At 32.9% G+C, this 144,179-nt stretch overlaps 4 protein-coding genes and 2 long non-coding RNA genes across 6 annotated transcripts; 1 reads left to right on the forward strand and 5 right to left on the reverse strand.

The window, feature by feature from the left end:
* Positions 1 to 36,174: 36,174 nt before the first annotated feature.
* LOC115887337 (allergen Cr-PI-like) lies at positions 36,175 to 44,520 on the reverse strand. Its single transcript, XM_030906749.1, has 11 exons — positions 44,400 to 44,520; positions 42,206 to 42,354; positions 41,896 to 42,088; positions 40,035 to 40,198; positions 39,680 to 39,872; positions 39,132 to 39,433; positions 38,600 to 38,839; positions 38,344 to 38,535; positions 37,028 to 37,176; positions 36,762 to 36,965; positions 36,175 to 36,570 (listed from the first exon to the last, which is right to left on the reverse strand). The coding sequence occupies exons 1-11, from the start codon at positions 44,479 to 44,481 to the stop codon at positions 36,279 to 36,281; spliced, it is 2,160 nt and encodes a 719-aa protein (XP_030762609.1). The 5' UTR covers positions 44,482 to 44,520; the 3' UTR covers positions 36,175 to 36,278.
* An 8,442-nt stretch (positions 44,521 to 52,962) lies between these two features.
* Positions 52,963 to 85,328, reverse strand: LOC115887530 (arylphorin-like). Its single transcript, XM_030906993.1, is given in 8 exon segments — positions 52,963 to 53,246; positions 54,578 to 54,784; positions 58,107 to 58,434; positions 58,509 to 58,513; positions 59,665 to 59,822; positions 60,185 to 60,304; positions 60,307 to 60,623; positions 84,947 to 85,328. Coding segments are annotated over 8 exon segments (1,800 nt in total). The 3' UTR covers position 52,963.
* A 38-nt stretch (positions 85,329 to 85,366) lies between these two features.
* LOC115887538 lies at positions 85,367 to 85,909 on the reverse strand. The gene has a single exon (XM_030907002.1). The coding sequence runs from the start codon at positions 85,907 to 85,909 to the stop codon at positions 85,367 to 85,369; it is 543 nt and encodes a 180-aa protein (XP_030762862.1).
* A 5,094-nt stretch (positions 85,910 to 91,003) lies between these two features.
* Positions 91,004 to 96,144, forward strand: LOC115887266. The gene is made up of 3 exons (XR_004051042.1): positions 91,004 to 91,066; positions 95,767 to 95,967; positions 96,051 to 96,144. It is a non-coding gene; the product is annotated as an uncharacterized LOC115887266 (long non-coding RNA).
* A 1,739-nt stretch (positions 96,145 to 97,883) lies between these two features.
* On the reverse strand, positions 97,884 to 100,330 carry LOC115887270. The gene is made up of 3 exons (XR_004051044.1): positions 100,256 to 100,330; positions 98,163 to 98,379; positions 97,884 to 98,099 (listed from the first exon to the last, which is right to left on the reverse strand). It is a non-coding gene; the product is annotated as an uncharacterized LOC115887270 (long non-coding RNA).
* Positions 100,331 to 117,233: 16,903 nt separating this feature from the next.
* On the reverse strand, positions 117,234 to 118,790 carry LOC115887559 (tigger transposable element-derived protein 6-like). Its single transcript, XM_030907020.1, has 2 exons — positions 118,130 to 118,790; positions 117,234 to 117,790 (listed from the first exon to the last, which is right to left on the reverse strand). The coding sequence occupies exons 1-2, from the start codon at positions 118,788 to 118,790 to the stop codon at positions 117,234 to 117,236; spliced, it is 1,218 nt and encodes a 405-aa protein (XP_030762880.1).
* Positions 118,791 to 144,179: the final 25,389 nt, after the last annotated feature.

A 144,179-nucleotide genomic window follows, 5' to 3' on the forward strand; every position in this document is an offset into this window, starting at 1 on the left:
CGAAATAAAAATAACTTCTACACCCTGTATCTCCGAAACTAAGCATTTTAGAACATTTATGCAAACTTTATTACTTATTTTTATCTGCAGAATACGCTGTGTTTATAATTAATACATTTGTATTTTCTAAAATATTTCGATTAAAAGAAAATATGTAAAAATCGGTAACTCTTATTTATACAATTAGCAAAAACTAATCACAACAGGTTTCCTCCACGATAACATGACAGAATAGAAGAGATTGAAAGATAAATCATTATAATTTGAACACAACTTAGTCTCTACGTTTTATCTGCAACGTTTTGTCGGCGCAATCAAATCGTACGTTAAATCGTTGCGTGTAAACCACGCTTAAAAGAGGTCACAGAATCCCAGTTCGAAATTTGTGGTCCTGTTTTGAGGTCGTCGCCACTTCATAGTCGTCAACTTCCTAGGGCTTCGGTTTGGCTGGCTTGGCCCCATTAATTTTGCGGAGTTCGTATCGGCTAGATGCCAGCATAATTTATAGAAATATGAGACGCATTTATTCATGAAAGTAGAATAACATCCGCCGCAAAAAATTCCATCAACCTAAAGTTTTTGTCAAATTATATATGTGTCATGACTTTTTATTTTTAATTTCATTATTTATGACTTTTTTTTACATTCGTTTAGTTGTAATCCTTTTAATTATACAGTGTGAGTTTTTGGTCTCCTTTCATGTATCTTCGTTGTTCCCAAGTGTTCCAATTCCACATACTTTAGGCTACTTGAAGGAATTACTGAACGCAAATGGTTTCGACAACAAAACTGTGATTGAATATATTGAGCTTACATCGTTATGTATGAAACAAAATTGTTTTCAATTTAATAAAAACTTTTTTGAACAACGGAAAGATACAGTAATAGGTAATTCATTGTCTCCATTTTTGGCTAATTTATTCATGAGCAGGTTTGAAGTGGAGGCTAAGAATCAGTTTGAGTATTTTCCAAGAGTATGGTTTAGGTATGTGGATGATATTTTTGCTGTTTTTGACACACATTCAGACACCATAGATAATTTTATTTATAAGTTAAATAATTGTTTTCCTTAAATTAAATTTACACATGAAATTGGGAACATTTCTAGATGTATTAGTTATTAGAAATACTAATAATTACCTGGAATTTGATATCTATAGGAAAAATACCACTACACACAGATCGATTCCTAACGAATCATATCATAGTGTTCAACATAAAATGGCTAGATTAAATTTCTTAGTTCATAGATTACTTAGTTTTCCACTTACCAACGAAAGATATGAAATAGAAAGAGATTACATGAGGAATGTAGCTGAGTGTAATGGATATTCTCCTTCACTAGTTGATAAAATAATTAGAAAATGTAGGTATAGGTTAATGATTTCTGAAAATTCGACTTTTCAAGTGGAGAAAGATACGTCAAAATATTTTTCAATACCGTTTGATAGACAGTTATCCCGTGGTCTAAAAGGAATTTTTAAAAATGTCAATTATAAACTTGTGTATGGTGCTAATAATAAATTACAATAATTATTAGGTAATCCAAAAGATAAAACACCTCCACTGGAAAGGTCGGGTATTTATGAAATTTCTTGTAAAGATTGTAATCAGAAATATGTTGGGCAAACTAGAAGATCAATATTAACAAGATTTAAAAAACATTTAGCTCAGATAAGATATGGTAAACCGGATAAATCTTGCGTTGCTGAACATATTTTTGATATAAAACATTGTATAGATCTTAATAATTTAAAATAAATTAAACAAGTCTCAAATTACAGGCAATTAGATGCATATGAAAGCATAAGAATTAATAAATATAAAGATAGTATGAACAGAGACAACGGTCCAATTCCTTCAAGTTCTTTGTTCCTACTACTCTAGTGGCGGAAATTTAACTGTTACGCTGGTTGGGCTCTGACTCGGTTGGCTAGATCTGGCCACACCCACTCGGTACCCACTGAGCGAGTATCGAAAAAAACCTAACCCTACCACTAAAAATATTTGCACTTATTTAAGATTCACCCTGTATAGTAATTAATATTTTCTGTAAGTTTCAAACTTTTCTTTTTTTGTTTTTATATACAGTATGCCGTCGGATTTTGTTTACAAGATATTTTTTTATTATTAAAAAATTTTTGCTTGTAAATGGTTAATCCCGTTTATACTTTCCCAAATTTCCATACTCTTTTAGAGAAAATTAAAAAAAACACTTGAAAATATTGTTGAATCTTTTCTACTTTCTCCTAAGTCCTAAAAACCAAAAGGCGTTTCTATAGTAATATCAAAGGTAATAGAATTTCAATTTTATTCTTTGATCGATGGTCGATGGTAATTATTAATTTTGATTACCGTCATATTTTTGCTGTTGTTAAAGTATCACATTTATGGATAACTATTATCAATAACAATCTATGAAAGAATGAAAATGAAGTTATATTACCATAGATACGCGTTTTGATGTTTAGGACTTGGAAAAAATTCTACTATACTGTGTTTTTTTTCTCAGGTAAGATTTCGACAGACGATGACAAAAGAAAAGCAGATGACGTCCCATACCAGTCTATTTATTTTACTAAAAAAAGTTTCTAATAATTTTTAAGTTAACTATGGATGGGTTTAAATATAAATTCGTCTTGCGTCGTCACTTGTTGTTTTTAACCAGTTTTATTGGTTTATTTCAAAAATGACAGATCGTATTTCAATTTTATTGGTTTGACGGAACGATGAACGACAAACGGACGCCGATGCGTATGAACTCGCCTTTAGATTTTTGACGTTTGTCAAAGTCTTGCCAAATTATAGGTTATAATTTTGTGACAACTTTTGTCAAATACCCTGCGTTTGGAAGATGATGCATTTTGATTCGTGTTATTACGTGTATTTTGTGTCTTTTGAAGTCAAGTGGAGGAAAATCGAGTGAAAATTAACTGTAGAACCCAGAGCACAGTTTATGGTTAATACTGCTGCCCAGGCAGAAAGTCTTATACAGATACACCAATAAAGTTACTATCAATAAAGTTCGTATACCATCTCGTCGTTGTTAATGCATCTCGAATATAGTAGAAGGACCATACTAAACACATACTAAAAACTGAGTAGCTGTAAAATATATCGACATCACACACGATAGGTAAATAATGGATTTTAGTACTGCAGAAAAATAATGTCAAAAGGTACTGGTTTAAAAAAAATAAGATTAAACTTAATTAATCAACCTGAGAGGTATAAAATTTGTTAATTGTTTTTCTTAATAAAGTAGTTTGTTTTATTTATGTTGTTTTATTTATTCCTGCGGAATATTACAAATTTGTATTTGTACATAAGTTATATTGATAAATATAATCATAAATGCGGGAAGTTTCATAAAGCTTGAAAGTAAGAAATAGTTCTTTTTTATATTTTTTGGTATGTGGTGTCTTGTTTTTGTTTGCTTTGTATTAACACATACCGTTTTTTATTAAATAAAATAACTCGAGTACATTTTTTCAGTTTTATACAGTTATTTTCACAATATTTTGAAGTTACTTGTCAGTCAAATTTTAAATACATATATATTAATTTCCCGCTATGCGTTCCAGTTGTACCAACTTATTTCTTTGTAAAATAAAATAAACTACTTTGAAATTAAAATGACAGACACATCTATCACTGTCAAGGATCTTCTCGTTGGACAGACTATATATTTTCATGTTTTTTTTTTAATTTTGTCTAAAACAAAGCGAAACAGAACAAAGAGAACAAGCAAAAAATTTTATGAATTTTTTTTTTCTCAAAATGTCACTAATAAAAAAGTTTTTCCTGTTGTAAAGACAATCCGGGGACACACTGTATATGTTACAGTAAAAATTGGATTTTTTTACATTTTTTTGTTTCTGATGTGATCAATATTTACATTTTAACCAGCTTATTGTATTTAAACGCACAGGAATTTAATTTAGTCAGATAATCCATGCATTTTAATCTTTATATAGAGGATTTCGTACATCGGGCGCTCCAGTGGCTTTAAGCCTGTGTCACGCTAATACTAAACTACGTCAAATTTTCCGAAACAAATCTGCGAGCAAGTTAGACGTTTGCCCCAGTAAAACTTCTAATCTGTTCAAACTTTAGCTTAGTAATTACAATAGATAATTACTATAATTTAGTATAGCATACGAGAAATATTGTTAATTCTCTACAGGGTATTTCAAAAGTATAAAAAAATATCCGTTGTTGACATATGATAGATCATTCAATTTAAAATGTAATTTTCTATCATATATATATATAATATATATAAACGGGATTTGGTATAAGTATTTGATACTTTTTTCCAACTACAGCCTATTGCTGCCTTCCTGTTACCCTACGCCACACGTCTCGATTTAGTTCGTCATCAGCTTCTAGGTTACGAGCTTCCATTGCTTCCTTAACCGTTCCGTTCCAGGATTTTCTAGATCTGCCTCTCTTTCTTCTATCCTGGGGAGTCCATTGAAAACTTTTCTTGGCCACCTGTTCTCTGGGCATACGTAGAACATGTCCAAAACCACTTTAAGCTGGATTTTTTCAATTCGATCTAGCACTGTCTCTTCCGATGCATTCATTATACGCCTGACCTCGATGTTTGTCTTTTTTTCTATCCTAGATATACCTGCGCTCCTTCTAAGATAGTCCATTTCAACAACTTGGATTTTGCGCTTCGTCTCTGCACTCAAAGTCCATAGCTCTGAACCATAGCAAAGAACTGACTCCACCAATGTTCGTCCAAGTCTCTTTTTAGTTGCTGCAGACAACTTTCGGTCCCACCAGAGGCTATTAAGACAACCAATAACTTGTTTGTTTTTTTCTGAATTCGGGTTTCATTTCTTCTTTGCCCAAACCCTCGTTGTTGATAGTAGCATCCAGGTATTTAAATTTGTCTACTTGTTGAATCTGGACGTTATCATCTATGAAGACTTCAAAACAAGCGTTGGAATTGACAGCTAAGTATTCTGTCTTTTTTAGACTAACCTGAAATCCCCATTTGTTATATTCTTGGTAAAGCCTCTTAGTCATGAACTTCAGATCGAAAGAGTCCTGCGCAATCACGACCTGATCGTCTGCAAAGCTCAGAGTAAACAGTGCATCTTCCCCAATGGTTATTCCCATGCCTTGGCATCTCCTATTCCATTCCCTAAGGGCTACTTCAACGTAAGCATTGAAGATTAGAGGTGATAAGCTGCATCCTTGTCGCAACCCTTTTGTGGTATTTATTGGATTGGATAGCCTGTGTCCTATCTTAACGTACGCTTTATTTTCTTTATAGAGCTCTTTTATTATCTTAGGTAGGGGTCTATCTACTTCTAAAATATTCAAGGCTTCCCATATCTTGTTGCGAGGAATAGAGTCGTACGCTTTCTCCAAATCAATAAACGCTAGATGGACTTCTTGATCTACTGCTATCTTTTTTTCCATCACCTGCTGTAGGACAAAGAGGTTATCTGTGCAAGATTTCCCCGTAAATTTTCTATCAAATAAAGTAAAAAAATACCGACGGCATTTTTTATAATTTACGTTTTAGACGGGATCTGTATATTTTATAGCATTATTTTTGTACCTACCCCAAAAAGATATATTACTTAAATTGTAAAATTTCTTTATTTTTTCACTTCAAACCGTTTTGATGGATTTCTCCTTTCTGCAGATTTTCTTTACATTTTCAAAATTAAAATCTCATCTTACTTTTGTACTCTGGTTTTACATGATATTAAATTTCCTAAAGGAACGAATATCTGAAAAGATTTTTCATTTAGAAAAATGCGAAACTTCGATATTCTCCGTTAGGCGTTCTGGGTCAAATAATGTAGGCCTAAACATTTCTTGATAATGAAAAGAAGCATGTTTTCAGATATATTTTATAATACAACTTTCATATACAGGGTGTCCCGGTAAAAAAGATCAAATTTATTAGTAGTGTAACAGTCTTTTTTCCTAGAGAGCTATTACTAACGCCTAACAGTCGGTCTTTTTGTTCTCGTGCGCCACCCCCAAAGTTTAAAGTGTTTGAGAGACCACCTTGGCCAATACGGGTAGCTTTTCTACAGTGGAGAATCCAGGGAAATAGGGTAAAAGCCAGTTAAAGTCGAATATATTCCATAACGAGGTTCATTTAAATAAATTAATTACGAATCCAATATCTTCAAATAAATCAAATATGAAGAAAATATTAAAACAGAAAATATCGCAAAATCTAATACAGAGAAATTAAATCAGTTAATTACAATAGCACATAATTAAGTTCATGTTATTTAAATTCAAACCTGTAAAGAAATATTATTATAGAAAATACTAGCAATACATATTCACCTGCATCTTTAAATAGATCAAATACGTAAGAAATATTATCATGGTAAAACAAAAGAGGAACCTTAATTAACTCCTCCTCAGTAAAGGAATTTTATACCATAAAAATAAAATAAAAACTCTACAGTGCTGAAACTAAAATTTGCGATTACTAGAACTCTGATGGGGTATCTGGCGGTTACAAAAAAAAGAAAGAATGCGATTACCTTTTTTTTCTGAAGGAAATCGGCGTCGGATCAAACGAAACGGTCTGGTTGTCTGAATCGCCTACAGCAGCCCGGAATCCGGTCACACTAATTATTCGCGGTCAGGTATAAAGAAAACTTAAGAAAATCGGCATCGGATCAAAACGAAACGGTCTGGTTGTCTATTCACGGTCAGGTATAAAAAAAAAACTTAAATGCTCGGTTTTTTAACTATCTATACTCATAAATCAGAAATACGGTTTACACTTATTTTAAATCAAATCTCTGGGACCACGATTTATACTTATTTAAAATCAAAAACGGAGATACTTAAAACTCAAGAATTAGATAGATTAAAACTCAAGAATTCGGTTTTTTACAGCATAAAAAAAAATGGAAAATTTTGTATTTGGAAAATTTTGTATTTCTATGAAAACATTTCCAAAGCATCTTTTTACGTAGAATTTAATTGTTTAAGTATAATTTTTTTAAAATTAATAATTTAAGAGTTATCAACAGAAAAATTAATTTTTTATATGGGATACCCTGTATATTTTTAATTTATTGAAAATAATTTAAAATTATCTTTCCAAAAATAGAACACACTTTATATTTTGCTCGATTCCTCTTCGAGATATAGAGTATATAAAAATTCGCCCGCTTTAAATAAGTAGGCTTTGAACGGCACCGGCTGTAATGCAAAAAAATTCTAGCTGTGAAATAATATTTGCTATGAAAGATGCAGAATTTTATAACAATTTACAATATATTTAATCAACATCAACACATTTAAACCATATCTCATAACAATAAAAATAAATAGCAAACCAGGACATGAGATTTTGCTACAGGTGTTCGACATATCGACCGTCTTCTGTTATGGACAGACGGGGCAGTTTTTGAACATTTCTCGCGGAATTCATTACTCAGTGGGGGTGAAAGATACCCTCTCATAACTGTTAAGTATTTCTAATTCTTGTCTAGATTATACAGAAGAATAAGGAACCTTTATTCTTCCGCAAATATATCCATAGGATTAGATCCATGGGCACTAAGTCAAGCGGCCTCGACGGCCAACGGCTGGGTTCTTGGTCAGCTATTCAATTATTCTTGAAATTGGCTGCAAAAATTTGCTGATAACTCCAGCGTTCAAAAGCGGTGCGTCGTCTTGCTGGAAAAATATGTTTTCGAGTTGCATTAAGGGCATATCATCAATAAGGGGTCCAAAGCCTACTAGTTAAAAGTGGCGAACTTTAAAAAATTATATATTTCGAAGGGGATTATAACAAAATATCAAGTGTGCTATATTTTTGGAAAGGTAATTTTAAATTCTTTTCACAGCGATTTGTTCAAAATGCACATTTTTGAAAAACACCCCGTAACTCCGAAACGGTAACAGATATTTATGTGCGGTTTTCACCATCATGTTTTTGATGAAAATTGAGCTCCAGACACCGATATTACTTTTCGTCTATCTCCTATAGAAAAGGGTGTTTCCATTTAAAAGCGTCGAATTTGACCCACCCTGTACATCCCTACCTGAAAATTATTAAGTCCTTAATAAAATTATTTTATATAATATTGCAGTGTGTGGTTAATTTTCATCAGCATTAATTAATATTTCGGTGAAATATAATAGAATCAAAATCCGTATACCCGCAAAACTAATTAACCCAATAAAATTTGTTGTCTCAGTTATTGCAGTAAATAAAATTTGAAGCTCTATAATACGCTTTTCAATTTGACTTATATTTAAACAAATTAAACACGGCTTTTGTATATTTATTTAATAATATACTTATATAAAAAAGAGTAATTTCAATAATAGCATATATATGTTCCCGTCATCCCTTCGTGGGACATAGGGCTTCTAAGAGATGTTTCCATCTGATCCTATTCTGAGCTGTCTGTTTGATCTCTCCCCATGTTTTCCCGACCTCTTGGGCTTCAGAGGTTACTGTTCTTCTCCAGGTATTCCTTGGTCTTCCCCTGGTACGTCTTCCCTGTGGATTCCATTAAAGTGCCTGTCTAGCGATATCTCTGTGGGGTCTGCGCAAAATGTGCCCAATCCAGCCCCACTTTCTTTTCTTAATTTCGATATCTATTCGATTTTGTGATATTCTTCTCCACAGTTCTTCGTTGTTAATTTGATTGGGCCAGAAAATTATCAATATTCTTCGAAGACACTTGTTAACAAACACCTGCAGGCGTCCATGAGACCACGCGTAACCTTCCATGTTTCGCATCCATAAAGCAAAATAGATTTGACATTGCTATTGAAGAGCTGGATTTTAGTTTTTTTGCTATATATACAGGAGTTCCACACAGGTGTAAGCATGCCAAAAGCTCTTTGTGCCTTCAAAATCCTTTCCTCTATATCTTTCTCTGTGCCCCCATCGCTGTGAACCATACTTCCCAGGTACTGAAATTCATCAACTCTTTCGATGGCTCAGTTGGAGATGTATAGACATTGGTTGTTGGGAGTATTTGACCTCATTTCTTTGGTTTTCGCCACGTTGATTTAAAGACCGACATTATTAGCTTCCTCTTGGAGTCTAAGAAGTTTTGGAGACATATCCGAATGTGAATGGGAAAAGATGCATAGATCGTCTGCATAGTCCAGGTCTTCAAGCCTGCTTAAGAGTCCCCATTGTATCCCTAGTGGTTCTTTAAATGCTCTATTTAGTGCACCATCCAGAACGATGTTAAAGAGTAGCGGCGAAAGTATACAGCCCTGTTTTACACCTACTACAATAGAAATTTTCTCCCCCACTTAACCTTTATGTAATACACAGCTTGTAGCATCATGATAAAGCATTTTAATCATGCGGATTATTTTTTCGGGTATTCCTTTTTCTCTCAAAGCTTTCCAGATAGCTATGTGTTTTATAGTATCGAATGCTCTTTGAAAATCCACGAACACCATGTATAATGGCGATCTGAACTCTTGAGATTGCTCTATTATTATGCTGAGAGTATTAATTTGGTCGATACATGATCTTTGAGGCCTAAAGCCTGCTTGTTCTTTTCTCAAAGTCGGTTCATGGCATCTGATATTCTTTTTTGGATGACTATAGCAATTATCTTGTTAATAGTGTTAAGTAAGGTAATGCCTCGCCAGTTTTTACACTGGGATAAGTCGCCCTTCTTGGGGAGTTTTGCAATAAGTCCTTCTTTCCACGTTGACGGGATATGTTCTGTTTCCCAACTGCTTTTTATTATTGTCTCTAGTAGCTGTACAATGTTTTCTGGGTGTATCTTAAATAGTTCAGCGGGTATATTATCAGGACCTGCCGCTTTGCCAGTTTTAAGCTGTGATAATGCTTGCTTAATTTCTTGAATCGATGGAGCACGTGTTGCGATTCTAGATTTGCAGTTCTCTGTTGGAGACGTTGGTACCTCATCAATATCATTTGTTACCTGTTGAGGCTCACTAAAAAATTCTGTCCATCTGTGCAGCTGATCCTCTTTTGAGGTCAGTATATTTCCTTGTTAATCATTCCCTATTAAGATTTTTATTGACAAGCGTTTTAGTAGTGCGATAAAGTGTCCTGGAATCATTTATTTCAGCTGCCATTTGAGCTTTTTCTTCAAGTTCTTCTGTCCACAAGCCTTTATCTCTTCTTGCTGATCTCTTACTAAGATCAATAATATCATAGGTATATTTAATTGCAAAACCATTAACGAGGAGTAGCTGACCCAAAACCTCACAATCTTTCCAAATGTTTATTTCAAAAAATAATTTTATTTAAAAATAGTGCAACATGTTTTGAGAATCAGAAACATATTTAGTGCCCCATTTTTAAACAACATTATTTTTTGAAATAAACATTTGAAAATATTGTGATGTTTTGAGTCCCTACCCTTCGTTAGAGGTTTTGCACTTGAGATGTACTCACACTGGGTTGGAGAACGTTTAGAATCGGTATATTATAAAATGTTGAATGTAGAATTTATGGGAATGTGTTACATATCTATTCTGTCCTCCTTTCTTGAGTTATAACTCACCATACAGTCCAATGTTGTATCCTATGTTATAGAGCATGTTTCACAATGTACCGTTTGTGTCCGGGAAGGGTTCATAGTTTCATAGTTGTCGATTTTCGAAAGAAATCAGTACATGTATATTATTTCGTATATTTTTCATTTTATTGATTTTATGGAAATCACTGTTCATTAAAATGTTGTATCCTATATTATAGGGCTTGTTTCTCTCTATAATTTCCTGTCTCACAATGTACCGTTTGTGTCGGGGAAGGGATCATAGTTTCATAGTTGTCGATTTTCGAAAGAAATCAGTACATGTATATTATTTCATATATTTTTCATTTTTTTTGATTTTATGGAAAACACTGTTCATTAAAATGTTGTATCCTATGTTATAGGGCTTGTTTCTCTCTATAATTTCCTGTCTCACAATGTACCGTTTGTGTCGGGGAAGGGATCATAGTTTCATAGTTGTCGATTTTCGAAAGAAATCAGTACATGTATATTATTTCGTATATTTTTCATTTAATTGATTTTATGGAAAGCACTGTTCATTAAAATGTTGTATCCTATATTATAGGGCTTGTTTCTCTCTACAATTTCTTGTCTCACAATGTACCGATTGTGTCGGGGAAGGGATCATAGTTTCATAGTTGTCGATTTTCGAAAGAAATCAGTACATGTATATTATTTCGTATATTTTTCATTTAATTGATTTTATGGAAAGCACTGTTCATTAAAATGTTGTATCCTATGTTATAGGGCTTGTTTCTCTCTACAATTTCTTGTCTCACAATGTACCGATTGTGTCGGGGAAGGGATCATAGTTTCATAGTTGTCGATTTTCGAAAGAAATCAGTACATATATTATATCGTATATTTTTCATTTTATTGATTTTATGAAAAACACTGTTCATTAAAATGTTGTATCCTATGTTATAGGGCTTGTTTCTCTCTACAATTTCCTGTCTCACAATGTACCGTTTGTGTCCAGGAAGCGTTCATAGTTTCATAGTTGTCGATTTTCGAAAGAAATCAGTACATGTATATTATTTCGTATATTTTTCATTTTATTGATTTTATGGAAAGCACTGTTCATTAAAATGTTGTATCCTATGTTATAGGGCTTGTTTCTCTCTACAATTGCCTGTCTCACAATGTACCGTTTGTGTGGGGGAAGGGTTCATAGTTTCATAGTTGTCGATTTTCGAAAGAAATCAGTACATGTATATTATTTCGTATATTTTTCATTTTATTGATTTTATGGAAATCACTGTTCATTAAAAATGTTGTATCCTATGTTATAGGGCTTTGTTTCTCTCTATAATTTCCTGTCTCACAATGTACCGTTTGTGTCGGGGAAGGGATCATAGTTTCATAGTTGTCGATTTTCGAAAGAAATCAGTACATGTATATTATTCATTTTATTTTTTTCATTTTTTGATTTTATGGAAAGCACTGTTCATTAAAATGTTGTATCCTATGTTATAGGGCTTGTTTCTCTCTACAATTTCCTGTCTCACAATGTAGCGTTTGTGTCGGGGAAGGGATCATAGTTTCATAGTTGTCGATTTCGAAATCAGAACATATAGTACATGTATATTATTCATTTTATTGATTTTATGGAAAGCACTGTTCATTAAAATGTTGTATCCTATGTTATAGGGCTTGTTTCTCTCTACAATTTCCTGTCTCACAATGTAGCGTTTGTGTCCAGGGAAGGGTCATAGTTTCATAGTTGTCGATTTTCGAAAGAAATCAGTACATGTTATATTATTTTGTATATTTTTCATTTTATTGATTTTATGGAAAGCACTGTTCATTAAAATGTTGTATCCTATGTTATAGGGCTTGTTTCTCTCTACAATTTCCTATCTCACAATGTACCGTTTGTGTCGGGGAAGGGATCATAATTTCATAGATGTCGATTTTCGAAAGAAATCAGTACATGTATATTATTTCGTATATTTTTCAATTTATTGATTTTATGGAAAGCACTGTTCATTAAAATGTTGTATCCTATGTCATAGGACTTGTTTCTCTCTACAATTCCCTGTCTCACAATGTACCGTTTGTGTCGGGGAAGAGATCATAGTTTCATAGTTGTCGATTTTCGAAAGAAATCAGTACATATATATATTATTTCATATACTTTTCATGTTATTGATTTCATGGAAAGCACTGTTCATTAAAATGTTGTATCATATGTTATAGGGCTTGTTTCTCTCTACAATTTCCTGTCTCACAATGTACCGTTTGTGTCGGGGAAGGAATCACAGTTTCATAGTTGTCGATTTTCGAAAGAAATCAGTACATGTATATTATTTCGTATATTTTTCAATTTATTGATTTTATGGAAATCACTGTTTATTAAAATGTTGTACCCTATATTATAGGGCTTGTTTCTCTCTACAATTTCCTGTCTCACAATGTACCGTTTGTGTCGGGGAAGGGATCATAGTTTCATAGTTGTCGATTTTCGAAAGAAATCAGTATATGTATATTATTCATTTTTTCTATTGATTTTATGGAAAGCACTGTTCATTAAAATGTTGTATCCTATATTATAGGGCTTGTTTCTCTCTACAATTTCCTGTCTCACAATGTAGCGTTTGTGTCGGGGAAGGGATCATAGTTTCATAGTTGTCGATTTTCGAAAGAAATCAGTACATGTATATTATTTCATATTTTTCATTTAATTGATTTTATGGAAAGCACTGTTCATTAAAATGTTGTATCCTATGTTATAGGGCTTGTTTCTCTCTACAATTTCTTGTCTCACAATGTACCGATTGTGTCGGGGAAGGGATCATAGTTTCATAGTTGTCGATTTTCGAAAGAAATCAGTACATATATTATATCGTATATTTTTCATTTTATTGATTTTATGGAAAGCACTGTTCATTAAAATGTTGTATCCTATGTTATAGGGCTTGTTTCTCTCTACAATTTCCTGTCTCACAATGTAGCGTTTGTGTCGGGGAAGGGATCATAGTTTCATAGTTGTCGATTTTCGAAAGAAATCAGTACATGTATATTATTCATTTTATTGATTTTATGGAAAGCACTGTTCATTAAAATGTTGTATCCTATGTTATAGGGCTTGTTTCTCTCTACAATTTCCTGTCTCACAATGTAGCGTTTGTGTCGGGGAAGGGATCATAGTTTCATAGTTGTCGATTTTCGAAAGAAATCAGTACATGTATATTATTTCGTATATTTTTCATTTTATTGATTTTATGGAAATCACTGTTCATTAAAATGTTGTATCCTATGTTATAGGGCTTGTTTCTCTCTACAATTTCCTGTCTCACAATGTAGCGTTTGTGTCGGGGAAGGGATCATAGTTTCATAGTTGTCGATTTTCGAAAGAAATCAGTACATGTATATTATTTCGTATATTTTTTCATTTTTTTTGATTTTATGGAAAGCACTGTTCATTAAAATGTTGTATCCTATGTTATAGGGCTTGTTTCTCTCTACAATTTCCTGTCTCACAATGTAGCGTTTGTGTGGGGAAGGGATCATAGTTTCATAGTTGTCGATTTTCGAAAGAAATCAGTACATGTATATTATCGTATTTTTTTCATTTTATTGATTTTGGAAAACACTGTTCATTAAAATGTTGTATCCTATGTTATAGGGCTTGTTTCTCTCTCTACAATTTCCTGTCTCACAATGTAGCGTTTGTGTCCAGGAAGCGTTCATAGTTTCATAGTTGTCGATTTTCGAAATCAGTAAATGTATATTATTTCGTATATTTTTCATTTTATTGATTTTATGGAAAGCACTGTTCATTAAAATGTTGTATCCTATGTTATAGGGCTTGTTTCTCTCTACAATTGCCTGTCTCACAATGTAGCCGTTTGTGTCGGGGAAGGGTTCATAGTTTCATAGTTGTCGATTTTCGAAAGAAATCAGTACATGTATATTATTCATATATTTTGATTTTATGGATTTTATGGAAAGCACTGTTCATTAAAATGTTGTATCCTATATTATAGGGCTTGTTTCTCTCTACAATTTCCTGTCTCACAATGTAGCGTTTGTGTCGGGGAAGGGATCATAGTTTCATAGTTGTCGATTTTCGAAAGAAATCAGTACATGTATATTATTTCATATTTTTCATTTTTTTTTGATTTTATGGAAAGCACTGTTCATTAAAATGTTGTATCCTATGTTATAGGGCTTGTTTCTCTCTACAATTTCCTGTCTCACAATGTAGCGTTTGTGTCGGGGAAGGGATCATAGTTTCATAGTTGTTGATTTTCGAAAGAAATCAGTACATGTACATTATTTCGTATATTATTCATTTAATTGATTTTATGGAAAGCACTGTTCATTAAAATGTTGTATCCTATGTTATAGGGCTTGTTTCTCTCTACAATTTCTTGTCTCACAATGTAGCGTTTGTGTCGGGGAAGGGATCATAGTTTCATAGTTGTCGATTTTCGAAAGAAATCAGTCATGTATATTATTTCGTATATTATTCATTTTATTGATTTTATGGAAAGCACTGTTCATTAAAATGTTGTATCCTATGTTATAGGGCTTGTTTCTCTCTACAATTTCCTGTCTCACAATGTAGCGTTTGTGTCGGGGAAGGGATCATAGTTTCATAGTTGTCGATTTTCGAAAGAAATCAGTACATGTATATTATTCATTTTATTGATTTTATGGAAAGCACTGTTCATTAAAATGTTGTATCCTATGTTATAGGGCTTGTTTCTCTCTACAATTTCCTGTCTCACAATGTACCGTTTGTGTCCAGGAAGGGATCATAGTTTCATAGTTGTCGATTTTCGAAAGAAATCAGTACATGTATATTATTTCGTATATTTTTCATTTTATTGATTTTATGGAAAGCACTGTTCATTAAAATGTTGTATCCTATGTTATAGGGCTTGTTTCTCTCTACAATTTCCTGTCTCACAATGTAGCGTTTGTGTCGGGGGGAAGGGTCATAGTTTCATAGTTGTCGATTTTCGAAAGAAATCAGTACATGTATATTATTTCGTTATTTTTCATTTAATTGATTTTATGGAAAGCACTGTTCATTAAAATGTTGTATCCTATGTTATAGGGCTTGTTTCTCTACAATTTCCTGTCTCACAATGTAGCGTTTGTGTCGGGGAAGGGATCATAGTTTCATAGTTGTCGATTTTCGAAAGAAATCAGTACATATATATTCGTATATTTTTCATTTTATTGATTTTATGGAAAGCACTGTTCATTAAAAATGTTGTATCCTATGTTATAGGGCTTGTTTCTCTCTACAATTTCCTGTGTCACAATGTACCGTTTGTGTCCAGGAAGGGATCATAGTTTCATAGTTGTCGATTTTCGAAAGAAATCAGTACATGTATATTATTCATATTTTTCATTTTATTGATTTTATGGAAAGCACTGTTCATTAAAATGTTGTATCCTATGTTATAGGGCTTGTTTCTCTCTACAATTGCCTGTCTCACAATGTACCGTTTGTGTGGGGGAAGGGTTCATAGTTTCATAGTTGTCGATTTTCGAAAGAAATCAGTACATGTATATTATTTCGTATATTTTTCATTTTATTGATTTTATGGAAAGCACTATTCATTAAAATGTTGTATCCTATGTTATAGGGCTTGTTTCTCTCTACAATTTCCTGTCTCACAATGTACCGTTTGTGTCGGGGAAGGGATCATAGTTTCATAGTTGTCGATTTTCGAAAGAAATCAGTACATGTATATTATTTCGAATATTTTTCATTTTATTGATTTTATGGAAAGCACTGTTCATTAAAATGTTGTATTCTATTTTATAGGGCTTGTTTCTCTCTATAATTTCCTGTCTCACAATGTACCGTTTGTGTCGGGGAAGGGATCATAGTTTCATAGTTGTCGATTTTCGAAAGAAATCAGTACATGTAAATGTATATTATTCATTTTATTGATTTTATGGAAAGCACTGTTCATTAAAATGTTGTATCCTATGTTATAGGGCTTGTTTCTCTCTACAATTTCCTGTCTCACAATGTAGCGTTTGTGTCGGGGAAGGGATCATAGTTTCATAGTTGTCGATTTTCGAAAGAAATCAGTACATGTATATTATTTCGTATATTTTTCATTTTATTGATTTTATGGACAGCACTGTTTATTAAAATGTTGTATCCTATGTTATAGGGCTTGTTTCTCTCTACAATTTCCTGTCTCACAATGTACCGTTTGTGTCGGGGAAAGGATAATAGTTTAAAAAAATCTCAAAATAACAATTATAAAAAAGTTAATCCTCTTGTAAAGATAATTCAGAAACAAACTGTATTTAATGTGACGATTTAAACAGATCTAAAAATGTTTTGATAGCTTACTACATAACAAAGACCTTTAAAAAAATGCGTCCTGTTAACGAAAGTCCGAATTGAAATCGATAAATTCGCGTAAAGTGACTACTAAATACCGGGATTACTCAACTAATGCCCTCTTCAGTCGGATTTTCGGAAAATTACATCCGCTGGCATTTTCTAGTCAAATAAACCCAAAGAGGAGTGAAAAAAGTTTAATCGAATAGTCGGATCGGACTTCAAGCCATTAGCATGATTAAGTTTAGTGAACAAAATAATGTTATCTGCATTTTGAAAAAAGAATAAATGTCTAAAAGCTTGTTTCTTAAAAAAAGTTTGTGTCTTTTGCCACTGGAAGAGAAGTCTACAAAATTAGGTATAAAGTTATTTTCCCGATAAATCACCGAAGTTAAGCGACGTTAGACGATCCGAGTGGATAGACGGGCGATTTTTAGGTCCTCACAACAGGAATTGACCTGAAGTCCAAGGAGGCGATAGAGAAAAATGGATATATCCTCTATTATAAATTCGGAACAACACAGATATCAGGTCTGTTCATGGAGACAGACCCTCCAGCCTCCAGCTCACAGGTACCTCAGCCGGAGACAAGCTCGAAGACTGTGAAGGGCACGGAGGGCCAAACCCCAACCGTGGTAGGGTGTATACCCTCGGAGTTATACCCTCCATTGTTGTGTATTGTTGGCTATGCGGGCCCAAGTTATCTCTTAAGTTATCTATTAACTTTTTATTTTTTTAAATCAATCATAATTTTTTTTCGAAAAAATGTGGATAAAACAGTTTCTGTTGTACTTTTGACACAAAAAATATCTAATTTTTAGATTTAATTTATAACTATTTGTCGACATGTTTAATTTATGTCAATGATGACAGGTATTGATAATTTCGATTCGAAATATCACGAAAACCATTACTCGTAGCGATTTTTACCAAGAGACCTTTTTTAAGTAAAAAATGTAAATTTTTTTAGTCAGTAGTATTATACAGGTACAAACAAAAAGTTATTAGTCTTAAAACCAGTTAAAAAATATGTAGATGGCGCCCTCTACAAGTAGGAGTCATATTTACATCAAATTCAAATTTCTCATATCAAGAAACTCCCAGACACCAATTAATTCATCCAAATATAGATGCTACTTCAGAATTTAATTGGAAAAACTTGAAATAAAAATGAAGTATCAGTATCTCCGAAACTAAGCAATTTAAGACATACATTTATACGAACTTTTTTACTTACTTTTATCTGCAAAATATGCTGTCGAAGTTTCCGGAATACAGTTCGGACCACCCTGTATATTTTGCTATATTATTGCTGTTCAATTTTAAATGGCAAATTTGTTCTATCTTTATTTTGCAATATGCCTGAACAAACCGAAGCAAAACGATATAAAATTTTTATAAATATTTGCCAAAGTTTGTTATGTTTTTTGATCCTCTAGTATAATAAATAAATTGGAAAAAAATAATAGGAAATTATTTTTCATATTTGGAAACATTCATCAATTTCACTCCTGCAGTATTTATCGGTGCTGAAAACTGGATTTGAATTTAATTTATTTTTTGTATCAATATTTATAAAAATAACAGGATTTTTTTTTATTATTTTACAATGACGTAACACACTTGCCTAAAAATCCAATATAATTGAAAAAAAATAGCGCCAGTGATGAACTTTGAATGAAGTTCACTGTATTTTATATATTATGTAAAATTATATGGAGGAATGGCATCGATCATCATCATTCCCATTTTCGGGCCAATTGTAGAGCCTAATCCTAAAATACTCTAACCATAGACTTAAAATAAAATATAGACTGAGCATCTCATTCATAAATAGCTGGAACATGCGGTCAGACAATGTCTTGTTATTGTTGTGTTATTGTTTTAGGTTATAACGAGTGCGACACGAGCGATAGATAGGTTGTCTCTATCGTAACGGCCGTTCCCTGACGACTCTGCCGAGAAACACAACACTGTCTTTCGTTTCTCAAGTACACCTGAACTCTCCGTCTCATAGCCGGGTAATTTTTTTATTTTAATGAAGCTATAATTAAATTAAAAATATATCGTATTTAAACTTTTTTATATTTTATTAAGGTTTAGGACAGGTTTTTTAAATAAAAGTTTAGAAAAAACGTCTTAGAGTCCAAAAAGGATAAAAATAATAAAATACACGTTATAGAAGAAATTTTATAATCGAAATTACGTAATTTTTGAAATTAATAATAAATTATTAATTTTAGTCAAACATTTACAACCTCTAATATTAATCAAAACAGGATCTATTCCACAGATATAATAGAATCGGCGACAGGGAGAGAAAAAAAATATGATTGTTGTAATTTTTTTTCTGGTTAAGTGATGTCTTATGTAAATTAGAGAAAACATAAATCTGTTCCATTAAAGCAAGGAAGATGATAGGAAGTGAATAAAATGAAAACTACATTTATTTAACTCGGTACTGTCTTTATTATACCGGGTGCGTCCTAAAAGTGGCTCATCCCCCATAATTTTTTTATATTTTCAAATAAAAAAACAAGATTTAGCATGTTAGTATATGACATAAATTAGGATTGATTGACGCATTCAATTGTTTTTGGTCACTTCCTGTTTCACCGGAAATGACTATAACTTTTAATTTTTAAACGGCACCCTCGGTATATTTCTACTTTATTCGATAGAAAATGACACTCTGAATAGAATGATATATAATATGTCAACTTTTGACATTTTCGCATATGGTTTAATTGTAATTGTAACACGCAGTTCATAACGACAATTTGACTCGAAATACCAAGTGTGTGGTATCAATATATTCATAAAAAAATGCTTTTTCCAAATATAATAATAATGAGTCACCCTTGTTTCATTTGAAAAAATTGACATATGTATGATTAAAAATACGATTTGTACATCTTTTAACCGGCCTAGACAAGACACGAAACCTATTAGACGATCAAAACTATTTTTCCAAGGCTCCTTGATTAAAACTTAGTGTTTTTAACAACACCATGGCACCCTGGATTGAAATTTAAAATACGATTTGTTTTTAAACGACAATGTCAAAAGTTGACATATGATATGTCATTCTATTCAGAGTGTCATTTTTTATCGAATAAAGTAGCAATATACCGAGGTTGCCTTTAAAAATAAAAAGATGTAATCATTTCGGTGAAACAGGAAGAGACCAAAAACAACTGAATACATCAATAAATCCTAATTTATGTCATATACCTATAACATACAAATCTGTTTTTTTTATCTGAAAAAATAAAAAAGTTATAGGGGGTGAGCCACTTTTGAGACGACCCGGTATATTAAAAAATATTGTTTCATAATGTAATATCAATTTAAAATTCTTGTATGTTATTTTATATGCTCAAGATAATTTTAGAATAAACCATATTTTTAATAAAATCATTATTAATTATTAACAGGGTTATAATTATGACTTTGTTACAATGTAAGTAAGTAAATAATGTAATGAGAAAAAATTCAGATTTTACATTTTACTAAAATATTATCTAAATAAGCGCCTTTCTACAACAACGCCACTGGCTCCCAATGGGCAAATTGAGAGTTGTCTACCGGTCGAAAGTCGTTTCAAGACTTAAATGGATTATTTAAGTCAAATTTCTTGCAAATTTGGCACTGGCGAACCATATTTTATAGTTCTTGAACAGAAAAAGTCAATAAAATAAACACTTAAGGACTACAAACTAAGAAAATGCGTTAATACAGCCGGGGACATAGCGGCATCAAAGCTTTACCGCACACTTGCCACGCGTACTACAAGGTAATAAATGAATGAATAGGCTCCCTCGCCTCTAATCGGTGTTATCATATTGTAAAGAACTTATCCTTTTTAAACAGTATCCGACTTATAATTTAGTAGTATAAGGACTATTTAATACATCTATGGAATATTAAAACCTACTTTATTAAACTGTAGTATTAATATCTCAATATATGTGTATAACAAGAAAAAAAATATTGATAATATTAAAGACGTGACAACATAGGCTGGATGAGGAAGGCTCGGTCGACTGTACCCAGAAGTAAACATGTGTACAAAAAAGGTTGTTTGTCCGCGTTGAGATGTAAATAGTGTAGTCTATATTTTATTTTAAGTCTATGACTATAACACAGTATTTCAAAGTATCTCAATCATGGTGATGCCTTCGTATATTAATAACTAGCAGACCCGTTTACGCGTTGCTGTGCCTTAGGTATACGTTAACTAACGAAGTACTGAACAACGAAATTAACTACTCAACTACCGAACTACGAACTATCGAAGTACCGAACCACTGAAATTTATAGCCATGTCTTTTATTCTGATGTATCTATCTTCTTCTTCTTCTTAAAGTGCCTTCTCCATTCAGTGAAGATCGGCAACAACCATGGCTTATTCCTCTCTATTTTTCGCTCTTCTCAGCAAAGTATGTGAGTCCAGGCCTGTCCAATCTCTGATGTTCTTCAGCCAGGAGCATTGCCGTCGTCCGGGTCCGCGCTTTCCCTCAATTTTACCCTCGATGATGAGCTGAAGGAATTCATACTTGCTATGTCTCATGATATGGCCCAAATAGGCTGCTTTCCTCTTTTTTATTATGTCGAGGAGTTCTCGGTCCTTGTTCATTTGGTTTAGAACTCGTTCATTCGAGACACGGTCAGTCCATGGTATTCTCAGCATTTTGCGATATACCCACATCTCAAATGCTTCCAACTTATTCATTGCGCTTACTTTGAGTGTCCACGACTCAACCCCGTAGAGAAGTGTGGAAAGTACGTAGCACTTGACGAAGTTGTCTTTTATATGGATGTTGAGACGTTTATCGCACAGTAGGTTCCGCATGTATCTATACCAATATACAGGCCCGGCAATGGATCTCTAGGCATAGGAATTAAATGCATTGGAATGAAACGCCTATAAAAAGTCTATGCTTAAACAGAGATGGACAACAACTTCCCCGTTTCCACTTCCACTACGACTGTCTACTTAGACAAACTCCAATAAGATAACAAATTTTGGAAATTCCGCCACCTCCCATCCACTCATGATACCCATCTCCCTGCCCTTTATTTATCGCCATTATTTTATTTCCCTTCCCGCGCCTCCGCACCTCGCTATTCTGACTCCCGTCAGTTCATCACAGAGTTGCCAGGTCTACCGGTTTCGTCTGTAAGCTACCGATCTACCGATTTAAAGAAAAATCTAACGATATATTCAACTGCGTCTTTAGTTTTTACAATAGAAGCACTTATAAAAAGCTGACTTATTTGACTAAAAATTAAGCGACTGCCGTGTTGGAATCTGTATAATTTGACTTTATTATTGTTTCATTAAATTTTATTTAGTAATAACACACATACAGGTCATCGTTCTGTCTAGTTGCAGAGTTACAGAGATATTCCTAAAAATCCTTATTACTCCTTATTACTCCTTATTAGGCGCGGTATTGGCGACATGCCCGAAGAAGTTGATATCTTTTGAAAAGATTTTATTTCATTCATCTACTAAAGTTGAACCCATATTTTCCCCAAAAAATGTAAACAAAAAACAAAATTTAAGTTAAGAAACAACCTAAATTCGGACAAATATTTTAGTGATTTTCCCGTCAAAAAAATATATTATATGAAAAAAGAGTTGAGAGTTGCTACAGCTTTCCCATTGAAATGAAATTAATTTTAGATATCACTGATCAAAATTTGTACAAAGGTAAAAAGTGACTGCTACACTAATTTGTGACTGCTATCCCTACTTGTTATAGTTTTATATGTTTTTATTAATATATTAATATTATTTAATTCAATATTTTTTTTAATATCAAATAATATACCTAGCTATTTCTAATTCTTGTTATATTTATTATATTTGTATTTTATTTGAGTGATCTATTATTACGACACATAGGAATGCTAATTTTGGACTTAAATATTATATTTTATTTCGTTTCTGTACTTTTAATTTTTGTTGAAGATCTACCGAGAATTTTGTTCTCGTATGGAATTATAATCTAACCAACCCGGCAACCCTGTTCGGCTACTCCTTATAAAGTTTTTTTCGGCCTAATTCCTTTGTCACAGCCGCGGCTTTGTCAAGCGCCGCCGCCGACCGACTGTGTCGGGGCGACTGCTAGGAAGATCGTACAGTATTGCCATTTCATAGAATTGCACTTGCTATTTTAGAAATGATTTCAAAGTTTTGCATGTTACTTTTCGTTTTAGAAAGAAGTTATGTGCCTAGAGAAAACATTCTTAAAATTGTTTCGTACTTTATTTAATATTTCATTAAGTAGGCAAGATAATGGGATTAGAAGATTTAGGATTTTGACAAGCCAACATAATTTCGATTTAATTGAATGGCAACACTGTCCGTCCTGTTTCTATTTTTTCGATTCTGTTCTATTAGTAGGCGGTAGCCCCCACACAAGCGTCTTAAAGACCCGCCCGGCGCCCCCTCTCGCAGGGGCTCTCTCGTCGTATAACTTCTATGATCACTTCCCCTATACGATGGTAGGGAAAAGACACTTTATCCGTCTCTGTTGCACTGCAGTGTATTTTGCAGCCTTGCCATCTTTTTTTATCGCATTGAAAATTGCTAATATTCCTTTGCCAGCAGTGTATAAAATCCTTAAGTGACTGACTCACTGATTAATCACGATCTTGCTCAAACCACTTAATGTAAGAAGCTCAATTTTGGCATACAGGTTGATTCTAGGGTGTAGAGGTTCGATAAGAAGGGATTTTTCGAAATTCCAGTTCCAAGAGGGTGAAACCACCCCTCAAATATTACAATATTTTTTATTTAAAAAACGGCCAAGTTTCCGAAAATACGCTTAAACACGTATATTTTATTTTGTTTTTTTACATATTTTAGGATTTTTTAAAAATGTATACAGGGTGTTTCGAAAAATCTGGTAATTGATTAATCACGATCCTGCTTAAAGTGCTTGACGTAAAAAGCTGATTTTTGGAAAACGGATTGACTTTAGGGTGTAGAGGTTCGATAAGAAGGGATTTTTCGAAATTCGAAGTCTAAGGGGGTGAAACCACCCCTCAAATATTAGAATATTTTTTACTTAAAAACCGGTGAATTTTTCAGAAAAACTCTTAAACACGTATATTTTATTTTGTTGTTTTACATATTTTAAGATTTTTTAAAAATGTATACAGGGTGTTTCATAAAATATGACCATTGAGTAATCACGATTCAGCTTAACTTAATTAAACTGCTTGACGTTAAAAGCTGATTTTTGGCAAACGGATTGACTGTGGGGTGTAGAGGTTCGATAAGAAGGGGTTTCTCGAATCTCAATTTCCAAGAGAGTGAAAACGCCCCTCAAATATTACAATATTTGTTATTTAAAAAACGGTTAGTATTTCGGGAAAACGCTTGGACACGCATAATTTATTTTGCTTTTTTACAAATTTTGAATTTTTTAAAAAAAGCATACAGGGTGTTCCATAAAGTTGGGTAATTGATTAACCACGATTCTGCTTAAACTGCTTGACGTAAAAAGCTTATTCTTGGCAAACGGATTTTTCGAAAGTCAAATTCCAACGAGATGAAACTACCCCTCAAATATTACCAAATTATATAATAATATCGCCATATTATTTTTTCTCATGCTAACATAAATGTGAAAAAATTTTATCTAGTGTGTATGTTAAACGAAATTCTTGCTTTGCTTTATCATCACAATTACAAATGATTAATTCGACGTGAACGAAGTCGCGGGTACATACTAGTTAATATCTTTATAATTGTCATGATACATAAATAACAATTTTATTTCTCTTCCAAATCCCTCTTATTTAGCTTCGATGACACAGCACAATCATTTTTATTCAAAACTGACACGCAAGAAACGCTTTCACGGAAAAATCTCTAAGTGTCCCTTCAGGCAGTTCAAAAATCTTACCTCGCTCGTTTCGAATAAAAAGAAACACCGTCCCCAGGGCGTCGAGTGTCATCGACATCTGCTCCCAACGGTTTCATTAGAATTAATTTGGTACAATACACTCTTATTTTTTGTTTTGTCCCATTTGCATTAGAAATTCCGTTCTCGTTGAGCTTTCTTTAGTATAATTTTGACGTTTAGAGAAGAATTGAATCTGCAATATTCTTCGGTGCTTTTCTTTTATACAGTGTGTCCCCGGATTGTCTTTACAAAAGGAAAAACTTTCTTATTATTGATATTTTGGGGAAAACGCATTCTTCATAAAAAATGTTGTTTGTTTTAAAATGGCCAATCCCGTTTATATTTTTCCAAATTTCCATACCGTTTTAGAGAAAATTATAAAAACGTGAAAAAATAGTTGAATTTTTTTTTAAGTTCTAAAAATCAAAACGCGTTTCTATAGTAATATAATTTCGTTTTCATTCTTTGTTGCAGTGTTACTCATAGAATTTTAATTAGCGTCATATTTTTTGCTGTTTTAAAATGTTAAAGAAGCACAAAATGTATTTAGTCCAATGCTACGGAAAGGGTGATAGGGTGATAATAGTTATCGGAAAATGTGATACTTTAAGCATAGATAAGGAAAAGAGTAGTTGCACTCTCGCAAATATTTTCTGCCAGTTTTTGCAAGCTGGCAGGTTGCAAAGCGTTTCAGTTGAATGTTGAATACGGTCCGTCGAGCTGTGAGGTTCTAGCGTTGCGTCCAGAGAAATAGAAGGGATAGAGAATGAGCGTCAACATGCGCAGAAGGTCTAATCAAGTTGGGCGCCATATTCCAGGTCTTCGTGTCATTTTGTATATAGGTGGTAATCTATAAGTAATCAAATATCAATTTGCTGTTTTCAACCATACGGGGGCAATTTTAAATTTAGTGAAATTTATCATTTATTAAAAAAAAAAGAACAAGTTTCATTAGAAATATATCAAAAATACACCAACCATAATAATTTAATGATCATGCAGCAAATATATCTTTAAACAGTATTTAAATGTTTTCATATTATGAACATTTTTGAGTACTGAACGCAGACTGTTAAATGACTTTTAACCCTCCACAAATAATGATTTTTGCATCATAATATTGTTTTTCAATGTTGAAATTCAATGTGTGTACTCTTGTGCTTAAATAACAAACTAGATTGCTGCTTAGCTTCATTATAATATAATACAAGGAAAATATAGTACGTAAACTGTTGTCCAGTTTGATAGATTATTCAATATTTAACTGAAATAGCCAATTTTTTCCTCACTTCTTACACACATAATTTATGTGCTATCGTTCGTTGATTGAAAGAATTGAGAAGATACGCAACCTAATGAACAAATTCGTGACAAGACTGATTTGATTTCCTCTTACGTCTCAAGTGCTGTACGGTGGAGCCTCTACTCGTTCTGCAGCCAACGCATAAAATTTCATTTTCTCTAATTCGGCTAGCAAAGGCATGTCGAAGACGGTGTAGAACTGAAAGCGACAGTGTTGCCATATTAAAACGTGTAATATCTGTAATACGTTTGACGAAAATATATTTTGATTAAAAATCCGCATTTAGGTATTGAAAATTTATTCGTGTTAAACATAGAATAAACAAAATAAACATTCTTTTATAGGTATACTGAATATTTTGTATGATCGAAAAAAGTCCGTTTAGTTGACTTTAAAATGACGACTATTGACATTTACCATAATATTTTACATATGAAATAACAGCGATCTTTGTTTCCGAGCCAACTCTGATCCCGTTCATTGTTTAATCATATAATATGAGATTAAATTGTTTATTTTAATTATAGAAAATCTGTATTATTAACGTAGTGTACCCAAAATCAATCGGTAAATCTACGGATTGATTCATAGTTCTGGCAACAGTGTCTCCGGCAACTACCTACTCTGTCGACTGAAAGCAGAACTACGGTTCAATAGTCTTTATCCGCTGCGCTATAAACGACTATCAACGCGCAGCGGCGTAGACCCAAACTAAATCCCGGACAGGTTGACTGGCGGCGACGGTATCGCCAGCTATATTTTGGACAGGTTTAATGTCACAAAATGACCGATAAAGTTACGCATCTTCTTATTTCTTTAATCAGCAATGCTATGCTTTTTTAAATTGAGTTGAGAGCCTAGAGAAACGCCTAAATATTTTATCTCGTTTACTTGTTCCAGTACAATTTGAGTATATTTTAAGTCTATTGAAATGTTTTGATTATCAAATAACAAAATCGTTTTTAATGGAATTTAACTCCCCACTAGAAAACAGTAAAGCCCTAAAGACCGCAAAAAAAGAACATTCATCTTTTGGGCTTAGAAAAAATATATTACCTCCCCGGAACTGTCACCAAAACTGTTTTAATTTTTAATAAAGTTACAATTTATCGTTCCAGAAGAGATTAACTTTTTAAGGACCGTCGATTAAATTCTTTTTAATTTCTCTCTCCGCTAAAATTGACAACGATGGCACTGAAAAATGCACTCCGCAGTAATTAGCATAATCCTATAAACAGAAAGCGATTAAAAAATTAAAAATTAGACTTAATGAAATGACATTTCTGTTGACGGGTCAGAGGTGAAATGAGAAATTATCTGGTGACAACGTCTAATTTGCATTTAATCGACTTTTAAGCTTCATTCAGAACCTCGCAATTAGTGGAGTAAATTAGTGGTTTCAATTACACTTTATACTTTTTGAGTTTACAAGCATTTACAATGTCTAAAAACATAATTAAAATTACTAGGATATCTTAGCAACCGCTTCCAGTAGTCAGTTGTATCTATAGAGAAAAAATCCATACATAGTGGTTTCAATTAGCGTAGAAGTTTGTTCCTTTAATTTCAATGTAAGCATTCAGAACGTCGAACTTCAAAATTTGCGAGAATTGTCATTTTGCCCTTTGATTATGTTCCGTCAAGAGAAATTGTGGTTAGAAATCAAAAGTTGATTGTTTTATAATTTTACTAGCGTGTACCAGCGACTTGGTTCGCGTCGTTCGCGTCGTTTTTTCGTAATTAATTAGTTGATACATCATAGGCGTAGTCAAAACGATTATCAAAAAATATAAATATTGCTTCAAACAGCTAGGTTAAGAAAAATATGTGCCACGGCACTGTTTGGTGACATCGGCACAGTTTGCTCTCGGGTGTTATTTGTCCTTGGATTTTAGTCATTGGTTGTTGTTAACCAAAGAGTAAGTAAATTCTGAACACGCTAACGCCAACTTATTTTTCATTAAAAAAAAATTACCAATTTTCGGAACTAGGTCGGCCATATTGAGGAACTTTTAAAAGAATTGTACTATAGTTTCTATATAATATCTGTCGAATTCTATAAAATTTAATAAATATATTATAAAAAAAATCTTTATAGACGCAATTTTAAAAGACGAACTTCTGTTTTATTTTCTCGTTTAATTTAGGTTTTTATATTTTATTTCAATAACTTTAAAACAGATCTAATGAATTACACCAGTTAAAAATTATGTCAAATATAGGTCCTCTACAATCTAACCAAACCAAACCAGCGACTTGGTTCGCGTCGAATTAATCATTTGTTATCTTTGAATAAGAAGACTAAGGAAGGAGCATATCAAAAATCTTAGGTCCACCGCGATGGGGCTCAAATATGGCCGACTTAAATTCCGGTTTATCAGTGCCGTTCTAATTTTATTTAAAAAATGTAAAACTATGATGTAGGGTAGACGTGGGGTAGACTGAATATTTTTTTTATATTTTACGTTGTGAATAAATGTCGGTAGTTATTAAAATTGTTATAAAATCATATTATTATAATAAAAATAGATAAGTTTTAATAATTATTTATTAACACAAACATCCGATATGCTACTGAAGCAGATAAGTCAAATTGACGTATCTAAATTCTTTGACAAGTAGTAAATAAAAGCAAAAATGGAAGAAAAAAGATATAAGTAGTTAATCTAAGTGAATTTCATAAATGATCGGTTTACTACACGTATGTATATTATATAGTCACTTACTAGCGAAAAGTTGTTCTATTATTACACTCGATTTTTGCCGAGATCTACCGCACGCTACACAACCAACTATTTCAGAGTCTTTTTCGATAAATCGCGATAGTGTCACTTTTAATTTAAGTTCTGCCACAATTTCCATCTAGATTTACTACCTTTATACAACTATCAGTAGTAGAATAAATAATAAATAACTGACAAATCCACAAAATTTCAAATCAAATTCAAATGTGTCAAATGAATCGTCAAGCAGAACTGTCAAGGATCCCCACCCTAGAGTCCTTTTTCCGCCCACCTTGCATGAATACATGGATAGTATTATGCTCCTTCCTTGGTCTTCTTATTCAAAGTTTGTAATGGAGATGATAAAGCAAAGCAAGAATTTCCATTAACATACAAACTGGATAAAATTCTCTCACATTTATGTCAGCATGAGAAAAAACAATATAGCGATATTATTATATAACTTGGTAATATTTGAGGGGTAGTTTCATCTCGTTGGAATTTGACTTTCGAAAAATCCGTTTGCCAAAAATAAGCTTTTTACGTCAAGCAGTATAAGCAGAATCGTGGTTAAGAAATTACCCAACTTTTTGGAACAAACTGTATGATTTTTTAAAAAATTTCAGAATATGTAAAAAAAACAAATAAATTATGCTTGTCCAAGCGTTATCCCGAAAGACTAACCGTTTTTTAAATAACAAATATTGTAATATTTGAGGAGCGTTTTCACCCTCTTGGAATTTGAGATTCGAGACACCCCTCCTTATCGAACCTCTACACCCCACAGTCAATCCGTTTGCCAAAAATCAGCTTTAAACGTCAAGTAGTTTAAGCAGAATCGTGATTACTCAATGGTCATATTTTATGAAACACCCTGTATAAATTTATAAAAAATATTAAAATATGTAAAACAAATAAAATATACGTGTTTAAGAGTTTTTCTGAAAAACTCACCGGTTTTTAAATAAAAAATATTTTAAAATTTGAGGGATAGTTCCACCCCCTTAGAATTCGAGTTTTGAAAAATCCCTTCTTAGCGAACCTCTACACCCTAAAGTCAATCTGTTTTCCAAAAATCAGCTTTTTACGTCCAGCGCTTTATGCAGGATCGTGATTAATCAATGACCAGATTTTTCGAAACACCCTGTATACATTTTTAAAAAAATCTTAAAATATTTAAAAAAAACAAAATAAAATATACGTGTTTAAGCGTTTTTTCGGAAACATTGCCGTTTTTTAAATAAAAAATATTGTAATATTTGAGGGGTGGTTTTACCCCCTTGGAACTGGAATTTCGAAAAATCCCTGCTTATCGAACCTCTACACCCTAGAATCAACCTGTATGCCAAAATTGAGCTTCTTACGTTGAGTGGTTTGAGCAGGATCTTGATTAATCAGTATGTCAGTCACTTAAGGATTTTATATATTAGTATAGATATAGATATAGATAAGCTAAATATTAGGCTTTCTCTATGGATACAACTGACTAACGCAAGCTGTTGCTAGAATATTCTATTAATTTTAATTGTGCTTTTTAAACATTGTGAATGATCGTAAACAAAAAAGTATAAAGTGTAATTGAAACCACTAATTTATTGCACTAATTGCGACGTTCTGAATAAAGCTTAATATTTAGTTTATAAAACAATAAACTTTTGATGTCTAACCAAATTTTGTTTTGATGGATAATAATCAAAGGCCAAAATGACATTCGTCGCAAATTTTGAAATATAATTAATGGAAAAGTTATGTTTGTTAACTTTTTCCACTAATTGAAAATTCCTGCCACTAATTTTGACGTTCGAATGCTTACACTGAAATTACAGAAACAAACTTCTAAGCTAATTGAAACCACTAATTTATTCCACTAATTAGGAGATTCTGAATGAAGCTTTTAAAAAAAGTATTTTATACAGGATGAGACAACTACAGAGTGAGACTCATCCAGATTTGCCTTAGCGATAAAAAGGAGACATTAACTCAAAATACTTTACTTTTTTTTATCTCTACGTTACATTCTCAACTCGTATCCTTTTCAAAAAGTATATTAACTTGGATACTAAATCTTTCATTTAGCTCTTTGTCTTATCATTGCCTACTACAAAAAAACGCAATTTGCCTGCCATAATATGACGTTAAGAGACGTTAATTCTTCTGATCATGGCTTTGTCCGTCAATCCCGTCAGCTTTAAACGCGTATTGACCTTGCAATGCCCTATTAATGACCGACTACAGTTCTGACAGTTTCCTTGTCTTTGCTGATCAGGACTACCGTAAATTTTAGCAAGTGTTCTTCTAAACTATTTCATCTACCTCAGTCTTGTAAATTTTTCCACCATTTTATAGATTTGCTAGACACCCGCTATTTTGTCCAGTTTTTTTATTCATCAACTAGAACTAGGTTATCTATCGTATTTTCGATTAATATTTTAAAAAAATCATTTGACATGACACGACATTGCATTTAAGAGCACCTTTTTTAATAAAACTACAATAATAACTATTTTATAAACTTCCCAAGTTTCTCGTTTTATAAACCCCCTAACTTTACGGGTTTCTGTAAAATAATTTTTATAATAAAACTATTCTAAGTATATATCTGATTATTGTCCAAGAACGTATGAAAAAGCTCATCATTTAAGCATTTAAAAAAAATAAAAGCATAAAGCTTCTAAACTTACTTTCACCAGAGGAACACTCTTAGTCAAACCTTCACACCAAAAAAGTATTTTTTGCCAATCTAATATTTTGGTAACTTGCTCATAAAGTATCTTAATTCACACGGTATTCATAATCTGAAGTTTAAAATCGTAAAACAATCGTGAGAAAGTTCTAAAATGTTTTTCCGGCTTTTCCGAAAGCGACCGGTAAACGCACGAGATTTTCGCAAAGTTTCCGCGCGCGACGCGTATATTTTCACCGGAAATCGCCCCGATACGGACGCACTGACCGAAGGGATGGTTCGCGTGGAATGAAGCCTCTCGGCGCGCAAAGACACCCCGTAGGCAACCAGCCGAACATCGATCTGAAGGGATGGTCGCAGATGGACTTCTGGTGCGCCGGCTTCTAAAAGATAGTTTCGATGGAAAAAGAGAAAATTTGGAAAAGCACTGACAAATTTATATTCAAGTAAAAGTTTAGATAGTGTGTATCTTTACCACACTAAAAACAAAATATTTCTTTATAACACTTAGCTAGACATTGCCAAATAAATTAGGCAAAGAAAATAAAGTTCTCCTACATTGGGTGCCGCCTCACAAAGGGATAGAAGGTAATGAAATATTAAACAATCTAGCTAGAAAAGGAGCATACACTCTACTAACTGGACCAGAACCGTTCTGCTTCCTTAGTGGAAACATACATACATACATACAGCCGTTACTCGCTGACGAGTATTCGACACACATAAAGAAATGGTCACGCAAGGCGTTTTCTTTCATGAGCTTTTCTGTGACTGAAAAGCCCGATACGTGATTTTATCTGCCTACCGCACTCCGGACATTCAAAAATCTCATTGCTTTGTTGCCTGTTTACTTTACGGTTGTCGCTGTTAACTGAGTTTACAACTCTTCTCCATTGAGTTCTATTGTGAGCTGCTTTTTCCCACTCATTCTGCATGTTAATCCCTTTTAAGTTTTTGTGGAAAATGTCCTTGTACCTTTTCAGTTGTCCACCCGGCCTCCTCTTACCGTCTACAAGCTCACCGTAGAGCAGAGATTTTGGTATGCGGTTTTCTTGCATTCTGCATACGTGACCAGCCCATTTTAAGCGGGATTTTGTAACCATGACTCCAATACTTTCGCAGTTAGCTTTTTCAAGGACCGATACGTTTGGGACATGATGGAACCACCGGATTCTTAAGAGTTGTCTAAAGGTGCGTATTCATTATTTGAACGAACGAACGAACGAACGAACGAATGTTCGCTAGTGGTATGGACGGAGACCGTACGATAGAACCGCACGAGAAGACCGGAGGCATTTGTTTGGTGAACGCCTTTGAAGGTGCGTATTCATTATCCGAACGAACGAACGAACTAATGAAAGTGCGGTATATTTAGACGGGGACCGAACGCATGCGGCCGTTCGTTCGTTCATTCGCTCGACCATCCGTTTCGAGTCGGTACATCAAAAGCGTTCGCGTCCAGTCTAAGACTGGACGCGAACGAACTCCGAACGAACGAACGAATGTTCGCTAGTGGTATGGACGGGGATCGTACAGGTATGTACGATAGAACCGCACGAGAAGACCGGGCCATAGACCGGACGCATTTCTTGGCGAACGCCTTTGATGTACCGACTCGAAACGGATGGTCGAGCGAACGAACGGCCGCATGCGTTCGGTCCCCGTCTAAATATACCGCACTTTCATTCGTTCGTTCGGATAATGAATACGCACCTTAAGGTGCCTCTGTTGCAACTTGTTTAATGCGTTCATGTGTCGGCGGTACGGCACCCAGGTTTCACTCCCATATAACATGATGGGAATTATAATTGCTCGGTACACTGCAAGTTTTGTTTTTGTACTCAAGTCATGATTGTAGAAAATCCTGTCTTTTAATTTCCAGAATGCTCTTGAGGCGCTACTAATCCTGTGCTGAATTTCAGAATCAATATTGGCCTTTTCCGAAATCAAACTGCCAAGGTAATTGAATTCCGCCACATATTCCAATAGTTCTTCTCCAATTTTTATAGCATTGTTGTGATCTTCCAGGGGAGTGCACATGATTTTAGTTTTGTCGATGTTTAGCTTAAGGCCCAAAGCCTCGTATGCCCAGGTATATGTGTGCAACATTTCGTGTAATTGTTGTACCGTGTTTGCAACTAGAGCGCAGTCGTCAGCGTATTGAAGTTCTGTGATGAATTTTGTACTTGTTTTTGCCCGTGTTTGAGTCTTTTTATGTTGAATAGACCGCCGTCGTATCTGTATCTAACGCCCAATCCTCCTGCAGTTTGCTGTCCACTATAATGGAGAACGCTGCCATGACTCCAATACTCTCGCAATACACTTAGTGGAAACAAACTTAAAGCAGAACTCAAAAACCTGGAAGACTCCATTCGTAATCTGGAATGGGAATCATTTAACGGTAGATACTCGATGAAATTTCTCTTACAACTGAGAAAAATCAAAGATTTTTCTTGGTTTAAGTAAGAACAATGTTTGGATTTTCACGGGGTTTTTAACAGGACACTGTCTTTTCAATAAGTACCTCAGTAGTTTGAAGCTAAGAAACAACGGCGAATGCAAATTCTGGGGAGATGATGAGGAAACACCAGAACACCAGGTGTTCTCGTCGCTGAGTGCACCGAGCACTCATTCGTGCCATAAATTTTAGTACGATTGTGCTATTGTAAATGGAGAACTAACCTCTGTAAAACCGTCTCAGATACTGGTGAGACTGTATTATAAGTTATAACTCAATAAAGGGGGACACAATATATTTCTCTGGTCGCGGTGATTAACTTTTCCCCTCCCATACAATCTACAATCTAGACATCAGCTCTTCATTTATCAGTTATAAACAAACTTATCTAAAATAGACATAACCAAAAAAACACTAGAAGTCTTGCTTCAATATGTTGACGACACCTTCACGTCAGACTTACGATTGAGAAAGAGCAAAACCTCTATCTGCCGTTTCTAGAGGTTCTTGTGAGCTTCTTCTAGATGTTCATTAGGACATGTATATCCAGGGTGAGTCTTAAATAAGTGCAATTTTTTTAATGGTGGTATGCTTAGATCCCAGAAACACGTCAAACATTAAGTTTTTCTTGCAAAAAGATTTTTTTGAACATTTGGAATTTTTTGAAAAAAAATTTGGGATTTTTTTAAAATGTTTAGTTAAAAAACGTAATATCTTCATAATGTGGCATCATAGGTAGTATATTAAATTTATAAGAAAAGAAAAACAGAAAAGATCCAGTAAAAGATCCAGTATCTCAAAATGTAAGTGAAAAATATTTTTTTTTATTTTCAAAATAAAATGTCTCGGTTATTTTGAACTTAATTTTAAAAACGATAAAGAGAAAATATGTTTCTTTTATCGAGATCTACCAGCCCTGAAAATATTTGCACTTATTTAAGGCTTACCCTGTATACTGGGTGCGTCTCAAAAGTGGCTCACCCCTATAACTTTTTTACTTCTTCTGATAACAAAAACGAGATTTTGCATGTTAGTATATGACATAAATTAAGATTGATTAACATATTCAATTGTTTTTGGTTACTTCCTGTTTCACCGGAAATGACTACAACTTTTGATTTTCAAATGGCACCCTCGATATTTTTTTTACTTTATTAGATAGAAAATGTCATTCTGAATAGAATAGCATATTATATGTTATTAGTGTTTTTAGTGTCTTGTCCTGGCCAGTTAGAAAATGCTCAAATCGTATTTTTAATCATATCTCAGTTTTTTCAAATGAAACGAGAGTGGCTCATTAGCACATTTGGAAAAAGCATTTTTTTATGAATAATTTGATACCACACACTTGGTATTTCGAGTCAGATTTTCGTTACGAACCGCAAGTTATAATTTCATTTACACCATATGTCATTCTATTCGGAGTGTTATTATCTTTCGAATAAAGTAAAAAAATACGGATGGTGCCATTTAAAAATCAAAAGTTGTAGTTATTTCCGGTGAAACAGGAAGTGACCAAAAACAATTGAATACGTCAATCAATCCTAATTTATGTCATATACAAACATACCAAATCTTTTTTATCTGGAAAAATAAAAAAGTTATAGGGATGAGCCACTTTTGAGGCGCACCCGGTATAGAAAACCTACACCAAAACATTCCAGTATTTAAAATTTCAGTTCAGAAGTAACCATTCTGAAGCAACCAAAATAGGTATAGTTAAAACATGATGTCATCGAGCAATTAGTATATTATTATGTTGTGACCAATCCCTTGATTTTGAACTAAGTAATATTAAAACGGATTTGCTTTAGAATAAATGCTCTGCGAAGTCCCTCTTAAAGATTAGAAGACTGACTTACAATAATTAGAAAACTGACTCATTGTTGCGGTGTCTGAGAAAGATGTTCTTGACGGTTTCATTTGAAACAAACGTCAAAAAAGATACGCCGAGAGTTAAACAGTATAAAATTAAAACTCTTTTTAAGTCTAGGACTACTGTAAGAAGTGTCCTAACGAAAACAAAATCGGAATCGGAAAACAAGGGAAAGGTTCGGTGAGTCGTATATTGTAGAGACAAAACGTCCTCTAAATGTACTTAACGACTTAACGAACATAAAAAACATACTAAAAGAGGTGAAACAATGAAGTCAGATATTGCAGACCATGTGTAGTCCCAAGTTTCTCACAGGTGAAACAAGTGAATAAGGTCAGTGCTTTTACAGTCCCATCAATAAAATACAATCTTCCAAAACTTACGTTTTATTCACCGGTATTTAAATTAAATTAACAAAACTATTAAATAATCTACGTTAAAAAAACAAAATTAAAATAACTAATCCACCCCAATCTAATAAGGTTGCTGCGTTTGGGGTACTTGAGCTTCTTCGATGGTCCTGTGGTACACCTTGGTATCGTAGAAGTACGAGTTTGGTACTTCGTGGACAAACATTTCCTCAAATTTAATTGGTCGGTCTAATGGGAAATAGGTTGAGGTGTCGTCGACGTATCCTCCACCGGTACCAGGATGAGGATAGAAGAAAGTGGTTTCTTCAGTTTGGCCTTGGTAGGGTTTGTAGGGAATGACAACGAAGTAGAATTGGTAGGGTACGCCACCAACTGTACCTTTGGGTAGCATGTATCTGTAAGAAGAAATATGTGTAAATAAATGTAAAAAATAAGATAATTAGAAAATGTGACACATTTCTGGGAACTGTTTTTACTGTTTAAAAGCTTTTTGTAATGCAATAAATGTACGTTATATTCTGTTCAACTTCATATTTTGATAAATAGCCCCACTAATTGTTTTGTGTTAATTTAATTATATACTAACCTATCAGGGAAATAGAAATAATTGTCTTTTCCTGTAACATGGAATTTTCCAGCACCTTTATAGGCCTCGGTAACCTTCTTGGTCAGAACTGGATATGACGTTTTATCAGCAGCAAAGAACATGGTCTCATGAGAGCTACGCTTGATCACATTTTGTCCTACTTGCAAATGCCATTTGAACGAATCAATTGGAACAAAGTTAACTCTAAAATTAATAAAAACAAATAAAAACAGAGTTACTAGATGTAAAATTCAAAAAAACTATACCTGTTTACGCTAATATTGATGGGTTTGCCATATTCGTCGTGTTTTGGTCCAAGGAAAACTTTAACAACAGCTTGGGTGTCTTGGTTGGAGTTCACGTGAATTTTATAGGTGAACGGTTTGTGATTGAGACGTTGTTGAATAATCCATACCTAGAAATTCAAGACACATTTTAAATACTAGTTGTATTTATTATTCAGGGTGAGTTTCCTACGATGTTCTCTATGGGTATCTCGAAAACTATTGGAGATAGAGAGTCGGTTAAATGGGGAAAGAATTGCAGTTTTGTGGGGTCATAAATATGCGTCTTTCAGATTTTTGAAAAAGTTCATGGCTTACTAGATATTTCGAAAAAAAAACAATTTTGGCTATTTTAAAAATTGTGTCCCTAATTCCATTATAATCCATTTTAAACAAAAAGTTTTCAGATAAAAGTTTTTTTCTAAAGCTTGTCATTTTTGACATATGACACAAACATATGTTTTTTTAAATGGAAACCATAGTTGGCAATTGTTTTTTTTTTAGAAATGACTGAGTTATAGCTAATTCTTATCATTTTTAAACAATTTCACTTAGTTAGCCATGGAAACAAGTTCAATCGCCGTTGCTCTCAGAAATGTGAAGCTGTCACATCCAAACTTTGTAAATTAAAATAAATAAAAATGGTAAATATGAATTTTTCAAATGAAGAAAAGCGTATAGGATTATTGGTTCAACTTTTCTTGACCATACTTTTCGAGGATACGTCGACAGGTGAATGTTACGTTTTTTAGAGAACGGTTTTCAAGACATAACAGTAAAATTTAGTTATAGCCAATTCTTATCTTTCTTGACTAATTTCACTTAGATTGCATGGTATTCTTATTCTGTTATGATTTATCACTTATAAAAAGTCAGAATATATTATTAAAGGGTTCTTTACAATTTACATTACACAAACTAAATCTTAAATGACAAGCTTTAGAAAAAAAAACGGAGAACACAATTTCATTAAGGATGTGATTATCTACAACTTTTATCTGAAAACTTTTTGTCTAAAATAGATTATAATGGAATTAGGGACAATTTTTAAAACAGCCAAATTTTTTTTTCGAAATATCTAGCAAGCCGTGAACTTTTTAAAAAATCTCAAAGGCGCATATTTATGACCCCACAACACTGTAATTCTTTCCCCATTTAACCGACTCTCTATCTCCAGTAGTTTCCGAAATACCCATAGAGAACATCGTAGGAAACTCACCCTGTATATAAAGACTGAAATGTATATTTCTGGAAAAAACTTTGTTTGATAAAATAAATTATAGATAGAGATAACTTACCTGGGCTGATGGGTTTTTCTTTACTTGAACCTCGGAGGTCCACACAGCGTTAGTGACATCACTGAAGAAGTTCTCAAAGTACGTGATCAATCTATCCATCTCAACTTTTTCAATGGTGACACCTGGGAATACTAATTCGTCCTTAGTGTATGGTTTCAAGTTATGTTGGAATTCGTGGTGGTACGACAGTAACTATAAACAACGAACATTGTTAATTAATTTATGATCATTTTACATCAAAAAGTTCGGTACGTACTTTTTTGTATACCATATAAATGGCTGGATCTCTTAAAGTTGTTTCGGGGTGGTCCAGGACAGAAGGAACAACATGCTCCCAGGTGTCCGAGGTGTGGGAGTATCCCAAAATGTGTTTGGCGTATGCTAGGTAGCTACAGTAGTATTTGTGGTGAGGGGAGTCAGCATTGGCGTGAATTAGATTGCCAAAAACGTTTTCAGGGTGTTTATCTTCATAGATATTAAATTTCTTTCCTGTATCCTGAAATTAAATGATAAAGGTCAATCCAAAGTAATTAAATACTTACACAAATGAAATATAATACACTCAAAAACATTTTACCATTGGTAAGAGTTGCATTTATGTTCGCACTAAAGGTAGGTTCACTCCTCCAACTTCCAGTGACATATAAAAAATGTACAAATTTGAGAAGCACCTCAATGTAGTATTGAGCAACAAAAAGATAACAATAAAAGCATTCTTCTGAGAGAAAAAAACTTTTTGTATTGTAACTCCAAAAGTATCGACCTAAAGGGTATCGTTAAATACTTACTGTGATTACATATCCGCTGTCAACAACTTCACTAATGCGATCTTCACACTGGTGGACTTTGGTGAAGCTGTGCTCGTACTTAGTACCAATATCTTCCAAGTGGTTTACTTTAGAATCGTGCAAGTCAACGTGGTTGGGTCTTTCAGGGAAAGGTTCTCCAGTGACGTACTGGAGGAAAGGATAGTAAGGTACGTCGACCGGAACGTGGAAATCAAGGATAGGAATGTGGCCTTTTCCGTTGGAGAGTCGTTCCATGTGGTATCTGGCAACGAGGGCTTGAATGATGTTCATTGTGAGTTCACCTATCAAAAATAAAATTAGTATTAGGTGCTTGTTATATAAAAGAAGAAAAAATTATAGTATATTTAACAAAACTTTGGTTGCACATCATAATACGACCACCAGCAAACTCCATAAGACGACGCATGGTGTCATTGATGACGTGCAACCAAAGTTTTGTTAAATATACTATAGGTCCGGTTGGAACGAACCTTATAGAACACAAAAATGATACCCTTTTTGGAGAGTAGTACAAAAAATATTTTTACCTCGTTTGTCGTGGTTAATTTTAAATTCTTCGCCATCCATCCAGTAGGGATAGTGGATGTGGCAATAGTAATGGAAAGCGTTGATACCAACATCCTCCAAATAATACGACATGGATTGTTCGTGATGCAAGTTCAAGTGATGACCTGAATAGTTAGCGTGAATAGCATTGTGGGCGTGAGTATCAGTTACCACCTAAAACAAATTTTATTCAATACAAAACAGTAAAGTTAGATCAATCAGTTTTTCAAATTGTGTCTTTTTTTATTGGCTACTCTATATTGATCCTTTTTATTGATTTGGTATATTATTTAATAAAATGATTTCAATTTAAATATTTTTTGAGGAACTACATACGTTACTGTTTTCTGTTCCATGAACCATAGCGTGTTTGTAGACTTCTTGAATAGCATCGGTGCTGTAGAAGTGCCATGGGTAGACTTCATAAATTGGTGGTAAGATTATTCCATAAGTATCGGGTCTGTGTACTACAGCGACAGAAACTGAATACAAGAACGTACCTAAAAATTGATTTAAAATAGTTAACATTAGTTTTAAGATGACCTTGATGATTTTAAGATCATCGGATTGTCTCTAATTTTTGTTTCGTCCACAATAAAATCCTTAAGTGACTGACTCACTGATTAATCACGATCCTCCTCAAACCACTCAACGTAAGAAGCTCAATTGTGGCATACAGGTTGATTCTAGGGTGTAGAGGTTCGATAAGAAGGGATTTTTCGAAATTCCAGTTCCAAGGAGGTGAAACCACCCCTCAAATATTACAATATTTTTTATTTAAAAAACGTTTTTCCGAAAAGTTTCCGAAAAAAACGCTTAAACATGTATATTTTATTTTGTTTTTTTACACATATTTTAAGATTTTTTAAAAATGTATACAGGGTGTTTCGAAAAATCTGGTCATTGATTAATCACGATCCTGCTCAAAGCGCTTGACGTAAAAAGCTGATTTGTTTAAAACGGATTGACTTTAGGGTGTAGAGGTTCGATAAGAAGGGATTTTTCGAAACTCGAATCCTAAAGGGGTGAAACCAACCCTCAAATATTAGAATATTTTTTATTTAAAAACCGGTGAGTTTTTCGGAAAAACTCTTAAACACGTATATTTTATTTTGTTGTTTTACATATTTTAAGATTTTTTAAAAATTTATACAGGGTGTTTCATAAAATATGACCATTGAGTAATCACGATTCTGCTTAAACTGCTTGACGTTTATAGCTGATTTTTGTCAAACGGATTGACTTTGGGGTGTAGAGGTTCGATAAGAAGGGGTTTCTCGAATCTCAAATTCCAAGAGGGTGAAAACGCTCCTCACATATTACAATATTTGTTATTTAAAAAACGGTTAGTGGGAAAACGCTTGGACACGCATAATTTATTTTGTTTTCTTACATATTTTAAAATTCTTTACAAAATCATACAGGGTGTTCCAAAAAGTTGGGTAATTGATTAATCACGATTCTGCTTAAACTGTTTGACGTAAAAAGCTTATTTTTGGCAAACGGATTTTTCGAAAGTCAAATTCCAATGAGATGAAACTACCCCTCAAATATTACCAAGTTATATAATAATATCGCTATATTGTTTTTTCTCATGCTGACATAAATGTGAGAAAATTTTATCCAGTTTGTATGTTAATGGAAATTCTTGCTTTGCTTTATCATCACCATTACAAATGATATATTCGACCCGAACGAAGTCGCGGGTACACGCTAGTATTAATTATGAGGGATCAGATGATTTGAGTGCCGATCAACTTTTAATGAAAGAGTCGTTCCCCAATCCGATAATTCATCCAGAGTAAAGGCTCAATGAATAGTGTAAACAGCCCTGCCTTTGTTTTTTAATTGACTTCTTAATTACCAGTACTAGTAGGTAGCTTTAAATTTTAGTTTGTTTCAATCTTATTATAAATATTAAACTATTCGTTATTATTCGTCATAACAATTTTAGAAATTCCTCTTGAACGAAACATCCTACCAGCTGGTACAACTACGATATTAACTTACTGACCTTCAATTTCTCTGCCCGTAAAGTTGTCTTTACACCTTTTCAAAGGCACAAAATGAAGAATAGTGGCAGTTCACATACTGTGCAACAGAGAACTGGATGAAAATATATAGACAAAAATAATTACACTGGATGATTTCACTCTGGATGTACATAAAAAAAGATACAGTGTATATATAGCTTTACCTTCATTGGTAAAGTGGTGTAAAATGACGGCTGTTTGGTAGAAAGTTTCAAAATCTTTCGCATAATACAGAACTTTGAAGACAGCGATTGCTTGCTCTAAGTGTTCTTCCTCTCCAATGGAGAAGATGTGTCCTTTTGGTAATAAGTAATCGTAATGGCTGAATTTGACCAGTGTGTCAACGACTTCAGGTTTCTGAAATATACAATACACCATAATCAGGATACTTGATTTTTGTTAATAACATAACAAAACTAGTTTAGATCAATTCAGTCAAGATTAGACTTAAAGGTTTTACTTTTATATACTTACAGTAAATAAGGGTTTGTGAGTTTGTAGCCATTGCACTAGATCAGTAACTCCTTTGCAAATTTCCACATGTTCTTCTACAAGACCAGGTTGTACTACATGTTTGAATAAGGTCAAAACCTTGTGCTGTTTTTCGAGAAAAACATTGTCCACTGAAACAAAATATTATAGATTACATATTTTATAACGCAGTGTACGACCAGGGACTTGTATGTAAAGGTGCGTTCATACCGGCTGCGCCGCGCCGCGCAAAGCGTTTTGTAGCATGTACTTTTGAAGTGTATTTTTAGCGCAATAAAAAAGTATATGTTAAAAATGATATGCACGGCGGGCGTGGAGCGGCACAGCCGGTGCGGAACGCACATTAACAAAAAACGTTAAATGCACCAAGTGTAGATATAAAGTAAAAGTAAATATTTCAGTTAACGTCTCTTTTGCTGCCAGGGCTATTCTGGACGGGGCCTACTTTGTTTACGCAGAATCCGAACCGCGGTCCTCGGCCATATCATGGTCAATGGCCTACCGACTTGGTAAGTGTCTCAATCGACTCTTGCTCACGAGATATCCGATCTCATCCGGCCTCAAACCGGCGTGAATGAGCAGTGTGTGTCAATAGATTTTACACTTTTGCCTTTTTTTGGACAACAGCACGATACAGAGTTTCGAACCGGTCACCCGTCCATCCACTAGTATCGCCTTACGTCGCTTAACTTCGGTGTTCTAATGGGAATCGGTGTTTCGACGTAGCTAGGTCGTTGCCCTTGTAGATATAAATTCTACACTTTTAATGATTCTGTACCTTAAAACAAATTGTAATTAACAGTGTGGGTGCCCTGTAATTACAATAAAATCTTTCCTTAAGAGAAATCCAGCGCTTTTAGAGTTACGTTACAAAATTTTAAACAAAATTCTAAACAATTATCTACCTATTATGAACCATGAGTTAATTTACTTTTTGTAAGTGATCACAAAGATGCTCCTGAATATCGTTTTTGGAAAACAAGTGCTTTCTTTTTAAGTGACAGTAAGTTTAATGAATTTTTCGGTTAAAACCAGCAGTGGTTCCTCAAAATATTGGAACTGTTCTTGCTAAGTCTCCAACTATATAGTCTGATACTGCCACAGGCCACATAAGATAGCTTAAGATTGGTTGAGCAATGGGTGTTCATATCAGGATGTTTAAAAAAGTACCATGAATTTATAAAAGCTGTTGTTGAAGTAAAATTTAATGAAACAGTGTTATGACTACAAAATACTTTCATATGTTATATGATTAAACAAGAATTGTAGCTACAGGCGAATTTCTTACAATTACTACACTTGTTACAATTGTAAATTTTGTGTGATGCGTTCTCGATAACACAATAGAGGAGAGGAGAGTTTACAATACACTGTAGTGTGCTGATCTACTTAAAAAAATCGAAAAAAATAATATTACTAGCATTTACCACCCTTTACTATCTAATGCAATCTATGATCTAAATTTACATTACTATCTATTCTATCTATGATGTTCTTTTAAATTTTTAGGGACAAAAATTAATCGATAGCTTATTTATTAAAAAAAAATAACCATACAGTAGCTATTTTCATAAAAGTTTTACTGCAAAATGTAATAGAAAAATAAAATTTATTAGAAGCTTTCAAAGAACTGTTTTAAAAAATGTTAAATTTGATAAATAATTTAATTTTTTTCATAAAAAAAATAAAAACACTGTTTATATGATTCATTGTATATTTTGGGTTGTTATAGCCCTAAAAATACGATTTATCAATGTAAAAGGTATTGAATAAGTGCAAATATCTTCAAGACTGGTAGAACTCGATAAAAGAAACATATTTTCCCTTTACCGTTTGTCAAATAAGTCCAAAATATCCGAGTTATTTTACTTTGAAAATGTAAAAGAATGATTATTTGCTCATATTTTGAGAACCACTGGATTTTTCTGGGTTTCCTTTTTTCTATATTTAATATACTTCCTTTTGTTGTCATGAAATCGAGATATATTATGTTTTTAATTAAAAATTTTAAAAAACCCAAATTTTTTTTCGAAAAATACCGAATTTGCAAAAAAGTTTCGAGAAAAAAACATCATAGACGTGATTCTGAGGTCGAAAAATACCACCCTGAAAATATTTACCCTTATTTAAGACTCTAACTGTATATAAAAAGCAAAAGAATAAATCACAGACTTACCGGTTTTATAATGGACAGTTTCGTGGACAGGAGTTCCAAAAACTGCCACACTCAGCAGCACCAACCCCAAGCAAACCCTCATCTTGACTTTTTAACCTAGAGTAAATGTTTGCAATACACCAATTTTTCTTTTATATAAAACCCAATCAGGTTGTATCACTTTACAGATAAGTAAGGTTAATTTTTGTCTTGTTTTGCTACCAGAGTATTATTTTTTAACAAACAAATAATACGCGCCTATCTGTAAGGCTTTGTTCTTATCGGTTAATTAATGAATGGAAAACGAATTAAATATTCATATGCAATCAGTATTTTTTTCGATAGGTGGTCATTGAATTCTTAAGTTTATTTAAGACGAAATATTGTGTAGTGCTGCACGTGATATGGCATGGGTTATAAGTCTTATAAATCAAATTTTTCAGATATTATATTTTAAACGAAAATAAGCCATTTCTAGTTTGTGAAAATACTTAGAACACAAGGTGTCCCAATAATCAGTGGATATTTTATTTTGTGTATTTTTCTTCAGTGGCAAAAAGCCTGGAAATCTTTTCAATGAAACTAGATTGTAGATTGCTTGGGTGGGGGGAAGTTAATCACCGCGATCTTATAGATCTATTGTGTCCCTCTTTCTCAAGTTATAACTCATCATACAGCCGCAGGGTTTTAACAAAAGCCAGTATCTGAGACGGTTTTACGGAGATTAGTTTCCATCTCCGATATCGGTCATACCAAAGTTTATGGCATGAATAGTTCGGGGCACTTATGATTTTATTGGGAACAAAATAATATAAAGCTGGGACTAGTCTTAGTCGATAGCTTTTATATTCCGATTGAACATACTAAAAGTCCCCATATCTCCCACTAAGGGAACACTGTCAAAATGACGCCGCCATCTTGGATTTTTGGCATTTTTTTCTTAATCTGGTCTTTACTCAAAAACTACTTATTTTTAGAAAAATTATGAAGAGGGTAATTCAAGAAATTCATTAAAATCTAACAAAGAGCACAATATTGTCAAGAGTTTGCGTAACAAAGATTGTTTCTATCTAAAAGCTGATAAGGGAAATAAGGTTGTTATATTAGATAAAAAAGACTATTACGATAAGGTTAACAACTTAATCGATAATGGCCCCTACATAAATTTGAAAAAGAATCCTTTCTCTAAGATGGTAGCAGACGTTAAAAAAACTCTAAAAGAATGTAACACCCTTATTGATCTTTCTTTAAAGAGGAAATTGCAAGTATCCAATCTGTCATTACCAAAATTGTATGCTTTGCCAAAAATTCATAAACCGGACAAGTCTAAGCGCCCAATTGTTTCGGCTGTAGGTTCTCCGACTTATAATTTGGCAAAATGGTTATCAAGTGAGTTTGAAAATTTACCTGATCATGAACCTTCTTTCTCAGTTAGAAATAATATTGAATTCATTAACAAAATTAAAGATATAACATTGCATGAAGGTGAAATTTTGGTCTCCTTTGATGTATCTTCGTTGTTCCCAAGTGCTCCAATTCCACATACTTTAGGCTATTTGAAGGAATTACTGAACGCAAATGGTCTCGACAACAAAACTGTGATTGAATATATTGAGCTTACATCGTTATGTATGAAACAAAACTGTTTTCAATTTAATAACAACTTTTTTGAACAGCGGGAAGGTACAGCAATGGGTAATCCATTGTCTCCATTTTTGGCTAATTTATTCATGAGCAGGTTTGAAGTGGAAGCTAAGAATCAGTTTAAGTATTTTCCAAGAGTATGGGTTAGGTATGTGGATGATATTTTTGTTGTTTTTGACACACATTGAGACACCATAGATAATTTTATTTCTAAGTTAAATAATCGTTTTCCTTCCATTAAATTTACGCATGAAATTGAGAACAACGACAGATTACCATTTCTAGATGTATTAGTTATTAGAAATACTAATAATTGCGTGGAATTTGATATCTATAGGAAAAATACCACACGCTGATATATTCCTAATGAATCACATCATAGTGTTGAACATAAAATGGCTAGTTTAAATTTCTTAGTTCATAGATTACTTAGTTTCCCACTTTCCAACGAAAGAAATGAAATAGAAAGAGATTACATTAGGAATGTAGCTGAGTGTAATGGATATTCTCCTTCACTAGTTGATAAATTAATTAGAAAACGTAGGTATAGCTTAATGATTTCCTGAAAATTCGACTTTTCAAGTGGAGGAAGATACGTCTAAATATTTTTCGATACCGTTTGATAGAGAGTTATCCTGTGGTCTAAAAGTAATTTTTAAGAATGTCAATTATAAACTTGTGTATAGTGCTAATAATAAATTACAACAATTATTAGGCAATACAAAGGATAAAACACCTCCACTGGAAAGGTCGGGTATTTATGAATTTCTTGTAAAGATTCTCTAATCAGGAAATATTTTTGGGCAAACTAGGAAGATCAATATTAACTAGATTTAAAGAACATTTAGCTCAGATAAGATATGGTAGATCCCCGATAAATCTTGCGTTGCCGGAACATATTGTTGATAATGAACATTGTATAGATCTTAATAATTTAAAATTAATTAAACAAGTCTCAAACTACAGGCAATTAGATGCTATATGAAAGCATCAGAATTAATAAATGTAAAGATAGTATGAATAGAGTCAACGGTCCAATTCCTTCAAGTTCTTTGTTCCTTACTCTACTCTTAGTGGTAGGAATCTAACCAGCTACATCAGTTGAAGCTACCTGGACTCGGTTGGTTGGCTAGATTTTGCCACGCCCACTTGGTGCCCACTGAGCGAGTATATAAACGCTCAACTTGTAGACAAAATTTTTAGTTTTAGCAAATCATCCGCTTTATGATGCTAACATGGTTAGCGAAACGCGCGTCCAGTGTGTAAAAGTAAAAGTGTTTTGGTGTATTGTGATGATTTAGTGTTTTTATTTTGCCTTATCAAGATATATGTCTTGAAGTACCACTGACATACCGATTTACTGATTAGTCAAAAATCTATGCGCCGTCCGATAGTACTTGCAGTACTATCTAGCACTGACCAAGTACTACCCAACAACTGGATAGTACACAATATCCTTATGATCTAATGTATATTATTACTCCGGAGAGTAAATAGTTATTCACAAATTATGATTGGTCAAAAATATCTAAACCGCCTAACAATATTTGCAGTGCTACTTAGTACTGCCAAAAATGTGGTGTATAACTACTGCCTACAGTTGTTGATCTCTCGATTTTGCATGAAAACTAATAACAAATTCGAAGCTAATTAGTTTTTGATCATACTAATTTTTGATCATACACTCGTATATAGGAACAGCGAATCTATCCCGATTTTGAAATAGTCGAGGAAAGAAAAGGTCAAAAGACTGGGTACTTCTGAAGAACACCATTTAACACCTTTTATTGGTTCGCTATACATACAAAAAATATAACTAAAAACTAAGGTATCTACATTTCTTCCTCAGGCTCGATATCATTCATCGGATTTAATTCGGGGATTTCTTTTGGTAAAATCCGAGAGAGTTTCCTTGGCAAAATTCGCATAAATTTGAGCAAAAAATGCTAGATTTTTTACAGCTGCTTTGCTTTGTGCATGAGGTTATGCAGTTACAAAAAATCATCTTTAAAATAAATTCGGGAGCTACTTCTTGCTCCATTAAAATGGGATAAAGTTCATTATTTGCATCCTTCCATCCCCACTCTAATGGATCAGGAGAGTAGCCTAACCATTCTTGTATTTGGTTATAAATTCTAAAGATATGGAATTTTGCGGCATCTGTGGTGGGAGGAAGAGCAGCCAAATTGAAGTTTGTGCTAAGATTTTGTCTAGCGGTTATAGCATTGTATTTTTTAAATCTTAATTCATCTAGTGAAAGTATTGAAGTTTCTCCGTAAAGAGATACTAAAAAGCGCTCGCCAGCTTTCAAGACATCCTCCTTAGCAGCATTTGCATGGTAAAATATAGAAACTGTATTTCTTAGCTCTGGATTCTTCTCTAGAAGTTGAAGAACTGTAATTTTTTCGATATTGTATAAACCACTAACTGTGTCGCAACCACCTGCAGCGTGAATAAAGAGAATGGATTTTTTAAGAGCCGGCGTCTTTTAGATGGTACCTATGTATAGTCCATTTCAGGAAGATTTTCCGAAAATGGAATATTTTGCATGCTTCATTAGAAACACGGTGGGCTAATAAATAAAAATTTGCACGACACAATATAACTAGTCAAAAGTACACCGCTCGACGACACTACTGTCTGACGCTGTACTGCTTTATACTACCCAAGCACTACATAGTACACAAATTCCGGCCCTAGTCTGCCTAAGTACCATCAAAGTCCTGCACAAGTATTGCCTAAGTAGAAACTTCCCAGCTATCCACTGTCTAATCGACTGCTCAGAAATAATATGTAAACCACTTGCAGTACTGCCCAAAGTGCTGGCCAAAAATTTTTACAGCTATTGTCCAAAATTTTTCATCCATCGATCTTGTCACTAGCATTTTTATAAACGGCAAAATATTTACTTATTTCAGGTTAAAAAAAAATGTTGGTGCTCACTACCTAGAAACCTCGAAGGTACCTCTAATTATAGAAATTTTATCGGTCTTTCATTTCTCTTCCAACATATTTTCTTTAAAAATTAAAAGTTTTTGAATAAATGGCAAATTTAGGAAAAAATTCCAAAAATCCAAGATGACGGCGCAATTTTGACAATGTTCCCCTTATGGGAGGCATGGGGACTTTTAGTATGTTCAACAGGACCCTTAAAACTACCAATTAAGACTAATCGCAGCTTTATGTTATTTTGTTCCCAATTCGCCCTATAGGAAATTTCTAAGTGCCCCGCATTAGAATGGTTGTCGTCTCGGCGCACTCAGTGATGAGGTGTACTGCTGTTTCCCCATCTTCCCCACAGAATCTGCATTCGCCGTTTCTTCTTAGTTTCAATCTACTGAGGTGTTCATTGAGGAGACAGTGTCCTGTTAAAAACCCCGTGACAATCCGAAGATTGTTCTTGCATAAATCTAGGAAAATTTCATAAGCGTATCATTGATTAACTCGGTTAAAATTTAATATTTTTTGTTGATTCGAAGTTCATTTAAAAGGTAGAGTCAACAGCTATCACATTTTGAAACTTGTTTGAATTTTGTCATATTTTCTGAAAATAAAAAAACGGGCAAACATTCCTAAGCACACAAAAATTCAGATTTTTACATATTAATATTTTTTTGTGCGGGTGCCAGATATCACAAGCATTGTCATACACAATTTTCAAGTCATGTTCCACAGCCCCTAGACCACCAAGAGGCGTAGGACATCCCTTGGATGCTGATATTTCAAACCAAATGGACAAGAACAATATACTCTGAAAAAGTTACAAGATATTGCAAGTAATTTTGAACTTTTATCATTGATTTCCAAATCCTCATTGATGTTGGTTATTTATAAAGTTATTATGCAATTTTCTTTTGTTTACGACACTTTCCGGAAATTACAAAATACGAAAAAATAAAAAAACAAAATTTAGACAATAGGTTAACGGAAACGTTATTGGCCTAAATCATACAGTAAATTGGCCAGTAAGGCCTCCTGATATTTCGCCAAACGATTTCTTTCTCTGGAGCCATTTAAAAAACAGGATATACAAGGATAAAAAATACCCAAATCTAGACGAGTTAAAAAATGCTATTTCTGCCGAATGCAATAGAATTTCATTTTACCAACTAGCGAATGTAAGAAGAGAATTTTATGATCGCCTGGGTTATTGTCTAGCAGTCGACGGAGGAATATTTGAACATCTTCTTAAATCCTAAAGTTCTAACAATTTAATAGTACCTAAATTAATAAGTTATTGAATATTGTAATAATACCATAATTAACCTTGTAATTGATTACTTTATTTTACTTTAATTCATATTAATTTGTATTTATAAATACATCTTTAAGATTTCCGATGTAGGAATGAGTTTTCAATAACAATAAAGCACTAAATAGGTAAATTTCTGAAACGACAACTTCATTTGACAGTTATCTTTTACCTTGACTGGTGCTCATAAGTAAATACAGGGCCATAAGAAAGGAGAAATATTTAAAAAGAAATCGGCGATAACTCGTAAACGCGCTAATCAAAAATATCTAAAGTTATTCTTTTGAATGTGGGTTTTAGTGCTCTTCAATAAACCTAAATAGAATTATTCTCTAAAATAATTAGGGAAGCCAATAATTGACCCCATTAAAATTTACATGGGATTTCCTATGTCCCGTCCGACGATGCAACACCCGGTATATCTCCGGAGCGTTGACTTGGAGAAAAATTCAGGATCTTCGAGACGGAATATCTTGAAAACTACTAATATTGCGAAAAAAATCATAAGGAGCATTTTTATAGGTAATTAACCTAAGCTTAATTTCTTCTTCCAAGAGATTTTTGTAAATTGTATATTTTGGCAGATATTTGCGAAAACTGATTTTTCGGCCATTTGGGGCCATTTTCGGCCAAAGTTCGCCGCCATAGTCCGGCCGTCACGGTGTTACAATTTTTCCCTTAAATCTACTCCCCAAAAGGTACAAAACCTTAATTTACTGGGCTATTGCGATAAATTTACTTCGTCATTTCCGGTGAAAAATTTTGCTCAGTTTGCCTACAAAATTTACACTGAACTCGCTTAATATCAAACACAAACAATCGAAATCTTAGATTTATTCAGGAATCTTTTTCCCTGTTCTATATTTAATTCCGGGTAACCTTATCCTAACCTTATTTATACTCGCGCACCCCTCCAAACTTTTCTTTTTGTTTTACTGCGATTCGCGCGATCCCAGGGCTTTTCTTCCCACTCGTCGCCGTTGACCTTTTTGCTTCAACAATACCCCGAAGGAATGTCGCCCTTCCTTAAGTCATCCCCCAGCAATATTTTTTAAATGTTTTTAAGTCTTTACGTACGCTGGAAGAAAAATAAAAAAAAATAAACACTTCATTAAACCATTAACTAAGATTTTTTTAAAAAAGTTTAGGATTACCATACGATCAGAAGGGTCAAATTTGGCTCGGAAATGAAGACTTACATAGAAAATGTCCAAACAAATTTGTCGCCGCTGGACCAGTTACTTATAGGGGAACATAATGGCAACACTGCCTATTGAGAACGCATGGACTTATAGGGTTTTCTGCCGACTCGTCCCGTCGCGTCGCGTCGGCACTGTCGGCAGTAGCATCGACGAGCTGGCCGAGGTTGCCACATTTCAACCATAAAGCTCTTGCCGCGAGTAATAAACAAATTAACAACCTGTATACACTATCATTTATAATCGAGTATAAAGTATCGACCTTGTCTTTTTTTATTGTGTCTATTTCGCCAATAACAATTGATTTGCTTAATTATTCAAAAACTTTGAAGCTAAAACAGTCATTGTGTATAATTATTATTTTTATTATTAATAGTTTACTATTTATAACTTCCTATTAATAAACAAATTGCTATAAATTAAAAACTCACTATTGATTATTGATATAATAATAAAGAATGTGACATTCTTTGTTAATCATTTCTTTAATTTTAAATTATATTGAAATATACCAATTTTTATTTTGATAAATTTGTTGCATGAGAAATTCATGTAAGAAATATATGAACTTTCACATATAACTGATAAGTAAATCAGTATTATTTTGGTGCTATCGTCTTTTCTTTTACTTATATATTTTTTTCTTTATTATTATTTATTTTAATAACCAAATAAATCAATATGAATTTATAAACTAGTCAATAAAAGTTATCAAATATTTTTCAAAAGTATATACAATATATTAAATAAAATAAACAATTATAATTACGATATATGTTGTTGCATTTTAACGATAACTGACCTAAGTTTAGGATTTTCTTTGTAAACCTTTCCTATGTACGTAAATATTTAATTTAAATCTAAATATTCGTTTAATATCTATTATTCGCATTATAATTCTGCATCTAAAAGAAAATGAATATGCAGGGTACATTTAAAAAAATAAAATAAAGTATTTTAAATATTGCAATGTTGCTCACGCCGTTACAGATACCCTGTGTAAGATAATGTGAGTTTTCCTTCACATATTTCTTCATTCATTCCTTGTTTTCTTATCCTTGGTGTTTAGGAACGTGTAGCTAAGTTTTAATAAATATAAATTTAGTCCAGGTTTTAATCATTTTTCGGATATACTGTTTTTAACAAAAGTTTTAATAAATAAGAAATGGCATGACAACACCGCATAGTGTTTAAAATAAATACTGTATATATGCAGGATTTTATGCTGAATTTATTCTGTACAGAAAATGGGGGTTGCAATTTAATAAAACTTTTGCAAATTCCGGGTTATGTATGTATGTTATATGGTAAATAAGAAACTTTATAAAATGCAAAATATTTGTATTTGAAAAACACTAAAAGATACAATCAGATTAAATAAATTAAAAAAAAAAAAAAAAAAAAAAAAAAAAAAAAAAAAAAAACTATTTATTATATATAATAATATAATATAAAACAACAGTCTCGAAAATATCGTATCTCTGAACATCTTAATGCTCAGGAGTGACGGAATTTACGTCCTTCTTGTGATAGATCCTCGTTTCGTAGAAGAAACTGTTAGGAATATCCTCGAAGAACGTCTTTCCATACTTTATCTCGCGATCGAATGGATAATAGAGTGGATAATCGTCGATGTATGGCCCTCCAACTCCTGGTCTTGGGTAGTGGTAAGTCCATTCCTCGGGCTTGTTACCGGTGTATGGTTTATATGGGTAGACGATGAAGTAGAACTGGAATGGATACCCGCCAGTGCTACCTTTAGGTAACATGTATCTGGAAAAAGAATTTATAATATTAATAGATATTGTAAAATTTTAAAATAATATTGAAAATTGGTTAAGTATATGGAAACAGTTTTGTTATATTTTGTCTTCTACTGAGTTTGATTTTGACGATTTTTTGTTAGTTTGTAGTTAAATTATGCCTTTTGTATCTCTTCCTAAATTAAATGAAAGTCATTCTTTCGGTTCTCATCGATAATGAGAGAAAATTAAATGTTGATATTTTGTTAAAAGTTCGAAACACCCTGTAGAATATATTAACAAAGCAAGGAATTTAAAATTATTTTTATCATCTAGGTGTATTTTTTTCTCGATAGCTTGTTTTTATCCATCCCAATAGTTTATTCTGGACGGGCCTACTTTGTTTACGCAGAATCCGAACCGCGGTCCACAGCCATATCATGGTCAAAGACTTAGGAAGTGTCTAAATTAAATCTTACTCACGAGATATCCGATTACATCCGGCCTCGAACCGGCGTAAATGAGCAGTGTGTGTCACTAGATTTTCCTACACTTTTGCCTTTTGGACAACAGCACGATACAGAGTTTCAAACTGGTTACCCGTCCATCCAATTAGGTAATGCCTTTACGTCGCTTAACTTCGTTGTTCCAATGGAACCGGTGTTTCCACGCAGCTGGTTGTCATTTCTTTGGATCTTGTAAAATATTCCTGTTAGATTCAACAGGATAATAATATGATTTTTTCAAGACGGATATTAGATATATCATAAAACACTATTTTTATTTTTTTTTTTTATTATAAATTTTGTGAATGCTTCTTTTTAAAAATACGAAAAATATTATTAGTGCCTTTCAAAAGCGAATATCTCTAAAAAATGAAATCTATTGAGGATACAAACCAAAACAAACTATCGAGAAAAGATACACCTAGATGATAAAAAAAAAAAAAAAAAAAATTTGTTTTTTTAATAATATACTCCACAGGATGTTTCAAACTTTCTGCTAATATCAATATTATTTTCTTTCCATCGCATAATTGTCAGATGGCAACTTGAGTTTAATTTAGAAAGATATTAAAGTCAAATAATTTAGCTACAAAGCTCTTTAAAAATCATCAAAATCGGTCCACCAAAACACAATATAAAAACTTTATCATTACGAAAAAATTTTAAGGTGAAGCGAAACCTCAAAATTTTGTGCCAGTGTGATTTATAATAATAGATTGTTTTGATATAAAATTATCCAAAAATATGCCTTTATATAGTGAGATATTTTTACCAATCTGGATAGTGTCGAATAAGAAAAAAATAACAAACCAAAATTGATTCTGAGTATTATTTTCTTAAAATTATTAAACCATACCTGTATGGGAAATTGAAGTAATTTTGTCTGTATCCCATTGCTAATCTAATTTGTCCCTTCAGAAGTGCTGATAACTTGTTTCAGGGTAGGTCGTAGAAATCCTGTCCTTCTGTAGCGAACAGTCTGCTTTCGTAAGAACTCCTCTTGATAACATTTTCACCGCTCTTCAGATCATACACGAATTTGTCCAATTCAAAGAAGTTCCATCTGAAAAAGACAAAAAACCCTTTAATTTTTTTTTTTTTTTTAAATTTTATTGATTATTTCTAAATTCTATATGCAGTTAATCATATTTGCACAGGATGATAAAGCTAAAAGAAAATTCCATTAACATAACAAAACAAAATAAATTATGTGTCCAAGCGTTTTCCGGAAATCAACTGTTTTTAAATAACAAATATTGTAATATTTTGAGGGGCGTTTTCATCCCCTTGGAATTTGAGATTTGAGAAACCCCTTATCGAACCTCTAAACACCACAGTCAATCCGTTTTCAAAAATCAGCTTTAAACGTCAACAGTTTAAAATAGAATCGTGATTACTCATTAGTCATATTTTATGAAATTATCTGTATAATTCTTTTAAAACCTTTAAAAATATACAAAACAACAAAATAAAATATACGTGTTTAAGAGTTTTTCCGAAACTCACTGGTTTCTAAATGAAAAATATTCATCATTATTTGAGGTGTTTCAATTTCCTTAGGAATTCGGAGTTTCGAGAAAAACTCTTTCCATCGAACCTCTACACCCTAAAGTCGAACTGTTTTCCAAAATCAGCTTTACGTCAAATGTTGCCGTAAGTAAGATCGTAGATTGACAATGACCAGATTTTCTAAAACACCCTGTGTATTTAAAAATCTCTAAAATATGTAAAAACAAAATAAAATATAATGTGTTTGCTGTTTTTTCAAACTTGACTGTTTTTAAATAAACAATATTGTATTGTTTGAAGGGTGGTTTCACCTCTGAACTGAATTTCAGGAGCATCCTTCTCATCGAACTTCTACACCCTAAACCCAACCTGTATGCCAAAATTGATTTCACGTTGAGTGGTTTGAATAGGATCGTGATTAATCAGTGAGTCAGGTCACTTAAGGATTTTATACAGGTTGTTAATTTGTTCATTACACTCGCGGTAGAGCTTTGGTAGTTGAAATATGTATAAACATCGGCTCCACTGTTAATAGACGACGCAGACGATCACCGAGTCCGCAAGGAAAATCACCAACGCACGGCAAGTGTCATTATTAGGCAGGTTGCTACTATGTTCTATAATTGTCGAGTTGAATAACCCGTGATGGTTAGTATAGCAGATTGTTATTGTTAGGTTTTAACTGACTCTCTTTATTTAAGCGCTTCTGATAATAAACATAATTCGTTTATGTGTTCGTTAGTTAATGAATTCATTTTTTAAGCATTCTTTAAGTTTATGGTTCTCAGTATCGAATATAAACGGGCCAATATTTCAAGAATTATTCAAAGTGAAATATAATAAAGCGCATTAAATAATAAAGTTACAAAACGTATATGAAGTTATGTAAATATTTTGTCATGAGAAATTATTCTTCGAGAGGGTATCGTTTATGTAAGAATCATAAATCAATGGAAGGCAGAAGAGAGTAAGAAAAAGGGCGGATAACCATATATAACTCAAAGGCTTCCCTGTCTGACCTAGATACAAAGCTATTTTAATTTATTTGAATTTGATAAATAAAACTCCCTTGATCTTGTTCTTGCTACTGGTTGTTTCGTAATATTAAACAAAGATTTTCATTATTTATTGGGTTTTCTTTTTGCGTTATGTTAATAACCGGTTTTGACATGTTTTTTAATAAAAATTTAGTTATTATTAGGTTTTTATCGTTTTTTAAGTGCTTCTTCTTGATCGGCTATCACCTACTGATAGAACTTACGACCGAGAAAGTAAAAAATATTCTTGGTAAGAACAACGTTCGGATTGTCACGGGAATTCTAACAGGACACTGTCACACTGTCTCCTCAACGAACAATTCCTGTGTAGATTAAAGTTTCAAGAAACCACAACTACTACAGATTCTGTAGGGGAAAATGGGGAAACACCAGAACACCTCTTATCACTGAGTGCGCAAAGACAACAACCATTCGTACAATAAACTTTAGTACCACTGATAATGGAGTTGGAGAACTAATCCCTCAGGTAAAACAGTTCAGCTACTCTGAGTTTTGTCAAAGCTCCTGAGACCAAGGACAGAGTTATAAAAAGGGGGGACACAATAGATCTGTACAGTCTACATTCTGCATCACCTAGTGACTAGTTGGAAAGACTTTACACACATTTCCATGCAAATGATCGTTAAGTCGACAGGCTGGTTGTAAATAGGCTGTGATTCACAAAAACTTTCCATAATTTATAGTAAGCTTAATTTTTACAATAGATTCAAAAATAGACAATTTTTTTTTTTTTATATTACTTTAAGCTTAATATACTTTTGTGATGCACCCGGTATATAATAGAAATAATATCTTATAAAACTGGAAATATTTTCAAAAAAAAAAAAAAAAAAAAAAATTAAAAAGGAAATAATTTAATCATTAAAATCTAAATTAGTTAGGTACCTAATTATTTTAATTAATTAAATTTTAATTAGTTAGTTTAGAGAAGTCTTGAGAAAACTAAAACCATTTTATTGGAAAACTAAAAGCAGTTTTTTATTGCCTTTCATTAATGATGAGAATATAATCATTAAAAAACGAATTACTTTATTAATTATTAAAGAGGATTAAAAATCAATCATTTTGAAAAGAAAGAAAAATTTGAGATAAGCATTAGAAAAAAATGTTTTTTTTTTTATTTATTTGCATTGATTGAAGGCCAATAATTATAATAATATAACAAGATAAATAATACTCTGATAAAAAAATATATTTTCTACCTATTTTTCAAAATAAGTCCAAAATAACTGAGTGATTTTATATTTTCGAAAAAAAAATTTCCAAAAAAATGTTTTTACAAAATTTGGAGAACCACTGATCTCTTTTCTAGGTTTCTTTCTTGTAAATTCTAAACTACTAATTATGTTGCCATATCAATGAATTATGTTGTTTAATTAAAAATTAAAATTATTTTCAAAAAAATTTTCCCAAAAATTGCGAAAAAAATTCATAATCGTGTTTCTGGGTCGGAATCATAAACGTACCATACACACAAACAGCTAAAGAAACACATTTTTACATTAATAAATTGATGAAATATCTTCTTGCAATACAAAATGGCATTTCTTGTGCCACAAAATTTCTTTTAGTGGCAATCAAAAGAGCTGCCAATATATTTTTTTAAAGAGTTTATAAATACAGCAAGAAATATACCGTACGAAATTGTGTAATATTAAATTATTTTTAAATAAGTTAAAAGTAAATAAAGACCAAGAAATAATAATTTTAAAAAAAAAAAAAAAAAAAAAAAAAAAAAAAAAAAAAAAAAAAAAAAAAAAATTATATTTTACCGATATTTATCGAAAGAAGCATTTAAGCCCATTGAAAAAAACATACCTGTTTTCACTGATGTTGATGTACCTTCCATATTCATCATACTTAGGACCAATAAAGACTCCTGATAAAATAGCCAGCATCAAAACGTAGATTGGACGTGATTTTGTAAGAAAAGCGTATTGTGATTGAGGACGGTACTGTTTGGCATAAACGAAGAAGTGGTTCTTCTCGTTCTTCAATTCTTCCTCACTGTAATAGACGGCTTGGCTGAGATCGGAATAGAACTCATCGAAGTACGTGATGAGACGGTCTATTTCAACTTTTTCAATTTGGACTCCGTTCCAGATGAGATCTTTAGTGGTGTATGGAGGTGTGCGTTGATTTATATCTATGTTAAAAATGGTCGAGTTGAGTAAAATAGTACATTAGCTAGAAGAGTAATATCCTCCGGTGTCGGCATGCAGCTCCTAGAATAAACATTTTGAAATTTTGTTAAGGCAACTAAAGTGCATGTTCCAGTGGATGTATTTCAGGAAAATATTTTTTTTTTAAATTTAAATATTTCTGTCAAAATGATATAGGATTGATTTTTTTTAATAAACACCCTGTATTATTGCTTTTTAACTTCATCTCATTCACTACACAATCCCAAGATATGAGTAAAATATATCAATTGCTTCCAGAGGATATTAATAAATAAAATATATATTTTTTTTCAAAGTTTTTTTTTTTTAAAAAAAATATTCTTGGGATCAAAACCATAATAGGTATTTACTTTTAAAATGGTCTCATTTCATTCTTGTTATAAATGCAGGAATCGCAACTCAGCTGGTATAGGATGTTCAAAATTTATACGCCAAACTTCTCCAAAATACAACACTATCTGCTTTTTTAATTGAACTTTGTATGATGATTTAGTAGATGGAGAATTAATACATTTTTAGATGATTTTGTATTTGAATTTGTTTCGGTGATATCTTCAGGAAGTTATACAATTTTTCATACCGCATTTTCCATAGTAAATTTTACCAAAAATAAATCTTCAAATTCGGATTCTTTTTCTCTCCTTTGGTTTCTCTTGTATTTTACCCTTGAAAGAGCCATATGAAATATTACTGCGTGTATCTGGGAAACCATTAAAAATTTTGAAATAATTTTAAACACAAAAAATATTTTTTTTCTTCTGTTAATTTTCACTAATAAAAAAATAACATGCCAAAAAAACGAAAGAAAAAATTATTTTATATTTTAGAAAGTTTGCGTAGAATTTTGAACAACTCCAAAGGATTTGAGATCATTGTGATATTTATAGTTAAAGGTAAGTATAGGTCATCTAAAATAAATAACCTGCAACAGTTTTCATTTCAGGACAGTTATACATTAGAAAATAATTTCAAAAAAAAAAAAAAAAAAAAAAATCTTTATTTATTTATAACATTCCTGAAAATAGACGTCGAGTTTATATTTATCAGGCATTCACACTTCACTCTTTGTTACACCCTGGCGTAGAAAGCAAATATTTTCTCTCCTGAAATATATCCTTAAATACTTTGTGGTTACACTTCCAAGCCTTTTTATTTTAGAAGTTGCGTCATACAGAAAATGGGCCCTGTATTACCTGTGATAGTAGTTGATTAAAATTTTGTAGAGTTGGTAAAACACTGGGTCTCTTAAACAAGTTTCGATATGTTCTAAAGCAGATGGAGCTACCTTGTCTTTGTAGAGTGGAGTGTAGGAATATCCCAAAGCATGACGACCATAACCTATCAAAAGAATGAATAACAATTAAAATCAACGAAGGGTAAAAGTTAAACATTACATTTACCCGTCTCAAGGTCCATAAAACTGTTCGCTCTAGCAGCCCTGGATTAGACGGAAGAAGATTCTGGCTGGTATTTGCAACTATTTCATACAGAGTTCTGGCCATCGTTCACCTCGAGCTTCGTAATATTAATAAAAATAATTAGAAATTCATTTAGTGTCTCTCTTTTCTAAGCAGTAAAGCTTCCACGTTCAGCTTAATATCCTTCTATCAATAAAGCATCTGGCTAAACCTCCTGTATAATCCCTAGAAATTCAAAACTGAGTAAATGAGATTCCTGGACATGCTGTCCATGAATCAGAAATAATCAGATAACTTGTAAACTTGGTCTTTCTGTGGAATTGTGTGTCGTTAGCAATTGTAAAGATGGATAGTATGGTGTTTCAATCGGGACATCCAAGTCCAAGAGAGGGATTTGTCCAAAATCGTTGGACAAAACGTCTGGTGATAATATCTGGAAAGAATCTGTTGGTAGAAGAAGAAAAACAACTCTCCACGCCTGTCGTTGTTGATGCCATATTTCTCACCATCCATCCACCAAGGATAGTACAAGTAATAAGTGTAATAGAAGTTGTTATATTCGACATCTTCCAAATAATATGAAAGAGATTGTTCTGGATGTAAGTTAATGTAATATCCAGAATAATTAGAAACGATAGTGTAACCTGGATACTTCCCTCCAGTGCTTTGGATAGGTTGGCCGTTCCAAGTTTGCTTGTACTTGTAAGCTTGCTGAATGGTCTCGGAGTTGAAGAAATAGTAAATAACCGGTAGTGAGTAGTATTACCACCGCGGTGCGTAAAATCGGTGGGTCTGACGATAGCCACGAACAAGAATGGCGAAACGTTCTGCGAGCGACGCCGGCAATATTGTCTCCAGAATGCGTTCAAACCTCTTTAGCAGCGGCGATTCATTACGCGTTACTAAGTTCCGGGCTGCTCGGATGTTTGTATAAAAACCTTTTGGGTAGTTTGCAGCCGTTCCAGAATCAAGACCTTTCAGCAACTCTGGAAGTTTCCTGGAAAATAGGGCAATTAATCAATTTATCAAAATCTAGATTCCACTGAGATGCAATATGAAACCGGTTATTATTTTTATACAATTTATCAAAATATGTTCAGGAAATGTATATATTCATAGAAAAGTATGTATTGCTCTGAACCGTCAACATAAATATTCATTCAGCCTGAAAACAGCCAATATACGGTAACGCGTGTTTAGTTCAGAATTTTACGGTTCCAAATCGTATGGTAGATTATTCGGTGACAAGCAACAAAAACCCACTGGCAACTGGGATCCTGCTTGAATGTTTTTAAGTAATTTGAATATGTTTCTTCAACCCCGGCTGGTTAATTCTTCTGAAAAGAAGGAGCGACTTTTCGTCATCCAGAGTCATCTGGCTGCGAATCTCCGGTGCTGATGAGAGATACCAGATTTTTCATTCCATCGTTATATTTAATTATATATTATTTTGTTATTGCCATTAGCACCGCCAAATTTAAACCGGTATGATCTCGTCGGGTTTATCTTAATATCATATCGCATAAAACCAGTTGTCTTTAGGTTAAGCTCATTTTGAAAGTATCTTCTAATTTTTTTCCAGAATTTGTTTTTTCTTGAAAGGTTTCTAACAGGAATCACATATCGTGATTTAATTCTTGAGCCTGTCGTGTTACCATATGCCAATGATTTTGGGAGAAACTTCATTCTCATGCATGACAATGCACGGCCTCATACAGCCAGAGTGGTAAGTGAGTTTATCAATGCTCATCAATTAAACATCTTACCCTGACCGGCACAATCCCCTGACCTCAAACCCATCTAGCACGTATGGGACGCGGTCCAAAGAAGAATTTTGAGAATTTTGATATGCCTCGTAAAACTCGTAGGGATCTGGTTCGGGCCGTGAATGCAGCGTGGCAGGCTGTACCTCAAGAAGAGATCGACAACCTGATCAGGAGCATGGAGAGATGATGTAGGGCTGTAATGAACAGTAGAGAAGGCCATACCCTTAATTAAGTAAATATGGTTTTATCATTTTTTTTTAATTCACAGTTTAGAATAAAAAAAAATGTGTGTATTTTTTTGGGTTCAATAAAAATCAAGGTAAATTTGAAAAATTCGGTAAATTTCACATTTTTATTTCCAATACGTCCTGTAAACTATTTGTTTATTTTAATTTTATTATACCAGAAATGCAAATGATAAAATTACTGACGATGGCTGGATAAAATTGTAATATCCCTAGACTTTTCCGGTGTGTGTAGATTGAAGTTTTGTGATTACAGTGATATATAATTTATATGGTTTAGTAACAAATTGCTGGCTATTTTACGACAAATGCTGAAGCTCTGCAAATCTTAATCAAGCCTTGATCAAAGCACCTGTGTTTGGAATTTTGGATGTGGATTAACACGACAGGATCGGGCTAAGCGTTAGGCAGATTTCTGAAAAATAATATATATTTCCTTCGGCCACGCACTCGCTTTACCTGAACCCTGAGAGCGACCCGAAAGTACAGCGTAATAGACTCTTAAAATAATCTGTGTGTGTTGAATTATTTTAATTAGTAGTTTTAAAAGATAGCTCATTAGACTTAAACCTGAAGTGTTCATTGTTTTTTGCGGTACTACTTCTTGGAATTTTTCCTTAGTTTGTGCACCCCCAAAATATTAAAGCACACACCACCACTGATTGCTGTAATGCCGACCAAAGCGCAAAATGCAACTCATGAAATCATTCGCTATTGTTTTCGATTTGCAGTAGGCCGGCTAGGGTTGTTTGGCTTAAACACACAAGCGCCTGTTAATTGTATGTAACGTAATGAAAGCTTATGCATTCGCTGGATATTTAAATGTGGGAAATAATTCTCGCCTAAGCCCTTTTTTACGCTTATTCAAATGTAAAGCAATGTTCATTAAATTTAATTTTATGAATTTTAGAAGAATATGAAAAGTTATTTTTTTTATTAAGAAATAATTATTTTGAGACTCATTTATACAGGGTGGTCCGAACTGTATTCTGGAAACTTCAGCAAGATATTCTGCAGATAAAAATAAGTAAAAAATTTCGTATACATATATGTCCTAAAATGCTTACTTTCGCAGATACAGGGTATAGAAGTTTGATTTTTATTTCGATTTCTTCCAAATAATTTATGAATTAACCTCAATATTTGTCTGACTAACTGGAATTTAAATTTCCCGCTGGGGATTCAGGTGGTAGCTCTGCTTTAAAATATGTCAAGTTGCCACATTTATTTATTTATTTCCTGACTTTGTAATTTCTTTTGACACTTTAGTTTTGTATTACGAGTTTTTGGTTTAAATGAAGTGTGCTTTGATATTTTAAGCTTAAAAATTTTTACTAGCAGACCTTGCAATCTGCTAGTAAAGTGCTGTTAAGGACGTGAGTTTTGTTGGTGTAAATAATAACTGTTTATATATTTATAATTAATTTATATTTGTTTCCTAAAATATTTTGATTAAAAGAAAATATGTAAAAGTAGGCAACGCTGTGCCGGTCAAGCTTAATCACGCGACTAAGAGTTTATTTGATATGAATTATATTTATCTAGATGAACGCCATTATTATGATCAACGCCAAGATGTGTTTGTGTGCTTCATAGATTATCAGAAGGCTTTCGACAACGTTAAACACGATATTCTCCTAAAGAGACTGCTCGAGATAGGAATAGACGCCAAAGACATTAGAATCATACAGGAACTATATTGGAACCAAACCGCAGAGATAAGAGTTAACAAAAATTTATCCACAGACACCTTCAATGTCTGTCAAGGAGTCCGCCGGGGCTGTATACTGTCACCAATACTTTTTAATATATACGACGAAAAAATATTTCAAATGGCCCTGGAAGGAGAAAGTGAAGGAATTAAGATTAACAGAGTTCGAATTAACAATATAAGATATGCAGATGATACGGCAATACTAGCACGAACTTTAGAGGATCTCCAGCAAATAATAAATAAGATAGGGGACATGGGAAATCGTTTCGGTCTTAAAATCAACGCTGCCAAGACCAAACTTATGGTAATAGGACGCCAGCCTACAATCAACACCGCATTGACCGTGGATGGAAATATGATAGAGCGAGTTCCACGATTTAAATATCTGGGTGCCATGATCAATCAACGTTAGTTAATTGTAATAGAGATAATAGAGAGATAATAAGTAGTTAATTCATAACAACGTAGTTATGAAGAAACTCTATTAAAATGATATGATGAGGACTGTGACAGTGACAATATGACAATCTGCCATACAAATGCGTTTGACAATGTCAAATATTCCACGAGAAATACACTTTACAATTGGTAGAATATTTCCAATTCCTGTACAACCAGAACATGCCGACGGAGATATTCTTATCCCATAGAGTTCTTATCCTAGTTAAAGAAAATGTTATGTCCTAGTTAATTATTTTTTATTGCCTAGAATGTACGATCATCAATCCATTGTGTAAAACATGTTTAGGAAAACACTGAACTTTGCCTCATGCTGTAACTAAAATCTTTTTCTTAACTTCAGTTTTATAACTTATTTTTTTATATATATATAGTATTAAAAACTTATTTCTATATTGTAATGACTGTTAGTAATTTGGTTTTATTTTTTAGAGCTTAGTAAAAAGCTAATTGATTTTTTTTTCAAATTTATATGTATGTTATTTTGTTTTGTACTATATTTTCTTTAAGTTAATATTAATTGAGCCCAATTTTGTCTAGATTAGTTCAATAATACATAATATAATATTTAATGAAATAAAAATTTGTTATTTTTTAGTTTTTGTGTGTTTTTTAAACTTTTTAGAAGGCGTAGTCCTACAGACTACGCCGGACCGTTTATGATACATTTCTATTACCGGACCAGTTAAGGGTTAAAGCTGATTTTTGGTAAACGGATTGACTGTGGGGTGTAGAGGTTCGATAAGGAGGGGTTTCTCGAATCTCAAATTCGAGAAACACGCCCCTCAAATATTACAATATTTGTTATTTAAAAACGGTTAGTCTTTCGGGAAAACGCTTGGACAAGCATAATTTATTTGGTTTTTTTACATATTTTGAAATTTTTTAAAAAATCATACAGGGTGTTCCAAAAAGTTGAGTAATTTCTTAACCACGATTCTGCTTAAACTGCTTGACGTAAAAAGCATATTTTTGGCAAACGAATTTTTCGAAAGTCAAATTCCAACGAGATGAAACTACCCCTCAAATATTACCAAGTTATATAATAATATCGCCATATTGTTTTTTCTCATGCTGACATAAATGTGAGAAAATTTTATCAGGTTTGTATGTTAATGAAAATTCTTGCTTTGCTTTATCATCGCCATTACAAATGATTAATTCGACGGTAACGAAGTCGTTGGTACACGCTAGTTTATTATAAAAGTAGGTATCAAAAAGGTATTTTAGCCTATACTTAACTAATTTTTATTTATACAGTGTCCGAAATTGATGTTTATATTGCGATCGCGGAAACTTCTAGAGATAAAAAAATGGTTAAATAGGGAAAGTTTTCAGTCAATTCTGTTTGTAATTTATGTTTGTGTTTCTATTTCTATCATTTTTGGTTTTTGAGATATTTTGAAAAATCTCAAAAGAGGCATTTTTGAAAACACCCTGTAATTTCATTATTTATGAAAAATTTTTATTTGAACTTTTTACGGAGATAATATCTGCATAATCAGACTTATGACAAAACAACGAAAAGTATGATTTTAATAAATTTGGCAACTTGAAATACATGAAATATTATAAAACCCTTTGGAAAAATAATTAAAGAACTAAACAACGTTTATTTTACATTTTACAAAAAGGGATTTCAATAAATAAATAAATAAATAATCATGTTCTCAAGAAAATTCATAGTAATTAAGTGCGAAATAATTTTTTATGAAGTTATATTCAAAATTACGATATTTAAAAATTATATCGTATCCTCGTATTCATGAGTCGTTTTTTGGGAAACGGATAACTCAACAAATTGTTTTTTTGCTGATAGACCAGACTCTTCAAAATCCATGAGCTCTACTTCCTCTTCAATAATCGGCTGACTTAGCCAGACATTATTTCTTGCCCAAAAATTTATTCCAACAATAATTGCAGCTTCGCCATCTGTGTGCCCAACCGCTTAAAAACAATTTGATCTTACCTAGCTGTGCCGAACCACTCTTTCGTTCGTTTGAAAAAACACAAATGTCATTTGCTATATCAATTTCCTTTCTATTTTGAAATCAATTTTTTAGCAACTTGGCGCAAACGGTTTGGCGTATGATTACACCTGAAAGTCAAAAAGGTAAACCTAGAAGTGGAACAAAGAGAATAGTAGGTATTTTAACACCGAATATTTTCAGGTTCATAATAGTTTTGGAACAGTTACTAAAATAAAATACTTGACATTATTACTTTAAATAATTATTACTGCGCAAGGGGGGTGCAGGGGGGTACGCAATTTGGACGGTAAAAACCTATTAGTGAACAGAATATTTCTGTTCAAAGTTCTCAATTCTTTTCAAAACACGAGAATTCTCGATTCACAGAACTTCTGTGAATTTCAGGTGTCAAAAAAATGAATCAGCAAAATAGGTATACGTAATCCACAGACCGTTAAATAAATTATAATATCAGTTGAGTATTTATGAAATTAAATTGTTAGAAAAATTAAGGGGGCGCAACGTTTTTTTTAAAGGGGGCTCAGGTACAGACAGGTTGGAAACCACTGCCTTAAGGTATACCATCCGTTTTATTATTAAATTCAAGAGATGAAAGGTCTGAGTTTATCGAGGTAATATTTTCCGCCTGTAATTTACTAACGATAGAATATCGTAGTAGGGTGTATCGATTTATCAAAGCGACGAAATAGCTTCGGGCAGAGGCGAGATAAATCTTGATCCCAAATAGATTTACTAGCGAGAAAAATTGATGATAGCGGCGGCATAAAGAAAAATTGTATTTCGGCTACAATTTAGATTTATATGATTTTAAAATTTGTTAAGATTTCCTCTAAAAATAGGTTTATCTATCGGTAACAAAAATAACTTCAGTAAACTAGATTTAGTTTCAGTTATAACCAGTTATAACGGCATAATAAATAACAATATATTTTGTGTAGGATTCTTTAAAAGAAAGGTGTCTCATAAACTAGAAAATTATGTAAAACAAATTAATTTTATCCAACAGCCACTGCTTATACCGGGTGTTGCATCGTCGAGCGAGACATAGGAAATCCCATGTAAATTTTAATGGGGTCAATTATTGACTTCCCTAATTATTTTAGAGAATAATTCTATTTAGGTTTAATGAAGAGCACTAAAACCCACATTCAAAAGATTAACTTTAGATATTTTTAATTAGCCCGTTTACGAGTCATCGCCGATTTCTTTTTAAATATTTCTCCTTTCTTATGGCCCTGTATTTACTTATGAGCACCAGTCAAGGTAAAAGATAACTGTCAAACGAAGTTGTCATTTCAGAAATTTATCTATTTAGTGCTTTATTATTATTATTAAAAACTCATACCTACATCGAAAATATTAGCCATGAATTACACTACCGAAGAAAATGTATTGATGATTAAATGGTATTATCAAGAAAATAGTTATCAAAAGGTGTCGGACATGTTTGCTGCTCTGTATGCGAATAGACCGATACCTGGAAAATCTACAATCGCAAGGAATATCCAGAGATTTGAGACCAAAGGTACCCTAATAAATAACTGCAGATGTGAAGCAAGGCAGGAACAAAGAGAAGATGCAAGAAATGATACCGACTTGGAAGTTTCATTGTGCGTGGAAGAGAACGATGGAAAGATCAGCACAAGTAAACTTGAGGATGAAATAGGAATAGACCACACTACAGCGTTTCGAATTTTGAAACGACATAAATACTATTCCTTCAAATATGAAAAGCACCAAGAGCTACGAGATGGGGACGAAATACGACGGCAGGCGTTTTGTTTTGATATGATGGAAAGAGCAAACACGGATAGGGAATTTTTAAAAAACATATGTTTCACTGACGAATGCACGTTTATCTTAAATAATGAACCCAATGTTCAAAATTATCGATGTTGGAACAAAGAAAACCAACACAGGTTTGTCGAAACAAGGACGCAATATCCACAGAAAGTAAATGTTTGTGCAGGGATATTCCGACACAATATTATCGGGCCATTATTTCTTACGCGAAATTTAAATTCAGAATATTATTTGGAACTACTCGAAAATCATATTTTAGCTGCTTTACATGATGCCGCTAGGGAAAATCAGGAAGTTTGGTACCAAATGGATGGCTGCCCGGCACATAGTACCCTGGCTGTTCGGGAATATTTAGACAATAGTTTTACCGGAAACGTTATTGGCCTAAATCATACAGTAAATTGGCCAGCAAGGTCTCCTGATATTTCGTCAAATGATTTCTTTCTCTCGGGCCATTTAAAAAACAGGATATACAAGGATAAAAAATACCCAAATCTAGACCAGTTAAAAAATGCTATTTCTGCCGAATGCAATAGAATTTCGGTTCGGGCAATTCAAAAATAAGAACCTTTATTCTTCCGCAAAGAGATCCATCCAGGAATAGATCCATAGGCACAAAGTCCGGCGGCATCGACGGCCATCCGGCATCGGCTGGAATGGTTAGCTATTCAATTATTCTCGAAATTGGCTGCAAAAATTTACTGATAACTTCAGCGTTGTGAGGCGGTGCCTCGTCGGGGTGGAAAAGAATGTTTTTGAGTTCTATTAGGAGGCCATCAATAAGGGGTCCAAAGCCTACTAGTTAAAAGTGGCAAACTTTTAAAAATTCGGTATTTCGAAGGGGATTATAACGAAATAACAAGTGTGGTTTATTTTTGGAAAGGTAATTTTAAGTTCTTTTCAGTTAATTAAAAATATACAGTGTGTCCTAAATAAAAATCAATTTTTCTGTTGATAACTCTTAAATTATTAATTTAAAAAAAATTATACTTAAACTCTACGTAAAAAGGTGCCTTGTAAATGTTTCCATAGAAATATAAAATTTTCGATGGCAAAAAAATTACAGCAATTTGTTAAAAATGCACATTTTTGAAAAACTCGATGTGCGGTTTTCATCATCATGTTTTTGATAAAAATTGAGCTCCAAACACCGATATCAGTTTTCGCCTTATAAAAAAGGGTGTTTCTCTTTAAAAGCGTCCAATTTGATCCACCCTGTACACTAAAAATTTTCCATTTTTTGTCTCTCCGAGTGGATTTTAATTAGCATAATTAACCCCGGACGAAAGCCACAGAAGACCGATTATTTTCCGACGAATAAACTGGCACTGATATAATTAATTTCCATTTGGAAAATTGTAGACGAAACGCGTCCTTTGTCGATCCGGAAATTCAATGGAAACTTCAGCCGGAGTCATATTTAAACCGGATTCTCCCGGATAGAATGGAACAATGCGTCCCGGGCCCTTTATTCTCCACAAAGCCTATATACCTTTTATTATTCTACAGTAATTACTAAGGAACATAATCGGCTAATCCTACGTATCAAATTTTTAATCGAAAGGTATAGCCTGGGTGCGTTTTAATACCGTATGATCGAGAAAAAACGGCGTCAAAGGCGGCTGGGGAATGACTATCGATGCTATTTTTGACGAGGTCGAACTCTGCTCAAAGTTAATTAACTTTATTTTGATTTTTTTAGTTAATTAAAATTCTTCTTCTTTTTCACTTTAAAGATCTTCAAAAAGTTAAATTTTTAATTAAAATTAATAAATGTAGAAAATCTAGAAGATAATAGTAAGTTTCCGGATACAGAAATTTATATCCAAAAAATATTTTTTTCTGATAATTTGAACTATACCAGTTCTAATTAATAAAAAAATCTATATTAGGTAAATCCAGTAAATCCTAATTAATACAGAATGCGTCTTTAAAAGTAAAGAAGAGAAAAATCACAAAGGCTCTAACCTAACTATCGCCCGTCCCAGTCCCAGGCATTTCATTTCATGATTGACATATGCATATTAATTGTTTTCTTAAGTTATGTTACAATAAAACTCACTTTATAAACAGTATAATATAGGTCTGTATTTTCTTTCGAATGGTATTACAAAATATTTTTTACTGTGGACCCTACTAATCAATATACCATGCCTGGTTCAAGAGTCTAAATCTGTACTTATTACATTTAATTTAATAACAAACCTAAATTATTTGTCTAAGTTCTGCGACTTACTAAAAAACACAATTATGATTTTCGAAAGTGATTAATACAGCTTTTTCGAAAATTATACATTACTTCTTGATGTTTGTATTATATTAATTCATTTATTTACTTCAATTGTTCCAAAGTGTATATTATTTCCTGCAATCTACCAGTAGTTACGTTAAAAGTTAGGTATGTAAATAAATGACTTACCAGCCTAAAATTATTGAGATTAAATAACGTAATATATAAGTAAATAAAATTGACAATACACCAATAACATATTTTAGCAATAACCATTAATTCCTGCATGGAACTTTGTGATTACAGCATCACCAATTTTGTTTCCATTAAATCCTCTATGCAATAGATTATTTCTTGGACACAGTTTTGTTCATTTAATTAATATGCTTCTTAGAAAACAGAAACTTAAAATTAATACTAAATGTAGAAAATCTAGAAGATAATAGTAAGTTTCCGGATACAGAAATTTATATCCAAAAAATATTTTTTTCTGATAATTTGAACTATACCAGTTCTAATTAATAAAAAAATCTATATTAGGTAAATCCAGTAAATCCTAATTAATACAGAATGCGTCTTTAAAAGTAAAGAAGAGAAAAATCAAAAAGGCTCTAACCTAACTATCGCCCGTCCCAGTCCCTGGCATTTCGATAACGTCTAGAGTTAACAAAAATTGGATTATTCTACTGTTAAAATGTATCGATTATCCTTTTGTAATTGTCTAATACAGACTAGACCCTTCAGATTTACTAATACTGTAGCTGTAAACCAATATGTGTGTTCAATTACTAGTAATAACCCGTTAGTTCATGGAAGAAGTATCGTGTTTATCAACAAAGTTAATTGTAGGCCTTTAAATTTTGCTTAATATGGTCATATTTTGTAATATTCAACTCATAATTGTTGATAATTCTGGTGGATGATGTTCAGTTTTATACATGTATAAAATATAAACACACTAAATTGAAGTACTAGAAACGGTAAGGTGGGATATTTTTAAGAATCTGTATTATTACTTATACATTACTTTTTTACTTATAGAATATCTACCCCTGTGTATAACCTCTAAGAAACAAATTAAATGAACAAAACTATGTCAAAGAAATAGTCTATTCTATAGAGGATTTAAAGAAAACCAAATAGGTGATGCTGTAATCAAAGCTTTGTCGATATTGACTTACCGAAATGTATAGTCATACGTTATGTTTGTACAATTTGTTTTTGAATTTCTTCTAGGTTTCTGCATCTTCAGTTAGTAAAAGTAGTTCAACATCAGCAGTTTTCTCAGTCCATAAGATTCAACATTTCAAAATACAATACTTAATCTTAATTAATCTAATTAATTTTTTTTGAGATATAGGCACTATAAGCAGCAAAATATTAGTCTTATAATCCCGGAAGATGTGGGCAATAAATTAAATGATAAAGAATTGTAAATTGTTTATACATATATGTATAAATCACTTGTTTTAAAATAAAAAATTTTTTAAATTTTATATTGTATATTTATTTATTAAATGATAAAATTAAAATACTTATATACTACATGATCTAACACTGTAAGTCTTAGTTTCTTTGGTTAGGTTTACTGTTTGCTGAGTACTATGGGTATAGTTCATTAAATTAATAGATTCTATTCTTATGATTGACATATGCATATTAATTGTTTTCTTAAGTTATGTTACAATGAAACTCATTTTATAAACAGTATTAATATAGGTCTGTATTTTCTTTCGAATGGTATTACAAAATATTTTTTACTGTGGACCCTACTAATCAATATACTATGCCTGGTTCAAGAGTCTAAATCTGTAACTTGTAAACTTATTACACTTAATTTAATAACAAACCTAAATTATTTGTCTAAGTTCTGCGACTTACTAAAAAAACAATTATGATTTTCGAAAGCGATTAATACAGCTTTTTCCAAAATTATACATTACTTCTTGATGTATGTATTATATTAATTCATTTATTTACTTCAATTGTTCCAAAGTGTATAATATTTCCTACAATCTACCAGTAGTTACGTTAAAAGTTAGGTATATAAATAAATGACTTACCAGCCTAAAATTATTGAGATTAAATAACGTAATATATCCGTAAATAAAATTGACAATACACCAATAACATATTTTAGCAATAACCATTGATTCAGCATTACCAATTTTGTTTTCATTAATTCCTCTATGCAATAGATTATTTCTTGGACACAGTTTTGTTCATTTAATTAATATGCTTCTTGGAAAACAGAAACTTGGGCATACACAGGAACAGATACTCTATAAGTAAAGAAGTAATAATACAGGGATTTCGTAAAAATTACTATCTCACCTTATTCATTTTTCTTCAATTTGGTTTGTTTATAATTTATATATGTATAAATTGAACATCATCCACCAAAAGTATCAACAATTATGAGTTGAATATTGTAAAATATGACCATATTAAGCAAAATTTAAAAGCCTACAATTAATTTTGTCGATAAACACCATACTTCTTTCATCAACTAACGGATTATTTACTGGTATTAAACACACATTTTTATTTACAGCTACAATCAATGCAATATTAGTAAATCTGAACGGTCTAGTGTGTATGAAACAATTATAAGTCTAATCCGTATATTTTAACAGCACAATAATCAAAATAATCAAAAATTTTGTCGAAATGTCTCGGTCGGAGGGGTCGGAGGCTTGTCGGACGACGAGATTTAGTTAGGTTAGAGTCTTACTGGCCTTACTCTTCTTTATTTTGAAAAAGGCGTTTACTGCATTAAGGATGATTTAATATCGATTTTTTATTGAGTAGAACTGGTGCAGATAGAAACATTTGAAAAAACAATTTTTTGGAAATAGATATGTGTATCTGGAAACTTTCTATTCTTTTCTGGTTTTTCTATATAAGGTATTAATTTTTGACAAATTTTATGTCAATTCTCAGTAACTGACGTCTAGAGTTCTATCTCGTCAAAAATAGCATCGATAGTCATTCCTAAGTCGCCTTTGACGCCGTTTTTTCTCGATCATACGGTATTATTCTTCATAACAGAGATTATTTTTCTTAATAAAAATTAAATCATTGCAAAAATAAAGTTTTAGGGAACATTTTATTTATGAAAGACTAAAATCTTTAAAATTTCTTAAGAGTAGATTTCACTAGCCCGAAAAAGTAGCGTTACGGTTTTTTGTATACAGGGTGGTTCGAAATAAGTAAAAAAGTTCATATAAATGTATGTCCTAAAATGCTTAGTTTCGGAGATACAGGGTGTAGAAGTTTCATTTTTATTTCGATTTTTTCCAAATAATTTCTGAAGTAACGTCAATATTTGGATGAAAATTGGTGTCTGAGAGGTTTTTGACATGAGAAAATTGATTTCGATGTCAATATGACTCCTACTTGTAGAGGGCGCCACCTACGTATTTTTTAACTAGTTTGAAGAGTAATAACTTTTCGTCCGTACCTGTATAAAACTAGCTAGTTAAAAAATATACATTTACGACGTTTTTCACGTAAAAAAGGTCTCTTGGTAAAAATCGCTACGAGTAATGGTTCTCGAGATATTTGGAATCGAAGTTACCAATTCCGGTCATCATTGACATAAATTAAACATGTTGACTAATTAGTTATAGTCCGTAAAACGAATAACTTTGAATTTGACAGTTCCCGCGGGCTTTTCTAGTGTTAATTTTATTAGGTTAGCAACTTGCGGCCATGCTGACGCAATGCCGTCTCTAACAGAACAGCCTCAGAGCGAGATTTATGACGTGCGCGCTAGTTAGATACTACGGATTAATAAATATGTTGTAGAATACATGGAAAAGATAATTATTCCTCGTATTTTTGGTTTGTATTCTAAAAATGATATAATTTACATGAAATATACATAATATACAGTTAATAAAAACAATATATATACCTATTTATAGTAATAAATACTTTGGCAGATAAACTATGAACCATACAAATGCAGGAAATGTTTTACAATATGGCTGAAATCGTACTCCATAGTCAATGTAGATAGTTTTTGTATTAAGAATAATAATTTAATAAAATATGTGGTCATCTTTTGACAGGTTTATATTAGTTTATTAATTGCAGTAAACATTATAATATATAAATAAATTTTGTTAATGCAAATAATAATACATCACTATTAGTAGATATTGAGTGATTTTTGTTAAATTAGATCGATTTTCAAATCCCAAAATTTAAAATATATTTTACATTTTACCCATTATCTTATGTACCACCTATTTATTATTTGTATATTGTAAAACATTTGCTGCATTTGTATGGTTCATAGTTTATTTGGCAAAGTATTTATAACTATAAATACTATAAATTGTATTTATTAACTGTATATTATGTATATTTCATGTAAACTATATCATTTTTAAAATACAAACCAAAAATACGATGAATAATTATGTTTTCCATGTATTCTACAACATATTTATTAATCCGTAGTATCTAACTAGCGTGACGTCATAAATCTCGCTCCATGGCTGTTCTATCAGAGACGGCATTGGCCTAATATTTAAAAATGTTAAAAGCTGATGACATTTTACTTTTGTCAATTATGACATTTCGTGTTGATTTTTGCAACAAGAGGAAGAACTGTCACTTGTTTTATTATTTTCCTTTTCTATTTCATGAAAGTAAAAAGAGTTACCTATCTGATTCGTTCAGGCACTCAATTTAAAGAATATCAGTAACTTTTTTGACAGAGGGATTTTATATTTGACATGTTGGTAAAAAATAACGGTCAAAATTCAAAGTTATTTATTTTATAGACTATATTAGACTAAAATCATAAATTTGAAATGTTTTTGTGCCAAAAGTTCAACAGAAACTGTCTTATCATCATTTTTTAGAAGAAAAATTTATGATTAGTTTAAAAAAATAAAAAGTTCTCAAATTTTTTATTTCAGTCAAAAAAAAAGATTTTTACCAAGGGACATTTTTTACGTAGAAAATCACGAAATGTATATTTTTTCACTCAGTAATTTTATACAGGTACGGACAAAAAGTTATTACTCTTCAAAACAGTTAAAACACATGTAGGTGGCGTCCCCTACAAATAGGAGTCCTATTGACATCAAAATCCAAATTTCTGATGTCAAAAAACTCCCAGACACCAATTTTCACCGATATCTTGATGTTAGTTCAGAAATTATTTGTAAAAAATCGAAACAAAAATGAAACTGCTACACCCTGTATCTCCAAAACTAAGCATTTTAGGACATACATTTATATGAACTTTCTTACTTATTTTTATCAGTAAAATATGTTGCCGAAGTTTCCGGAATACAGTTCGGACCACCCTGTATGTACGCTTGACTTTTTAATTTTAACCATGGTACAAAGAATACAAGGTATGATCGATAGCGGCTCCAATTTCGTTCAGTTCGCGCATACCACCTGTGACGTCACTAGGAAAATAATGAATAAATAAAAAATAAAGAAAGTTGACAGGAGATCTGCATTTTTTGGGGTTATGGTTAAGAATTGTTTATTTTTAAGACTTTTTAGTTCGTTTAATTTAATAATTACTAAAACCAGCAGTTCCAAAAATATATTTAAAAATAATTATCTATTAACATGGATTTGGACGATAATAATAGGTAAGAATACTAAATTTATTTCTATATTCGGTATAAAATTGTTTATTAGGTTTTTAGTTTGCGATGTTTATGGTAAATAATTTTCATGTTCATTGCCTCTGAATTCACATGAGGACAGAGATGAGGATATCTATGGAAAAGTAACCACAAGAGGAATTGTTACATCATTTAAAAAATGTTGGGAAGTTGAAGTTTCCCATCGAAAAGTAGAAAATGCCAATGCAGATGAATGTATTGTAATTGTGATAGAAGTAATTCCAAGGGTGAAGTCTATTATAATTAGTGACCTGTGCTTCTTTTTATATGTAGATGTTTCAGGTTTTGAGAATAAATCGGTTGAACGAAACCCAAAATTTAGAGGAAGTATTTGCATACCCAGAATATGACCATCAAGGATTATATAGCTCAAATTTCCTTTAATGGTAGGCAATTATTCAATGCAAATTAACTTTTTAAGTGACTGAAATATTAAATAGTTTACAATATGGTATATCACTAAAAATATATTACTTTTAGGTACAATTAGTGCCCGATACATTTCAAAAAGTAGAATATTATTTTATATTAAATGAGGTGTTGTACCAACAATCAATTTATATTAATACCGGAGATTAAAAAATAACAGAATAAATAGTTCTTTTTTTTATACTACAAAAATAAACTATAGAATACAACAGTATTTAAAAAATAAATAAAAAGTTATGTCCCGGCCGAGATTCGAACTCAGGTCTCTCGCTTCCTAGCCCGACTCCTTACGCACTGCTCCACAGTAACTTGCTTAGCGATAATTCAATGACGGTATATAAACAAAAAAACAGGTTTATAACAATATCTTGACGATTTGAACTGGCGCGCGGAGAGTGCTGACCAATAGCGCCAGTTATCACCTGTGACGTAGCGACCAACCTGCGCAATATCATACCTTGTATTCTTTGTACCATGAATTTTAACTATGTATTCGTGATTTGTTTGTATAAATTATATAAAATTTGTATAAACGTATTTTTTTTCTCTCAAAAAAAATTAACATAGATTTTTGTGACAAGTAAATTAAAATTTGTACTATGTTATAAACCCAACACTGATGAAGGCACTGATGATCATGTTAGCCGAAACGTTTGTTTCTTTTAAAAACCAGATAAAGATAATGAAAAACTAAATGAAAACTTAATCAACGTTTTTCCTGAACCCAAATCCCAAGAAAATAAAAAAAATAGAATATATTCTTGGTTATAATTTAGTTAATATGACGAATATTATTTATTAATACACAAATTATTTCTGCAAAAATAATCAATAAAATACATACTTGCTTTTAACAGCAGCTCGTCAAGTTAGTTTGATATGAAGTAGGCGATATTGATCTGAAAAAAACAAATAAAAACTGTTAGGAAAGCATTAAAATACAACAAAATATTTGTATAATATATAAATTCAAGTAATTTCAAAAATAAAAATATTGGATTCCGTTGATTATAAAAAGCTTTTTACGTATAACGTACTTTTCGTGTAGTGTTTAATATACAAATATATCAAAAACAAAATATATTTTTTATTTTTCAATCAAGTTTTTATATAATAAAAATATAAATATTTTTTCCCTTCGTTTCCTTTTCAGATATTTTTAGACGGATTTTTAGTCTTTTCTAAACTAATACTTTTATAAATTCAAGCTTAAGTTGAGCATTTGGTTTTAATTACATTTGCCTAGCCTCATACTAATTAAATAATAATCCTTTCAGCAAACTTTCCGTAATGCTAACACGTATCTTATTTTAGATTATGTACATACAAAGTAAATTAAGTTGTAAGTTTAAAAATTACTATTAGCATTATACGGGTTTATTATTACAGATGACATTGTTTTAATAACAGACAACATACAGGAAGCACAGAAAATGCTGTTGCTTCGGAGAAAATCGGTTTGAAAATTAACTTATCAAAGATACAATTCATGACAAAACTAGTACTGTACTAAAGTAAAGCATATACTGAGATTTGATCTTCCAATACGTTTAAAAAGAAAGGTCTTTAACCAGTGTGTCTTGCCTCTCATCACGTGTGAAGCTGAAACACTTACTTTAACAAAAAAGAACATACATAGAATACAGGTCATGCAAATAAAAAATGGATAGGTCCATGGTTGGGAGTTACAATTAGGGATAAAAACCCAATTATACCACAAGAAATCGAACAGAAGTAAGAGATGCGGTGATATCTGTCTTACATCTTAAATGGAATTGGGCAGGACATGTGGCTAGGATAAGAGATGGACGGTGGACAAAGAGACTTGTGGAATGGAGACCAAGACACGAGGCCTATAGAAGCAGAGGACGACCTCCTAGTCGATGGACAGATAATATTAAAGGAGTGACCGAAAACTGGATTTAAGTGGCACAAAATACACACACCGGAAAAGTCTAGGGATATTACAATTTTATCCAGCCATCGTCAGTAATTTTATTATTTGCATTTCTGATATAATAAAATTAAAATAAACAAATAGTTTACAGGACGTATTGGAAATAAAAATGCGAAATTTACCGAATTTTTCAAATTTACCTTGATTTTTATTGAACTCCAAAAAATACACACATTTTTTTTTTATTCTAAACTGTGAATTAAAAAAAAACCATGTTTACTTAATAAAGGGTATGGCCTCCTCTACTGTTCATTACAGCCCTACATCCTCTCTCCATGCTCCTGATCAGGTTGTCGATCTCTTCTTGAGGTACAGCCTGCCACGCTGCATTCACGGCCCGAACTAGATCCCTACGAGTTTCACGAGGCATACCCATTCTCAAAATTCTTCTTTGGACCGCGTCCCATACGTGCTCGATGGGGTTGAGGTCAGGAGATTGGGCCGGCCAGGGTAAGATGTTTAATTGATGAGCATTGATAAACTCATTAACCACTCTGGCTGTATGAGGCCGTGCATTGTCTTGCATGAGAATGAAGTTTCTCCCAAAATCATTGGCATATGGTAACACGACAGGCTCAAGAATTAAATCACGATATATGATTCTTGTTAGAAACCTTTCAAGAAAAACGAGATCGGTTTTTCGGCCTAACTGGACTCCTCCCCAGACCATAACTGTTCCACCTTGATAAGGGTGCACTTCCTGAACATGATCCAACCGAATAAGGTTTCCCGGTTCTCTCCATACCCTAAGCCTTCTCGAATCCGGATGAATTCCAAGCGTGACTCATCCGTGAAGAGAACATTGGCCCATTGTTCATTCGACCACTGAACATGATCTTGAGCCCACAAATATCGTACTTCTCGATTTCCTCTCGTTAAGGGTTGAGCTCTCCAGGGGCGTCTACTTCTTAAGTTGACCTCTCTTAATCTATTGTGAACAGTGTCAGGACTAACGGTTACATTATGTGTTTCCTGGAGAATTAAACTAAGCTCTGGTGCTGTAAGAGTCGGTCGGCGTCGATCATTTAATTGTAAAAAATGATCTTCCTGAGGGGTAGTAATGCGATGTCGCCCTGTGTGCCTTTCTGCAACATCACCACTTTCACGGTAGCGTGCACTTAATCGCGATATTACACCTTGCCTTGTATTTAATGCTCTAGCTACGTTGATTTGGCGCATTCCAGCTTCGAGCATACCCATGGCCCTTAGCATTTCGTCTCTGTTAAGATGTCTACGCTCCATAATGTAGTTTAATACTAAACAGAGTTATTTGAATGAATTCTGGCCAGTTATCATAAAAAACATAGCCAGTACAGGTTAAATTCGAACAATTGATGGTAGGTGCTTTTTATACATTTGACAAAAAATGCACAAACACTTCTGCAAATATCCCAAATTTAGAAATAACTAGTGTGACTACTTCGTTTCAATCGAAGTAGAAAGAATCGGCCTACAAATATGTGGTTGTTTATTCAAAACATTTATTTTTAACTTTAATAAAATGATATCCCTAGATTTTTCCGTTGTGTGTAGAAAGAAATGGCTAGAGTTGAGGGAGGCTTTTGTTCAGAAGTGGACAGAATATAAGCTAAATGATGATGATAATCAAAATACAAAGCTAATACAACAATTGTGTGTCATATGTTCATAAAAATTTAAGTACAATGTTGTAACATTTTTTTGTAATTCTCAAAATAGAAGAAATAAAGAAAATTACTATATTGTTGACTCGCTCTGTACAAATATGAAACAATTTGCATTAAAGTAAATTGTAGCCAGGCAAGTTAAAATAAAGAGATAAAATTAAAACAAGGACTGTACTTTCGTAAAGTCGAAACAAACTGGTATTCCTACCTAAGCAATTAAGAAGTATCTGCAAATCGGGCCGGGAGATCTTGAACAAACAAGCAAAGAAAAGCAAACTTTAATTCTCTCTAAAACGGGGTACGCAAACAGAACTTACGAACAAAACGACAAAAATACAAACGGTTCGGAGTAAAGAATATTGTTTTACTGTGATTTGTCTAGAGATTTAAACAAAGTGAAACTTGATTTATTACAAAGAATATTATTTGTCCTTTTATAATTCTTGAGTAATAAGACAATAAAAAAGAGGATTGCAAAAGACATCAAAAATTACAATGAAAAAGTTAAGAACTAGCTAAGAAATCCCTCAGATCGGAAAGAAACAGCTAATCGCATTATACATATACTGCCATTACTCGCTGACGAGTATTCGACACGCATCAGAAGATGGTCACACAAGGCGTGATATATAGGTATAGAAAAAAAATCAGTGGCGTAAATGCTTTTTTTAGAAAAATATTCCAGTGATAACCCATACGCACGTCCCTGGTGAATATGTTGACACTTTTTTAGCATTAAAATATGTCGCATTTATAGTAGCTTTTACCCTCAAAATTTCATTTGAAACGCTAAAGGTACTTGAAAGAAAATTATAATAAATCGAAAAAATATGAAGACTGTAACACCCTGTAGCTACCGAACAAAGCAGACAGGAACCTATGTTGATATGAAAAAACAATCTTATTTTTACGTGAGGAATCTCCCAGGAGAGATGGCACATGTTTTTTGAAACGCTCTGTATTTACGCCGCGTACCCAACTAGCATTTACAGTGGCAGATACGTAACTGCACAGAATATACTAACGAAAAAGAAGCCCAAGTTCCTTGTAATAAATCGGTTCCATTTTCGTAACGCCATCTCTCGACATAGCTGACATTTACAGGTTAGCCAAAGGGGTGCGGGGCCGGGGGGAATTGTAAAATACACTTTTTTATTTTAATTCGCTATTTGCAATTTTATTTTTAAAACATATTATGTGAAACAATCACATAATATGTCTTAAAAATAAAATTACAAACGGAAACAAAAGGAATTAAATAATCTGAAAATCTACAAAGTTTATTGATAAAAAAGTTAGGCTATGCAAATTGATAAGTATATTAAGTATAACCTCTTTGGTATAACATTGTTAAACAAACATTAACAAATCATAACATATCAGATCATAGAACTTAAAAAAGTACTATTACATAAAAACAGGTGATACAATACTTCAAAATTAATTTTAACATAATATCAAAACCGAAAAATCAAACTGCAAACACAACCACACTTATCACAACAGAAATTAACACACACTTCCACGGCAAATGTCCAAGAAAGACTGATACTGATACTGATCGTTCTGATTGGTCCTGGACCGGTCGTAGTTCACGTCAGGTTCACGTCGTATTGTCGGTAAGCAAAATCCCTGTACAAAAATTTTGACGATCAGCGCCATCACCCGTCATAATTGGGAAACTTTTGCTGGAACCATTTTTAGTATTTCACTTACATGGCCCTGCGTAACTGCTACTATCAGAGCCACTACAGAGTGGGCGGTGACCATCGGCGGCTACGTCGTATATTCGTAGCTGCTAAGTAACTCCGACCAAAATGGGGAAAGATTTTGAGTAGCCGGGTAGTGTCTTGGGTAGTTTTTGCCACTAAAAGAGTTACTATAAAGTAGCCTACTGGTGAATGCGACTTATGCGTTATGAAGCTGCCTAGTCGCGGGTTCGTGGCAGCCAAGTGTTAGCCACCGACATGTGGAACTTTCGTTAAACTGTTGAACTTTATTCGCAGCGACCTCTTCATGCAATTTCACATTTCATAAAAATAAATGTCCTGATGGAAAATAATTATGGAAGCCATTATTATTTAATTTGTTATTTACCGTGCGATTTTAACGCCTTTTTTAGGTAAATTCCAGAACGCAATCAACTTTACTGAATAAAATAGTGGGTTTATATAACAAAATTTTCGAGCGCCTCTCAAAATATTTCAAATTATTATATTATTTGCAATAAAAACTCATTTTGTAATTAAAAAATAATAATAATTTGCTTGAAACCGGGGTCAAACTTTAAAATATTAGTCCACCGTCAGAAATAACAAAATAACTAAGGAAAAAAGCTTTAATCTAGGTATATTTAGCTTAAAAACGCATAATGTTTGAGCCATTTGGCTGTTCGTCTAAAAATTCATGAAAAAAATATGGCCGTTTAATCCGAAAAATACTTTATAGTTCCATATGCTTTCACAAAGTACCGGGAACAATAACATATTAGGCCAACCCTACCCATTTGGACCTTTAAAATCTTCGGATTGATAAAGTGACAATTGTAGCTATCCAAAGGCGACTTTATAGACACAATAATTTTTTTGGAACTACATGGTCAACGATTCTTTGAAACCATAAAGTGATTTTTCCAAGAAAGTTCCCTGCGCCACCAAATTGCCACTTAATTGGAGCATAGCTACACCGATCGCGGTGCTGGCGACTATACATTCCATTGATGTCACTATGACGTTCGGCCTTGTACTTTGAAGTTATTTTTTACTTGTGGTGCATTTTCTATTATTAGTGTTTCTATATTATTCAGAGCTACATGAGGTATAAAGTATTTTAACGCCCACTCTTTTAGCTCTTGTTTTATATTGTTGTTGGTTCTCAAATTAGTTCTCCTCTGAGATTCAGTTTCAGATGAACTAACACTACACTTATCTACAGAAACAGCTTCAAAAATGTCTCAATCACTACCTGATTTATAATGTTCATCAGTAGGATTATAGAAATATGTAGTTTTTGTTTTTGATGTTGATGCATCGGCTCGCAGTGATTCCTTTTGTTTAATTGATCGGTAGAAAGTACTAGAATATCTAAATTTCTTTTTATTCGCCTTAGGGATTTTACAGAATTTTAATAAAGCTTAAAAGCAAGTAAAAGAAAACACTAAAACAGAGCAGCACACGATGCAATCTGAGGCAACTACATTTATTAGGGTATATTAAGTTACGGTCACTATAAAGTAGCCGTTTTTGACCCCCGTGACTTTTTAGTGGCAATGGATGAGCGACGGCTAGTTTAGAGTAACCTAGGACGGTAGCAGTAACCATTTTGCTACTTTCAATGCTACTGTAAATTAGAAGTAACCAGGTGTACTACCCCGTAACTTAAATTGTTACTATAAAGTAACATAAACTTAATGGAGGCATTATGGTAGCATTTGTTGGTAACCCCTACTTTGAAAAGTTACTATAAAGTTTTTGGTCTTTTATGGTGTCATATTCGAAGATTCGGGTAGTTCCAGCCACTTCTTTAATTACATGTTTGCGACTTGCAATCGGGGTGTTTATTTTCCACTTTTATGGTAGGTGGGGACTAACCGGTCACTCTCGAAATATACTTCAAAGTGACTACTCCTTATAGAGTGACATTTTAAGTGGCAGAGTGGGCCTAGAAACTATACTTTAGTGGCAGTGACATTTCAAAAAGGACTGGGAGCTATATTTGCTAGTTGGGTAACCTCCGCGTCAAACAAGAGGCTGTATTTACATTTTTACAAATATTTACTAAAAAAGAATTGAGATAAAAATCACATTTAAAAGTAACATCATCATCATCATTATCATTTAGCTTATACCGTCCACTGCTGAACAAAAGCCTCCCTTAACTCTACCCATTTCCTTCTATTTTGTGCCACTTGAATCCAGTTTCCAGCCATCCTCTTAATGTCATCTGTCCATCGACTAGGAGGTCGTCCTCTGCTTCTATTGGCCTCGTGTCTCGGTCTCCATTCCACAAGTCTCTTTGTCCACCGTCCATCTGTCATCCTAGCCACATGTCCTGCCCAATTCCATTTAAGATGTAAGACAGATATCACCGCATCTCTTACTCCTGTTCGATTTCGTATTTTATGATTGGGTATTTTATCTCTGAGTGGAACACCCAACATGGACCTTTCCATTTTCCGTTGCATGACCTGTATTCTATGTATGTTCTTTTATATTGTTATACTTATATATAATTATTGGTTGGAATTTAAACAAGGATAGACAGCTTAATCATATATTTTAATTCTCCGAACTTGTTTTGGATGATATTTCTTCTCTATCTCTTTTCTACTGATCTATATAGTTCAGTCATTGGGGATTTTTGCTTGGAAAAAAGTCCGGAAGTTTTGCAACTTTGCAGGTTTATAGGTTTTGGGGTCCCTAACTAAAATCCATAAAATGCACATTACCAGACTTGCCGCCGGCTATATATTAATGTTTAAATTTCCACTTAGTACTAGGTTTGTCATGTATTGTGTCTTTGACAAGTTAATTTTCAAACCGACTTTTTCCGAAGCATCATTCAGCATATCCAGCATATTCTGTGCCTCCTGTATGTTGTCTGTTATTAAAATAATGTCATCTGCAAAACAGAGATGATTTATCAATTTGCCATCGATGTTAATTCCTGTTGAATCCCAGTTTATCATTTTTAGCATACTTTCTAGCACAGCAACGAATAGTTTAGGGGACAGTGTGTCGCCTTGTCTTACCCCTCGATCGATATTGAATTTATCTGTGCATTGATTTGTCGATATTCTGACGTTTGCCGTGGCATTATCATATATATGTCTTATGATTGAGGAGTATCGATGATCGATGCGACTCTCACTTAGTGTCTCTAGAAGCTTCCGCTGGTCTACCGAATCGAAGGCCTTCTCGAAATCCACGAAGACAAGCATTAGTGGTCTATTATACTCAATGCATTTCTCGATAAGGACCTTGACTGTTAGAAGATGGTCATTTGTTCCGTAACCTGATCGGAAACCTGCTTGTTCGCTCGAAAGAAAAAAGTCTATTTTATTTGTCAAACGCTTGGTGAGTATTTTAGTAAATAATTTGTATACGTGGCTAAGAAGGCTGATGGGCCTATAGTTTTTAAGGTCTGTAACGTCACCTTTCTTGTGTACAATAATGATGGTTGCGTTGTTCCACTGTGATGGGGTTATTTCTTCTTCAATGCATTTATTAAATAGGACATTTAAAGCTTTGATGATTTCTGGTCCTCCTTCTTGGATTGACTCTATTACCAGTCCATCGTCGCCGGCAGCTCTATTGTTTTTCATATCTCTAAGGGCACTGATAATTTCTTCCTCGGTTATTTCTGGAATTTCTTCCGACCCCTGATTTATTACCTTTCGGATGTCGGTTCTGATCCCCTGCTGTTTTGATGTGTAAAGTTCTTGATAGAAAAGTTTAATAGAGTGTAGGATTTCCTGTTTGTGTGTTACTATGTTGCCGTGCATATCCTTGATCTTTTGTATTTCTTTTCTTCCCATTGTACTATTTCTCAATATCTTCAAACTTTGATTCTTCTCTATGACTTTCCTAATTTTTTCCGTATTCTGTTGCCTCCTTGCTTTCTGATTTCTTTGGATATATCTCTGTTTAAAGTTCTATATTCTTGTGTACTCTTGTCCTCCATATCTCTTCTCTGTTTCATTAAAAGTTTTGTGCTTTGATTCAGTTTTTGTTCTTTTACTTTTTTGGGACAACATTTTTCGATAGCCGTTTGAGTGGCCCCTTTGATGTTTTCGTATATTTCGTCTATCGTAGTAGTATTTTCATAATTTAGATTTGAGGCTATACATTCCTTATAAGAATCTTTACTTTCAGGGGCTACCCATTTCTTGTGGTTTTTCTTGAGTATCATGTTAGTTCTTTCCTTCTTTATATTCATTTTTATCTCGGCTCTTACAATGCGGTGATCGCTTCCTATCGAAAATCTGTTTAATACACTTACGTCTTTGATTACATCTTTTCTATCGCTGATTATGAAATCTATTGCATTTTTGGTTTTGCTATCTGGACTGGTCCATGTCCACTTTTTGCTGTTTCTTTTCTTGAAGAAGGTGTTCATGTATATAATTTGTTGTGGTGTGCGAAATCTATCAGTGTATCACCTCTTTCGTTTCGGCTTCCCAATCCATGATAGCTGACTGAAGTTTCCGCTTCATCTTGTTTGCTACCAACTTTGGCATTAAAATCTCCAATTAACATTGTATAGTGTGTTTTTCCATTTTGTAGAGCAGTGGATACATCTTCGTAAAAGTTCTCCAATTCGTCATCTGTACTTTCGGTAAAAGTAACAACTTTAAATAAATGAGTTTTAAGGTTAAAACTTCAAAAAATAACGGAATCTTAATTAGAGTTAAAATATTCACCGGTTTCTTCGGCTTAACGAAGATAAAGTTCCAAAGGAGAACTGTATAAATCAGAGTGTTTTCTTTTTTATAAAAGACTCTTATTTGTTCTTTCCTTTACCTTGGCGATTAAGCGTAGCTTTTAAATCACCCTGTTAAAGTTTTAAAAAGTAAACAACCCCACAACTCCCTCGACAAAATCCTGTTTGAAACTGCAAACAGTTGTAAGCAAAGTAAAAAAAAATATGGTATATCCCAAGCAGGCATTTTTGGACACATTTTAGATAATGTTTCTAATAATTTTTTTTGATGAGTTTTGTAAATTCAATACAGAACTTCAATACGCTGATGACTGTGCTCTAGTTGCAAATACGGTACAGCAATTGCAAGAAATGTTGAACACATATACATGGGCATATGAGGCTTTGGGACTTAAGCTGAACATCGATAAAGCTAAAATCATGTGCACTTCCCCGGAAGATTACAACAATGCTATAAAAATCGGAGAAGAACTATTGGAATATGTAGCGGAATTCAATTACCATGGAACTATTTTGTGGCCCGCTAGATCACCAGATCTTTCTCCCAATGATTTCTTTTTGTGGGGTTATGTAAAATCCAAAGTGTATGGTCATAATAGGGCTAATAATCTGGATGAGCTTCAAGTAAAAATACGAGAGGCTTTCCAAACTATTAGCCCTAATATGTTAGCCAATGTCAGACGAGGATTTTACGACCGCCTAGACTTCTGTCTAGCACAAGAAGGTGGTCTTTTTGAACACTTGTTATAATTTTTTTTTATTTAGAGTAATACTATAGTTTTTTTGGGTTTAGAGAATTTATTTATTTTTAGTTTTGGCTTGTAAACACACTCAAATAATAAATATTTAACTATTTTTATTTTAAATGTTACCTTAAGTGAAGGTAAACACTTAAAATGAAAATAATAAATACACGGCACTCCTCGCGTCATATTTCTAGTCTGTCACGACCGACCCGTCCAAGCACAACTGCAACTGCGTACTGCCTGACCAGCCGACTAGCCGGCAGTGAATCTCTAGTAAGAACGCAAATCGGGTAAACGTAAATTCGTCCGGCAACTTGCTATGTTACTAGTAGCCTGGTCTTCTCGTATACGGGAGCTGTTATTATGTTATTATTATCGAGATCTACCAGCCCTGAGAATATTTGCACTTATTTAAGACTTACCCTGTATATATTTAACAATAATTAAATTCGTTTTCAAAATATTCGGGAAATGCATTAAAGGTTTTCCATTTCAAAATATTATTGTTGTTCTAACAAAAGCAAATTAATGAAGCACTGATTAATGCACATAATTTATCATAAAAACATGCGAAAAAACGATGATGTAACAGACAATCTCGCTTGAAATGATTTATCTACATATTTTGTTCGTCCAAAAATAGTAGGGATCGATAATTATTTATAATCAAAATTATATTAGTACCTATACGAAAAGAAAAATTGATGCAATATCTATTAACAATGTTTACCCATTGTCGATTTTAACTAATAAAATAATAGAAGCTAGGAAATGTTGATATTTTAAGTACAGTATATTTGATATCAATTAAACTTTTAGTTACGTTGTAGCATTTTTTATTTCCTTTAATAAAATTGAATTTAAAAATCTATTTTTATTTAAATTTCTTAGTATTGGCGCCATCTATTTGCTAGATGCCAAAGATACCAGCCTCCATTTGTTACAGCTCACTTGTTTCGATATTTAATTTTTATTAGCGCATTTATTCGCTAGATGTCAAACTTCATTTTTTACAGTTCACTTGTCTTGTTTATTAGCGCCATCTATTCGCTATATGCCAAACTTCCTTAATTGCATTTCACTTGTCCCAATCTCACTTCGCTGTGGCTTGCGATTTTCTGTTCTAATGATTTCAATCATATGATATCACTTTTTTCTCTCATTTTGTCTGTAGTGCTGGGTTTTTACTTTATTCTGCAACTGAGAATAAGGTCTTTTTTCTGGGATTTGGATCTGAGGAAGATGCGTGTTTTGGCGTCCGACAAATTTTCCAATGAAAAGCACTCTGAATCCACTCTTTCTGTTTCCTAAAAATGGTGTCCAATTTGAGATTTGAAACCTTAAAGTATGCAATCCAGAGTAGAGATCGTATTTGTTTGGTTTCTTCTAGGAATGATCACCGTAAGTTTATCCGCCATTTTATATAGCCCCATCTAACCAAATTCTATTTCCAGCTATTTCCATTTGTTATTTCTGTTTATTTGAGTATTTAATTACTGGTTTTGATCGGCATATGGTTTGAATATATTTATGTAAAGCTGATTTTCAGGGATCGTGTTTTTTTAATGAGTATCTGTCCTGAGAACTACTTTTTATTTATAGAGTAACTACCACATGGTACTCAGTAACCACCACATGGTACTCAGTAATCACCACATTGGTACTCAGTAACCACCACATGGTACTCAGTAAAACTACCACATGGTACCCAGTAATTACCACATGACCTTAAGACAGTGTTCCCGACATTACAATCGTTCTTTGGCTGATATCGAAGACTTCTCCTGCCATAGTCATCTGTATCCACTTCTGTTAGTCTAGAGAATACCTACCTACCTGTTTACATCATAAGAAACTATATACAGATAAGTATCTCTCTCTCTTAAGTTTGATACACAAGGTACGCTTTTATTTTATAATCAATTTTGAGACAAATAGATTTACCAAACTTAGTAAATTATCAAATTTCATTTCATCCCATTACATTGTAGTCAAAATTATTTTTATTTAACGTTATAAGTTATAATTTGATTCATACAGTACACTCTTACTTAACTATGATATTTTATATGAAAATTATTAACACATATTCATTTTTAAAGCATTTTTACACGACATAAGCCTTGAAACATCATCGTATTGATATTATACATAAATTTCACCTGTTTTATTAAGTAGCTTACTTAGTCTCAAAGAATACAGTTGCTAAATTCGAATCTATTTAAAACAACTTGCGGTTTTATTGGGATCACTGCGACTAATTGATGATACTTGTGTTCGTTTTCAATAATGTTTAATGTAGGATAGCTATTTCTGACTTTTATTCCTGATATATATACAGACCCCTAATGCTGTTGATTACCTTATTTTAGCTAGGTTGTGATATCGTATTTTTTCTTTTGGTTTCTTTACTCTTTACCCACCCCATATAAACAGGCGCAAGTGGCGCCCTTTCACCGTCTCTTGACCATACCCCATTTGAATTCCCCTTAACACATCATAATTATTATTATCTCTGCAGCCTATATATTATCATTTTTTTAATTTTTTTAACAACATTAGAAAGTCACTGTGAGTCAGAAGCCTTACCTACGAACCCAGCTTTCTTCTAACCCTGAGCAACGGATTCTTTTTTCATTCTATTTGGGTAACGACAGAAAAGTCGTCACAACGTAATCGAGGGCGCGATTTTTAAATTCATTGTTGCCAACCATGGACATATTCGGCGCCGCGCCGCGCCGTGCTGACTTAATGGAATTTAAATTTCCCGATAGGGATTCAGGTGGTAGCTCTGCTGTAAAAAATGTCAAGTTGTCGCATTTATTTATTTATTCTGCATTGTTATCTGTTTTGACACTTTAGTTTTGTATTACTAGTTTTTTTTTTTTTTTTTTTTTTTTTGTTTTGATAATTTTAAGCTTAAACATTTTTACTAGCCGACGTTGCAGTCGAACATTGTTCTTTTCAAAACCTCTTTTAGATTAAAGTGTGCAAGGTACCTTAATAGCCTTAAAAACTCATCATAACTTTATTAGAATATTTTGAACGGGAAAGCGGTAACATAACCAACATGAGATACAGGCCAGAGACATCGATTTGTGACGTCACCACAATAGTCGGGCTTTTGAATTGTGCCATATGGTACTGCATATAGTTTTTGCATAAATAATAGTATTTATTGATAGTTTTGCCAGATATAAATATGAAAAATATTATACACAAACGTATTAAAAAACAACATTAACTTTTTATCGCGTTAAAGTAATTGAATAGCATTAAAATTTTAGATCTAAACACGAATATTAATATGAAATAAACAACAGCATAAGATGAACAGAATAAAATCCAGATAATAAAAAGTATGTCCTAAAATTGCGTTAGCGAGTATTTAGCAGCTAGTAATAATATACCTAGTGATAAAGTTTCCAAATATTAAAAATTTTGAAAACTATAATTTTATCGACAAGTTAAGGAAATGTATTGTATATGATATGGGCAGAATACATTTTAAAGTTTAATTAAAATGATTGTAAAAATTTGCCTAACATATTTAAAAATGTGGATACTGTGGTAGAATTAATCCATTATCACAAGTAATTTAGAAGTCTGATGTTCAAGTAACCATTTCCATAAATTGTGAATAAAAGATAAAGATATTTTTTATATAAAAATAATTGAAATAAAGTACAATTCATTTAAGTTCTTTAAAATATACTGCCATTTCATAATAATAATAATAATTTTCACACATTTATTTTATCCTGAATTTCCAAATCTTGTTTTCTTTCATCGGGATGTTTTCTCTTTATTGGAACATGCACAGTCATATAAGATGGTTGATTTGGAAAAATTGTAGGCACAGCATCTTCTGTAGGTTTTGGACGTGACTTAGTTACAGTTAATATTGTTGGGAAAGAATGTAGACGGATCCTGGGTACTTTTATAATGGACCGCGTAAGTGATGACGTCACGGCAGCCATTTTTGTTCGATTTAGTTCCAAACAAAACAAAGTGCTGTCACTGCCAATTACTATAACAAACTTAAATTTTTTTGTATTTCTCTCAAAAATTAGAGGAGATCAAGCAGGTAATTATTAGTATTTTGTAGATAAAACTAGCACTGAGGTGTGGCAGCTGGCATCTCAGAACTGTGCACAGGCATGTGTTATGGAAACTAAACGGCTGTGCAACGGGCATCAAACGGCGCGATGGGAACCATTGGAACGGAGTTTGAACAGCGGTGCAGAAAGCCCTGGAAAACTACTGCACTATGATTCCAAGAATGACAACCATGGCAGAAGTACAACAGATGATGGCCCCTAGTCCGTGGCAGGCTTTCAATAGCCAAGGGGTGCTAAGAATACCCACGAAGAAAAATGCTAGGACCCACCCGAAAGTGGACACATCTCCAGGTCTTAAACTGGGAACCTGGAATGTAAGAAGCCTGTATGTGGCTGGTAAGCTGGATAATTTAACACAAGAAATGGAACGCTGTAAGGTAGATATAATGGGCCTTAGCGAAATCAGATGGCCGAACAGCGGCCAATGTACAACCGAAAAAGCAACACTATACTACTCCGGAAACAATCAACCTAACCGCTTTAATGGGGTTGGATTCATAGTCAATAAAAACGTGAACAACAAGGTAAAGAATTTTGTGGCATATTCGGATAGGTCAGCACTCCTGCAGCTCAAGGCTGATCCAGTAGATCTTAACATCATACAGATTTACGCTCCAACGACAGACAGGCCAGAAAACGAAGTAAAACAACTATATATAAGGGAAATAAAAGAACTACCGAAACTGGTGGAAGTAGCGGAGATCCTGGTGGGAGTTATAAGGACTTTAACGCCAAAGTCGGTCAAGGCCGCGTGACAGACGTGGTCGGGGAGTATGGCTTAGGAGAACGCAACGAAAGAGGTAATAATGCTGTTCAGTTTTGCCATAAGAAGAAAACTGATCATCGCAAACACATGGTTTAAACTTCCCCCAAGAAGGCTATACACCTGGCAGTCACCGCAACACACACCAGATTATGTCGTCAGGAACCAAATAGACCTTCTATTAATCAGCCAAAGATATAGAAATGGATTAAGTGGAGTAAAAACATATCCAGGGACCGATATTGGATCGGACCACAACCCGGTAATAGGAACACTAAAAGTAAGACTAAAGAAATTAAGACGGGCGCCGAGAAAGAAAGTCGACATGAACAAATTAAAGCTGAGATAAGAGCGGAAGCAAAGGAGGAAATAAATAGGGAAATTGCCAAAATCAGGACCCTGCCTCAACCACCGGATGATGTCGGAAAAACATGGGACCGTTTGAAGAACGCAATAGTAACCACTACAAATAACATAGTTGGACCACCTACATACAAAAGGAGGATTTTAAGATGACGAGATTTTGTCGCTGATGACTGAGCGCGGTCTGTGTAAGAATAGGGATCAAACCAAGTACAAAGAAATTGATAAACAAATCAGAAGGGAAATACGCAGAGCTAAGGAGCAGTGGATGGAAGATAAGTGCACTGAGATCGAGACAATGAAAGAAAAGCATGACCACTTCAATATACACAAGCTCGTAAAAGAAACAACAGGACGTACAAAACATTACAAGTCAAATAGTATAAAAGATGACAGTAACGAACTCATAACTGACATTAGCAGCCTACTGAACCACTGGAAAGAATACACCGAACAACTATTCCGCGAAAATGAACAGAGAATCTTTAGGGATAATTGCCCGAGGCTGGTTTTGTAGCTCCCGTATTTTCTAGGTGTGTCGTCCGGACGGCATCCTGCATCAGTGACGCTGGACGGGATCTCGCCGAAATTCCGAGGTTGTCCTGACCGGGCGGTGTGTGTGCGGGGTGCGCTTATAGTAACGACGTACAAGTCGCCGAGACATCGCTAACGTCTACATCACTCGCGGGACGCTGTTAATTTCGCGATCGATCCAGGGCTCGCGTTTATGTCCCACAGGACGCTGTTAACTTCGCGATCGATCCAGGGCTTGCGTTAGTATATCCCACAGGACGCTGTTAACTTCGCGATCGATCCAGGGCTTGCGTTATTATATTCCACAGGACGCTGTTAACTTCGCGATCGATCCAGGGCTCGCGTTAGTATATCCCACAGGACGCTGTTAATTCCGCGATTGATCCAGGACTCGCGTTTGTGTATCACGGGTACGAGGTCCGTGTTTCATTGTCAAAACGGACGCCGTTCCGAGAAATATTTAGCTGTGACCATCGGGACACCTGTAACGACGTCGCCGCCGTTTAGAGAGTCGTGTCGTAGAGTGTGTTGCTTAGGTACTTACGGGTCTGTGTTCATTAGGACGCCGCTAAATTCGACGCCAATCAGGAACTCGCGTCGTTTTATTTAATAGAACGTAATTTCGGGAACGCGTTTTGAATTGACGGGGTAGAATCAGTCAGAGAGTTACGTATCAGGAATAATCGATCAAAACTCTAGAGGTACACAGTTGTTATTGTAAATTTTACTTTACGGGTCTTTAAATATACATTTTATTTCACTATTGTTACGATTCGAGGACGTGAACCTTCCTGGATTATTTTTGTACATAATTAATTACTTAAATAAAAACCTAGTGTTACGTTATAGTTAATTGTGTGTTTTATTTTCTTTTCATCTCATCACTCCCTGGTATCTCCACTGTATAAAAGCTACCCGTACTGGCACTAGTGGTCTCTCAAACACTTTAAACGTTGGGGGTGGCGCCCGAGGAACCGAACCGTGACAAGGCAACTCGGCGTCCGTGACATCTCTCAAAAACGGGGGACCGTCACAGATTGTTTGTTAAGATCGCTTATACCAGGTTCTCTCTTTTAATCAAAACAACCATTAGAAAAATATACATTTATTAAATAAAAGTATACAGTGTGGATAAAAATATCAGGAGAACCATTTCAGGAAATGCCAAGACTTGCAAGGGTATGCTGAAAGGAGTACTTACATGAACATCTTCAACGTCTTCACTGTCTTGTGACTAACCATTTGACTAACTACCGATTAACTGGCTACTAATTAACTGACTGACACTCTAAGAAATTTCTCAGGACTTAGACCGAAAAAAATCAAAGATTTTCCTCGATTTAGGTAAGAACAATCATTGGATTATCACAAAACACTGTCTCCTCAACGAATACCTCAATAGATTGAAGCTACGAAACAACGGTGAATGCAAGGTGCAATTCACACTGAACGGACGTGGGCGAGGACGTGGCAAGGACGGGACACGGACGCGGCGGAGATGTGACGTGTGCCAATTCACACAGAAGGGGCCGGGTAGTGACGAAAAATTTTGGTAAGTTAGGAACGGAGAGATGAAATAGTTCCTAGAGTCCTAGTTTTGGCTACAACTGTTATTACCAACTAGATTAGAACATGGATTTTTCAAGATGTGATGAAGATGATATATTGGATTTGGTGTAATTGGCTACTGTATATAAAAACAGACAATTTTGGGTTCATCCACTCTGGCTAAAGGATGGGGAAACGGGTGGAACATTCAACGTTATGCTTCAATTTCCTCACAAAACTGAATATTAAATTCAATATAATATTGCATTTTTTACTACGCTACAAGTGTCGTTCAACGGACGTGTCTGTTCCTATACGCCACGAGCGACTGGACGGAGACGTGGCAAGGGCGGACGTCGCCTCTGTGTGCATTGGACCATTGAATTACATAGAAGAGACGTAGAAGCGACATAAGTCTGTGCCACGACCACGCCTGACGTCCGTTCAGTGTGCATTGTGCCCAATAATCCCAATAATATGTAATGGCAGAAAATAGCTTTTAAAAATAGGCAAAAAAGATTTTTTTCCTGGCTTGCCTTATGACGGCATGCCAGTCTTGAGGTAGAAAGATATAAAGGTAGAATTTCTTTTCCTTTTCTATAATTCCGAAATCTTGGTCCCATGGTAAATAAGAATGTCCACTTACTAGGAATTTGTGATCTATTTCCTCCACAGTGAAATCTGGAGATGAGGTAATATAATTGTGCTTCTCGAAACTATGTATTCTCAAAAATCAAATGCAAAATCTAGATTACTGCTGCCATCTAGTAACGAGTAGAACAAGGTCGCTTGATCCACTTTGCAGTTGATAAATAACAACCCGATGGTGAATATTATACAATAAAACAAATTTTGAATTTTTGTGGGTTAGTCCGTTATTGCACACATAACCAGATATAATTACATACAAGATATTATTTTTAAATCTTTTTATATTATTTAGAACGTTTAAAATTGTTAAAAACATTATTTGTGGCGCTTGAAAAAAAAATTGCATGTTGCCTTGGCTGTAAGTGTCATTTTTATTGCTTATAAAATATATACTATTTTAAACAATTTCAAACGTTCGATATAATATAAATAATAATATAAATGCCTTTATTGTCAAAAAATTTTTCAATTTGTAGACAAAGGTAAACTAACAAACAAAGTAAAAAAACAAGGTACACAAACAAACAAACAAAAGATAATACAAAACATTATACAAATAATATTGTCAGTCTTATTGTTAAAATAAACATTTATAAATGTTTATAATGTCAAACACTAAGAAAGAAAGAAAGAGATATAATAAGTGATAAACTTTCTGCAAAGTAAAATTAGCCTATTACTTTATTCAGATGGATTAAAATCGTTTTTTAAATAAAGTTAAGTTAGAATGCTTAGTTTTCGTTTTCATGATAGTAGGTATTTGTTTGGTTTGGTTACTGTTTTTGCTAAATATTCATTTTATTTTAGATAAACCATGGCTTCTGTTAAACATGTTCTGAAATTCAGTACAGTTGTGAACTACTTTTCTGGAGCTGACAATACGAAACTTATTTCCACAGTAGAAAATGCAGTGGAATCAAACTAAATGAAAAAATTATATTCAGTTATAACGCAGGAAAATCGGTAAAAATCTTTTGACTCCTCAGAAGGTGGATCAATATGTAAAAGGTAGTAGTTATTTTCTAGTCTTTCATTGGAAGTTAATTATGGAATAAATAAATATACATTAGGTAAAATCAATCAAATTTCAGATTAAAAACAGAGAACCTAGTATCTCTTGGCTACATATTCAACTCATTAGATCATCTATAACCATGTGTGAAGAGGATTCATCTAATAAAAGTGTTCAAAAAGTAGCAATGTAACGTAACAATCAGCCTTAACAGGTGGACAGTATGTTTTCCATGACCAATATTTTTTTTTGCTATATTGGAGTTTTCTCCTTAGGCATATAGAAGATATACTCTGTTTTTTTTCTCAGGTAAGATTTCGACAGACGATGACAGAAGAAAAGCAGATGACGTCCCATACCAATCTATTTATTTTACTAAAAAGTTTTTTTTTTATTATTTAATTATGTATTGATTTGTATATAAGTCCGTCATGCGTCGTGTCTTGTTGTTTTTAACCAGTTTTATTGGTTTATTTAAAGCTGACAGATCGTATTTCAATTTTATTGGTTTGACGGAACGATGAACGACAAACGGACGCCGATGCGTATGAACTCGCCTTTAGATTTTTTGTCATTTTGACGCTTGTCAAAGACTTGCCAAATTATATGCTATAATTTTGTGTCAATCAACTTTGTTAAATACCACCGTTTGGAAGATGATGCATTTTTGATTCGTGTTATTACGTATGTTTTGTGTCTTTTGAAGTCAAATTGGAGGAAAAAAATCAGTGAAAATTAACTTTGTAGACCCAGAGCACAGTTTATGATTTATACTCGCTGCCCAGACAGAAGGTGTTATACACCAATGAAGTTACCATCGATAAAGTTTGTATACCATTTCGTCGTAGATAGGTGCATCTCGTATATTGTGAGGATCAAACTAAACACATACTAAAAACTGGGGTAACTGTGAAATATCGACATCACGATAGGTAAATAATGGATTTTAGTACTGCAGAAAAAAATAATGTCAAAAAGGTACTACAAAAATTAAGATTAAAGTAATTAATCAACCTTTAAGGTGTAAATTTGGTAGGTGTTATTTATTAATAAAATGGTTTGTTTTATTCTACCTATGTTGTTTATTTATTCCTGTGGAATTTAACAAATTTGTATTTATTTTGTAAGTTGTATTGATAAATATAATCGTAAATGCGGGTAGTTTCATAAAGCTTGAAAGTAAATAATAGTTTCTTTTTTATATTTTTTGGTATGTAGTGTCTTGTTCTTGTTTGTTTTGTATTAACATAGATTTTTATTAAATAAAATAACTCGATTACATTTTTCAGTTTAGTTTTTCACAATATTTTGAAATAATCACTTGTCATCTTGTCAAATTTTAAATATATCCTGCTATACGTTCCAGTTGTACCAACATTTCTTTGTAAATAAAATAAACTTCACTTTAAAAAATTAAAACCAAGCAGGCCACATCTATCCCTGTCAAGGATCTTCTCGTTGGACAGACTAACAATATTATAATAGTACGGCAGAGTATTCCTTAAAAAAGGATATACATATTTTTATATAAAAAAAAAAAAAATTTATAGTTATAATAATACATACTTTCAGAAATGGCAAATGTGAATATTTTAGTAATTTGTAAAAATAATAACAAAAAAAAAAAAAAAAAAATTTTTTTAGTTTTAACTATATTCTTTAATTTTATACTAAGTAATTTATATTTTTATGGGTATATTTATTAACTTTGCAATTAATACGTGGTAAACAGAAGAAGAATTTGTGTTGTTTCAAGTAATTTAATACAAAATAAAAAAAAAAAAAAAAAATATTTTCAAATATTGAAACATTTATATAGTAATAAGTAACATTTTAAGTCACGTATATTATTCAGTCAAATAAATTAAAAACATTTAGCTAGAATACTAAAGTTTTTTAATAAAACGAAAAGTAAAGGCATAAAAATGTATTATTTATAAAAAAAAATATGTCGTAGATTTTAGATATTTGTTTTCGTCCCTTCCTCTTTATTTCCCGGCAGTCCATCGACTTTGGATATTGGTAACTGATATAATGTCCATAAATGCATAAGGTAGCTTTGTGATGGCATAAGTATAGGCCTCTTACATTCTGATCTATGAATTGAGCTATCTTCATCAAGTTCTACCTATAAATATGTACAGCACAAGTTAAACATTTTGTACTTTTAATTACACATATTTTGACTCACGTGAACATTAGATATAAATACGATCTCTCATACTGGTATGTACTTTAGCTTTTAATAGTCCAAAGCTTACCACAAAATGAAAACTTTTTCAAGTGGTTGGATTTCAATGCATTTTCTCCTGTGAAAATAAGTTTCATCTCGTCAGCTTTCAGCTTCCAAAAAGTAGTCTACAATTGTACTGAATTTCAGAACATGTTTAACAGAAGCGATGGTTTAACTAAAATAAAATTAATACTTAAAAAAAACAGTAAACAATACTACGGCTCTGGTGCACAATAGGTCCCCACGCATTTAACACTTTTTTGGGATTTTTTTGCAAGATTATCTTAAACTGAATATTTTTAAGCATAAAAATTGTTGGATGAATGTGTTTTATCTTTAAAAAGCGGCAAAAAACGTATTTTAGGTACAGGCGACGGACAGTAAATATGTTAAATTTTCTACACGGATTCAGTAAAAACATCACATATTAGTACTTTATTACCTTATATAGACGTGGAATGATCTAATTTAAGCACAAAAATGTAACGAATCTTCTTTGTAAGCATAAAAATTAAGAAAATATATTTATTTACATCAGCTCAAGCTAGCAATTTTATGACTTTTTCGATTGACAGTTAATCGATCATCGGTATGTCATCTATGGCCTTCGCATAGAATTTGCGACGTTGTCAATAAAATTACTTTATATGATTTTCTTCTGAAATAAAGTTGTTGTGGAGGGACTTAAAACGGTAAGTTATCACTTTAGTGCAACAAAAATTGAACTGTCTAGTAGCTTATTCGTTAGTGTGGATTATTTTAAAGCAATTTCTGAAATAAAATTTGCGGATTTTTCAGGTTCTACGAAAATATAAGTTTTTTTAATATATACTGTTTTTCGACGCGTAATCAATGAAGTTTTGTCATTAGGCTCAATTAGGTTAGCCTGGTTATTTGGAAGGTGGTAATGCATTGGTTAGCCTGGTTATTTGGAGGGTGTTAATGCAATGGTTAGCCTGGTTATTTGGAGGGTGGTAATGCATTGGTTAGCCTGGTTATTTGGAGGGTGTTAATGCATTGGTTAGCCTGGTTATTTGGGGGTGTTAATGCATTGGTTAGCCTGGTTATTTGGAGGGTGGTAATGCATTGGTTAGCATGGTTATTTGGAGGGTGTTAATGCATTGGTTAGCCTGGTTATTTGGGGGTGTTAATGCATTGGTTAGGTTAGGTTAGATAGGCTGGTTATTTGGAGGGTGGTAATGCATTGGTTAGCCTGATTATTTGGAGGGTGTTAATGCATTGGTTAGCCTGGTGATTTGGAGGGTGTTAATGCATTGGTTAGCCTGGTTATTTGGGGGTGTTAATGCATTGGTTAGTCTGGTTATTTGGAGGGTGGTAATGCATTGGTTAGTCTGGTTATTTGGAGGGTGTTAATGCATTGGTTAGCCTGGTTATTTGGGGGTGTTAATGCATTGGTTAGGTTAGGTTGGTGGGGAGTGTTTGGAAGTACGCAGATCACATCGATTTCGGAATCTTACTGAACAAATCCGGGAAAAATATATTTTAAACAATTGTGCTAAATACTGTGTAATGATTTTATTGTCAATTTATTTTTATAGTGTTTTTGTTTTGCCTCGTTTATTATATTTTTAATTTTTCGTGTTCTTAAAGTGCGTACTAAATGCAAAAAAATGAATATAAAGTAGAACGTTTTCGTCGATTTTACACAGGGTGAGTATGGCAACACTGTGCATAACCTTGTATTTTACTGTCTTTATGAAGGTTATAATAGGGAGTTTTCGCATTGAAATGTAGTGAAAATTTGGAATTTTCAATTATTTTTTTTCGTAGAAAAAGTGGTTCATCCAACATTTTTTTTCTTTTAAACCATTCCATTAACTATGGGATCCACATTAAAAATTAAAAAAACCACGATTTCGTGGGGACCTGTTCTGCACAAGACCCCAATACTACGAAAAACGAAAACCAAGCATTCGAACCTAGCTTTATTTAAAAAAAAACAATTTTAATCCATCTGAATAAAGTTATAAACTAATTCTACTTTGCAGAAAGTTTATCACTTAATATATCTACAAAATACTAAAATTTACCTGTTCGATCTCCTCTAATTTTTTTAGAAAAACACACAAATACACAAAAATTTTAAGTCTGTTACAGTCTGCAGTAATTGACAGTGACAGCACTTTGTTCTGATTGGAACTGAATCCTAACAAAATGGCTGCCCTGACGTCACACTTACGCGGTCCATTGCTGCTACCAAGCACAGACACAGAACAATGTCGCGGCATTTTTTATTTCACAAAGTAAAAATAAAGAAACGACAACTGTTTTACCTAAAAATACACTTCACTTACGTTAGTTTAACACTATACACTAACACTAACGCTATTAATTATGTTTTTATATAAATTCCCCAACCTTATCCTAGTCCGGACACACAGCCGGCATCGCCGATGTTACTATAATTTTTACCGAAAGTATGGTTTTTTTCGCGGGTACGATGTTATGAATCGGATCTAGATAGTTCACTATTCACTCAAAATTATTTAGTATAATTTATTGGCATAGAAACGCGTAAAAAACACAGATTTGTTGCGAAACTAATGAAAATAATTGGTTTGTTTACGACTACTAATTCTCGACCACTTCGGTAGAACTGTCAAAACAGTCAGGCCTTGAATATGACGTTAGCCACGGCGGTAGTTATGGCCCTTTATATGCCTTAACTGCTGACCTTAAGAAGGTGAGTTTTGTTGATGTAAATAATAACTGATTATATATTTATAATTAATTTATTCTTGTTTCTTAAAATATTTTGATTGTTATTTTCTTTTATCTATAGTTATAATTAATTTTGATTAACGTCATATTTGTTGATGTTGTGAAAGTATCGCATTTTCCGATAACTATTATCACCCTTTTCCACAGCCCTTTTCGTAGCATTGAACTAAATAAATCTTGTGCTTCTTTAACATTTTAAAATAACAAAAAATATGACCCTAATTAAAATTTTGTCAATAATACAAAAAATGAAAACGAAATTATATTACCACGTAAACACGTTTTGATTTTTAAGACTTTAGGAAAAATTCAACTATATTTTTATGTTTTTTTTTATTTTTTTCTAAAAACGTATGGATTTGGGAAAAAATAAACGGGATTAGCCATTTTAGAACAAGAAATTTTTTTATGAAGAATGCATTTTTCTCAAAATGTCAATAATTAGAAAGTTTTTCCTCTTGTAAAGACAATCCGGGGACATACTGTATAATCATAAATAAGATAACCAAATAAGAATAGAAAATATGAAATCGGAATTATAAATTCTTAAACGCGGACTTAAATATCATCGAATCGTCTAACGAAAACTTGGAACAAGTAACTGACGCGAGCATCAGTTTTAATCTGGAAGTTATGTGAAACTCGCAAAAGAAATAATTTAATTTCGAAACAAAATCTCCAGGTAGAACGTTGCCTTTAACTTTGTAAGAAGTTCTGACAAGACCTGGAAACTGTACAGAATAGATAACCTTTTTCTTTTTGTTGATTGAAACGGGACATAGATATCAAGTAATGATAAGATTTTTTTTTGAAGTATAGGTGTCTAATTTAAATCTAATTATTGTTCATCTGAATCAATAAATTAACAAGTATTCTTCTACTACTCCTAGTGTTGTGCTATTCATTAGAATGTCTTTTCTGTCTACTAGTTCGATGTACATTACTTTAGTTTTTGCTTGTAGAAGATACATTAATTTTGAGACCTACTTTGCTGCTGGCTGTATTTAGTTCGTTAATTTGGGCTTATAGTTCGTCAGGACTATTGGCAATTAGGACTATGTCATCAGCAAATCTTAGATTGTCAAGATATTCCTCATCTATTTTTAATCCTTTATTGGTCTAGTCCATTTGACGGAAGATTTCTTTTAGTGTTGCTGTAAACGGCTTTCGATATATCGCGTCTCCCTATAGTATATATCACTATATATTTTACACTAAATATTTTTTTTTCACGCTCAAAATTTGTATGATATTTTCACAACACTCAACACTATTCCCCCAAAAATTCCACATATAGGGCCCTGAAAAAAAAAGGATATGCAACAACCAATCCACAATACCGACAGTGCACCTCATACAGAGAACATTAGTCCCTGACGAGCTTGGAGCTGAAAAAATTGAAACATGAGCCAATGTGAACCTGTAAGACATTCAGATAACCTTAAAGATATCTATTCAAAATGACCTGTTGTGGTTCCTTGGAGACTCATACAAAGACTGATAGTACTGGAACATCTTGAACTACTGCTGTAAAAAAAATAGGAGCAAGAAAAGAGAATCATATACATAGAAATTGTGTAGACTTCAATTTGGCTTCAACATAACTCAATAACCTGTTGTATGTAGCTTCAAACAAAGTAGATGTTCAATCAACGTAAATCTATAAGATACAAGAACCATACAATAATCTTCTGAAGGCGTTGAACCAAGTAGGCTGCAGTTGTTCCTGGGAAGCCTCGTACTTATGGATCATTATATTCCCATTCTTGCTTCAAACGTAGTAGAACTTCAACCCATATGAACCTATAAAACACAAGAACCCAACAAAAATATTCTGCAGGCATCGACTCAAACTAAGGCTCATACCAATTTTTCTTCTTATCACGCCCTCTCCTGCCGAAGGTTGGCGATCCAAATGGCAATTGTAGCTCTGGAAACTGCAGCCAGGAAGATTTCCGCAGACGAGCGTTCAAACCATCTCCTCAAATCTTTTAGCCATGAGTTCTGGCGTCTTCCTACTGATCTTTTCCCTTGCACTTTGCCCTCTATTATGAGGCGCAGTATTTCGTATCTACCACTTCTCATCACATGACCCAGGTATTGCATTTTTCTTTCCTTAATGGTGTTCAGTATCTCTTTTTGTTTCTGCATGCGCTGGAGTACTTCATTGTTGGTGATCCTTTGTACCCATGAGATTCGCAGCATCCGTCTGTATATATACATTTCGAAGGCTTCTATTCTCTTCTCGGTCTGTGAATCCAGTGTCCAGCTCTCACATCCATAGAGTAACACAGAGAAGACATAGCATCTGGCCATTCGAGTTCTGAGATCCGCACTGAGGACTCTTCTTGTAAAAAATGATTTCTTTCTCACGAAGATTTTTCTCGCTTGCTCAATTCTTGAAAATATTTCTCTTTTCGGGTCGCACTGACTATTGATGATAGCTCCTAAATACTTTATTGAGGTCACTTGTTCGATTGTTTGTCCCTTGACACGCAGGTATGCATTTATTGGAATCTTAGAAAAGACCAATAGTTTGGTCTTGGAGACATTGAGATGCAGTCCAAACATCTCACTATAGTGGACTACGGAATCTATAATGCTTTGCAGTTCTTGTATATCGTTGGCTATTATAACCGTATCATCGGCATATCTGAAATTGTTTATTGGGATTTCAATGAACTTGATTCCGCCCTGGATTCGATCCAGTGCTTCTCTAAATATAGTCTCCGAGTACAGGTTAAACAGGAGCGGAGACAAGACGCAACCCTGCCGTCTGATTTGTATATCTTCCGATGTTGACTGCTTCATCTCAACTACCGCCGTTTCATGCCAATAAAGTTCTGATATGAAACGTAGGTCATGTTCGTCAACTCCGGTTGTTCTTAGAATTTTGATCATCTTCTGATGATTAACATAGTCGAACGCCTTACGATAGTCTATGAAGCATACAAATACATTCACATTCATGTCTCTACACCTCTGTGTCATTACATTTAGGGAGAAGAGTGCTTCACGCGTTCCGAGTCCGTTTCTGAAGCCAAACTGGGTGCTGTCCATCTGATTTTCGCACTTCTTGTAGATTCGAGTGTGGATGATTCTAAGAAAGGTTTTGAGGACATGGGACATAAGACTTATCATCCGATAGTCATCACATTGTGAGGCGTTGGGTTTCTTTGGCAGGGTTGCGAATGTTGATTTAAGCCAATCTGACGGTATTTTGCTTGAGCTATATAATTTGTTAAATAATGCTGTTACCAAATCTAGACTTCTGCTTTCGTTATCTGCAATGAGTTTAAGTATTTCAACGTTTATTTTATCGGGACCGATAGCTTTTCCGCTTTTCTGCACTTTTATTGCATGAACAACTTCGTCTTTGGTTATTGCTGGAGCCTTTTCATTCAGTATGTGATCTATCGATGGTGGGGAACAGGGTCTGTCATCATTAAAAAGCGTTTCGATATATTCTTTCCATCTCACAAGCTTAGCCTTTACTCCTAGAATTATCTCGTTGTTATCGTTTCTTAGGATTGTTTCTTGGTGTTTTCTGTGTCTGCTTGTAAATTCTTCCACTTTTTTATGAACATTGAAGGTGTCATACTTTGCTTGTAGTTGCTCTATTTCTTGACATTTTGTTGACATCCAGATCTCTTTCTCTTTCCGGCACTTTTTCCTAATGATCCCATTTAAACGTTTGTATTCTATCGGGTTTGCCTTCTGCTTCCGTATGTCATCCATGAGGTCTAGTATTTCCTGTGTCATCCATTCCTGCTTTTTGTTGGTTGCCGTGAATCCAATATCTTTTTCCTGGATATTTGTTATTCTAGTTCTTAAATCATTCCATGTTTTTTCGACATCCTCTTCCCGTACAGGTACCTCTACCATTTCTAGTTCTTTTTCGATCTTAGAACTGATCTCTTTCTTTTTCTCGGGGTTGTTCAATAGTGCGATGTCTATTTTCTTTGCCGTTTTTTCTCTTTTAATTCTCAAGAATCTCTTACCAATACCTGTAAAAAATAGTAACAAAAGAAGACTACCATATACATAGATAATGTGTAGGCCTCAATTTGGCTCCGACATGACTCTGATCTGTTGTATACAGCTTCAAACAAAGTATATATTCAACCAGCGTGAACCTATAAGACACCAGAACCCTACAAAAATCATCTGAGGGTGTCGACTCAAACTGGAAGCTCGTAGAGGCTGTCAGTCTTTGTAGAGCGCCAAGACCTACTCTTGTAGGAAAATGAACCAGACTTAGATATGACCCTGTTAAGTTTTGGACATCAAAAATTGAAACTTGAACTAATGACGACCTGAAAAAGTCCTAAAAATTTCTACTGCACTAGTAAAAAACTCGATTCCTTTTTTTCCATACCTGAACTTGAATTGAAAATACAAAAATAAGTTCAAGTGGCAATGGACAGGACCAAAAAATATCACAAGGAATGAGGAGGACTAGAAGAAGACGAAACCTGAGATGGGACCATGATATTAGGAAATTAGTAGGGATAACATGGGTCCGCATAGCCTACAATAGACCACAATAGGCCCAACTAGAGGGGTTGAATAAGCTGAAAATGATGATGATGATGAATTTTTACTAAAATTTTTAACATTACTTGATATCTATCTGTCGTTTTAATCAAGAAAAAGCAAAAATAAATCTTATTCTATACAGATTTCAGGTTTTTGTCATATCGTCCTACAAAGTTCTTTAATTGATATAGCGTAACTAACCCGAGGTTGAATTTATTTATGTTAAGTAGCTCAGTTGTAAATCGTGCCATTTTATTTTTAATTAAAAATTTACCATTGATATTTTTCTTTGAAAACGTCTTTTATAAACTTTGTATTTATTGTATGCGGTAAGTAAAGTGCATCCAAGCAGAGAGAAGTTTATATTTATGATTTATTACTAGCCTGGGACCCCATCTGACAAAACGAAGAGTTTTGAGTCTTTTTGATGTTTTTCTTAGACATGACTAATACAAAGACCGTCCATTTTCCTTAGTAGAAAAATAAAGCAAGATAAATATTTTCTCAACAAAACTGTCTCTCTAAAGAAGTGCCGTGTACAATAATCTGTATTACGTGTTTTTTGTTCGCCATTTAAAAAATAAACATAGCTTTAGTGCAATTTTTTGTTTTGGCAAGCACTTTCTACAGGGTTTTTTTCAAAAGTGGTTCATCCCTATAACTTTTTTATTTTTTCGAGGAAAAAATAGATGGTTCTTCTTGGTTGACGTATTCAATTATTTTCGATCACTTCCTCTTTTGCTAGAAATGGCTACAATTTTTGTTTTTAAACGGTTTTATTTAGCTCGACCCGTACGGTATTTATTTATTTGTTTGGTTATTTGGGTCAAAATTAGACTTTAAAATTTAAGTACCTTCCTGTTGTCAGATTGATCTGAAATTTGGTACACACCTTTAGTTCCGATGACAATATAATATAGTAATATCAATAACATTATAAATCTAAGATGGCCACCGGTACAAAATGGCGGATTTCATATTTTTCCACAGCCCCCTCAATATGGGTATGAAATGAAAGGGCTACACTAGTAGAATACTGTGATTATGACAAAATTTAAAATCCAAGATGGACGTCGTTACAAAATGGCGTATTAGGTGAGGGCATGAGTAGTCGTGTCCAGAACAGTTGTGTCCAAGATTGTGTGACGTTAGAAGGACAGATAAAAAAAAATAGGTGATTAGATGTACCTACGTAGTTAGCGGTAGCTTTGCCACCCAAGTTAAGGTAATAGGTTAAAACGTGCTGAGGACTATATGGCATTAGGGTGGCTAAAAATGTAATGTCGCAAGCGTTTTCCCCTCAAGATTGGGCGCCTCTTGTTGTATATTATAGCCTTGCCCCTCTACTGGACCTCTGGGGGGGTCGACCGTTAAAATGTCCATTACTCGTGGGAACAACATTGAAACAATAAATAAAAAAACAAACAAAATAAAAAATCGGTAAAAAAACTTTTAAGTTAAACGGTTTTATCTTATGTGCACTGAAAACTAGAAAATAATAATAACAATTAGGTATTTTGAACTTCTAGTTCAGAAATATTTTAGTACTAAGCAGAATAGCTTTTAGGCATATTAGACTAAAATAAAAACGTGGGGCCCCTCTTAAATCCTACCTATGGCAAAGCATATCTTTATACTTTGGTAAATCATGAGCTCGGCGTTCGCTGGTGAAGCCGCCACGGCTCGTTATTCATTGTCAAAATCTCCAGTTACGATTATAGTAAGTCGATGCAATCCACACTTAGTATAGAAGAAAGTATTACAGCAATAGTTAATGGGCCCCACGTTTTTATTTTAGCCTAATATGCCTAAAAGCTATTCTGCCTAGTACTAAAATATTTCTGAACTAGAAATTCAAAATACCTAATTGTTATTATTATTTTCTAGTTTTCAGTGCACATAAGATAAAACCGTTTAACTTAAAAGTTTTTTTACCGATTTTTTATTTAAATGGTACCCTCGATATTTTTTTATTTTGTCCCATAGAAAATATATACTAATATAATTGACTAGCGTGTACCCGCTACTTCGTTCGCGTCGAATTAATCATTTGTAATGGTGATGATAAAGCAAAGCAAGAATTTCCATTAACATACAAACTGGATAAAATTTTCTCACATTTATGTCAGCATGAGAAAAAAACAATATGGCGATATTATTATATAACTTGGTAATATTAGAGGGGTAGTTTCATCTCGTTAGGATTTGACTTTCGAAAAATCCGTTTGCCAAAAGTAAGCTTTTTACGTCAAGCAGTAAGCAGAATCGTGGTTAATCAATTACCCAACTTCTTGGAACACCCTGTATGATATTTTTTAAATTTTAAAATATGTAAAAAAAACAAAATAAATTATGCGTGTCCAAGATTGGCAACGCTGGCGCGCAGTGAATAAGTATTAATGTTGTAATCGTGGAGAAATTTTTTGAGTTTTTTGTGGTTCCTAGCTAGAATAAATTAAATACAGTGTTACAAGTAGTTGACAAAGTAAGTCTTTAGTCTTTAAATAAAGAAGTGCCATAATTAGAACGGCTAATCATCTTTAAAAAGGCAAATTTGTTAGAAAACGCCCCGCCGTGGTCAATAACTTTGACTTTGAACCATCACATAAATCGATTAACAATAATTATTTGACCTAGTTTTGGACAAGTACAGCGGACGTCGTTGCCAATTGCAATATTTTTTATTTGAGTAACAGATATTATAATATATAATATACACCGTAAGAATGGTAGATACGCTCATATTCAAACAATTTCAAGAAATCAAATCTTTAATACAGAACAGCAAAAAAGAATTAAAAGAAGACATTAAAACGGTGAGAGAGGATTTGTCAATTCAAACGGAAGTTCTAAAGGAGAGTATTACTGTAATACAAAGTAAATTAAACGATATAGAATACAGGGTACAAGCACTAGAAAAATTAGCTAGGAAGAACAATTTGATAATATTTGGGCTACGGGACCACAGAAACCTAAAGGACTTTGAATTAGCTACTTGGGTAACCGAGCAACTAAGAAATCTGTTAGAAGTAGATATAAATATAAGCGATATAAACAATTTATACTACTTAGGAAACGACTCAACGAAACCGCTACGTATAGAACTCAATTCATATTTAAAAAAGGCATTGATTCTTCGAAGCGCCTATAAGCTGAAGGGAAAGAACATTTTTATTAACCACGATCTTTCCAAGAAAGAGAGAGTGGTGAACAAGGTACTCAAACAAAATTTAAAAGAGGCAAAGGAAAAGGGTTTAAGGGCGTACATTAAAAGGGATACTCTTGTAATTGGCAGCGAAACTTATAATTACGAACAATTGGTGGAGAGAGGAAATAAAGGTAACGAATCTGATTGCGAAGTCTTTACCGATATTCCATCTAGACCATCCCTAAGTGCTCCGGGGACACCCGTCAACGAACAACCTGTACAACCTATAGAGCGTCACAAGCAAGAAACTCACTATCCGGATCCAAAAGCTAAGCCGACCAGTACTATTGAATTTACCATTAATCCGGGAGCATCGACTACGCAAACTCGCAGGGGTTCGGCTGGCCTTATAACCGCATCCCTACCTTCAACTAATAAGGGAAGACCAGCAACAAGAAGTTACTCGAAGCCGGTATAGAAATGAAGATGTCGTCAAGTGTAAAGAGACATTTTTTTTTAAACAAAACGTTAGTGAATTATTTATATACATTGATGGCGCTCGTTTGTGCGCGGCTACAATTTCCTTGTAATTTTAGTCTAATTGGAGATATAAGCATATATCGCGACTTGACTCTGCACTTTTGGGACTTTTAAATAATTAAAATATACTATATGTTTAAATTTAATTTGGTGTTGGGCTAAAAATAAATAGACTATTAATATTTAAATATATAGTAAATACATGGACGTTTATAAACCAATATAGATTATTTGTTTCTTTATTAAAGGTATTTGGAGTATATTGTAAAACAAAAAAATATATATTTTATCTTTTATTCTCTTTTGAAAAATTAGGTGTTTCCGATATGGGTCAGATTGCAAGTTAAATATTTAAAAGCTTAACATATAAGATAACAATGAATTCATATATTAGGGACTTTGAAACAAGGTTGATTGAGGCAGATGTGGTGGATGACATTAATATATGTAAATTTGACATTGAATTATCATCATTTAAACTTTTTCATAATAATATTCGTAGCATAGATCACAATTTTGATGAGCTTCTTGTTCTTTTACGTGGAATAGATTTTGAATTTGATTGTATAGTACTTACTGAAAGTTTTAAAATTTGGAATATTGATTTATATAGGGATACCGGGATACAACATTATATATAATGAAGGAAGTCTAAATAAAAATGATGGAGTAGTAGTACTTATAAAATGTTCGTTAAATTATTCCTATAAAATACTAGATATAGGAGATAAGACCGCTGTGTAATAACTTGTGTTTTAGCGTGCTTAAGTGTTGGACAATGAAATATATTAATTTGATACATTTAGATATAGTTAAGAATTTAGTATAAAATATTGTAGTTATTGTTGTAGAAATAAAACTCCTCAGACAAGGTTCTACCTTAAGAGGATATTATGTTTATTCACTATTTTGTATTCGTAAGTTATGTATAAGTCTTGTATATACTTTGTAATTGGATCAGTTTGAATAAACATTATTTATTTATATATATTATTTATAAGCGTTTTCCCGAAAGACTAACCGTTTTTTAAATAACAAATATTGTAATATTTGAGGGGCGTTTTCACCCTCTTGGAATTTGAGATTCGATAAAACCCTCCTAGTCGAACCTCTACACCCCACAGTCAATCCGTTTGCCAAAAATCAGCTTTAAACGTCAAGCAGTTTAAGCAGAATCGTGATTACTCAATGGTCATATTTTATGAAACACCCTGTATAAATTTTTAAAAAATCTTAAAATATGTAAAACGACAAAATAAAATATACGTGTTTAAGAGTTTTTCCGAAAAACTCACCGGTTTTTAAATTAAAAAATATTCTAATATTTGAGGGGTGGTTTCACACCTTAGAATTCGAGTTTCGAAAAATCCCTTCTTATCGAACCTCTACACCCTAAAGTCAATCCGTTTTCCAAAAATCAGCTTTTTACGTCAAGCGCTTTAAGCAGGATCGTGATTAATCAATGACCAGATTTTTCGAAACACCCTGTATACATTTTTAAAAATCTTAAAATATTGGAATATTTGAGGGGTAGTTTCACCCCCGCGGAACTGGAATTTCGAAAAATCCCTTCTTATCGAACCTCTACACACTAGAATCATCAACCTGTATGCCAAAATTGAGCTTCTTACGTTGAGTGGTTTGAGCAGGATCGTGATTAATCAGTGAGTCGCTGAAGGATTTTATATATTAGTTATAGATAGATAAATAAAACAAAGCAGCCAAAATAACCACAGTCTATGGATCGAGTTTTATTTCGTAAAATAATCTTTAAAAACGATTTTTTTTCCTCCTTATACAAGTTGATATAAAAATGACCTTTTCAGCAGGCCGTCTGACCTTTCGTTACGTTTCTATCTGGCAAAAGAGGACGTCTAACTGGGATTATCAGTCCCATCAATGAACCACAAAGTCCTCCAGATTATTAGCTGCGGAGCGGTCCGAAGACATAATTAAAGAGAATAAGAGATAAGAAGAGACCTTTGCCCGGCTATTTTCGAGCCTATTCAAACCAGGGATCGATAAGTCGAACGAGAAGAGAAAAAAAGCATGAATGGTTAGGGCAAAGTAGATTTATTAACTTTTTCATGATTCTTTGTGAAATAATCTAACTAGATAATTTTAATACATACATAGAAAATCTGAAATTTTGTTAAATATTCCGAGTTTACATGGTGTTTATTATTAACATTTCTAAAAAGTAAAATTTCTATTTTCGCGACCTAGCTTGATCCAAAAAAAAAAGAAAATAAACTTTTCTTTCAAATAAACCTGATTTTTTTTCTATTTAAATTAAAACATTCTCTCCCAGCAGTATAGCCAATTAATACTTAGACTTTTCTTATTTTTAATTTGTATACCATTAGTATTTATATTTTTCATGTTTTCTTTATCTAAAACTTTTCTTGCCCTCCGGCTTTTTGATAAACCAACATTTTAAAAGATTTCCTCAACTTTTTTACTTATTTATTTTTATTTTTACTCGTCTCGGGGCGAAATAACGATGGTTTCGGCAGGATTTAATTACGGCAAATCTTAATTACGGAGCCCTAAAAACGGAAAGCGCTACAAATAACCTTAAATCTTATAACTATCTGGCTGCTTGCTTTAGGGCTCCGCGACCAAATTAGAAATGATTTTATTTGGAGTTAGTGCCATCCGGCACTTTGCTACACCCCTCGGGAATTAATAATAACTTTATTAAAAGCTTATTTATGTGCCCGATAAAATGTGGAATTAAAATGAAATTCTTTAGAAAATAGAAATTTTATAACCTCGTAAAATATAATAGGCATTTCATATTTTATGAGATATCAATAAAGTTGATCTTTTTATTCAAATTATGTCTTATAAGAAAGCTTGCCTAGGAGAATTGCCTAGAGACTGGCTGGTGTCCACGTTTATTCCTCTTCCTAAGAGAGCAAATGCTACTAGGTGCACTGACTATCGAATTATAAGATTGATGAACCATGCATTATCCTACTTATCATCATCGCATATATAGGGTGAGTCTTAAATAAGTGCAAAAGTTTTCAGGGCTGGTAGATCGCGATAAAAGAAACATATTTTCTCTTTGCCATTTTTCAAATAAGTTCAAAATAACCGTGTTATTTAAGTTTGAAAATTTAAAAATGATTTTTTTTAAATTTTGAGAGCCACCGGATTTTTTCTGTAATTGCGTTTTAGTGCCGTAACCATAGAGTAAAGCCGTAACTATGGTAATATCAGAGAACAGGCAGTTCTAAAAAGTTTTCGAAAAATATACAGGGAAATTTAAAAGAAAATGCACGATTTTCAACGTCTTTATTTTGCGAAAAAGACCTCATAGACGTGTTCCTGGGGTCGAAATATACCAGCCCTGAAAATATTGGCACTTATTTAAGACTCACCCTGTATAGAAAGATTGAAGAAAACATGAGCAAAGTTCAGTTCGAATTCAGAAGTGGAATGGGAACGAGAGCGAGAAGCCCTCTTTTCTATACTGGTCCTAATACAGAGGGCAAGAGACGCAAAGAGGGCAAGAGACGTAAACTGCGATGTCTACGCTTGTTTTATCGACTTCGAGGAGGCGTTTGATAGAATGCAACACCACAAATTATTTGAAATATTAATGGAATATGGTATCGACGACAAAATCTCTCGCCTTATAACTAATTTGTATCTGCACCAGAGAGCTACCGTGCGTGTAGACAACGAAACCTCCCAAGAATTTACAGTGAGTCGGGGACTGCGTCAGGGATGCATACTGTCACCAATTCTGTTGAACACGTACTCCGAAGTACTGTTTAGACAAGTGCTCAGTGAAACAGAAGAGGGAATTAAGATTAATGGAGAAACCATCGAAACCATTTAAGGTACGCGACGATACAGTTCTCATAGAAGATAGTGCTGAGGGATTGCAAAAATTAATAGACCGAGTAGTAGAGGCATGTGATCTGTATGGTATGAGGCTTAACTGCAAAGAAGACCAAAATTCTAATAGTTAGTAAAAATGATGAGACGCAGTACCACCAGTTTAGGGCGAATAACGATTACAACCTTGAAAACAGTAGATAAAATCACGTATTTGGGCTGCAGCCTGAACAAGGAATGGGATCACCCACGAGAAATCAGATGCCGCATAGAACAATCCAGAACCGTTTTTAACCGTCTTAGAAAGATCCAATGCAATATGTACCTGAATATTGCTATAAGAACACGGGTCTTAAGGTGCTACGTATTCTCCACGCTCCTATTTGCCGTAATTAAATCTTGAAGAAACCATCGTTATATCGCCCCAAGTCGAACAAAATTAAAAATGAAAATAAATAGTTAAAAAAGTTGAAGATCTCTTTTAAAATGTTGGTTTATCAAAAAGCCAAAAGGTAAGAAAAGTTTGAGATAAAGAAAACAAAATAAATGTTGTAACACTAGTTGTATAAAAATTAAAAATAAGGAAGGTCTAACTTGTCTAAGTATTAATTAGCTGTACTACTGGAAGAGAATTGTTTAATTTGAATAGAAAAAAATTCAGAATTATTTCAAAGAAAGGATTATTTTCTATTTCGGGATTATCTAAGGATTATATAATCATAACATAACCTCGTTTTTCATTCTTCATTTATTATCCACCACTCCTAGACATGGAAAGAGAGGGGACAGGTAACACGGCAGCTGAAAGTGAGGCAAGTTGTCACCACACGAAATTCTCCAATGGCGTAGCATCAGAAATTAGCTTGTACATAGACGATACAAAATATTTATTAAAACGTAAACTAATAAATCGTTCATTTTTGAGTAATGCATATACAGTTTTGTATTTTATAGTCTCACCTTTATAATATTAGAATATCTAAGTCGATAATGCAAAATTTATTTAACAGTCACAGTGGACTGATTATCAAGACAATTATTTATTTATTAACGAGTGTATAATGTATAATTAAATAAAAAATAATGTAATAACATATCGTCCTACTGCTGTCAAAAGTCACTAACTAACATTTTTCCGAACAACCAAATTCAATCACTAACTATCTTTTGAAGCGGAGAATCGATTGTAAAAGTCATTAACTACGATTTCTGGCTATTTATGTTTTATTTTAATACCGAATAGTTACTAACTATAACATCTTTATACAATGCAATTCATCTTTAGACGCATTTTTCTCGGAAGTAATAAAAAGTAAGTTAGTGACTTTTGGCAGCAATGGCACGATATATTTTAAACGTGTATATTCATATACTGTATGATCAAAAAAAACGGCGTCTTGTTTGTTTGGAAATGACAATTTCATAAATAAATATTAAAAATTACATTATTCATTGAATCCGTAAGCAAGTGTGAAGGGAATTGGCTAGATTCATTATTATACAGTATAATCGAAAAAAATACGACGTCCAGTTGGCTTGTAAATTACGATCGATAACATTTCCCATATAATTCTACCTATAAAATGACATAAAAACTATACAAAACGACATCGAAAAAAGACGGCGTCAGCGATGGCTATGAAATGAAGATCGCTGTCATTTTATATGTAAAATTATATGGGGAATGTCGTCGATCGTCATTTACAAGCCAACTGGATGTCGTTTTTTTCGACCATACGGTATAATAATGAATCTAGCCATTACCCTTCACACTTGCGTACGGCGTACGGATTCAATGAATAATGTAATTTTTAATATTTGTTACCTTCAATCATAAGAATATCCTATTTTTAAGATTATCCGAATTTATCCACAAAAAAATAAAACAATTCTAGAAGCTTTGTGTTATTTTATTTATGTTTAAATTTTTATTAATTACTCACTGAAACTATTATTATACACTTAAATTAGCAAATTTTTTAAAAGAATATATAAAAAAATATATGCATGTAGTAACAAGTAGCCCACCACAAGTTTGTCCACCCCCAACAAATCTTGGCAGGTAAATTTAAGTTTTATGTAACAACTATACATATAGATTTTTTATCAGTAGAATTTTTCATTTTTTATAGTTTACAATTACTTTACATATTTGATAACAATACTTTATACATTTTTTTACATGTAAAATATATAAAAAAATGTTTGTTGCGGAAATTGTATTTCTCTGATTATAATTCCCTACGCCACTGGTGAAATCCGGTCTGAGTAGCAATATTTATAATTTCAATCATTAATTATAATACAGGATATTGAAAATACTACTTGGAATTATTAAAAATAGTTTGGTTTGGATGTGGTACAAGACATATTAAAAGCATTTTACATATTTTTACTGCTATAATGAAAAAAATTTACATTTTATGACCACATAACAAAAGTTGTGTATCGATTTTTACCTGTGAAATGTAATTCCAGCCACTTTTTTCTCGCTTCGGCCTTTGCAGCCATACGCCGAACATCTCACCGTACTAAACAACACAGTTTATCAATTTAAAACAAAACAGTTGTCACAAAAAGCATAAAAATTCGCTCGGTGTCACCTCGAAATCTTGTCACCAAAGTATGGCCGCCGATGCGTGTTACCCGTCCCCTCTCTTTCCTTGTCTAAGTCCACCACTATACAGACCCTATTTAAGACGCTTGCCACTAAATTTAACCTGTCACTGCGTGCTGTCCTCGTTATTAGGAACTCTCTCGAAATATCATCTAACAAATCACCTTATTTTTGACAAAAATAAGGTGCGAATAAAAGGAAACATAATGAGATTTTAAAAAAGAAACGAGATTTTTTTTCCCTCCGAACAAAAGAACTGGGACGTATTTTATTTTTTGTAAAAGGTATTTATTTTTTTCCTGGCTTTCTTATTACATGATTTGTATTTTACGTTGATAATAAAGACCGTTATTTATAAGGTTATTAAATTTGTGCCTTTTTTGTTTAGAATAAATTTATTAGGTGCCCATAATGGATTTTCGAAAAATAAAATCCCATCAAAAACATAAAAAATGTATAAAAAAAATAGTGTGTACACTATGTGCGCATATTTGAGTCTGAAATGTTGAAAAAGTAATAAATTAAAAAATATATATTTTACGCCAAAAAAATATTGTTTATGTGTAACAAATAGTTTTTTGCGCGTAAAATAAATACATATTTCTAAGCCGTGTCTCGCTAGCTCGTGTGACACTGCCTTGAATTTTTACTCCCAGCTCGCGTCCTTGCCACTTTTCGTCTCGCGTGTCGTCCCGCTAGCGCGTGCGTCACGGCCTCGAATTTTTAGGTAGTCTCGCGACCTATTTTTAATAGTTTGCGATTTATTCCAATTTTTTCTACTTTTACCCATATTTTTAATACAATTACGCTATAACATCATAGTTCCATGACAAAACAAAAATATTTATTACTTATCTTTAACAAGTAGTTTAATAATTAGTTACAATTGTTATTATTAGTTAGAGTTAATTAACTTTACTCAAATAAACTAAAATCGCAGTCGTGAATTTCTTGGTGTATTTCTATATTATGAAGGATGACACTTGGATTTTCCGTTAGGGCGAATAGCTACAGATTAGGGTAATACTAGATTAGCTAATTGTTGACGACTACTGATATAGGAATTTTCTTCGACATAAAGTAATATTTTTCTTCTCGTAGTAATCCTGGTTTATAATTCATTTCGTAAAGCCAATATTATACTAGTGCCGCGAAACCGTCCCATTACACATTGAAAATGTTTTCTAGATAATCTACATTATTCTTATAGTACTTAGCAAAGTACTATATAATACAGTAAAACTTCCATATAGCGGCCACAAAAATTTTCAAAGGAATGTGGCCGTTAAGGGAAGTGGCCACTATTGGGAACAATAAAATACAGATACCAATGTAAAATGCCTTTATTTTGGAAACGTGCAAAGTAATTAAAATTAAGTACGAGCATGTAGTACAAACACACAATAAGTGTTAATAAATGTTCTTCAGTTTTAGATTTTGGCACAAAAATAATTCAGTTGTTACAAAAAAAACTTTATTACATAAGAATTTTGAAAAAAACTTACAATGTATACATATGTATTTTACACATAGGTATTCTTATATACATATGTACAATTGACTTTAAAAAGTTACAAAATGATAACCTTATTTATATGGTGAAAAACTGATTAATGGTAGTCTGCTTTAAATTTTTAATTTTGATTTTTGTAATTTCACTTTCAAATTTCATCAAAGTATGGGCAATATCAACCGCTAGTTCGTCTTTGTTTTGAATCACCAAAAAATTCTGAATGTCTCTTAATTTTTCACATACTTCACTCATATTATTTATAGATGAACACAGAATGTCTTGGCCTTCATCTTCTTCCTCTTCGGCTTGAGTGGAGTCCTGTCTGTCCTTGTTGTTTGTAAATTCCTGGATTATTCCCTGCATCTCTAAACTAGGATTTTCCGTAGGGACATCTGAATCGACTGTCAGATATTCTTTAAGATCTGGACTTCCTGGCATGTTTTTTAAAATTGAAGATAACTGACTTAAAGGAATGTCGTCCTCTTCGTCAAATGCATCGTCCCCTTTGACGGTTGCAAATCCCGCTTTTTGGAAACATTTTTTTATAGTGTTCGATGTAACATTTTTCCATGCTGTACTTATCCACACCATAGTACTTGCCAAATTTATGCTCTCTTTAGCCTTTTCCATCGTTTCTTCGGTATTAGTAAAAGTCAAAAGTCTTTTAATAAAAAATTGACGATATTTTAATTTAAAATTTTGAATAATTCCTTGGTCCAACGGCTGGCAATGAGATGTCGTATTTGGAGGAAAAAAAATTATACGAACATTTTCAAGTTCTATTTTTGGGTGAGACGTGGCATTATCCAAAAATAAAAGAACTTTTCTACCCTGCCGTTTCATTTTGGTGTCAAAGGTTTTGAGCCAAGATGTCATTATATCTGTCGTCATCCAAGCTTTTTTGTTGGATACCCATTCTATCGGCAATTTATCTACATGCGCTCCTTTAAAACATCTCGGGTTTTTGCTCTTACCTATAACTAGCGGATTTTCCTTCTCACCATGCATGCTGCAACAGAAAAGCAGTGTCACTCGTTGTTTAGCTGATTTTTTGCCAGCACATTTATCATTCTTTAAAGCAAAGGTTTTGTTTGGCATTGCCATATAATAAAGCCCTGTTTCGTCTGCATTAAAAATGTCTTTAGTGTCGTATTCCTTAATGATTGCTGTTAATTTTGTTTTCCAGTCTTCAACAGTCACTTCATCCACATCTGCAGACTCACCACAAATTGTTTTGAAGTTAATATTATGTCTCTTGCAAAACTTATTTAACCAGCCAGTTGAAGCCTTAAATTCACTAAGTTTCAAGGATGTAGATACCTCAAGAGCTTTTTCCCGAATTAAGGTTCCCGATATGGGTATGTTTTTGTTCCTTGCCTTACAAAACCATTCGTAAACTAGTTGATCGATTGCAAATCCTTCTGTTTTAGGAAACTTTCGTTTTTTATCTGCATTGCATCCTTCTTCTTCAAACATTTTTTTTAATTCCACTTTGTTTTTTAAAATGTCGTTCACTTGCGTTCTTCCAACACCAAACTTTTCCGCCAACTTTCGAGCACTGCTGTTATATTTTTCACTTTCCGCGACAATATTTAATTTCTCTTTAATAGACAAACGTTTACGTTTCAAAGACATGGTTGCTGTTCTTTCAGAGTAAGAAACTAAACTGATTCTATATCTCCCAAAAATTTCAGCAAACTACTGACGAATTTGTATTGTATTTGTCACTCTCTGTACCTACTTCTCAAACAAATTATAAATGTTTATTGCTTGGAATTTCCTAAAGTGTCCTGAAACAGCTCTTGTTAGACAAAAAAAGGTTCGAAGGGTTCGGTTTTTGGCCGGTTTTGGGCCAATAAATTTAATGGGTTTTTCCCTAAAATGTACCTTTGAAGCGGCCGGTGACCGCTTTCGGAATTAACGTTATTGAGAAATATTTTAATATAGGAATTCCCCTAAGATTAATTCAAACAACTGAAAATTGACCGCTAACAGAAGTGACCGCTTTTTAGAATTGGCCGAAATGGGAAGTTTTACTATAGTACTGAACCAAAAAATATGTTTTTCTTGGCTTGTTCGTGTTTAATAGTTTCATAGTTGTCGATTTTCGAAAGAAATCAGTACATGTATATTATTTCGTATATTTTTCATTTTATTCATTTTATGGAAAGGACCGTTCATTAAAATGTTGTATCCTATGTTATAGGGCTTGTTTCTCTCTACAATTTCCTGTCTCACAATGTACCGTTTGTGTCGGGGAAGGGATCATAGTTTCATAGTTGTCGATTTTCGAAAGAAATCAGTACATGTAAATTATTTTGTATATTTTTCCTTTTATTGATTTTATGGAAAGCACTGTTCATTAAAATGTTGTATCCTATGTTATAGGGCTTGTTTCTCTCTACAATTTCCTGTCTCTCAATGTACCGTTTGTATCCAGGAAGGGTTCATAGTTTCATAGTTGTCAGTTTTCGAAAGAAAACAGTACATGTATATTATTTCGTATATTTTTCATTTTATTGATTTTATGGAAAGCACTGTTCATTAAAATGTTGTATCCTATGTTATAGGGCTTGTTTCCCTCTACAATTTCCTTTCCCAGAATGTACCGTTTGTATCCAGGAAGGGTTCATAGTTTCATAGTTGTCGATTTTCGAAAGAAATCCCCCCCAGTACATGTATATATTTCACATTTCAATCACATTGCCTAATTCATTTCAAAAAAATCTGTAACTATTTTCTCTGCCATTTATACTTATTACAACAAATTAAACTAAAATTCAAGTTTTGTTCTGAACTATGCTTAACGGACATACGAAATTTTGATAATTATTATCTTTTGTCATGATAACTCTGATGTTATAGCGTAATTGCATCAAAAAATGGGTAAAAATAGAAAAAAATGGAATAAATCGCAAACTATTAAAAATAGGTATATGACATACTTAATAAAAGTTGAAGAGTTTTGTAAAATCTATTTAGCACAAAACTACAACTACCTACAACAAACTTTACAATAAAAATGTTAAATTTTCGCTGTTCGATTAAAATACCCTATCTTATGTTTTCTTTTCCTCCAAATAATCTTCTTGTCAAGTAAGGACCAATTTTATTTGACATATTTCTGGTACACTTGAACTTGTGCTTTCATGGACACTATAAGAGTGCACTGTTTTACAGAAGCATGAACATTGATTCCAAGTATCTTCTTCCTCCACACGTAATAAAAACATCCTGTTTAAATGGCCACATCATACACTTATTTTTGACAAAATATTTTATTATAAAAATTTTTAGGAAAACTAAAAATAAACAGTTTTGGATCATCTGTAAACACGATTATGTTGTATAAACTTACACATGAAAACTAATCATTTTTCCCGGCGTATTAGCTTTCTTAGAATGACTATGACAATATACAATAAGCCTTTTTGAATTAGTATTTAGAATAATTGAGACTCTGATTGAGATAATAATAAATTTTAACTAGATAACAACACGAACGAAAAAAAAACAAAACAAACAGATGTCAATTAAAGAGGGGAAGTGACAGCGAGACCTGGAAGATGTCTGCCATCTTGCCATCGACAAAAATTTGGATGCGCACTCGTCGAAGCTCATTCTCCCACTTCCATATCTCTGCGTCTAATAAATTATTTGATTGTTTTGATTTCCTATTTTAAGCCAGCCAAGCCTGACCTTTGTTTTATAAACAAATAAAACCAAGTTGGGTTTGTATTAATCCACTCCCTACAAAATATTTTTAATCAAAATATGAAAGATGTAAGTCTCATCTTCAGGCCAAGAATATATACATCTTTAAAATATTGCTTTTTGAAACCTAACAAATCACTTTCAGAGAACAAAACAAGGCGTATATTTCACTGTTCTGTCTGTTTCTGCCTACGCCCGCCGCGCCAAGATAATGTAGGTATCTGTTTTTCTGTCGGAATATGCTTAAAAAAGAATTGTATGTATTTTTATTGTAAGTTTTTCATATGTATTTTTGTAGTAGAAATGTATATCTTTTAAGATATAAAAAACTGACGTTAACTTAGAAAAATTCATATTTTTTTTGAAAATCGGTTCCTGAGGTTATGGTCCTTAACTCGGTCCTTATTAAAAATTATTTATTTTTTTTCCTTTCAAGTGAAACACGTTATCTAAGTCCAAGGACTGTATTATATTCTAAACGACTGTTCGATCGCGTCAAATCGCCGCTGTCGTAGTCGCCGTGGAATGTTACGTCACGCGCTGACCGGCGCTCCACAGTGCGGCGGATGGTTATTCTAGCGGGACAAAACCTCAAGAGCAATGTTTTGGACTTAAAATCTAAGAACGTAGCAAATGGTCTAATATATAGCAATTATATGGTTAAATTTATTTATTTATTAACAACTTAATTTATTAATAAATAAATACAAGATAATAAAACTATGATATTATTCGTACATGACACACAAACACCGTATTTTAAACTATTGCCAAATACATAAAATTATGATATCAAAAAACTCTTTGTTTTTTTTAATTAATTTGTACTCTTGTGACACCCTCTATAATTTATTTTAAAAAAATATATTTTATTTTGAAAATAATAAATAAGATAGATATTTTAATTTTAATTTTAACACTCGGTAATTGTAAATTCATATATAGTAAGTATCTAAGACAATTTTTTAAACTCAGTGCCTTTTGATGGAGTTGTTTTGTTTTTATACTATCCGATTGAAATTAATCTTTTTGGGCATTCACCTGTTAAGCTTGAACTCCCTGTGACTGTGACTACCTGTGTTGGTAACTATTGTAACTTAAAAGATCTACATCATTCAATATATCGATATTTGAAAAAAAGTGAAAGTTTGATATCTGCAGAACAAAGACACGAAGGATTTTAACAAATAATATACGTACAGTAGAAAAGTACATACGTTTGGCAATCTTCAACATAATTTGGCTTTCTAATAAAATGTATAACCACTTGTAAATATTTTGTTTTCGTATGATCTCTGCTTTGCTGAACAGAAAACAACAAAATTTGGTTGATAAAATGTATCGAAATACAAAGAATATTCATGCATTTTTGTATCAATTGGAATGTCTACTATTTATTCTTATCAGTACATATTTTTTGGCTTATTTCTAACCAAACGCTTTTGTCCCGCTAAATTTATCTTCCAACGCACTGTGCGCTCGTCCGTCAAATGCAAAAATAACAGTCACTGTCTAAAATCTTTAGCGCCAACTCGGTCAGTAGATGACGTAAAAAAACTGACAGTGCAGGAAGATAGGAATCGAAATATCCTTATCTCTATAGTATCCTTGATCTAAGTCTACGTTTCGATCGATATTCGATCTTTATTAAAACTTTTTATTATAATCTTGGACGTCACAAAAACCGGACGTCCAGTCTATACGTTAATAGTACTTATACAATACTTATCAGTCATCGTCAGTCTATATGTAATAGAGTACTAAGTACTAATTATTTCCTAGTTTGATCAAATTGACATCAAAAATATATAAACTAGCAAAAAGGTATCATATTATCTTCTTAATAACATTTTGCAAAGAGTTAACAAATAAGGGAGTGGGAAGATGGTGGTCGATTTTTCAACCAGAGATTGTTAAAGCAAATAGATAATATGTAATGGTCTAATTTTTATAATGTATAGACTGTATGTATCATCCAATTTAAGAAAAAAAGTGTAAGTTCATTTTAATCTCCATTAGCTCTCTACTCAAAAATATGTCCATATCCAGTAAATCAAATTTTGTTTTTCTAGAAACTCGCATCCTATGAGAAATGAACGAAAATATACAGGATATGTCAAGGATTTTAGAAAATATCATCCGAGCCGTAAATTTGGTGCATTAGGTACCGGGTGTTGCCTCGTCGGACGGGACATAGGAAATCCCATGTAAATTTTAATGGAGTCAATTATTTATTGGCTTCCCTAATTATTTTAGAGAATAATTCTATTTAGGTTTATTGAAGAGCACTAAAACCCACATTTCAAAAGAATAACTTTAAATATTTTTGATTAGCTCGTTTACGAGTTATCGCAGATTTCTTTTTACATATTCTCCTTCCTTATGGCCCTGTATTTACTTATGAGCACTAGTCAAGGTAAAAGATAACTGTCAAATGAAGTTGTCATTTCAGAAATTTACCTATTTAGTACTTTATTATTATTGAAAACTCATTCCTACATCGGAAATCTTAAAGATGTATTTATAAATACAAATTAATATGAATTAAAGTAAAATAAAGTAATCAATTACAAGGTTAATTATAGTATTATTACAATATAAATGCATATTTATTTAGGTACTATTAAATTGTTAGAACTTTTGGGATTTAAGAAGATGTTCAAATATTCCTCCATCGACTGGTAGACAATAACCCAGGCGATCATAAAATTCTCTTCTTACATTCGCTAGTTGATAAACTGAAATTCTATTGCATTCGGCAGAAATAGCATTATTTAACTCGTCTAGATTTGGGTATTTTTTATCCTTGTATATCCTGTTTTTTAAATGGCCCCAGAGAAACAAATCATTTGGCGAAATATCAGGAGACCTTGCTGGCCAATTTACTGTATGATTTAGGCCAATAACGTGTCCGTTAAAACTATTGTCTAAATATTCCCGAACAGCCAGGGTACTATGTGCCGGGCAGCCATCCAATTGGTACCAAACTTCCTGATTTTCCCTAGCGGCATCATGTAAAGCAGGCAAAATATGATTTTGGAGTAGTTCCAAATAACATTCTGCATTTAAATTTCGCGAAAAATTTCGTAAGAAATAATGGCCCGATAATATTGTGTCCGAATATCCCGGCCCAAACAATTACTTTCAGTAGATATTGCGTCCTTGTTTCGACAAATCTGTGTTGAATTTCTTTGTTCCAATATCGATAATTTTGAACATTGGGTTCATTATTTCAGGTAAACGTGCATTCATCAGTGAAACATATGTTTTTTAAAAATTCCCTATCCGTGTTTGCTCTTTCCATCATATCAAAACAAAACGCCTGCCGCCGTATTTCGTCCCCATCTCGTAGCCCTTGGTGCTTCTCATATTTGAAGGAATAGTATTTATGTCGATTCAAAATTCGAAATGCTGTAGCGTGATCTATTCCTATTTCATCCTCAAGTTTCCTTATGCTGATCTTTCCATCGTTCTCTTCCATGCACAATTAAACTTCCAAGTCGGTATCATTTCTTGCATCTACTCTTTGTTCCTGCCTTGCTTCATATCTGCAGTTATTTATTAGGGTACCTTTGGTCTCAAATCTCTGGATATTCCTTGCTATTGTAGGTTTTCCCGGTATATATCGGTCTATTCGGATACAGAGCAGCAAACATGTCCGACACCTTTTGATAACTATTTCCTTGATAATACCATTTAATCATCAATACTTTTTCTTCGGTAGTGTAATTCATGGCTAATATTTTCGATTTAGGTTGTGAATCGGGCCAATCAAAAATATCTAAAGTTATTCTTTTGAATGTGGGTTTTAGTGCTCTTCAATAAACCTAAATAGAATTATTCTCTAAAATAATTGACCCCATTAAAATTAGCATGGGATTTCCTATGTCCCGCTCGACGATGCAACACCCGGTATAGATATGGTTGATAACTGATTAATTGGTTAAATTAAAGTGGTCGATTTAGAGACCATCAGCTTATAAAGGGTTAAGTTATACAGAGTGTTTCAAAAATATGTACCATCTCCTGTAGGGAGATTTCTCACGTAAAAATAAGACTTATTTTTCATATCAACGTGGGTACGATTCTGCTTTGTTCCGTAGCTACAGGAGGTTAAAGTCATCATTTTTTTTTCGATTTATTATAATTTTCTTCCAAGTGCTTTGAGCTATTAGAATGAAATTTAAAGGGTAAAAGTTACTATGAGTGCTACACATTTTAATGCTAAAAAAAGTGTCAGCAGATTCAGTAGGAGACCTTTATTTTCTTTGCATAATTTCTTTTTTAGCTTCTCTATGCATTCTTTGACCAACTTCGAATTGACGGTTACTTGGAATTGGTTGCTTTTAAGGCTTCTTGACTATCGGACATATCAATCATAGTGGTAGTATAAATTATATCTCTATAACATTTTGTTAAAAATGACCTTTAGCCTTTTTTGAACATTTAAATGAAAATAATGTCAAATACCTCTCTGTTCCCTTGGTTTAATAAAACTCCTTTCTGGGGTTCTGTGTCTGCTTTACAAACGCGCGGCCGTTTGTCTTTTGCTCTGTTTTCGAGACCAAATACGTTTAGAATTTTTCCGGTCCGCAAATATTTGTCCCGCTTTAATAACATGACTTTCGTAACCAAGCAAGTTATGCGGGCTATGTATACAGAAAGAGCATGGTATACGTTTGTTTTGTTTAATGACATTTTTGTTGTAAATCCGACATTACAGGCGAGGCACAAATAGTTCTTTTTATGTCGACCGAAAAGATTAATTCACGGGTGATGAAATCGCGAGTAAACGATAATAAATTCATCTATAAATTCCTAGATTTTTTAAATCACTTCACAGGGTGTTTCAAACTTTCCTCAAAATACCATTTTTTATTTGTAATTAAAATTTTTAATTAAAAATTTTAAAATTAATTTTTAATTTAAAACGTTTTAGCCCATTTTATTATAACGCCACCTTGGGTGAAAAAGTTTATAAAGGGAACTCAGGTTCACCAGGTTCCGTTACAAATAAGTTCCAGCTAGCTCAGTAAATAATTAAGTAAAATATATGCACAGAACAAGAGATATCAAAAGGGAGGTGTATGGAAAAAGTGTACTGATTGAAAAGTCTAAAATGTACTGGATTCGTTTAATAAATATTAAATTTAAAGTTAAAACAAATTGCTAAGATCTATCATAAAATGTAGCAAATATTTAAATACGAAATAATGAAATATATATATATATACTAGTAAAAATGAACTATCCGTAAAATAAATTAAATCATGAATAGTATCACAAAATATTGTTGTGACTAAACTGTGAACAACCCTGATGCGTATTTGTGATTATGAATAAATGTCTATAAAGAATAAAATGAAATTTAAATGTAAAAATCCCCTGGTATACCAAGTTCACATACGATCGTATATTTAATGTAATAAATTTTAATCAATCATAAACGCAATAAAATAAGAGATGATTAAAGTCTTATCTGTCATCCAGTGGTCGTTCCAGTAAGTCCATGAGAAAATCCAGATTGCCGGTCTTCAGTGTCACAGTGGCATTCCTCGTCACAGTGGCATTCACGTCACAATGGCATTAGTTGCAGTACCAAATCCAGTAAAAAAAATTGATAAAAATCTTAAGCTAACCGTAATCATCACTAAGGAGTAATAGCCAAGGAACAAGAAAGAAAGATAAAATATGATCTATTTTAGTGACACATTCTGGTTTGGACACAGTAAAATACCCTTCCACCATGCAGACCTTTCCAAGACAAGATGGCGTCTGAACGCATGTTACTCCATGGAAAAGGGTTCCTTAACTGCCCTCGTACTCATCCCTGTACGTCCACGCACCCATCTACAGCTCCTGTCCTCTAAAATAAATAGTTGTAGAAGAGAACCTTACACCTAAGAATGTCTCTTTACCCAACCAACAAAGATATCCCTTTTCAAGGTTTTCCCCGGAATTCCAACTACACAGACCTAGCTCAATTTCTTGCCAATCGGTCTTCTCGACCCTCAATGAATTCCAAGACCGTAATTCTACTGAACAATCCCAATATGGAACGGCGACCAGCCAAAATTTCACTAGAATTTCTTTCTTTTATTTTCGGCAGAGATCAGAAGGCTTCCCCTGCTTTCACCAAGATGGTTCAAAGTCGAAAAAGGACGCGTGTTTGCAAAATCCGCAAAAGACGCTGGACTCCAAGATACCAACCCCAAATCCAACACTGGCAACCAGTAAAACAAAAGACCCAAAATAAAATTTGACATACAATTTTATTTAATGCATACGAATTGGGTGAAACATTTTATTACATCATTATAAAATTATAATAATCCCTATACGAACATAATATCTTCGGAAAATTATTAATACATTTTCCGATCATATATAAAACCGTTTAAAAAGATCGAAAACCTAATTTACAAAGATCCATCTGTCAACCTTCAACGCCGGTGTCATACGATCAGCTGACAAACAATTGAAACGTCAGTGTGTAAATCGTAATATAAACAAGATGAAATTTAGGGAAAAATCAACTATAATCAGGTAAAAACAATTGATTACACACAAGAAAAATACATAATAAAATCCTTAACCCATATGTATATTGTAGACCCAACATTCCCACTTGTTGCGTTGAAACAGACAAAAGATAATCACATCAAGTCTATGTTCAAGAATCCTCCGAAGAAATATGCCAAGAAAATATCCTAACACAAGCATAAGTCTAAATAAAGAATTAGTAACCACTGTAGAAAGAAAGGTAGGTTTTAAACAGACAAATTGATATTTTATTAATGAGGTTTTATATTACAGTTATCGGAGACAACTCCATCCCAAGAAATTGTTGTGGTGAAGAGACTTAATAGATAAGATATTATTAGAAGTTATATGTACAGTTAAGAAGTAAGCTAATTAAACGTTATTATTCAAGTTATTCAAGTAAGTTTTAGTTTTATTCCTAAAAATAAGCAAAATAAGTAAAATAAGTTACGGTGAAATTTTAAACCGTAACATTATATCAAGTAAATTTGACATGATCATTAATAATAAATTTATATTGTTTCTAATTAATATACATTAGTGCGTATAATATTACCTTTAAAATAAATCTGACATTGCTATAATTGATTTAACTATATTATATTGAATTCCAGTCGGCACAAAACTAATATATAACATTTAAGCGTCAATATAATATAATTTTATTAACTTTACCTTTGTAACTCTATAACTGTAATTGGACAATAAATGTCGGGTAATTCAATAGGCGTAGAATATATGACTCATTTATAAAATTAATCTACCTATGTCATTTTATTCGAGCAATATAAATCTATAAAGTTAAATATAGTCTGTCCAACGAGAAGATCCTTGACAGTGATAGATGTGTCTGTCATTTTAATTTTAAACTAGTTTATTTTATTTTACAAAGAAATAAGTTGGTACAACTGGAACGCATAGCAGGAAATATTTAAAATTTGATTGACAAGATGACAAGTGATTACTTCAAAATATTGTGAAAAAAACTGTATAAAACTGAAAAAATGTAATCGAGTTATTTTATTTAATAAAAACGGTATGTGTTAATACAAAACAAACAAGAACAAGACACTACATACCAAAAAAATATAAAAAAGAACTATTATTTACTTTCAAGCTTTATGAAACTACCCGCATTTATGATTATATTTATCAATATAACTTATCTACAAATAGAAATTTGTAATATTCCACAGGAATAACAAAGGAATAAATAAAACAAAATAGGTAAATAAAACAAACTATTTTATTAATAATAACACCTACCAAATTTTATACCTTAAAGGTTGATTAATTAACTTTAATCTTAATTTTTTTAAACCAGTACCTTTTGACATTATTTTTCTGCAGTACTAAAATCCATTTTTTACCTATCGTGTGATGTCGATATTTTACAGCTACTCCAGTTTTAAGTATGTGTTTAGTTTGATCCTTCTACCCTTTGAATAAGAAGACTAAGGAAGGAGCATAATGCTATCCATGTATTCATGCATGGTGGGCGGAAAAGCCACCATAAAAGCTCTCTAGGGTGGGGATCCTTGACAGTTCTGTTTGACGATTCATTTGACACATTTGAATTTGATTTGAAATTTTTTGGATTTGTCAGTCTTTACGGAGCTTATTTTATGTTATTTATTATTTATTCTACTACTGATAGTTGTATAAAGGTAGTAAATCTAGATGGAAATTGTGGCAGAACTTAAATTAACAGTGACACTATCGCGATTTATCGAAAAAGACTCTAAAATAGTTGGTTGTGTAGCGTGCGGTAGATCTCGGCAAAATTGAGGTGAAATAATGGAACAACTTTTCGTTAGTAAGTGACTATATAATATACATACATGTAGTAAACCGATCATTTATGAAATTCACTTAAATTAACTAAATTATATATTTTCTTGCATTTTAGCTTTTATTTATTACTTGTCAAAGATTAGATGTCAAAGAATTTAGATACGTTAATTTGACTTACCTGCTTCAGTAGCGTATCGGATGTTTGTGTTAATAAATACTTATTATAACTTATCTATTTTTATTAGAATTATATATTTTTATAACAATTTTAATAACTACCAACATTTATTCACAACGTAAAATAAAACAACAAATTATTGAGTCTACCCACGTCTACCCTACATCATAGTTTTACATTTTTTAAATAAAATTAGAACGACACTGATAAACCGGAATTTAAGTCGGCCATATTTGAGGCCCATCGCGGTGTACCTAAGATTTTTGATATGCTCCTTCCTTAGTCTTCTTATTCAAAGCTTCTACCATATACGAGATGCACTTATCTACGACGAAATGGTATACAAACTTTATAGATGGCAACTTCATTGGTATATAAGACTTTCTGCCTGGGCAGCGAGTATTAACCATAAACTGTGCTCTGGGTCTACAGTTAATTTTCACTCGATTTTTCCTCCACTTGACTTCAAAAGACACAAAACACACGTAATAATACGAATCAAAATGCATCATCTTCCAAAACGCAGGGTATTTAACAAAAGTTGACACAAAATTATAACCTATAATTTGGCAAGACTTTGACAAGCGTCAAAAATGACAAAAATCTAAAGCGAGTTCATACGCATCGGCGTCCGTATATCGTTCATCGTTCCGTCAAACCAATAAAATTGAAATACGATCTGTCATTTTTTAAATAAACCAATAAAACTGGTTAAAAACAACAAGACACGACGTATGACGGATTTATATTTAAACCCATCCATAGATAACTTAAAAATGATTAGAAACTTTTTTTAGTAAAATAAATAGATTGGTATGGGACGTCATCTGCTTTTCTTCTGTCATCGTCTGTCGAAATCTTACCTGAGAAAAAAAACAGAGTATAACTAGTTAATTAAATTAAATAATTTATTTAAACTCACATTTTATATATTTTAAAATACTATATACCGGAAATAACAACTTGCTGTAATTTGCTATTATACCGAGTGCGTCTCAAAAGTGGCTCACCCCTATAACTTTTTATTTTTTGGTACGTTAGTATATGACATAAATTAGGATTTTTTGACGTATTCAATTGTTCTTGGTTACTTCTTATTTCACTGGAAATGACTACAACTTTTGATTTTTAAATGGCACCCTCGGTATTTTTCTACTTTATTCGATAGAAAAAGCACCCTGAATAGAATGACATATCATATTAATGTCATAATTTTTGACATTTTTGCTTTAAAAAATTGTTTTTAAAATTTTATGGCTGTGTTAAATCGTATCGCAAACTCGTATTTTTAATCATACCTCAATTTTTTCAAATGGATCGAGGGTGGCTCATCGGCATATTTGGAAAAAATAACTAAATAACTCGAAAATTGGCTGTTTTTATTGTATAATGTTATTGTTTCATACAATTTAGTGTTTCCAAACTTTAAACACGTTTTTATTTAAACCACAACGCAAAACACTTCATAGAACACATTAAATGTGTTCTATGAAGTGTTTTGCGTTGGTCTATTGTGAATGAGTTGAGAAACAAAGCTTCTTCGTCTAGCAATATCTCTACCTCGCCTGAGAACCTTAACGATTACTTTGTAAATGTAGCAAAAAACTTAACTAATACCATATGTCCTCCTCATGATCCACTTTCTTATCTCTCTAATGATAATGTAAACTTGCACAGTTTCTTTTTTTCGCCCGTAGTTCTTGAAGAGCTTCGCAGTACAATTAATACCATCAAAAATAAATCCTCTTCTGGGACCGACGGGCTAATTTTAAAAATGTTTTCGAATCTGCCAGAAAGCACTCTGAATCACCTAACAACTTTAATAAACATGTCGTTCCAAAATGGTATTTTTCCAAAATGTCTTAAGACGGCAATAATCATTCCTCTGCACAAAGGAGGAGACAAAGATGAAGCTTCTAACTATCGCCCAATTGCACTCCTTCCAACGCTATCTAAGATCATAGAAAGGTTGGTTAAAAGAAGGCTGGTATCTTTTCTGTTTAAGTACGAAATACTTACTGAATATCAATTTGGATTTCTAAGCAACAAGTCCACAAATGACGCTATGTTTTCCCTCCTTAATAAAGTTTACTCCAGCCTAAACAACCATCATTCTACAGCAACAATTTTCTGTGATTTTTCTAAGGCGTTCGATTGTTAATCATAAGATCTTAATTAATAAACTGCAGCACTATGGGTTCAGGGGATCATCTCTCGGATAGTTTAAGTCGTATCTGAGCAACAGAAGTCAACTTGTGAGGGTGGATACCACGTTGTCTTCTAGAAAGCCAATAGAATGTGGAGTACCACAAGGCTCAGTACTAGGCCCTGTTTTGTTTCTTCTTTTTATTAACGACATTGCTAACATAAACATCAGTGGCAAAATATGTCTTTTTGCGGACGACACTAGCTTCACTTGGAGCAACAAGGACATCACGGCACTTCATAGGATTATATCAAATGACTTAATCACCATTAAATCTTGGTGCGATTCGAACCTCCTGACTCTCAACATTTCTAAAACTAAAGCTTTGTCGTATAAAAACTCGTTGCAGCCTTTTGTACTTAACAACACCACCATTGACGTCGTCAAATCTGTAAAGTTCTTGGGGCTTGTTGTGGACAATTCTCTGAAATGGGACATACATATCGAAGCTTTGTCAAAAAATTGAGCTCTGCCTGTTTTGCATTAAGGTACTGTTTCTAAGGAGCTTAACTTGTCAGTGGCTAGAACTGTTTATTATGCACTTTTTGAGTCGCACCTCAGGTATGCCCTTCCATTCTGGGGTACGTGTTGTGCGACTCAATTTGACCGCATTTTCAGGCTCCAGAAGAGAGCTGTTCTATATTCACTGGGACTAAACAGCAGAACTTTTTTAAAAAATTAAAAATATTGACTCTTCCTTCCTTATTTATATTTGAATCCATTTTCCTAATAGGTAAACATGTATCAGCTTCTCAAGGAAGGTCATCTCACACTTATCCACTCAGGAACGCGGAGCAAGATCTTTATCTACCTACCCCACGCTCAGAGTTAGTTAAAAGTTCAATACTATACAACTCGAAAAAAATGCACAATCACCTGCCATTTGAAATCAAATCCATAACATCATTTTTTTCATTTCGCAAAGCATTGAACTCTTATTTACTAGACAAGGCTTTCTACGCCGTAAATGAATTATATTTGAATTGAAAATCGAATTTGATCTTGAAAACACTGGTCTAATGTTTGCTATTGCTATTTACTAATGACATCGAAATTAATTTATTTACAGGTCATTGATATTTTGCTATAAACTGGCTAAATATTTTTGAATATTATTTTAAATTTTTTGTTCTTTGACATTGTAAACATTTATAAATATTTATTTTAACAATAAGACTGACAATATTATTTATATAATGTTTTGTATTATCTTTTGTTTGTTTGTTTGTGTACCTTGTTTTTTTTCTACTTTGTTTGTTAGTTTACCTTTGTCTACAAATTGAAAAATTTTTTGACAATAAAGGCATTTATTTATTTATTTATTTATTATTTAAAAATAACATACCTCAAATTGTGATTATTTTGTACCTATATGCACCCATAATAACTCAGTTATTATTTACTACAATGTACCGGGTGGCCAACTAAGAATGGACGCCGGCTGGATCTCAGAAACTACTTATCGTATAACTTTGGGAAAAAAATTCTAATAAGTAATTCGACCAAGAGAAGTCGCTGGAAATTATTTTCAAGTTCCAAAAATGTCCGCTATCTCTGACTACGCTAACGTTCTCTGATATCCAATCAGAAAACAGGGTTTTTCTCAAAAATATGCAGGTGATCAGGTATTTTAAATATTACTATTGTAATTATCGAGAAATTTGTAATTTTTTTCATATAAAGTGTTTTGCTCTATCTCCTAAAATAAAGTGGTGGGGGAAGGTTAAACATGCTTTTATTAAAACAAGGATAATTCTGATTTAGATTACCCGATTTAAACGTTTAAAAGAGCTGTTCTTCCTTAATGATCTCCAGTATAAAAATATTAGTTTTTCATAATATGTTGATTTCTGATACACCTTTCGTATTAATTTTATTTTATACAAGGTGTTTCAAAAAACATGTGCCATTTCTCGTGAGGACATTCCCCGTCTTAAAATAGGATTTATTTTTTGTATCAACATAGGTCCCAAGCTGCTTTGTTTCCTAGCTACAGAGTGTCTTCATTGTTTTGCGATTTATTATAATTTTCTTCCAAATGCTTTTAGCGATTCAAATAAAATTTTGAGAGTAAACGTTACTGTAAATGCTGCACAGTTTAGTGATGGTCCAGCAACAAAGTTATAGACAATATTTAATAATTTACAGTAGGTAGTTGTTAAAATGATCTACAAAAAGCATATGATACAGTGCCAACAATAAAATTATGGGAAGTATTGCACGAATCAAGAATTAACGCAGCTCTGATAAAAGCTGTACAAAATCTTTACCATAGAGGAAAATCACAAATAAAAACGGTCAACGGTCTCTCAGAGGAAATTTCTATCACTAAAGGGCTCCGACAGGGTTGCTGTATATCCCCAACACTATTTGAAATTTATATTGCCAAGGCCTTACATCTATGGAAAAGAAAATGTAACGGAATGGGTATAGAACTAAATGACATATGCCTATACACCTTGCAATTTGCAGACGACCAGGCCATAATTGCAAACGACAAAGATGACATAGAATACATACAATACTCACAGTAAATACAGAAAAAACAAAATACCTTCCATTGGAGCCAATACAGAAAATCTTATTTTGGACAATAATATGGAAATTAGGGCATGTGAAGATTACAGGTACCTGGGATCGATAGTTACAGGAGATGGAACGGACGATAGAGAAATAAACAACAGAGTAATACAGGCACGAAGAATTATCAGATGCATAAATGGCATTCTATGGAGCACTGAAATCACAAAAAACAGGAAATATAATATATACGAGACACTAGTTAAAAGCATATTACTCAATGGATGTGAAACATGGCGACTCACTGAAAGTGAAAAACTATATATATAATAGAGGGAACAATAGTAAATGATATAGAACAAAAACAATTAATATGGTATGGCCACGTTCAGAGAATGCACAATGAAAGAATTCCAAAACAAGTCATTCATTGGATACCACCTGGTAAACGAAAGAGAGGACGTCCCAAGAAAACATGGATGGAAGGAATAAGAAGGTCGATGAGCGAGAAAAATCTGACCGAAGATCAATGGGAAAATCGCGCAGGGTGGAAGTTAGGCATCGGACAACGTCGTAGGACGTTCTGACCTCGAATTTATATATATATATATATATATATATATATATATATATATATATATATATATATATATATATATATATATATAGAAAATCTAGGATTTAGTGGGGTTGCAGTCGGAAGGGTTTGACAAAGAATTAATACACTTTGTTAATTGTCAAGCTTTCGGAATTTATTTATTCCTTCCTCAGGACATTAACGTGGTACAGAAAATACCTTCATAAAACTACATTAAACATGGTTTGTGTTGATAACTCCACCGTGAAAGCATCGCTGACCAGTCAACCACAAGGACTCTTATAAGGCGGTTAAGCCGCCAAATATAAGTTAGAACATTAGAATAATTAAGAGATGTTAGAAATTTTTAAATTAAAGAATTTTTTGCGTCTCAATCCGAAGCGTGGAGGCGCAAAACAATTGTTTTGCGCGAACATCTCTTAATTATTGCGAACATCTCTTAATTATTCTGACTTATATTTGGCGGCTTAACCGCCTTATAAGAGTCCTTGTGGTTGACTGGTCAGCGATGCTTTCACGGTGGAGTTATCAACACAAACCATGTTTAATGTAGTTTTTATGAAGGTATTTTCTGTACCACGTTAATGTCCTGAGGAAGGAATAAATAAATTCCGAAAGCTTGACAATTAACAAAGTGTATTAATTCTTTGTCAAACCCTTCCGACTGCAACCCCACTAAATCCTAGATTTTCTCTCACTAGTCAGTCGAGACTACTTTCTGCCTATATATATATATATATATATATATATATATATATATATATATATATATATATATATATATATATATATATATATATATATATATATATATATATATATATATATATAACCCGATTCAGTAGACATCGGGTATTGAACCGATAAATGTGTTTTATACAGAGCGATCTGCAAGGAAATACGTACGTGCTCGTAGTAAAATGTAATGTCCAAAAACAATTAAAAACAATAGTTAATATGTGTTATTGTGTTGTCCAGTTTAACAAATTTTAAGTCTGTAAGAATCTACGTTCAAGAGGCTTGAAAAAGACATATACTGTCGAAACGTCGTCACAAAATAAAAAAATAATGAACAAAATCTAGAAACATCTTTACAACCCCAACGACCAAAAAAAGCCAAGAGTGAAAACAAAAATATATATATATATATATATATATATATATATATATAGTAGTATAAATGAATAAAATATATGCGTTATAGCAAAACATTTTAAATATATATAACAAAATTCAAAAGAAATCGGGTATTGAACCGATAAAAGTTTTATACAGAGCGATCTGCAAGGAAATACGTACGTGCTCGTAGTAAAGTGTAATGTCCAAAAAACAATTAAAAACAATAGTTAACATGTGTTATTGTGTTGTCCAGTTTAACAAATTTTAACTCTGTAAAATCTACGTTCAAGAGGCTTGAAAAACATATACTGTCGAAACGTCGTCACAAAATAAAAAATAATGAACAAAATCTAGAAACATCTTTGCAACCCCAACGACCTAAAGCCAATATATAGTAGTTAAAATGAATAAAATTTTTTGCGTTAAGCAAAACATTTTAAAGATAGGTCACAAAAATAAAAAAGAAATATTGGACAAGTGCGGACTCGCGCACGAAGAGTTCCGTACCATTCATTATCTATACAACAATAGACACCATATATTATTATAAACTTTTTTTCCTATTTAGCTGAAATTTTGAATGCGCGTATAAGTAATTTAAAAAAAAATGAAGAAACACATTACTAAAAATTGTATTAACTAATAATAAATATGTAAAAAAAAAAAATAAATATATAAAAATTAAAAAAAAACGATTAAAAAAAGTCGCCTTGATTAGGATTCGAACCTGCCTTACCTACTATGGCTCCAACGCCATAGCAGCGTAAAGTCCTAACGCTTTAAACCACGCAGCCACCGAGGACTTGAAAGATTCTGTGTAAAATTCTTACTTAAAAGATAATGTTTAGTGAAAGTACTTTTTTATTTGTAAACATTTATTTAATTCTGTTTTTAGTATTTGTTCTTATAGCGGCAACATAGATACATTATCTCTAAAAATTTCAACTGTCTAGCTATAACGGTTCATAAGACAGACCTTTTGTGACAGACGGACGGACGGACAGCGAAGTCTTAGCAATAGGGTTCCCGTTTTTACCCTTTGGGTACGGAGCCCTAAAAAGCATTTGATGTAAAAACCTCTATCCATTCAGAGTAATAGATGAACTTTAGCTTTACCATGAAAAAAATGACCTCAAATTCGATTCTCACGTATCGCAACAATAAAACACAATTTTCCTACGCCGGAGCAATTCTAGCAGAAGCCATAACAATCACTGGCCGAGTCGTTCGCTTTAATGGGCTCGTTTTCACTCCTTTTCTCTGTTATCCCCTTTTTATTTGCTTGTAAAATTGCGTTTCCTTGCTCAAAAAATAATTGAGCATTATTCGAAAACATAAAAACCGGAATATCGCGCGATAAGATGCCGGAGAAAGGTTTTTGTTTTTTGAATTTTTCTTGCTTAATTTTGCAGCATTTTTTTTCTTTAATTAAAGAATAAATTGAACCTCGTTAATTTATGTCCGACTAGCGTGTATCCGCGATTTCGTTCGCGTCGAATAAATCATATTTCAAAATATGTAAAAAAACAAAATAAATTATGCCTGTCCAAGCGTTTTCCCGAAAGACTAACTGTTTTTTAAATAACAAATATTGTAATATTTGAGGGGCGTTTTTACCCTCTTGGAATTTGAGATTCGAGAAACCCCTCCTTATCTCTACACCCCACAGTCAATCCGTTTGCCTAAAATCAGCTTTAAACGTCAAGCAGTTTAAGCAGAATCGTGATTACTCTGTGGTCATATTTTATGAAACACCCTGTATAAATTTTTAAAAAATCTTAAAATATGTAAAACAGTTTTTCCGAAAAACTCACCGGTTTTTAAATAAAAAATATTCTAATATTTGAGGGGTGGTTTCACCCCCTTACAATTATTCGAGTTTCGAAAAAATCCCTTCTTATCGAACCTCGACACCCTAAAGTCGATCCATTTTCCAAAAATCAGCTTTTTACGTCAAGCGCTTTAAGCAGGATCGTGATTAATCAATGACCAGATTTTTCGAAACACCCTGTATATATTTTTAAAAAATCTTAAAATATGTAAAAAAACAAAATAAAATATACGTGTTTAAGCGTTTTTTCGGAAACTTGACCGTTTTTTAATTAAAAAATATTGTAATATTTGAAGGGTGGTTTCACCCCCTTGGAACTGGAATTTCGAAAAATCCCTTCTTATCGAACCTCTACACCCTAAAGTCATCCTGTATGCCAAAATTGAGCTTCTTACGTTGAGTGGTTTGAGCAGGATCGTGATTAATCAGTAAGTCAGTCACTTAAGGATTTTATATACAGGGTTGTTCACCACATACGACACGGAGTATTGTAGCTAAACGATGAGATTTTTACAAATTGTAAGTTTGGGGTTCGTTGAAGGACTATTACAGCTACAATTTAAAAATATTTTTACAAGATACAGAGTGTCCCAAATAAATAAAAAATATCAAAGTTGTATTTTTTTAAATGGAACACCCTGTATATTATTACATTTTTAGTTTCTACGATTAAAATAAAGGTAAATTTAATTAAAGTTTATTATACTTAAACCTTACCGTGTTTGAAATATTTTCAATTTTGTGAAATTGCAGTAAAAATTTTAAAGCTTCATTTCTCCAAGGGTATCAATGTTTTTAATACTAAATATTTAATGAAGTTTATTTATTGATCAGTTATTGTGTTGCAATAATAAAAATAATACTACCTTATACAGAGTGTCTAAAAATTTATTTTGAATAATTATTAGCTTCAAACGGCAATAACTTCTTTAATTTAAATAGAATGCCCTGCATATTTTAGGAGAATCAGATGCACAATTAAATTGTCTATCAAATTGTATTATACCATTTTTTACCTATCCCTTCAAGTTTTCGTAGAAAATGCATTTTCTTTTAATTTAGACCTCATTTATCAATATATCCATGGAATATTGACATTTTAGATTGTTTTTAAAGCAACAAATGTACAAAATGTACAGACTAGTAATATTATCGTTTTTAGCAAAACCATAATATTACTAGCCCATTTGTATGCAAAAAGAAAACTATTTAAATCTTTATAAAAGAGTATCTTCTTCTTCTTAAAGTGCCAAGCAGATTCCTGCGTAGGCGACCGTCCATTTGCATCCTGTCAGATTTCTCTATTTAAAGCAGCATTTTGGAGAGACATAAAGTCATGTATTCCCGTCCATTGTCGAATGTTCCTGAGCCATGAAAGCCGTTTTTTCTTCCTATTCCCCTTTTTCCTTCGATTTTTCCTTGTAGGATAAGACGTTGGAATTCATAACGAGGACCACGCAGGATGTGTCCCAATTAAGACGTCTTTCTTTTCTTAATGGCGTCGAATAGTTCACGGCTAGTCAGACCGGTTTTTCCAAGGACTTCTTCATTTCTTACCAGGTCTGTCCAAGGGATTCTAAACATTCTTCTAAGAGTCCACATTTCAAATGCCTCCAGTCTGTTTAAAAGAGTATACCATTAATTAAATATAACACCATTATTTCCGCCTATATACTAATTAATTACATACTTAATTGTGTTCGTTAATAAATTATTATAAATAAATGTGGATTTGAGTCAGAAATCAATATTATAATAAGTAATCAAATTAAAGTCGCTGTTGTTATAAATAAGCATTTATTAAAAAATGAAATATAATTTTTAAGGTGTTACTTTTTATCACACTGTCTAATGCCCATACAAAATTCAGTTTTTTAGTATTTGGAGCAATTATTATTAATCAACGCAAACAGTCAGTTAATGTAGTTTGAATACTGGAATCATATTAATTGATCTTCTTTAACAAATATTTAAACAGTTTTTTTTATTTTTTAATGAAATAAACGAATTATATCGACAATATTAGTATCTGTAATCTTTAAAAATTTGGTACATCTTTAACAATAATCTAAAATGTCAATAGTCCATGGGTATATTGATAAATAATTCTAAATTACAAAAAAATGCATTTTCTACGGAAACTTAAAGAGATAGGTAAAAAATGGTATAATATAATTTGATAGACAATTAAATTGTGCATCTGATTCTCGTAAAATATGGAGGGTGTTCCATTTAAATTAAACAAGTTATTGCCGTTTGAAGCTAATAATTATTTAAAATAAATTTTTAGACACTCTGTATAAGGTAGTATTATTTTTATTATTGCAACACAATAACTGATCAGTAAATAAACTTCAGTAAATATTTAGTATTAAAAACTTTGATACCCTTGGAGAAATGAAGCCTTAAAATTTTTACTGTAATTTCACAAAATTGAAAATATTTCAAAAACGGTAAGGTTTAAGTATAATAAACCTTAATCAAATTTACCTTTATTTTAATCGTAGAAACTAAAAATGTAATAATATACAGGGTGTTCCATTTAAAAAAATAAAACTTTGATATTTTTTACTTATTTGGGACACTCCGTATCTTGTAAAATTATTTTTAAATTGTAACTCTAATAGTCCTTCATCGAACCCAAAACTTACAATTTGTAAAAATCTAATCGTTTCGCTACAATACTCCGTGTCGTATGTGGTGAACAACCCTGTAGATCATTAAAGATATTATTAAATGTGCTGAAAGTTATACATTTTACATTAAGAATTATGTTTCTTATGTAGTAAACCCATTTTAAGAGTTTCTTTAGAACTTCGTACGTCGAGTAACCACAAAGAAGAGATTATTTTTGCCGGGAAGTATTGAACGTGTAGCCGAAGGAAATAACATTTTAGAAAATTGGTTCTGAAATCGATTTGAAATTATATCTGGTCAAATTGAAAAGCACATTCGACAAGTAATGAAAAAATGGGACTGAGAAAAACGAATTTCTAACTTCATTCCAGGACCAATATACACTGTGTGATATAAAAATTACAACCTAACCTAACCTAGTAGAATGTAGAATGTAAGTTAATCTCTGCGACCTTAGAGATCTATTGTGTTCCTTTTTCTTGAGTTATAACTCATTATATATGCTCATCATTGACAAAAGTCAATATATGAGACGAAATGAGAAGAAATTATGGGTTTTAAGTAAAAACTAAAAAATTTTCAAAAAATTCCAAATCTTAAAAAAAACATTTGCCGAAAAAAAACTCATAGTCATGTTTCTGGGGTCGAAATAATATTTGCACTTATTTAAGACTCACCCTGTATAATTTCATAAACATTAATAAACGTGACACACCACTTGAATGTCAAAAGTTAAACCGTAGTCTAGACATTAATGAATAAATTTGACTTGTCGAGTTTATAGGGTCATATACTCATGAGAAATGAATTTAAGGGTGTATTCCGTTACTCACCTTGTTTATGGTTTTATGTTCCGTTTTCATCGGTTTCCTGAAAGCTTTCTTATTACGGAACACGCTTCCTGAAAAATATCTATCATAATTGTCACCAAACTAACCAGCGCAAAAAGGCTGTTTTTTTCTGGTTTTGTTTGCCAATCAATGTCATTTATGTGACAGAAATTAAGCAGTGGCGGACTAAGCCTGTCGGGGGCCCGGGGCGGCAAAGCTAAACGTGGCCCCCGATCTGCACATTTTGTAAAGATTGAATGACGTATGAATAATGGTTGACAAATTTCAAGTATTTATATACTGTACCTTTGAATAAGAAGACTAAGGAAGGAGCATAATGCTATCCATGCATGGTGGGCGGAAAAGCCACCATAAAAGCTCTCTAGGGTGGGGATCCTTGACAGTTCTGTTTGACGATTCATTTGACACATTTGAATTTGATTTGAAATTTTGTGGATTTGTCAGTCTTTAGGAAGCTTATTTTATGTTATTTATTATTTATTCTACTACTGATAGTTGTATAAAGGTAGTAAATCTAGATGGAAATTGTGGCAGAACTTAAATTAACAGTGACACTATCGCGATTTATCGAAAAAGACTCTAAAATAGTTGGTTGTGTAGCGTGCGGTAGATCTCGGCAAAAATTGAGTGAAATAATGAAACAACTTTTCGTTAGTAAGTGACTATATAATATACATACGTGTAGTAAACCGATCATTTATGAAATTCACTTAAATTAACTAAATTGTATATTTTTCTTGCATTTTAGCTTTTATTTATTACTTGTCAAAGATTAGATGTCAAAGAATTTAGATACGTTAATTTGACTTACCTGCTTCAGTAGCGTATCGGATGTTTGTGTTAATAAATACTTATTATAACTTATCTATTTTTATTAGAATTATATATTTTTATAACAATTTTAATAACTACCAACATTTATTCACAACGTAAAATAAAACAACAAATTATTGAGTCTACCCCACGTCTACCCTACATCATAGTTTTACATTTTTTAAATAAAATTTGAACGACACTGATAAACCGGAATTTAAGTCGGCCATATTTGAGGCCCATCGCGGTGTACCTAAGATTTTTGATATGCTCCTTCCTTAGTCTTCTTATTCAAAGTACTGTACTAATTGTAATAAAAATCGATATATATACAGGGTGTCACAAATATAAGTCCAAGTATTTTAAGGGGTGGTAGATAAAAGAACCATATTTTTTCTTTATCGTTTTTCAAATAAGTCCAAAATAACGGAGTTATTTTACTTTGAAAATATACAAAAAAAAATTTGCTCTTGTAAACTTAATCTTATACCTATGTTGTCATATTAACAAAAAATTATGTTTTTTAACTAAAAACTAAAAAAAATCCCGAAGTTTTCAATTGTTTTTTTTCGCGAAAAAAACCTCATAGGCGTATTTCTGGGGTTGAACTATACTACCATAAAATAATTGTACTTATTTCTGGGACATCCTGTATATTACAGTCAGTATGTCCCCGGATTGTCTTTACAAGAGGAAAAATTTTTTAATTATTGACTTTTTGAAAAAATGCGTTCTTCATAAGAATTTTTGCTTGTTGTAAAATGGTGTTTTTAATTCTCTAAATATCCATACCATTTTAGAAAAAATAAAAAAAAAACATAAAAACGTAGTTTTTTAATGTAATTTTTCCCCCAAAATATTCCTAAAAAAACTAAAAGTCCTAAAAATTAAAACGCTATGGTAATATAATTTCGATTTCATTTTTTGATAGATCGTTATAATTCATTTTGATTAACGTCATATTTTTTGACGTAAAAGTATCACATTTTCCGATAACTATTATCACCCTTTCCGTAGCCTTGAACTAAATAAATTTTGTGCTTTTTTAACATTTTAAAACAGCAAAAAATATAACTTTAATTAAAATTCTGTCAATAATAATCTATCAAAAAATTATCACGAAATTATATTACCATAGAAAGGCGTTTTATTTTTACTAGTTCAAAAATTCAACTACATTTTCATGTTTTTTTTATTTTTCTCTAAAACGGTATGGAAATTTGGAAAAGTATAAACAGGAATTACCATTTTAGAACAAACAAAAATTTTTATGAAGACAATCCGCGGACATACTGTAGATATAAATATGTTATTCATCGGCAGTGCCGTTTTTACGTAGGGACCCGACGCGCGACGGGCCCCGACCAAAGAACTGGCCCGTATTTATAGTTGCATCTCGAGACGCCAAGACGGTCTTGGGCTCTCGAGAGCGGAATCCACAGAATACACGAGCAAACGTCATTTTGGAGATTGCGATTTTCATTTTGGAGATTGTCATTTTGGATAGTTTATGTTATCTGTGGATAGTTTCTTAACCTAACTTTTTTAGTAAACAAAATAAATCCCTTGTAAATCCGTTTTGTCTGATTAAACAGTTTTGAATTTTGAATATGTTAGAAGAGTTTGAGGATATTTTGGACCATGTGGAAGAAGAAAATCGTCTTCGAGTTCCAAAAAGATATATACGGGATGCAGGAAATCCAATAGAAATGTTTAGCGAGGGGGGATTTATGCCGATATAGGTTTAACAAGGCTACAATTACAGAAACTATTTTACCTCTTATAAATTGAAGACTTGCAAAACCTACCAATCGTGGTTTACCCATTCTCCCCGTTATTCAATTACTAATTTGTTTACGGTTTTATACGACTTGTAGTTTTCTTAGATATTAAATGGAGACATGCTTGGTATTAGCCAACCTACAATAAGCCAGATTATCAAGAGGGTGTCCATTTTAATAGCAGAACATTTGGGTGAATTTGTATGATGCAATCATAAATGGTTGAACAGCATTATTATTCCAATGATACTGCCTTCAGCTTGTGCAGATGATAACAACAAATGGGATTCATATATTAAGAATATAGAAAGAGCTATAAATACATCTGTGAATAAATCCACTGGCGAAAAAAACTCCTGAATTATTATATGGATATATTCCGAAGATTGAAGATGGATAAGTGAGATTATTGACGGTAGAGAATGAAAAGTAAAGGCAA

This window comes from Sitophilus oryzae, unplaced genomic scaffold (genome assembly GCF_002938485.1).
Source record: "Sitophilus oryzae breed Bouriz unplaced genomic scaffold, Soryzae_2.0 scaffold_115_pilon_pilon, whole genome shotgun sequence".
NCBI classification, from domain to species: Eukaryota; Metazoa; Arthropoda; class Insecta; order Coleoptera; family Curculionidae; genus Sitophilus; species Sitophilus oryzae.

Coding starts and splice junctions, on each gene's coding strand:
- LOC115887559 (XM_030907020.1), bottom strand. CDS start 118,790: ATGTCTTTGAAACGTAAACGTTTGTCTATTAAAGAGAAATTAAATATT. Junction 117,791..118,129: donor GGAAAATCCGCTAGTTATAG/GTAAGAGCAAAA, acceptor CTAATACCGAAG/AAACGATGGAAAAGGCTAAA.
- LOC115887538 (XM_030907002.1), bottom strand. CDS start 85,909: ATGAACACCTTCTTCAAGAAAAGAAACAGCAAAAAGTGGACATGGACC.
- LOC115887337 (XM_030906749.1), bottom strand. CDS start 44,481: ATGAGGGTTTGCTTGGGGTTGGTGCTGCTGAGTGTGGCAGTTTTTGGA. Junction 39,873..40,034: donor ATGGAACAGAAAACAGTAAC/GTATGTAGTTCC, acceptor AATTTGTTTTAG/GTGGTAACTGATACTCACGC. Junction 36,571..36,761: donor TATTTCTATTTCCCTGATAG/GTTAGTATATAA, acceptor TTCTTCTTACAG/ATACATGCTACCCAAAGGTA.